Source organism: Cervus canadensis, chromosome 10 (genome assembly GCF_019320065.1).
Source record: "Cervus canadensis isolate Bull #8, Minnesota chromosome 10, ASM1932006v1, whole genome shotgun sequence".
In the NCBI taxonomy this organism is placed as follows: Eukaryota; Metazoa; Chordata; class Mammalia; order Artiodactyla; family Cervidae; genus Cervus; species Cervus canadensis.
The window spans coordinates 35,094,450-35,225,171 of NC_057395.1; the positions used below are offsets into that span (position 1 = coordinate 35,094,450).

At 40.5% G+C, this 130,722-nt stretch overlaps 1 protein-coding gene and 1 non-coding gene across 5 annotated transcripts; both read left to right on the top strand.

The window, feature by feature from the left end:
* Window positions 1-68,381: 68,381 nt before the first annotated feature.
* Window positions 68,382-115,069, top strand: KIF5B (kinesin family member 5B). Of its 4 annotated transcripts, none has more exons than XM_043478959.1 (26): window positions 68,382-69,058; window positions 76,258-76,345; window positions 83,671-83,744; window positions 84,743-84,847; window positions 85,327-85,375; window positions 85,898-85,953; window positions 86,035-86,122; window positions 86,328-86,452; window positions 87,777-87,881; window positions 88,125-88,270; window positions 88,911-89,059; window positions 89,483-89,676; window positions 90,523-90,591; window positions 94,531-94,737; window positions 96,908-97,051; window positions 102,827-103,015; window positions 104,131-104,248; window positions 104,554-104,615; window positions 104,712-104,821; window positions 105,877-105,978; window positions 106,717-106,777; window positions 106,887-106,958; window positions 107,309-107,413; window positions 108,482-108,698; window positions 109,222-109,290; window positions 112,618-115,069. In XM_043478959.1, exons 1-26 carry the CDS (start codon window positions 68,933-68,935, stop codon window positions 112,632-112,634), a joined length of 2,847 nt encoding a protein of 948 aa, XP_043334894.1. In that variant the 5' UTR covers window positions 68,382-68,932; the 3' UTR covers window positions 112,635-115,069. The 4 variants fall into 4 exon arrangements, with proteins under 4 accessions (XP_043334894.1, XP_043334891.1, XP_043334893.1 ...); XM_043478956.1 differs by having other exon boundaries at window positions 68,386-69,058; window positions 109,222-109,348; XM_043478958.1 differs by having other exon boundaries at window positions 68,388-69,058; window positions 109,222-109,386.
* A 5,636-nt stretch (window positions 115,070-120,705) lies between these two features.
* LOC122449026 lies at window positions 120,706-120,815 on the top strand. The gene has a single exon (XR_006271844.1). It is a non-coding gene; the product is annotated as a U6 spliceosomal RNA (small nuclear RNA).
* The last annotated feature ends 9,907 nt before the right edge of the window (window positions 120,816-130,722 follow it).

Sequence of the window (130,722 nt, forward strand, 5' to 3'; positions counted from 1 at the left end):
AGCTGGGTAGGAGGTGGACAAATCTATTTGACTCCCCAAATTGCAAACTATTACAAGTGGGTTAAAAAATGAAAACATATAAAATCTATAAAGCACTAGCTCAATCAGCTGGGAAAGAGAAACAAACTTGTGAATGAAGAAATCAAAGATATTATCAATTCTAAGATGCTGGGATATTAAAAAAAGTTAAAACAAGGAGGATGGACTACCTTTTACACTTAAACAATTTTTGACATTTCCCACATGACCCTTGGACACCACAAAGATGTAATCTTTTCATCTTTTAAAAAGAGAGAGAGACTAGAAATAATTGGGGCTTTCCTGGTAGTTCAGCTGGTGAATAATCTGTCTGCAATGCAGGAGACCTGATTCAATCCCTGGGTTGGGAACATCCCTTGGAGAAGGGATAGGCTACCCACTCCAGTATTCTTGGGCTTCCGTGGTGGCTCAGATGGTAAAGAATTCACCTGCAATGTGGGAGACCTGGGTTGGGAAGATCCCCTGGAGAAGAGCTTGGCAACCCATTCCAGTATTCTTGCCTGGAGAATCCTCATGGACAGAGCCTGGTAGGCTACAGTCCATGGGGTTACAAAGAGTTGGACACAACTCAGTGACTAAGCAAGGAAATAATTGAGTTTGTTTGCTATGCTCCATATTTTTAATTGAAAAAATTTTATACTGTCATGTAGTTGATTTACAGTGTTGTGTTAATTTCTGATGTACAGCAAAGTGATTCATATATATATATATATATATACACACAAACATTTTTTAAAATATTCTTTTCCATTATAGTCTATCACAGGATATTGAATATAGTTCTTGTGCTATCTAGAGTGTGTGTGCTAAGTCACTTCAGTCATGTCCGACTCTTTGTGATCCTATAGGCTGTAGCCCACCAGGCTCCTCAGTCTGTGGGATTTTCCAGGCAAGAGTATCGGAAAGGGTTGCCTTGCCCGTCTCCAAGGGATCTTCCCTAACCTAGGGATCGAACCCTTGTCTCTTATGTCTCCTGCATTGGCAGGTAGGTTCTTTACCACTTGCACCACCTGGGAAGCTCTGTGCTATACAGTAGGACCTTGTTATTTATCCTTTCTGTATATAATAGTTTGCATCTGCGAATCCCAAACTCCCGCTGCATCCCTCCCCTCCATATTGCTTTATTAGTTTGACACCATTGTAATAACTTCATGCAATAAACTGTCAAATCAGAAAAGACATTCAGCCTTCCCTAAGTTAAGTTCGTATTGTTATTTTCAGTCGCTAAGTCATGTCTGACTCTTAACAACCCCATGAACTGCAGCATCCCAGGCTATCCTGTCCTTCAGTATCTCCCTGAGTTTGCTCAAACTCATGTCCATTGAGTCAGTGATGCCATCCAACCATCTCATCTTCTGTCATCCCCTTCTCCTCTTGCGCTCAGTCTTTCCCAGCATCAGGGTCTTTTCCAGTGAGTCAGCTCTTTGCATCAGGTGGCCAAAGTATTGGAGCTTCAGCTTCAGCATCAGTCCTTCTAATGAATATTCAGGACTGATTTCCTTTAGGATGGACTGGTTGGATCTCCTTGCTGTCCAACAGACTCTCAAGAGTCTTCTCCAGCACCACAGTTTGAAAGCATCAATTCTTTGCTGCTCAGCCTTCTTTATGGTCCAGCCTTCTTTATGCATGACTAATGGGAAAGCCATAGCTTTGGCTATATTGATATTTGTTGGCAAAATGATGTCTCTGCATTTTAAAATGCTGTCTAGGTTTGTCATAGCTTTTCTTCCAAGGAGCAAACGTGTCTTAATTTTGTGGCTGCAGTCACCGTCCACTTTGATTTTGGAGTGCGAGAAAACGAAATCTGACACTGTTCCCACTTTTTCACCATCTATCTTCCATGAAGTGATAGGACTGGTTGACATATACTTCGTTTTTTGAATGTTGAGTTTGTATTGTATTGGTAAAATGTTGTTAATATTCCAAACTTGCATATTTTATGGGAATATCTTGGAGATTTATAAATGCCTTCACTATCTCTCTTGTATTCTTACTTTCAGGGGAAACATCATTCCTTCTTTATGAAATAGTAAGACACTGACCCCCACAGAGAGTTTGACTTTCCTCCATCCTGAAGCTGAATTTACTGTAATCTATTAACATTAACCACAGCTATTCAGTCTCATGGGCTTCCTTGGCCACTCAGTGGTAAAGAATCCATGTGCCAAGCAGGAGACACGGGTTCGATCCCTAGGTTGGAAAGATGCCCTGGAGAAGGAAATGGCAACCCCCTCCAGTATTCTTGCCTAGGAAATCCCATGGACGGAGGAGCCTTGCAGGCTACAGTCCATGTGGTTGCCAAGAGTGGGACACAACTTAGCAATTAAACAGCAATAACATTCGGTCTCTTGGTCATATCTGTGTGTTCTTCCCTTAGATACTTGTCTGAAGGCTCAGAGTTAAGACAGGATTTGTTCTTCAGGAAATAGGGATTACAGAACACTATGGAAAGAACTGTAGCAGGACTTATACATTACTGATACATTAAAGAGTAGACACCCGTGTACAGGCTTGGGTGCTGACGTTGCTAAGAGAACATGAGGATATTCAGTGAGTTGAGCGGTGATTCCAGTACCCTCTTTAATCGAGATGCAGACACACTTCAGGAAAGCAGGCTGCCGACCCAAGATCCAGCCACATAAGAATCAATTCCATAGGACTGAACTGAGAGAAATTTCACTGTAGTATTTTGTTTAAAATATTGCTCCCATTAGTTTTAAGACTCAAATTCCCAGGCAAATAGTAGGAAGCCTTTTCTCTGTCTTTTTAAAAATTAATTTCTATTGATGTGTAGTTGCTATACAATATTGTGTTAGTTTATATTGTACAGTAAAGTGAATCAGCTCTATGTATACATATATCCCCTCTCTTTTGGATTTCCTTCCCACTTAGGTCACTACGAAACATTGAATAGAGTTTCCTGTGCTATACAGTAGGTTCTTGTGAGTTATCTACTTTATACATAGTATCCATGGTGTATATGTGCTGATGCCAACCTCCCAGTTCCTCCCGTTCCTCCTTGCGTGTCCATAAGTTTGTTCTCTATGTTTGTATCTCTGTTTCTGCTTTGCTAATAAGATCATCTGTACTATTTTTCTAGAATCCACATATATATGTTAATCTTTCTCTGTCTTTTTAAGCTATAGCTCTCAATTTAGTATCCCATGCTTTCATAAACTGGAACACTTGTACATTTTTAATGGACAAGCTTTTTCAAACTTTCGACCATTTTAGTCGTATCTGATTTTCACTGACCCCTCAGAAAGCAAACACTTTTACTAAATCACCTCAGTTTTCATACTATCATTATTTGTATAGGTTTAATAATAATTCATCCTCCTTTTTACCAGAAAGCAATGGGAAATCACCAGTGCAATTAGGATCCTATCCAGAGTGCTCTATGAGAATGGTTCTTGTTTAGTCATGTGTGCTAAATAGAGTGTCTTAGGCTTGGTTGTTGCCAAATTGTGTACGGTTCTAGGTTTGCAGAGTAAACTCAAGTTGGCCTAATGGGTAATTAATTTTCTTGCCACACTCATGTTAGCCAAGCAAATCCAATGAGACCAGTCTTCTTGTATCAGAAATAATCTTTGGTGATTATTTCTGATTGCAAGTGAGGGACTCTGTCAGAATAATTATTCAAAACTTGGAAACAGACAAAAGAGATTTCTGGCTGTTCTTTCAGTGCAGTGCTAAATTTGCCCTTTGATTTTCTTTCTATCTATTGGATTGTTTTACAGCTCTTTAAGGGTTAACCTAAACAGGTCTGATAGTGATACAGATAAGCTGTCTGGTAGAAAAGATAACCACAAGAGTTCTTGTCTATTGCCCTGTAAGATATTGTACAGGTTTTAATCTAACCCAGCATTTTTATCCTAAAAATCCTTTATTAAATTGCCTGTAAGTGCTCCACTCTGCAAAGGCTCCTGGAGCCATTTATAACATCTTTCTGGATTCCTTGTTCATTAATGAGTTGGATAAAATCTTTGAAATGTGTTTTTATAAAAAAAATAATAATAAAAAAAAGAAATGTGTTTTTATATATTTGCATTACGGTTATGACTTTACTTATTTTAGCAGAGGTTAAAAATACTTGTTAAATAAATGCAGAACCCCACAGATGCAGATGCAGACTGTGCACTTTCAAAATATACTTATTTATTTAAAAAATAAATAAATAAAATATACTTATTTATTTATTTGGCTACACCAGGTCTCAGTTGCAGCATGTGGGATCTTTAGCTACGGCATGCAAACTCTTAGTTGTGACATATGGGATCTAGTTCCCTCACCAGGGATCAAATCCAGGTACCCAGCGTTGGAAACATGAAGCCGTAGCCACTGGACCACCAGGGAAGTCCGCAGACTGTGTACTTTGAAGATGGGAGAAGGGGGCTGAAATTTAGCCCAGGCCACTAATTAGAATTAGCCACTAATCCTCTTCCTGTCATGAGGCTGCATCCATTCAGAGGAAGGGCGTCTTTCTCTTACACAAAGATGTGCCTCTGGGAATTAACAGATATGCACTACTATATATAAAACAAATCAACAGCAAGAATCTACTGTATAGCACGGAATTATATTCAATATTTTTTATTTTATTTTTTTAATTTTTAAAATATTTTTAAATAATCTATAATGGAAAAAATCTGAAAAAGTATAATGTGTGTATACATATCTAAATCACTTTGCGGTACACTTGAAACTAATACAACATTATATATCAACTATGTGTGTGCGTGCTTGGTCATTCAGTTATGTCTGACTCTTTGCAACCCCATGGGCTGCAGCCTGCCAGGCTCCTGTCCATGGAATTCTCCAGGAAATAACCGTGGAGTGGGTTGCCAGTTCCTACTCCAGGGGATCTTCTTGACCAAGGGTAGAACCCATGTTTTTTGTGGCTCCTGCACTGGCAGGCAGATTCTTTACCACTGCCCCACCTGGGAATGGTGGATTCCATTCCACAATGGACTTTTACTCAGCCATTAAAAAGAATGAAATAATGCCATTTGCAGCAACATGGATGCTGCTAGAGATTATCATACTATCTGAAGTCAGACAAAGACAAATATCATATGATATCACATGTGGAATCTTAAAAAAATGACACAAATGAACTTGTTTATAGAAATAGACTCACAGACATAGAAAACAAACTTAGTGAACAAACTTAATGGTTATAGAAATAGACTCACAGACATAGAAAACAAACTTAATGGTTATCAAAAGGGATAACAGGAGGAGGAGAGATATAAATTAGGAGTTTGGAATTAATGTATACACCCTACAATATATAAAATAGATAAACAAGGACCTACTGTATAGCATTGTAAACAACTCTGGGTAGCTCAAATGGTAAGAATCTGCCTGCAGTGTGGGAGACCTGGGTTCGATCCCTAGGTCAGGAAGACCTCCTGGAGAAGGGCATTGGCAACCCACTCCAGGGTTCTTGCCTGGAGAATCCCATGGACAGAGGAGCCTGGTGGGCTACAGCCCATGGGGTTGCAAAGAGTCAGACACGAGCTCTCGCACCAGAGCTCATGGGCTTAGTTGACCTATAGCATGTGGGATCTTAGTTCCCTGACCAGGGATCAAACCTATGTCTGCATTAGGCGGCAGATTTTTAACCACTGGACCACCAGGGAAGTACAGGACTTTGTTGTTTTAACAACCTTTCTGTTCAAGTGAAAATATCTTGGCTTTGCCTGGGATTATCACTAGAGGGCCACCTCATCCCATGCACTGGACGTCTTTGGAGCCTGCCTGGTCTAGTGCAGCCCTGGGCCCGCAACATCAGCTTCACCAGGGTGCTTATTAGAAGTACAAGTTCTGATGCTCCCTTGAGGCCCACAGAATCAGAACCTGTACCTTGACAAGCTCTCCAGTGACCAAAATGCACATTGGACCATGAGAAGTGCTGCCAGGGGCATACAGACCTCTCCTACCTTTTTGTGAATGACAAGGCAGCCTTGGTCACTTGTTTGCTTTATCTTGCTCATTCCCACCCTGTTCTTCCGTGTTTTCCTGTGGCCTCTATCCACTTTCAACCCACAAACAGTGGCATGCATGCATGCATGAGTGCTCAGTCCCTTCAGTCATGTCCGACTCTTTGCAACCCTACAGACTGTAGCCCACCAGGCTCCTCTGTCCATGGGATCCCCTCTGTCTAGGGGATCTTCCCAACCCAGGAATCGAACCCAGGGCCTCCGGCATCTTCTGCATCACAGGCAGATTCTTTAGCACTGAGCCAGTGGGGAAGCCCCAGACAGTGCATACGTCCATGGAAAGCAGGACAGCAGGAGGGTTAGGAGCTGATCCAGTGAGCCCCAACCCCCCCACCCCTGCCAGCTGCTCAGCCCTTTCCGAGGACCAGGGCTTTTTAAGGCCAACACCGAACAGCTGTCTCCACCTTCTTGCATTTCTGCAGGATGAGAAGATCCATTCTGTTTTTGATTTACCAAAACAGAAATAGACGACAGCTGCCTTTTAAAGTGTGTTGATCACAGAGGTCACATTTTAAAGTCGGATTTAGCTCTTGAAACCAGGCTGCCCAGAAAACCAAACAGCATCAACAGCCACCTCCCCACTCCATTCTAAGTGCAGGGCAGGAAGGGAAGAAGGGAAGGGGTCTTTGGACTGGGTGGGACTGGATCTTGGGGAGCAGGAGCCTTTTGTTCGTCTCTACCAGGTATTGCCGGGTTTGGGGCAATATGGTAACTCTTGGCTCCATTTCTGCCTGTTATGCTAATAGCATCCTATCAGCCCACATCCATATTCCCTGACATCTTACTGCTCTCAAAGAGGCAGCCTCAGCTTGCCTTAACACAGGGAGAAGGGCTTGCAGCGAGGAGTGGGCACAGCAGGCTCTAGTCTTGCCCCCTTCCCTCTATTAACAGTTCAACTCCATTCTAAAAATCTAGAGCAGCAGTTCTCAAACTTTCCAGGGCATCAGAGTCCCCTAGAGGGCCTGTGAAAACACAGATTACTGGGCCCCACCTACAAAGTGATTCAGTGAAACCCGAGAAGGTGCATTTCTACCATGGTTCCTGGGGCCATGGGAATGACAAACCTAGACAGCATATTAAAAAGCAGAGACATCACTTTGCTGACAAAGGTCCATATAGTCAAAGCTATGGTTTTTCCAGTAGTCATGTACGGATGTGAGAGTTGGACCATAAAGAAGGCTGAGCACTGAAGAATCAATGCTTTTGAACTATGGTGCTGGAGAAGACTCTTGAGAGTCCCTTGGACTGCAAGGAGATCAAACCAGTCAATCCTACTGGAAATCAACCATTAGTATTCATTGGAAGGACTGATGCTGCAGCTGAAGCTCCAATACTTTGGCCACCTGATACAAAGAGCTGACTCATTGGAAAAGACCCTGAGGCTGGGAAAGATTGAAGGCAGGAGGAGAAGGGGGCCACAGAGGGTGAAATGGTTGGATGGCATCACTGACTCAATGGACATGAGTTTGAGCAAACTCTGGGAGATGGTGAAGGACAGGGAAGCCTGGCGTGCTGCAGTCCATGGGGTCACAAAGAGTCGGACACGACTTACTGACTGAACTGCAACAATCTCGCTTCTAGATGATGATGTTGCTGCTGATTGGTGATCACATGTTGAATAGCATGAAGGTGTTCTGAAGCATCTTTTGTAGAAATATGTATTTATTTGGCTGTGATGGGTATTAGCTGCAGCATAAAGATCTTTGATCTTCGTTGTGGGATGTGGGATCTAGTTCCCTGACCAGGGATTGAACCTGAGGCCCCTGGACTGGGAGCACAGAGTCTTAGCCGCTGGACCACCAGGGAGGTGCCTTTAAAGCACCTTAATGCCCTACACCATGTTCCTGCAAAGAGTTGTGGCAGGCCTCAGGAACTTGAGCAGACATTAGCCAGCAATTCTGGCTTTTGTTCCTCATTGAGAAGTCTATTTTAAACTGTTTATGGAACTGAATACAGACTACCTGATTTAGCCCAACTCCACCAAAATATGATCTGATTTAGCCCAACTCCACCAAAGGGCTGAATTACTCTCTGAATTTTGGTCTCATTTTCCAGGCAAACAGGCCTCCTGCTAAAGATGTTATACCCGATGTCCGAATCCCCGAGCGGGAAGAGAGAAGGCCTCCAAGACAATGCAGCTCACAAAAAGGGAAGTTTATTGCTGACTCGAGTCAGGGCTCCTGCCGCATCCAATGCAGTGGTGCAGGGTCAGAGAGCCCCGAGCCCAAGCTGTTACACAAATTTATAGGGTGAGCACACGCCGTTGGTAGTTGGTTTAAGCGGATTGCAAAGCAATTTCATTGGTCAAAACTTTCGCGTGCGTGGGACTTTCCCGGAGGTTTCCACCCCGTTCCTAATTGGCAAGCAGCGGTCAGTGTTAAGCGAAAGCTGATCCAGATGGCCTGATAATCTTACCACCCAGAAGTTGGAAGGCCTACTCCTAATCTAAGCTGCCTGCCATGGCATTACTTCTGCTCGCCTCACAAAGAACCCATCTCTTATCTCTCCCTTCTGAACTCACAAGATGGGATTACTGGGCTGCCACAAAGAATGCTGGGAAAATCCCCATGATGTGAGGACATCAGTCATGGTCCTAAGAATATCAGAGGCATCTTAGCTTCAGCTTACAAATGTGAATGTTTCAGGTTACCCATAACCAGTAGCACAGTGTGACCCTAAGAACTCCTGGTGGAAAGGTAACCAAGTGATCTGTGGCTAGCAATCCCCCCCAACATAATTATTTCATGGGATATATTCCTGCAAATGCAGTGCTCCTAAACATGACATAAGCATTGTCACCAGGTGATACTGAGGACTTTGGGAGATAAATAGACCTTCAATATTCAATAAGCAGTGATTACTCCTCCGACACAGTTACTTGCAAAGTACTGGCCAGGACACTGCTTTGGACAGTTTTCTGCTTAACAGCTCATTGCTGCCCACATATTTACATTTGCCATTATTCAGGACCCAAACAAATAGATTTATATTACTCTGACACATTAAGAGCCACCATGTCATACAGGTAGGGAGAACCCTAGAAATCTTTTAAGGTGTGTTTTAGTTTTTGAACCAAAAGTCTGCCATCTGGTGGAAGGAAAGATTAGTACAGTCAAATGGGTTGTAAAGAAAAAAGTAATGAAAAGGATTTTAAGGGCCTAGGGTGTACCAAGCATTGCAATTAGCAGTTTATTTCTTTTCACCATTCAGTCTTCTCCACTCTTCTTTGTTATGAATATGTCACTGCTATAACTCATTTTCATGAGCAGAGGATGAAACGCAAAAGAGAAACTTCTCCTAAATTGTATACGTAGATAGAAGAAAAAGCAGAGAGAGACAGAATTAGGGAGTTCAAAGACTCGCAGATGTTAGCACCTTTTTCCTTGACCATGTAAATTAAATGAAGTAACAGATATAAACAGGGATGTCCCTGGCAGTCCAGTGAGTGGTTAAGACCATGTTCCAATACAGGGGGTGTGGGTTTGGCCCCTGATTGGGGAACTAAGATCCCACATACCCTGCAGCACAGCCAAAACAAAAAGAAAACAACGAAGAGCAGATATAAACGTTGTCTGGAACATAAGAATTTCCCAAAGGGTAGCTACAATGATGATGTTGATGATTCTATAATCACCTTCTTGAGGCAGAGACCACATTATATATGACTGTATCCCTTCCCTCCTCACTTTAGTCTGAGCAAGACAGGTGTGTTTTCCCCTTGAGAACCCTCTGGCTGAAAGTCAGTCCTTCCCTGGGCTTCATGGGTAGCTCAGTGGCAAAGAATCCATCTGCCAATGCAGGAGCCGCAGTAGATGTGGGTTCGATCCCTGGGTTGGGAGGACCCTCTGAAGAAGGGGACAACCCACTCTAGTATTCTTGCCTACTAGAAATTTTTATGGACAGAGGGGCCTGGCAGGCTACAGCCCATTGTGTTACAAAGAGTCAGACACGAGTGAGCATACACTCAATCCTTCCCTGAGCAACTTTCATTTTCAGGGGATGCTCAAATGAAGGGTCTTCCTCAAAGAGAACTGCCCTTATTTTTCAGAAGAGATTTTTTGGAATTTTTTCCTCTAACCTCAGCTTCTCCTTCCAAATCAAAGCTTCTCCTTCCAAATCAAAGACAGAAATTACATTACAATCTACCTCCCAATTATATATCTTTGGCTACTTTAGATGTGTAGATATATGAGATGATCTCATCCATTTTCTTCATTTTTAAAAGTGGAGACTGAGACCCGAGGCCATCTCTAAGGTCCCACAGTTTATCAGTGGTCCCTGCCTCTGGGCCTCCAGCTTCATGCCCCGCCCTGTTCTTCACACAGCCTCCCCCGGATTCTAAGGTCTGTGATGGAGCTGCTGTCCCCGGCCTCTCACCCTGGTGCAATCCCAGGGTTTTGCTGCATCTTGATTGTTTATTGATGGATTTAAAATCCTTAGGGGTAAAATTATAATGTACCTGGCAAATGCCCATCCTGGAAGCTAGGATCATAAATCCCTTTGACTAAACTTTTTTGGAGCAGAGATTTTTTTTTTTAAAGGTATTTGGGAAGGGCAAATTACAGGAAAGAAGAAAGGAAAAATCCGGGAAAATGAAAGTCAGTTTGTTTAACCTCAAGAGCTGGGAAAATAAGATATTGATTCTATAGTCACCTTGATAGGAATAGCATGAAATGAAGGAGGCAGCATCTTCCCTCTTGGACAATATATCACGTTAAATTAACCAGATGTTTTTGATAAGAGTACAAAGGTACTACATAGAATCGTGTGTTAGATATTGTACATTTGTACATGGTGGATTTCAGAGAAATGGAGGCAATTCTCATCGCATGTCGTGTGGATTTCAGCAGTTGCCTCAACTGCTGATGGGAACTGCTTGTAATTAGATCATCCTTAAGCACCAATCAGGAAGCTGCTCACCTCAGGGTTGGGTTAGTGATTGGCAGCAAAGAGGCCAGCTCCTTTTTGAACTGGGCCCCCTAACACCATGTCTGTGGTCTCATGGACACAGTGGGAGAAGTCACGCCTCTGTACCCCTGCCCCCATCCTACAGGGACTGCCTAAGCAATGGCTGAGTCTGTGGACAGGAAGTGTTCAGCTGGCATCTTGCTATCCACCAAGGGCTTGTCTCCTAGCAACTGTTTGGGCTCCTCCTGCAGATCCCTGACAGGTTGGTGAGTGATCCCATGTTGGGAAGGTGTTCTTTCTTTATATATATATACATATGTGTGTGTGTGTGTGTATATATACACATAGGTTGCGCTATGTCTCCATTGCTGTGCACAGTCTTTCTCTGATTGCCGAGAGCAGGAGCTGCTCGTTGCAGTGGCTTCTTCTGTTGCAGAGCATAGGCTCTAGGGAACACCAGCTTCAGTAGTTGTAGCACATGGACTCAGTTGTCCTGAGACATGTGGGATTAGGGCTCGAAACCATGTCCCCTGCATTGCAAGCAGATTCTTAATCACTGGACCACCAGGGAAGCCTGGGGAAGGTTTTCTTGATGCAGGGAACATTGCTGGAACCCTTGAGTTCCCTCTGCCATTCTCCAGCTGCGTCCCCCAGCCTGTCCCTGTCCCTCCATCCCCCAGCCTGTCCCTGTCCCTCCTTCCTTGTTTCCTGTGTACTGTTCCCTCTGCAGGCTCTTCCTTCCAACTTCAGGGGGAACTTTGATCTTTCAAGGGGCGCTTCCCAATTCTGTGAGGCTCTTCTGCCAGGCTGTCTCTCTGGAGTCCCATCCCTGTGTATCCATCTCCCTGCAGGGAGTGTGTCTCCCTGTGCTCTGTGGGACCTTCCCCCACCCCAAAATGCTGTGGGAGCAGCAGCCATAGGCTTGGCCACCGGGCTGAACTGGGACTGTGATCTGACCACCCTCCGACTCTCTGTGCTGGGTGGGCAGGCGTCTATCTCTGCTCAGGGGCCGTGATTTTGCCCCTTGAGGCTGGGGGTTTGGGAACTGATGCTGGTTGTAGTTTCAACTCTGTTGGAACTGAAGTGAACTTTTTCTAGAAGAAACATTTTTGGGCATTCCCTGGCAGTCCAGTGGTTAGGGGGCTTCCCAGGTGGTGCTAGTGGTAAAGAACCTGCCTACTAGCGCAGGGGATGTAAGAGATGTGAGTTCGATCCCTGGGTCGGGAAGATCCCCTGGAGATGGGAGTGGCAACCCACTCCAGTATTCTTGCCTGGAGAGTCCCATGGACAGAGGAGCCTGGAGGGCTACAGTCCATGGGGTCGCAAAGAGTCAGACATGGCTGAAGCGACTTAGCACACACGCCAGTGTTAGGACTTTGCGCTTTCACTGTCGAGGGCCTGGGTTCAGCCTGGTCAGGTAACTACAATACCATAAGCTATGTGGCCAAGAGAGAAAGAAAAACAAACAAACAAACAAACATATTTGAGGTTGTTTATGTTATGACCTACCTGAGACAAGTTGGCAATGCACAACTCTCAGGCCCTGGTAAGGATTTGTGGCTGTGGGTCACCACACAAAGACAGAGGTAGGTGAGTTTGTTCTGTGAAACCACTCTGTACCAGACAGGTGGTTACAATGAAAGCAAATCTCAAAGAACTGTCACACCTACAAATATTTACTAGCGAGCTGGTAGAGCCTGGGCGTGGAGCTTGTTCTGTAAGTTTCCTGCAGTGGCAGCTCTGCTGTTCTGTACCTTGCATGAAAGGTTTGCCTGTCAGGCCCCGTGATATCCTAGTAAAAGGATTGGGCAGACGCAGTCAAGACTGGGTGAGAGATGTCTCCGGAAGCCTGGACACAGGACTGTGTCTGGAACCTCGGGCTCCATTCCAGTGTATGCAGCAGTGGGCTTGTGGGGGCAGGAGGACCCCAGCCAGGCAGTGATGTTGGAAGCCAGCCCACATGGCTTCATCCCACTCATTTCACCTAAGTCAAGTCAGTTTATAAAACTCATCACTCCAATGATCTCAACCCTGCGATGATCAGAGAGAAAGCTAACCGGAGGGCCAAGAGTTTTCCACTCTGGAATGTGGATTTCTGATTAGTCTCTCATTTTAACTAAACACTCTCAATCGAAGCCTCAGTTAAGAATGGTGAAGAGCAAAATTCACACACATACAACCCACCTTTGCTGAAGTACGTGCATGCATGCTCAGTCACTCAGCCATATCCAGTTCTTTCTGACCCATGGACTGTAGCCCACCAGGATCCTCTGTCCATGGAATCTTCCAGACAAGAATACTGGAGTGGGTTGCCATTTCCTTCTCCAGAGGACCTTCCTAACCCAGCGATTGAACCTGGGTCTCCTGTGGCTCCTGCAGAAGTACTTAAAAGTAAACTACGGACATATAACAGCTGACAGCCTTTCAAAGGCCTTTTTAAATGTATTTTTATTGAAGTATGGTTGAATTACAATGTGTTAATTGCTGTTCTGCAGCAAAAGCAACTTAGTTATACAGGTACATTCTTTGTCATATTATTTTCTATTATGGTTTATCACAAGTTGTTGAATATAGTTCCCTGTGCTTGACAGTAGGATCTCCTTGTTTATCCCAAATGCCTTTTTTGTCATCCAAATCAGAAAAAAAAAAAGTCTTGTACACTTCATTCAAACTGGTTAAATCTTGACATCAGTAGACTGTGGTAAGTCATGCATGTAACAGATTAGCACAGAGAGATATCCATGGATGATCAAGTCCAATCATTGGACCTCCATATTTGGGGTTCCACGTCTGATTCAACTGTGAATAGGGTAGTACTGTACTTACTATTGAAAAAAACCTGTATGTAAGTGGACCCATGCAGTTCAAACCCATGCTGTTCAAGAGTCAACTGTATTTCAGTGTAAGAAGTTTTTTCCCAAAGTGAACATAGGATACCACGATGACATATGAGTGGAAGGCTACTAGGAATGCTTACTAGACATTCTTTAAAATGAGGTTATATCCTAATCAGGACTTTCTTGGCTGCAAGTGACAGAAATCTGAATTCAGCCAGTTTACACAAATGAGAAATGTATTAGCTCACATAGCTTCATCACTTAGTTTTGCTTCTCTCTGTGAGGTGGTCTCATTTTATCCTAGAGTAGCCAGGCTTCCTTCCAGGGGTAAAGAGCAACCATCTTAGAGCCCTAGATCCAAGGGGACAAGGGAGTCTATCTGTCTTTCTGTCTATCTATCTAAATACAACACCCCAGAAAAGGACACTGATTTGCCTGGCCTCTCACAAAGCCATCCTGGGCCCATCACTGTGGTTGGGAGGTGGGCTAATGTGACTGACAGCCTGCTTCACCCCCCTCTCCACCCACCAGATGGGAGGGAAATGCTCTTAGCAGAAGGGAGAAATGCTGGGTGGAAAATACATATTAGCTGCCTGTCCACTGCAGAGTGTCCACTTGCCCTACCGGGATTATAAAAGTAAAGTGGATGATATGGTTTTTAAAGGAGAGTGAGAGGGTCCCTAGACCTAATTCCATCCCACACCAGCAAGCAATTCGTTAATGCCAGCAGTGTGTCTGAGAATTCAGCTTAATTCTGACATCATCTACCTGGAGATGTCACAGGTAAAGGGCTCAGTCCCACAAGACTGCCCTTCACTACAGATGCTGTTGCAATCCTGTATTTCTGACCCTCTTGTTATAAATAAGCAGTTCCCCTAATGCCCCCTTTGGGTTCAATTAAATTTCTAGAATGACTTATGAAACTCAGGAAAACCCACATACTCCCTAGATTACTGATTTATTGTAAAAGGATATTGGGGCTTCCCTGGTAGTCCAGTGGTTAAGACTTTATGCTCCAAATGCAGGGGGCATGGCTTCTATCTCTGGTTGGGGAACTAAAATCCCGCGTGCCACACAGGACAGCCAAAAATAAAATAAAATAAAAAGTTTATTGAAGAATACTAGTCAACAGCCAGATGAAGAGATGCATAGGGTGAAGTCCTGAACAAAAGAACCCCTGTCCTTGTGAAGTATGGGGCCAGCACAGTGGCACGTGGAAGCATTCTGGCTCCCACATGTTTAAGCTCTCCCAGAAAAAAGGGTTGGAAAACTCTTTGGGTTTTTTTTTTTTTTTAATGGCGGCGTCATTATGTAGCCCTGATTGACTAAGCCCATTGGCCAATGGTGACAGAGTCAACCTTCATCCCCACTCCCCTTCCTGGAAATCAGGGAAAGTGCCAATCTGTAACTATAGGGTTGGTTCTCCTGGCAACAAGCATCCTTAGGTGCTTCCAAAAGTCACCTCATTCACATATAACACCTCGATCACTCTCAACACTTAGGAAATTCCAAGAGTTTGAGGGGCTGTGGACAAAGACAAAACATAGATGAGAAATATATTTTTGTCATCTGAATAACCAAATATCTATATATATATAATTTTTTTAATAAATCAAAATTTTGCAGAGAGAAAGACCACAGAAAACATGAGACAGTGCTTAAAAGAGGCAGGAGGGTAAATATCAGAAACAGAGGAAGCAGCAGGGCTGGCTCCTTCAGGCCCAGGAGGGGAGCCTGTCCAGCTTTCAAGGAGATATTTGAGATATTTGAGTCCAAAGAGTTTCTTGGAACTTTAAAGAGTTGTTGCAAATTCCCTTTTTGGAATTCAGAAACCCTAGCAAGTTGTAGGCAGAAGATAAATGGGAAAGATTTAATTTATGGTTAGGGGAAAGACAAAGTGAAAACCATAGGAAACTGTTTTCAGTGCATGGACCAGTCTGCAGATAACACAGAGCTGAGTGAGAGCCACATCAGATGGATGAGAAACAGCAGAGAATCAGCAACAGCAAAAAGAAGCAGATGGGAGGGGTGGCGGGAAGCAGACCCGTGTCATCAGAGGACACGTGGCGAAGCCATCGGGTGTGAGTTCACGTTTAATTCTTGCATCTCACCCGTTACTTGTGTCAGAGAAAGAAGACGTCCCTGGAGTGTGGATCCCACAGCCTCTGAGAGGAGGCAGGTCAACAACACTCCTGTTAGATGACTTGGTTGGAGGGTTCGACATGCTTCCTGGAAACTCCCAGGTGTTCAGGGATTCACTGTGAAGAGGTGGCTATAAACCCCCCACCTGCCTGAAACTGTAACCAGCAGGATCAACGACTTCCTCTTCATTTTTGCTTTTCTTTCTTTTTTTTTTTTTTTTACTGTGAACAATATGGAGTTTTTTGTTTTGTTTTGCTTTTTGTAAAGTTGAAGTTTACTTATAAAAGAATGCACAACTAATAAGAGTATAAAATTAGGTACAAAAGTATTTATCTAGAATGAGAAAATAAATCACAATTGACAATTTTTTTTCAAGTTTTTTGAAGCTACCAAATATCACTAACATTGCAAAATTCAGAAAAATAAAATATTTGTGTTAGCTTACTGCCTAACTTACCTCTCTGTTTTGTCTACATGTTTGGTTGTGTCACCTTTGCTTCTACATATGACAATTTTTTGTTAATTTTTTCTTATTGTGGTAAAACTCACATAATATAAAACATTATTGTAACCATATGTAACTGTACATTCCAATGGCACCAAGTACATTCACACTGTTGTGCATGTGTGCTCAGTCGTGTCCAACTCTTAGAGATCCCACCAGGCTCCTCTGTCCATGGGATTTCCCAGGCAAGAGGACTGGAGTGGGTTGCCATTTCCTTCTCCAGGAGATCTTCCTGACCCAGGGATTGAACCCTTGTCTCTTGCATTGGCAGGCGAATTCTTTACCACTGAGCCACCAGAGAAGCCTTGTTGTGCATATGTGTTTACAAATACAAGCATAAATAGCAATCACCTGCCTTTGCTGTGTACCTGTGGGGCCAGGACTTGTCATCTCACTGGATCACTCGGGCAGCCCTCCGTAGGGGTCCTATTATTGTTGCCTACAGAGGAGGGCACTAGGGTAGAGAGCCAATTCAAACGTGGATGCCAGAGGCTGCATTCTCAGCTTCGTCCCCTAGGCTTTCTTCTGAAAAGAAATTCTAGCTATTTTCCCCCAATGCATGGGAGTCTGCTTTTTCACCTCTACACAACTGACACTTATTTTTTTTTTAAGACATTTTATTATTTTATTTTTTTGGCTGTGCCACATAGCATGCAGGATCTTAGTTCCCCAACCAGGGATGGAACCCACACCCCCTGACGTGGAAGTCCGGAGTCTTAACCACTGGAACACCAGGGCAGTCCCCACAATTGGCACTTTCTTGAGGCAGGGGGTAAATTAGGGAGAATTTAGCAACGCACTGGGATATTTTTGTACTAAATAGAAACTGAAGTCCAAACAATTCGCTGCTGGTTATCAAAACAGAGATGAACAGTCTGAGTCACGCAGTCATTTATTTCCATTTTGGCTTCAGTGCCCATTGCTAAGTAATTTCAAAAGTGGGCCAGAGGCGTGGGAATGAATTGAATGATGTCATGATTAGGCAACAGGGAGGCTGAGACCTGGATTCCAACCGTTGGGTTTACCTCTTGCCACCCCTCCCCCCACATACACACCCATCCATCCAAGTTCAGATTAAGCGAGTTGCTCCCGGTTTTGTGGTTTTTATCTCCTAGTTGTGAGAGCAGCTGCCTGACATACTCTCGTCTTTCAGGCTGAGTTGCCAGTTTTCCACTCCGGACTCCAGAATTAAGACAATCACCCTCCAGAGTGATGTTGGAGAGTTTCTCTCTCTCTCTCTCTTTCTTTTGGCATTAGTGTTCTTAATGGAAACCTGATTCACTTGTCACCAAAAAACAAACAAAAACAGAGTGCTGCATCAGAGGAGTTGGACAAAACCTCCGTCCTGGGATTCTATTTCGAGTCTGATCACCCTGTGTGCTGAGAAGATGTCAGAGAAAAGACCAGAAAGGAAGCCCCTCCCAGGGGCTGGATGGAGCTTCTCTGAGGCCCCAGGGGAACGTTCTTGAACAGACGATGTCCTGACACAGGAGAGCCTCGAACTGTGTCAGTCTTGTGAGCTTTTTGCCCTCTCTAGGATGAAACTTTCACAGTTTAACAGTATCAGATATAACAGTATTTTGCGTTCACACTATCATCTCGTTTATGTCAGAGATGGGCTCTGTCACTAACTAGCTGCTGGTCAAAGTGAACTTAGGAAGATGATAGGAATCGCTACTTAACAGGTTTGCGGGGAGGATTAATAAGAGAAGGGGCGTGGCTCAGAGGCCCCGCCCACAGGAAGCAGTAGAGGAGGTTGTTCTTGGTGGGGAAGTTGGTCCCACTTAACCTGCGTCAGAAATCTGTTCAGTTCAGTGCAGTTCAGTTGCTCAGTCATGTCCGACTCTTTGCAACCCCATGAATCACAACACGCCAGGTCTCCCTGTCCATCACCAACTCCCGGAGTTTACTCAAACCCATGTCCATCGAGTCGGTGATGCCATCCAACCGTCTCATCCTCTGTCATCCCCTTCTCCTCCTGCCCTCAGTCCCTGTTACTACCAGTTTACTCGCCCGGTGAATAGAGGAAGTGATTTGATCTTTCAGTGCCTGCATTCCCTCATCCAAAATGTAGTGGAAGTGATAATAGTAGTGTCTCTTCATAGGGCTGTTGTAGGTATACAATGAGTTAATACGTGTGAAGCATCTAGAATCATCCTGAGCATATAATATGTTCTTTATAAGTGTTTTCTACCTTTCTTTTAGTAAGTGTCCAATAGATGGTTTGTAAGGATGTATTATTGAGCTATCAGCAGCAGCAGCAACAGCAAGGATGTTTTATTAGGGCAGATCCATCCCTTTTATGTAATTCTGCATGTTGTCTTTAACCCTACAGGTTAGCATTTTAGCCTACAGATGGCCTCAGATAGACATGGTCATCTTTGCTGGTACATAGAATCAGTATATGGCTACTGGGTCTGAGTTCAGGGGGGAAAAAGATAAATAATATTTGGTGGTGGTTTACTCATTAAGTCATGTCCAACTCTTGCAACTGTAGCCCACCAGGCTCACATGTTCATGGGATCTAGCAGGCAATATTGGAGTGGGTTGCCATTTCCTTCTCAAGACAGGAGGTAGAAAAAAGACATGAACTTTTAGAGTCAGATCAGTCTTCAGATCCTGTCCTTGTTCTTTTCCTGCTTTGCGATTTGGAGTCAATGATTTCTCAGCATTTATTCTCATCTACAGTACGTTACAGTACACGATTTAGTGACTGAACCACAACAATAGTACCTTCAGGGTTATCGTGAGGCTTGATTGAGTCTATACACATGAAGTATCTGGCATATAGTAGTTGCTCAGTAAAATACTCCTGCCTTGGAAAGGACCTCAGACTGAAGATCTATCTTCCCCGCTCAGCGATGCCTAACCTCACTTTTAACAGGAGGCAGGGGCTTTCACTCCACATGAGAACATTAAAGAGGCAGACACCCCTTGCTGACAAGAATTCCCACTAAAGTGTGAACATCCGATATAAGATCCATTCCTGATATCAGAGTTGACTGTAGCAGGAACAAAAGGACACTGATCTCAGAAAAGGGAGGCAGGATCAAGTTTACGTCATGACTCAGTGCTTTCCTGGTCACTGTTACTTGCTCTAAAAAACTGTGATTTTTAGTGTCTGCTGCTTGTGGAGTTGGCAAACTTTAAATCATCTATCTATTCTTTTTAAGTGTATGTCCCATGCAATATTTATAGCATACTAAAAATTTTTTATGGTGTTTTTTTTTTAGTTTGAAATTTCAGTTTAACAGGGTATCTTGTATTTTACCTGGCAACCCTAGTTCCTTGACCTGAAAGCTTTCCACTGGGATATCACCCAGACAGAAGGGCTAAAGACACCATCATGAAGCGTCCTGATGTCGGAGAAATAGTCCCAGAGCCTTCCTAACCCGCAAGCTTAAAGTGAACTTTGAGTTACACTACGCTCAGGAACATGTGCGCTGGGCCTGGCAACAGCCTGTGCCCAGTCTCCAGACCTGCTGACCAAGGGAGTGGTTACCAGAGGGAGTGAAGGGATGAAGAGAAGGAGGGGGCAAGATGGGTCCTCACACTGTGCTTTTTAAAATTTTTACCAAAGTATAGTTGATATATAGTTACAGTATCATGCTAGTTTCTGTGCTGTGCTATACTTAGTTGCTAAGTCCTGTCCGACTCTTTGAGACCCCATGGACTGTAGCCCACCAGGCTCTTCTGTCCATGGGGATTCTCCAGACGAGAATGCTGGAGTGGGTTGCCATGCCCTCCTCCAGGGGATCTGCCCAACCCAGGGATCTAACCCAGGTCTCCCACATTGCAGGCAGATTCTTTACCAGCTGAGCTACCAGGGAAGCCCATGTTAGTTTCCGCTGTTCAGCAAAGTGAATCAATTATACATATATATGTATCTACTCTTTTTTAGATTCTTTTCCCATAGAGATCATTACACAATACTTTAATAGAGTTCCCTGTGTTATACAGTAGGTCCTTACTAGTTATATATTAACCTCTCATGGTAGTTTTCTATTACTGCAAATTATGACAAACAATACCCACTTATTATCACAATTTCTTTAAGTCACTTCTCCTGGTAGGCTTTACCAGATGCTCTGCTTAGGGTCTCAAGAGACTGAAATCAAAGGGTCAGCCAGCCGGGGCTCTTATCTGGAGGCCCTGGGGGAGAATTTGCTTCCAGACTCAATTAGGTCGTTGACAGAACTTAGTTCCTTCTCTTGCATTTTAGGACAGACATCCTGTGTCTTGTTCAACTGTCAGCCAGTGGCCTTTCCCTCTTTCTGGAGGCCCCTCCCTGCTCCCCGCCCCTCCAGCCACCCTGCCTCACCAGCCTACCACCCTCTCCAAATTCAAAGCCAGCACCAGTGCATCAAAGCCTCGTCAAGCTTCGAACCAGTCTAACTTTTGCTGCATTTTTCTGAGTTTCTGCTTTCCTCTCATGCTAAAACTCATGGAATTACATTGGGCCCATCTAGATAATTCAGGATAATCTCCTTATCTTAAGGTTGACTAATTAATAATATTAATTACATCTGCAAAGTCCATTTTGCTGTATAATGTAGCACACAGGCATAACCCTGGGGACAAAGGTAATGGGGCCAGAATTCTGCCTACACCAACAGACTTGGAAAGTCGACGACTCATTCTGGTTTGGGTTGGACGACCTCCGAAAGCTGAAGCAACTTCCTCGACGTCAGGGGCGACAAGTGCTCACTTACCCACTTCTGGTCCAGTGCATGATAATCAAGGTAGAGCCGAAAGAATTCTGTTCTGATCCCAGCACTGCACCTACTAGACCAAGTGAACTTAGACAAGGCGGCTGACACACTGCATCTCCTGCAACTTTATCTATCTGAGTAACAAACTGGAGGAAGAGTCTAGCTCCTGGCCAAGCACCCACCTGTGGTTTTTAGGCCTGACCCTAGGCTCTACCTGCCAGGCCTCATGCATTGCCACCTCCAAGGGAGTTGCAGTCAAGGACTTGAGTGCCCCGGCCAGCCTTGCACTTCCACTTGTCTGCATTCCCACCCCTGTCTAGAGGCATCTTTATTGAGGAGCTTCAGCAGATGTCTTCTTCAGGAGACAGCTAAGCCCTCTTAATGGAGGAACCTTGAGCACAGTTACTCTGTGCTGACTTAGTATTCAGAACTCTTCCACACCTCCTCCCCTCTGCCTGCCTGCCCCCATCCCAGCCCTGGGTCCATAAAGCTGCAGGCACCTTTTGCTCAGGGCTCCCCCAGTAGAGAGGAAGAGCTGCCACTCCTGACCCTCGCTTGGTCCTGGTCACCGGAAAACGGGATAGCAGGACTTCCCTGGTGGTCCAGTGGTTAAGAATCCACCTTCCAGTGCAAGGGTACAGGTTCCATCCTGGGTCCAGTTCCACATGCCGAGGGCAGCTAAGCCCCTGCATGACAATTACTGAGCCAGCGCTCTGCAACAAGAGAAGCCACAGCAATGAGAAGCCCGTGCACCGCAATAAAGAGTAGACCCCGGCTCACTGTAACTAGAAAAAGCCTGCACATAGCAACGAAGACCCAGTGAAGCCAAAAACAAACAGATAAAAATTTTTAAAAGAAAAGAAAATGGAACAGGAGGCACCAGCTTGCGCCCCAGCTCAGCCTCTAGCTTCTACGACGGCAGTAAATGGTCAGAGGCTTCACTCTGATGGTCACTGTCATTGTCTTAATGGACTGTACCAATACCTCAAAGTCCAGCTCTCCAGCCCAGCAGAGCTGTTGATGACGCTGGTCAGCCCAATGGCCCTAGAAGCAATGTGAGCTTCCTGGCTCACTCATTCACTAATTCAGTAACATGTATTTGGGGCTGTAATGGGTGGGGCCCTGGCGGGGTGCCAGGTGTGCAGAGATGAGTGAGATCCATTCCTTCACTGGCAGGAAGATTACACTGCCCTTGAGGCATGTGACCCATGAATGATGACACCGTGTAGTTGATTCTCCCATCAAGTATTTTATTGAAAGCCTCACTTCTCCCTTGAGATCACACATAATCCTCAGAATGACTCTTTTCAAAAAGCATTTATTTATTTGTTTTTGGCTGCGCTGGGTCTTCATCGCTGCACGGGGGCTTTTCCCTAGTTGCGGCAAGTGGGGGCTACTCTCTAGTTGCAGTGCTCCAGTTTCCCGTTGCCGTGGTTTCTCTTGTTGCAGAGCATGGGCTCTAGGCATGCAGGCTTCAGTAGTTGTGGTTCCCAGGCTCTAGAGTTGTGACTCACGAGCTTAGTGGCTCCTCGGCATGTGGGATCTTCCCCGACCAGGGATCCAACCCATGTCTCCTGCACTGGTAGATGGATTCTTAACCACTGGAACACCAGAGAAGTCCTGAATAACTCTTTGATATCAGTTTTATCATTATCTTTACCAATAAGTAAACCAAGGCTCGGAGAATGAAATATTTTGTTTGGGGCCCTGCAATCAGTCAGTGAGAGATCAGGATTCAAGCTCAGGACCTCATTTAACCTGAGTACCCTCTTTCCTTCATCCCAGCTGGATGTAAGTTCTATAGGACACAGAAAGGGGGCTGATTCTTCGTGGGGTTAAAGAAGGAGAGGAATGCTGTAATTCCTCCATACTTTGGAAAAAGAAACTGCTGTGTGTGATGGTTGCTGCTGTGTGTGATGGTATCATCACAATTTAAACTCAGTATCAATACTTTTTAAAAAATTGAAGTATAGTTGATTTACGATGTGCTAGTTTCAGGTGTAGAGTTACACATATACATATATTCTTTTTAGATCCTTCTCCATTATAGGTTATTACAAGATATTGAATATAGTTCCCTGTGCTATACAGTGGGTCCTTGTTTATTTATTTTATATATAGTAGTGTGTATCTCTAACTCCTGATTTATCCCTCCCCCACAGCCATCCTCTTTGGTAACCAAAATTTTGTTTTCTATGTCTGTGAGTCTATTTTTCTTTTATAAATAAGTTCATTTGTAATTTTTTTATATTCTGAGTATAAGATATCATATATTTGACTTTCTCTACCTTATTTCTAGGTGAGTGATCATACCATCATGATTATCTGGATTGTGAAGATCTTTTTTGTATAGTTCTTCTGTGTATTCTTGACACCTCTTCCTAATATTTTCTGCTTCTGTTAGGTCCATACCATTTCTGTCCTTTATTGTACCCATCTTTAGATGAAATACAAAGATACCTTCCCTTGGTATCTCTAATTTTCTTGAAGAGATCTCTAGTCTTTCTCATTTTATTGTTTTCCTCTATTTCTTTGCATTGATCACTGAGGAAGGCTTTCTTATCTGTCCTCGCTACTTTTTGAAACTCTGCATTCAAATGGGCATATCTTTCCTTTTCTCTTTTGCTTTTCATTTCTCTTCCTTTCACAGCTATTTGTAAGGCCTCCTCAGACAGGCATTTTGCTTTTTTTAAATTTCTTTTTCTTGGGGATGGTCTTGATCTCTTTCTCCTATACAGTGTCATGAACCTCCGTCCATAGTTCTTCATGCACTCTGTCTATCAGATCTAATCCCTTGAATCTATTTGGCACTTCCACTGTATACTCATAAGGGATTTGATTTAGGTTATACCTGAATGGTCTAGTGGTTTTCCCTGCTTTCTTCAATTTAAGTCTGAATTTGGCAATAAGGAGTTCAAGATCTGAGCCACAGTCAGCTCCCAGTCTTGTTTTTGCTGACTGTATAGAACTTCTTCGTCTTTGGCTGCAAAGAATGTAATCAATCTGATTTCGGTATTGACCATCTGGTGATGTCCATGTGTAGAGTCTTCTCTTGTGTTGTTTGAAGAGGGTGTTTGCTATGACCAGTGCATTCTCTTGGCAAAACTCTATCAGCCTTTGCCCTGCTTCTTTCTGTACTCCAAGGCCAAATTTGCCTGTTACTTTAGGTGTTTCTTGACTTCCTCCTTTTGCCTTCCAGTACCCTATGATGTCAATGCTGTATATTGTCACCCTGCTTATTTAACTTATATGCAGAGTACCTCATGAGAAATTCTGGGCTGGAAGAAGCACAAGATGGAATCAGGATTGCCTGGAGAAATATCAGCAACCTCAGATATGCAGATGACACCACCCTTATGGCAGAAAGTGAAGAGGAACTTAAAAAGCCTATTGATGAAAGTGAAAGAGGAGAGTGAAAAAGTTGGCTTAAAGCTCAACATTCAGAAAATAAGATCATGGCATCTCGTCCCATCACTTCATGGGAAATAGTTGGCGAAACAGGAAACAGTGGCAGACTTTATTTTTTTGGGCTCCAAAATCACTGTGGATGGTGATTGCAGCCATGAAATTAAAAGATGCTTACTCTTTAAAAGGAAAGTTATGACCAACCTAGATAGCATATTAATAAACAGAGACATTACTTTGCCAACAAAGGTCCGTCTAGTCAAGGCTATGATTTTTCCAGTGGTCATGTATGGATGTGAGAGTTGGACTATAAAGAAAGCTGAGTGCCAAAAAATTGATGCTTTGAACTGTGGTGTTGGAGAAGACTCTCGAGAGTCCCTTGAACTGCAAGGAGATTCAACCAGTCCATCCTAAAGGAGATCAGTCCTGGGTGTTCATTGGAAGGACTGATGCTAAAGCTGAAACTCCAACTTTGGCCATCTCATGTGAAGAATTGACTCATTGGAAAAGACCCTGATGTTGGGAGGGATTGGGGGCAGGAGGAGAAGGGGACAACAGAGGATGAGATGGCTGGATGGCATCACTGACTCGATGGGCATGAGTTTGAGTAAACTCTGGGAGTTGGTGATGGACAGGGAGGCCGGGCATGCTGCAATTCATGGGGTCGCAAAGAGTCAGACACGACTGAGCTACTGAACTGAACTGAACTGACCCTATGATGAGAAGGACATCTTTTCTGGGTGTTAGTTCTAGAAGGTCTTACAGGTCTTCATAGAACCATTCAACTGCTCGGGGCATAGACTTGGATTACTGTGATATTGAATGGTTTGCCCTGGAAATGAACACAGATAATCACAATTGTATGATTACTTACCCAGAGCCATCCTGGAATGCGAAGTCAAGTGGGCCTTAGGAAGCATCACTACGAACAAAGCTAGTGGAGGTGATAGAATTCCAGTTGAGTTATTTCAAATCCTAAACGATGATGCTGTGAAAGTGCTGCACTCAATATGCCAGCAAATTTGGAAAACTCAGTTTTCCAAAGGTCAGTTTTCATTCCAATCCCAAAGAAAGGCAACGCCAAGGAATGTTCAAACTATCACACAATTGCACTCATCTCACATGCTAGTACAGTAATGCTCAAAATTCTCCAAGCCAGGCTTCAACAGTATGTGAACCGTGAACTTCCAGATGTTCCACCTGGATTTAGAAAAGGCAGAGGAACCAGAGATCAAATTGCCAACATCCACTGGATCATCGAAAAAGCAAGTGAGTTCCAGAAAAACATCTATTTCTGCTTTATTGGCTATGTCAAAGCCTTCAACTGTGTGGATCACAATAAACTGTGGAAAATTCTGAGAGAGATGGGCATGCCAGACCACCTGACCTGCCTCTTGAGAAACCTGTATGCAGGTCAGGAAGCAACAGTTAGAACTGGACATGGAACAACAGACTGGTTCCAAATAGGAAAAGGAGTACATCAAGACTGGAAATTATCACCCTGCTTATTTAATTTATATGCAGAGTACATCATGAGAAACGCTGGCCTGGAGGAAGCACAAGCTGGAATCAAGATTGCCGGGAGAAATATCAATAACCTCAGATATGCAGAGGACACCACCCTTATGGCAGAAAGTGAAGAAGAACTAAACAGCCTGTTGATGAAAGTGAAAGGGGAGAGTGAAAAAGTTGGCTTAAAACTCAACATTCAGAAAACTAAGATCATGGCACCTGGTCCCATCATTTCATGGCAAATAGATGGGGAAACAATGGAAACAGTGGCAGACTTTATTTTTTTGGGCTCCAGAATCACTGCAGATGGTGACTGCAGCCATGAAATTAAAAGACGCTTGCTTCTTGGAAGAAAAGTTATGACCAACCTAGACAGCATATTAAAAAGCAGAGACATTACTTTATCAAAAAAGGTCCATCTAGTCAAAGCTATGGTTTTTCCAGTAGTCATGTATGGATGTGAGAGTTGGACTATAAAGAAAGCTGAGCACCGAAAAATTGATGCTTTTGAACTGTGGTGTTGGAGAAGGCTCTTGAGAGTCCCTTGGACTGCAAGGAGATTCAACCAGTCCATCCTAAAGGAAATTAGTCCTGAATATTCATTGGAAGGACTGATGCTGAAGCTGAAACTGTAATACTTTGACCACCTGATGTGAATAACTGACTCATTTGAAAAGATCTGATGCTGGGAAATATTGAAGGCAGGAGGAGAAGAGGGCGACAGAGGATTAGATGGTTGGATGGTCTCACAGACACAATGGACATGAGTTTGAGTAAACTCCGGGAGTTGGCAATGGTCTGGGAGGCCTGGCATGCTGCAGTCCATGGGGTCACAAAAAGTCAGACTTGACTGAGTGACTGAACTGAACGGAACTGAACCTTACTTCACTTAGTGTGATAACCTTTAGGTCCATCCTTGTTGCTCAAATGGCATTATTTCATCCTTCTTTTTTATTGCTGAGGATTATTCCATTGTATATTTGTACCACATCTTCTTTATTCGTTCCTCTCATTCCTCTGTTAATGTATACTCTCATCTTTTGGCTGTATAAATAGTATTGCTATGAACATTGGAGTGCATGTACCTTTTTTTATTAGAGTTTTTGTCTTTTCCAGATATATGCCAAGTACTGGGATTGCAGGATCATATAGGAGCTCTATTTTTAGTTTTTTAAAGGAACCTCCCATGCTGTTCTCCAGGGCTTCTCTCGTGGCTCAGTGGTAAAGAATCTTCCTGCAATGCAGTAGATTGGGGATTTGATCCCTGGGTTGGGAAGATCCCGTGGAGGAAATCCCTGGAAGGAAACGGCAACCCACTCCAGTATGCTTGCCGGGAAAATTTCATGGACAGAGGAGCCTGGCAGGCTATAGTCCATAGGGTAGCAAAGAGTCAGATGTGACTGAGTGACTGAACATGAACTGTTCTCCACAGTGACTACACCAGTTCCCATTCCTACCAACACTGTGGGAGGATTCATTTTTCTTCATACCCTCTCTAGCATGTGTTATCTGTGGAATTTTGACGATGGCCATTCTGACCAATGTGAGCACCTCATTGTAATTTTATTTGCATTTCTCCACTAATTAGTGAAGTTACTCTTAGTAGTTTTAATAAATAAGATGAAATAAAAGGTCCAAGTCATCTCTAAACCATCATGTAAAGACCCGCCTCCTCTCTGCAATGGGAAGTCCCCTGTGGTCTCTGTCACCATCCTCATCCTCAGTTACTTCTTTGGAGCCTGTGCCAATGGCACCAATACTCAAAACAGTGGTGCAGGAATTCCCTGGTGGCCCAGTGGTTAAGACTCTGCACTTCCAAGGCAGGGGGTGTGGGTTTGATCCTTGGTCAGGCGTGCTGCCATCCATGAGATCGTAAAGAGTCAGACACAACTTAGTGACTGAACAACAACAGGGAACTAAGATCCTGCATGCCCCATAGTGGCCCCACCCCCCAAAAAAGACAGTGCTGCAAATGGCCTTCTCCAGGAGGGATTTTGGAAAGTCTGTCTGTACATAAAAACCCATTAAACACAATGACTTTCAAAAACACTGCCCCTTCAATGAGGTCCTTTAAGGATCTCTGCTCATAAGTCTCTTTAAGACTCCTCTCTGCACATAAAGGAATCCATTTATTCCATCTCACCCGTTTGAAGGGAAATCGAAATGTGGGTGTTTGCAGAATTCAGGGTGACAATACAGGGCGCAGCCCTCAGAGTCAGGAGGAGGGCGGAAGCCAGCATGATGTAATCGTCTCCTCCCTAGAACATTTCCTCTGTTTCCAGTGAGGGTGAAGTTGTTGGCAAAACTTTCAGATAAGTGCTCTCCTTAGGATCCACTGACTGGTGCTGAAGAACGTGTTCGGGCAGAGATGGACGCCATGGGGCCCAGCCCTGGCATGTGCCCTCACAGGTGGCATCTAGTCTCCTTTGTTTACCCCACCCAACTTCCCAGCCTCCTTCCTTTCCAGGCTGAAAAAGGCACAGTCCACACGGACTCCGGAGCCCTGCCCCTTGGCTTTGCATCCGCCCTCGGAAGCAGTCTGCAGCCACAGAGCAAATGCAGTGTTCCTTTTTTTAAAAATTTTTACTGGACTATAGTTGATTTATAATGTTGTGTTAGTTGCAGGTATACAACAAAGTGAATCAGCCATGTATGTACATATGCCCACTGTTTTTTTAGACTCTTTTCCCATATAAGTTATCATGGAACATTGAGTAGAGCTCCCTGTGCTATACAGTAGGTCCTTATTAATTATCTATTTTATATATAGTAATGCATGTGTACCTGCTCAGTCACAGCAAACTCCTTGCAACCCTATGGACTGTAGCCTGCCATGTTCCTCTGTCCATAGGATTTCCCAGGCAAGAATACTGGCGCGGTTGTCATTTCCTTCTCCAGGGTCTTCTTCCCTATCCAGAGATTGAACTCAAGTCTCCTGCAGTGCAGGAGGATTCTTCACCGCTGAGCCACCAGAGAAGCCCTGTAGTAGTGAGTATATGTTAATTCCAACCTCCCAATCTAAACCATAAGTTTGTTTTCTACATTTGTGGCTCGATTTCTGTTTTGTAGATAAGTTTATTTGTACTGTCCCTTTTTTTTTTAAAAAAAAAAAAAGCAATTCCAATGTTCTTGTCTCAGGTCAGCTCAGATGAACCTAAATCAGCTGTCCCCAAAGACTGCTTATCATATGCTTTTTCCCCTTAGATCTCTGTTCCTCCTGGACTGTAGAGCTTCAAAGTACAAACAAAAAAGACAGAATTTTATTCTGCCAGGTCTGATGGTAGTCACACCATAACTTCACTCAACATCTGCCTTCCTAATTATCAGATCAGACTAGTACATGCATTTTTTAAAATAATTTTATTTATTATTTATTTTTGGTCGTGCTGGGTCTTTGTTACTGTGAGTGGGCTTTTTCTAGTTACAACACTCGGGCCTTCCCATTGCAGTGCCTTCTCTTGTTGCAGAGCCTATGGGATCCTCCCAGATCAAGGGTCGAACCCATGTCCCCCGCGTTGGCAGGCAGATTCTTAACCCCTGGGCCACCAGGGAAGCCTACACATGCATTTGTTATCTGGAACTTTATACAGTACTTTAAGTTTACTGCAGAAGGATCTGTTGCAGAGTGTGGTGGTGCTCTTGTTCGCTATTGAGCAGAAATAGCAATCGTTGGAAACCCCATTCATTTGCATTCCTTCTCTTAATAAGTATCTATTGAGTACCCACTGCATGCAGGGCCCTCTGCTGGACACCCATGGGGCACAGAGACACAACCTCCATCCTTCCAGAACTTTGCATTTCCTACTGAGAGCAAGCAAAGCAGGGTACAGGAAGGAACCTGGGGTCCTGAGTGGTGTGTCCTGTTGGTTCCACAGAACTTAACACTGAATCACCAAACAAGGCTGATGCTGACGCAGGTACCTTTTTAACCATCCTAGAGGCCAGGCCCTGGAAAGCCCCAGGGCTTTAGAGCTTGCAGAGCTTGGTCCTCTGGTGTCTGCCAAAGGCCAATATAGTGCATTTCAGGCTTGTAGGCTCTTTGGGCCTTTGGGCCCTAATGCAGTCATCTCAAATTCATGAGATGCAAAGGAGAAACAGCTGGTTCTCCAGTCTCATCAGGCTGGCCTGAGCATTTGGGAAGAGATGGGAGGAGTCACGCCTCAGTGGGGCTGAGAAAGTGATGATTCATGCTGAGCCATTAGGTAGGGCAGGAAACAGATGATTCCGGGCGGGGCCTGCCTCCCCTGGTGGACAGGTTGCCTTAGGAACTTGGCAGGAGTTTAACTGCAGCTCTCTCTCCTTCTTGGGTTCTTCCTGGGAATTTGGGGAATGAGAGTTGAGCAACAGGATGAGCTAAGCTAGGTAAACAGGAAGAAACTGTGGGCTCAGCCATCCCCTATGTAAGTGACAGCAAATCGGAACTGTGGAGCCTCTCAGGGAGGTAAGAGGAGAGGAGAGGCGGAACACGAGAGGAGGGACACAGGACACACAAGCAGTCCTTTCCACCCCATTGGCTTGGAGCTCAGAGCACCTGGTGAGAGCCCCGAAGTTGTTTTCCAGGAACCGCTGGCAGCCTGGAGAGACCCTCTTGTGTGAGCTCTGCCAGGTGGAACCTCGGCTTGGCCATGGTGACCTTAGCTGACTTCCATTCTCTGCATCTCAAACATCCTCATTTGTAAAATAAGGTTAATAATATAAACCAGGATTTCCCTGGTTGCTCAAGTGGTAAAAAATCTACCTGCCAATGCAGGAGACACAGTTTTGATCCCTGGTCCAGGAAGATCCCACATGCCGAGGAGCAACTAAGCCCATGCGCCACAGCTACTGAGGTCGCACACCTAGAGTCTGTGCTCTGCAACAAGAGAAGCCTGCACTCCGAAACTGGAGAAAAACCTACACAGCAACAAAGACCCAGCACAGCCAAAAATAAAGAAATTTTTTAAAATGGAAAGTTGAGTGAACTTAAATAGGTGAAAAGATCTTTCTCTGACTATATTGAAAAATAATAATTTAAGAGCTTGTTATGTTTGATGAAGAGGAAGTTTTCTCAGCTTAAAAATTACATCCATGTCTTTAGCTTTCTTCCAGGGTGTTCGAAACAATCTTTGATTTCTGCCAGCACTTTCTTGGATGTGGTTCACTTGTCAAACATCCTGGGTAAATAGTGATGAGCCTTTCACCCATATCGGTGACAAAAACTGACTCTCATCCAGAGCATGGAGCTGGATTCTGGACAGGGGTTTTAAAATTGACATGAAGAAAAAGTCAGTCCTCTGTTTCAACACACTTTTGTGAGAAATGGGTCAATGCTCTTACCTGCCTTTTTAAAAACTTTTTATCGGAATATAGTTGATTTACAGTGTTGTGTTAGTTTCACATGTACAGCAGAGTAAATCAGGTATACATAAACATATATCCATCCTTTTTCAGATTCTGTTCCTATGCAGGTTGTTACAGAATATTGAGTAGATTTCTCTTCCCTGTCTTTGATGTTACATGTAACAGATCAATTTCAGTGGTCCCCAAGTTACTGTAGCGACTTTAGAAAGGACATGGCGTGCTTGTTGACACTTTGCATTTTTAACATGTGAGTATTTGGAACTGTCGGCAGCACTGTACATAGGTAAAGAGCTTTTGTATTAACTCTAGTTTTGTGTTTTGTATATATAACTACAGTTATGAGAAATCCCTACTTCAAAAAAGAATATCAACTTGAATTTATTAAACATTATGTTTTCAGTGCTTCCCTTTTATGTGAGTAGGAAGTACTTTCTATATCTGCATTGCTTTTATTCATCATATTATAGGAATGTGATATATTGAGAGACTACCAAATATGTACCCTTACACTATGCTACCAAGATATGTGTTTTGAAATGAACATGTATTGAATAAGAAAGAGTCCAATGAATGCATGTAGTCCTAACCACTGGGCCGCCAGGGAATTCCGCCCACCCCCAACACACTCTTTTTTGAGAATGATTCAGTTTCTATCCAAGGATAAAACTGAGTTTCCTGCTATAGTGAGTAGTGAAAATGGACCTTTACAATCAACTTTCACATAGAAATTAAAGTGGGATTAAACATTAAATGCCTTAGACAATGGACTAAAAAATACAGGAATCTTGGACATCTTATTTATTATAACACAGCACTTACTAGATTATCTCTCAGATGAGGAGGGTTCTAGTGGGCCAAGGAATAAAGGTGTATTTGGCAACCCACTCTAGTATTCTTGCCTGGGAAATCCCATGGACAGAGGAGCCTGGCGGGCTACAGTTCATGAGGTGGCAAGAGTCAGAGATGACTTAGAGACTAAACCACCACCACCACCACCCCTGTTTAATTTCCCTTTCTATCTATCTCTGTACTTTAGCTATTAGAAAAGATTTCTTTATTTCTTTGTGTATCCCCTGTTTTCTTCCACTGGAAAAATATCTCCCTTTAATGGTCATCAGAGGTACCCATGCAGGATGTGATGGATACATATAAACAAGACACACAGGGTTCCTTCCCACAGGCAACTTAGACTGTAGCTCGGGAGACAATCCCACATGGACAAAGCGATGAGCAGAAGAAATGAAACTGATTGAAAGCCATTCACCAGTCACCAAAAAAAAAAAGCTAGTGTTTGACTTCAAGGAGGAAAGGGGAATAAAAAAAAATCTCAGGATTCATTGCAGGAAGAGGGACTCCTTCTGGGACCCAGCGTGGGCTCTTGTCTAATACTCGGAGATGAATTTTACAAGGAGACACACATGCTAACAAAGCAAAAGACTTATTGGGAAGGGATATTTGGGGCAGAGAGCAACAGAGTAAGAGAAGCAAGGAGGACTGCTCTGCCCCATGGCTTGAAGTCTCAGGGTTTATGGTCACAGGTTAGTTTCCAGGTTGTCTCTTGGCCAATCAGCTTGCTTGGCCTGTATCTGGTGACTCAGAGTCCTTCGTGGTGGTGCCTGTGTCTCTCAGCCAAGATGGATTCCAGCAGGAGGGTTTCTGGGAGGTTAGGGCAGGACGCATCATCTCCTCCCTTGTCCTTTTGCCCCCTCCCAAATTCTCCCAGTTAGTTTTCGGTGGCAGCACCACGTTCTTTATCAGGACTTCCTGATGTGAGACAACTCTTGCAAACGGTTATCATCATGCCTGGCCACGGCGGGCAGTTTCGGTCAACAGTTCCCTCACAGATTCATGATGTAAGACTAAAGGCTGGAAAATAACTGTGGAAAACCAGGCCAACATATTGAGCGTCCTGGGAGAGTTTATTTGGCAATAATAGCTCATTTAGGCAAAAGCAGTCTGGTACACAGGCCACAAATGTGAGTGCTCCTGAAATAAAGCCCTTGACAAAACTTGTTTTTGTACATATACTGGGTATGGACAGGCTAGTTCTGGCTCTTCAGTGGTACCAGGACCTACACATGACAACCTGGATATGTTCTGGATAGAAGAGACAGAGGAGTGTATATAGGGATCACAAACTCAGGAGTAACACAAGAATCTGAGATCCGGTGCTTGGACCTGAATCAGGCAGAGCTGGGTCATCAGGATCTCATCCAAGCTCTTCTGTGTCCTTTGAAGCTGCAAGTTCCTTTCATTTCATTAATTGCCTTTCAGAAAAAGCAGTGGGTAATGTTCAGTCAGGTCCAAGTAAGGATATTTTGACCATCAGCCTTGAGGGATAAGTTGGATTAAACCTATGGTGGTTTTACATAGTACTTTTTTTGGAGTTGTATCTTGGCATTGTGAGTTGCATTCTTGATAAAGCCTATTCTCAAAAGGATGTTGTGGAGGTTGAGAAGAAGGCAAGAAATAAAAGCCAAGAAACAGTTAAGTTCTTAGGAAATGCCACTGGAACTGAAGAATAAGAAACAAGAGTATGGCCTTGAGAACTTCCCTGATGATCCAGTGGTTAGCATTTCACCTTATTCAGGGGGTGCAGTTCCTTCTCTGGTCGGGGAGCTAAGATCCCACATGCCAAAAACCAAAACATAAAACAAGAAACAATATTGTAACAAATTCAATAAAGACTTTAAAAATGGTCCACATCCAAAAAAAAAAAAAAGTGTGGCCTTGACAGATAATTAGTTGAATAAACTAATGACAGATAATTAGAGAATAAACAAGACAAAAATACTATGTACACTGAAGAATTTTTTTTAAATTCATGGCTATATGTTAATGAGATCAAATAGAAAATGACTCATGGTGAGATCTACAATAGCAGAGATAAGAAGATACAAAAACATGTTCTTCAGTTCTTCAAGTCTGAGAACTAAGGGGAGATTGTGTCTGCATGGCCACACAAACAGATTTGAAAGGTTAAAAATTCACACAAACAATTACTTTCTTCACTTATGCAAAGGCCCAGATTGCTGCCTTTCCCACTAAATTGGTGAATAGGCCTTTGTCTCAAGGATTCTTGAGATTCAGCCTTTGTTGAGAATCCCTGGGGGATGGGGAGGAGCAAGTAGGGGCAAGAGAGGAAGTATAATGCAGTTTAGAATACAAGATAATTTTTTTTTAATGGAACAGTTTTTTTTTTTTCCTCCTCTTCTTTAAGGTTTCTAATCAGTTGACTTTGTTCTTTCCATTACATTTTAAAAAAATTTATGTTGGAGTACAGTTGATGTACAATGTTGTGTTAGTTTCAGATGTACAACAGAGTGATTCAGTTATACTCATACATATATCCTTTTTCAGATTCGTTTCCCATATAGGTTATTACAGAGTATTGAGTAGAATTCCCTGTGTCATACAATAGGTCCTTGTTGATTATTAATCAATTTTGGGGGGGGCCACACCACACCACTTTTGGAATCTTAGTTACTGGACCAGGGATAGAACTTGAGCCCTTGGCAGTGAAATCAAGAAGTCCTCATTACTGAACCACCAGAAAATTCCCAAAAAGACAAGATAATTCTTAATGCAACTAAGTACTTTTTGTTAGACTCCCAGGATATGTCCCAAATTATGGAGCCCTACCAAAGCACACTTTTCAGAAAGCACTCCTGGCTATGTGTGACCCCTAAGCTGAGAGCTCTCTGTGCACTGCCCACCCTTCCTGTATTGGGGCTACTTGTCACTCTGCAGTCCAGGGTCCAAGGCCTTGAGTGATCATCGTGATTCTCTAGCCAGCTAAACATACCTGAAATGTGATTAAAGAGAAAAAAAGAAATAAAAAGACATCAGGATTAGGATTTCATTCTTGATTACTGAGAGAAAACAATGGTACTGGATTGGTTAGGAGTATGAGATCCCCAACTCAAACTAGCCAAAGCAACAAGACAAAGTTATTTCAGGATCTGTCATTTTTTTTAGTCACTGAGTTGTGGCTAACTCTTTTACATCCCCATGGACTGTAGCACACCAGGCTCCTCTGTCCATGGAGTTTCCCGGGCAAGAATACTGGAGTTGGTAGCCATTTCTTTCTCCAGGGGGTCTTCCCAACCCAGGGATCAAACCCACGTCTCCTGTTTGGCAGGCAGATTCTTTACCACTGAGCCACCAAGGAAGCCCCTGGTTTGTCTTGGTGTCTAACAATTACAGTTAAATTGTGTTTTATCCCTAGGACCACACTTTCAATATCATGGTGCTTTGCAGAGAGAAAGTAAACACTGTATAAACAAAACTGCAGCAAAGGGACATTTATGTTTTAATTTGGTGGAGTTGGGTTTTTTTTCTGTTGTTGTTGTTACTTTGGTTGAATCACAGTCCTCCACCATTTAGAAAAGAACAAAAAGGAGCAGTTTCCTGATCCACCTGATAAAAACTTTTGGGCGTAGACTCTCTTTCATCGTCCATGGGATTGACTCTAAGAGTCAAAACATTGGGTTTAAATAGAAAAGAATGTGTTGCAAAAAGGCAAACAAAAAAATGAAACCTGAAAGCAGGAGTTCAAAGAGAGAGTCTGAGTATAAAGTTCTGTGTGTAAAGGAGGTTTATTGAATTTGTATTCTTTATTTGATTTTTTTGTTTGGGCAAGAAGCAATCCAGATTTCTTTTCAGAATATGAACTGTGACATCATTATTATTATAGGTGGACTTTCTCTTTCCCCATTAACAAGCAGTCTTGTTGTCTGAATGGCTATAACTTATTTACATAGAGAAGAAGTTTTGCAGAAACTTTTGCTTACCAAGATGGGCTTCTCAAGTGGCACAGTAGTAAAGAATCTAAAGAATCCTCCTGCCAAGCAGGAGACGTACATTCAGTCCCTGGTTCGGGAAGATTCCCTGAGGGAGGAGATGGCTACCAATCCGAGTATTCTTGCCTGGAAACTTTCGTGGACTTCCAGAGGAGCCTGGTGGGTCACAGTCCATGGGGTCGAAAAGAGTTGGACACAGCTGAGCAACTGAGTGTGCATGTGCAGTTTCTTACCAAGCAGAGCTCAAGAGTACTTCACACTGTATTTCTGTAATTCTCTCTTTTTTATTTTTTTGGCTGCTCCATGTGCCCCCTACAGTGGAAACATGGAAATTTAAAATGAAATTTTGAAAGATAAACAGAAGTAGAAAGAGTAGAGGAGGAGTAGTAGTCTTAAAAACAGGTGTAGTAGTCTGTTCAGGCTGCCATAACAGAATACCACAGACTTGGCAGCCCAAACAGAAGAAACTCATTTTCTCACAGTCTTAGAGGCTGGAAATCCAAGATCAAGGTGCTGACAGATTTGTTTTTGGTGGGGCCTCTCTCCCTGGCTTGCGGATGACCTGCCTTCTCACTGTGTCCTCACTTGGCCTTCCTGCTGTTCTTCCTCATTTCTGGTGTCTACTCCTCTTCTTATAAGGACACTAGTCCTTCTTACAGGACCCCACCCTTATGACCCCATCTGATCTTAATTACCTCCTTAAAGTCTCTATCTCCAAATATTGGGTTGGCCAAAATGGTCGAGTTTTTCCATAACATCGTATGGAAAAGCCCAAGGAACATTGTGGCTAACCCAGGACATTCTTGTGGAGTTAGGGCTTTAACACAGGGGTTTTTTAGGGGGAGGAGGAGACACAATTAAGTCCAAAATACAGTGATTTTTTAAAAATATTTATTTATTTGGCTGTGCCAGGTCTTGGTTACAGCATGTGGGATCCAGTTTCCAGACCAGGGACCGACCTGGCCCCCTGCATTGGGAGCGCTGAGTCTGAGCCCCTGGACTGCCGGGGAAGTCCCTACAGTGATTTTTTAATGTAAACACACTACCACTGTCACACCTAAAAGTAGTAACAGTAGAGGTTATGTATTTTTATACTGTGTATAAAGCTACAGGATATACAGGGAATATAGCTAATATTTAATAATAACTATAAATAGAATATCTGGAGACAGAAATGGCAACTACTCCAGCATTCTTGCCTGGAGAATCCCATTGACAGAGGAGCCTGGCAGGCTACTGTCCACAGGATCGCAAAGAGTCAGACACAACTTAGTGACTAAACCAAACCATAAATGGAATATAACCTTTAAAAACTGTGAATCACTATGCATGGGGTAACAAAGAATCGGATATGACTTAGCAACTAAACAATATGTTGTACACCTGAAACATATTATGTATCAACTCTACCTCAATTTAAAAAATAAAAATAGTAAGAATAATCTCAATATCAAATATTTAGTCAAAGTTCAACTTTTCCCAGTTGTCTTATGAATATTTTTAAAAACAGCCTCAGAGTTTTAGCTCATGGATAAACTATGAGAATATCTTGTTTTTAATCTTTAAAAATCCGTCAAAAAGTATGCATTTATTGAACGCTTACTATGTACTCAGCATTGTTCTAAGCACAGCAAGGAGCTAAGTGCCCATGTCTGGAAATGGTTAGGAATGAGGTTAAGGATGCAGGTTGGGGCCAGATCATGGGAGATATTAAAACTCATAGCAGGGGAATTTGAACTTTATTTGCTTGGAAATGGAGAGCCTTTGAAGATTTCTGAATTTTGAGGTAGCAAAATGAATTTCAGCTTCTCCAGCAAATTAACACAGGATGGTGGCAATTTCATTCACCTCTCTTAACTCCTAACTCCTAGGATGGTAGAGAGATTAAGTCAATGAGTGAGCATTGTATACAGACCTCAACTGTGATGATAAAAGTATAAAGATTAGTTTACAGAAGCTTGCTTTTAATAGTCAACTGATGATAATACACATATTCTGCAAAGCAAGTGATAAATATGGGGTTGACCAGAAAGTTCATTTGTCTTTTCTGTAAGATTTATGGAAAAATCCAAATGAATTTTCTGGCCAACCTAATACATATAACTATATTTCAGCACTCAATAAGAGGTTTTAATTAAAAGCTTTAAAATCATAAAGTAGATCAATAAGAGCATCCCTGATGGCCAGGAGAGATGGAGTGAAAGAAATTAACTATGAAGACTTAGACATTAGACATTTTCTAAATATACCTTGGTGAAGGACAGGGAAGCCTGATGTGCTGCAGTCCATGGGTTTGCAAGGAGTCAGTCATGACTGACTGAACTGAACTGAAATATACCTTTAAGTTTTTAAATTGTATAAGTCTTGACCAATATTTTAAGATGGTGAAGGACAGGGAAGCCTGGCGTGCTGCAGTCCATAGGGTGGCAAAGAATCAGACATGACTGAGCGACTGAACAACAATAATCAATACTGTAAAAGCCAAGTATATCAACAAACAAAAAATAAGGGAAATTTAACTCTTGTTATTTTAAGCTAAAGGGATTACAAAATAAACCTAAGATCTCATTAGAGGTCAAGTTTTCACAAAGATAGACAAATTGAGCTGTGGTTGGCAGGGACGCATGTGATAGAATTTTGAAACACTTGTAATCTATGAGTCAGTACTTCTGGAATGTTGGAGAAGAAAGAATGGCGGCAATCAATCCAAGAGGACAAAAAGGCATGTGCTCTGTGAGTCGTTCCAAGTCTATTTTAGCAAGTGCACATGTCTTCAAAATGAAAGATACTCTCCAAATGGTCTAATGGCATCTGGATCATATAGGGCTCTTTTTTTTTTAAGTCTTTTAAAATCATTTCAAACCCAGTGAGATTCTCCAGAATCTTCAGTAAAACAAACAATGTTCAAAATGTAGGAAGGGGTTTAAGGGAAAAGATATATTGGGAATTGAGTTTATAATTTATAAATGTTGTCATTATCTGTTTTAGTATCATTAAATCAGATTATTGCAGTAAAACACATGACTCTAAATCACTGAAAAGGCAGAAGATAGCTCACAAACTATTTTTTTAAATGTTATTGAAGTATTGCTGATTTACAATGTTTTGTTAATTTCTGCTGCATAGCAAAGTAACTCAGTTAAGCATATATATATATATATATATACATATATACACACATATATTTTCTTTTTCATATTATTTTCCTTAATGAACTATCACAAGATACTGAATATAGTTCCCTGTGCTATACAGTAAGACCTTGTTGTTTATCCATATATATATAACTAGTATATACATATACTAGTTTGCATCTGCTAATCCCAAACTTCCAGTCCATCCCTCTCCCACTTCCTCTCCTCTTGGCAACCATAAGCCTGTTCTCTATGTCTATAACTCTGGTTTTGTTTCATAGGTGTGTTCATTTGTGTCACTTCAGATTCCACATATAGGTGATATCATATGGTATTTTCCTTTTTCAGATTTACTTGACTTAGCGTGATAATCTCTAGGTCCATCCATGTTGCTGCAAATGGCATTGCTTTATTCATTTTAATGGCTGAGTAATACTCCATTGTGTATATGTACCACTCCTTCTTCATCCATTCATCTGTCATTGGACATGTAGGTTGTTTCTATGTCTTGGATATTGTAAATAGTGCTGCTGTGAACATAAGGCTGCATGTATCTTTTTGAATTCAAGTTTTGTTCAGATATGTGCCCAGGAGTGGGACTGCTAGATCATATGGTAGCTCTATTTTTAGTTTCTTGAGAAACCTCCATACTGTTTATCACATTGGTGCACCAGCATACTTTCCCACCAACAGTGTAGGAGGGTTCCCTTTTCTCCACACCCTCTCCAGCATTTGTTATTTGTAGACTTTTTAATGATGGCCATTCTAACCCGTGTGAAGTGATACCTCGTTTTGGTTTTGATTTGCGTTTCTCTAATAATTAGCCATGTTGAGCATCTTTTCATGGAACACAAACTATTTTTGAAGTTAGTAGAAGGCTGTGTTTTGTTTGGTGACCCACCAGAAGGATTCATAAGACTCAGTGGCAGGTCACACTGGTGACTAAAATTTGTTACAGCAAAGGATGCTGAGCAAAAGCAGCAGGAAACAGGCGTGCATCGTGTGTCCAGAAAGGTTCAGCACAAGCTTCTGATGTCATTCCTCGAAGGTCACACAGCATCACTTTCTCTCTGGTCGAGCTCTTTGGGAGTAAGTGGAATGTCCCTGTCCCTTACAGGGGGCAGGTCACATAGGTACCTTCTGCTGCACAAGCAGCCATGACAACCAAAATCATGACTCGTGATCACAGGTGCACATCATCACTCCAACAACAAACACTTTTTAACATTTATTTAATTTGATTTATTTATTTGGCTGCATTGGGTCTTAGTTGTGGCACATGGGATCTCTGTTGTGATACATGGGCTAAAGAGCACCTGAGCTCAATAGTAGCCGCGCACGAGCTTAGTTGCCCCAAGGCATGTAGCATCCTCATTCTGCAACCAGGGATCAAACCTGTGTTCCCTGCATTGGAAGGCAGAGTCTTAACCACTGGGCCACCCGGGAAGTCCCCATCATTCTTGAGATCTGTCAAAGCAACCCGACAAGCCAGTCAGTAGAGCACAATCCATTGTTCCAAGTATCTGTAACTAAATTATCAACAGCTAACAGAAAGAAGATTCCAGGGGGCCACATTCTGCCGTGCTGGTCAAAGGTCAATCATGGTTCCTTTGGAGACGTGGAAAGAGTAAGTGTACAGACCTGCTGTGAGAACTTCTTCCATCAGTGATGTTTTGAAAAGAACCAAAGGGAGGAAGCCTGCAAAAAGGTAATTACCCCTGAAAACATGCCTTATTCATCCACCATTCTGCCTTTCTCAAAGCTTCTCCCCCAGCAAGACTGTCCTCCACTTTCTCTCCTGTCCTGATTTCTAAATCCCACATACATGCCCTTAAACTCCCAAGGCATTGGTTGATGACCCAGGGACCCAATCCAGCTGGTAACCATCATTTGTGCACTCAGGACTAGCAACATAATTTGTATGTTGTTCAAAAGTTGTTAAGAATTTCAAGATAGTGACAGGAACTTCCCTGGTGATCCAATGGCTGACTCCGAGCTTCCAGTACAAGGGAGCCTGGGTTTGATCCTGGTCAAGGAACTAGATCCCGTGTGCCACAACTAAGAGTTCAAATGCTGCAACAAAGATCCCACATTCTGCAACTCAGACACAGTGCAACCAAAAAATATTTTTTTTAAAAAATGGCAATGACAGAAAAGCGTTAAACCAAGTGGCTTTTCCTAGCACAGAACCCTGGGGAGCTACACTGGTTGCACACCCATGAAGCTCGTCCTAAGTGAAATGATTATCTCCTGGAGGTTGACCTCTCCCAAGAGACCCAGTTACTGATCGAAAGATGACTTGGCATAGGGACTTCCCTGGTGGTCCAGTGGTTAAAACTCTGTGTTTCCACTGCAGGGGTTGTGGGTTCAAGCCCTGTTTGGGGAACTAAGGTCCACATACCATGCAGTCCCCAAAAACAAAAAAGACTTGGTGAGCCTAGAGTCAGGTAGGAAATAGGGCATTGCCTGGAAGCTGTGCATGATGCATTAACTCAGGGTGGTGGGGTTTTTGGTGCATGTTAAGACAGCTAAGGGGTGGTGGAGAGTAGGCTTGCCGAGAAGTCAGAACACCCATAGTTCTGTTCTTCCCAAGCAGTGTGACCTTAGAAAGTCACTTAGTTTCCCAGCCTCCACTTCTTCCTCAATAAAACAGACCTGATAATGGCACTGACTTTATGGAGGCAATTGTGAATGATGAAAGAGATAATGCACATGAAGGCACTTTGTAAACTAAAGTACTGGACAAATGTTATTAGCCTTCTCTCTGGAGCTATTTCCATCTAGATAACGAATATTGGTGTATGATTTCCTCTTCCCTGGACAGTACTGGAAACATTCTGGCAAATAGTTTTTCTTTTTTTTCCTCTCTCTCTCTTTTTTTTATTGATTTACAATGTTATGTTAGCTTCAGGTGTATAGCAAAGTAATTCAATTTTACATATACATATATCTGTTCTTTTTCAGATTCTTTTCCTGTATATGTTATTACAGAGTATTGAGTAGTTACCTGCGCCATACAGTAGGTCCTTATTAGTTATCTATTTTATATATAGTGATATGTATATGTCAATCCCAATCTCCCAATTTATCCCTCTGGTAACCATATGATTGTTTTCTACATCTGTGACTCTATTTCTATTTTGTAATTAAGTTCATTTGTACCATTTGCAAATACTTTTCTTTTCCAACTATTTTCCCCCAGACAATAATGCTTCTGTCATTACAGCATTACAACACAGCCTTGTACTCTGTTTCCCCAAGTCACAAAATAAAGTTATAGTTATGGTGGATATTTCAGGGGAGACTGATACATCCATATCATCCAGATTGAGTAACTCTTATTAATGGCTAGTCTTACAGACTTTTTTGTTCGAATGGACTTCCAATTCAGAGAATGTCATTGTGAGAACGCGTCCCTAAATCGTGGGTTTCTCACACTCTATAATACCTGTCGTTACCTATGTACAAAATACATTTTGTCCTTGTTAATCCTTTAGTTTCTTAACTACTGCTCTGTACACATGAAGGTCTTGATAAATATTTGCTAAGTCGATGAATTAGTGAAGGAATAAAGGCAAGGAAGAGAAGATCACTATCTGGAGATACCACAGGATTAAATGCTGAAACTTGTTTCTGAAACAAACATGATTTCTTTGATGTCTGAGATACTAGTTCTTCTGCGCATGTGCATGCTCAGTTGTGTCCATCTCTTTGTGACCCCATGGACTGTAGCCCGCCAGGCTCCTCTGTCCACAGAGTTCTCTAGGCAAGAATGCTGCAGTGGATTACCATTTCCTTCTCCAAGGGATTTTCCTGATTCAGGGATTGAACCGGTATCTCCTGCATGTCTTCAGCACTCCAGGCAATTTTTTTTTTTTTTTTTTTTTTTACCACTGAGCCACCTGGGAAAGCCACTAGTTCTCCTACTTGTTCCCTGAAGACTTGGAGTGAATGGAAATACACCCCAGGCAGATGGGGTGTTGATCCCAGGAAAGATGCGGCACTAGTGAAAGCAGCTGCCTGAACGCCTGCTTTCCCCTGATGGGAAAATAGCTCCCATCTTGGAGTCCTGAGTCTGTTTCAGGGTGGTCTAAGGGGTCCTCCCTAGGCCAGATGTGGGTGCTGACCCTCCAGGAAGGGCCTGTCTGGCTGTCTGTGGTCCTCTCACTTCCTGACTTTGCTTTTCCTTTTCCATCTCTCCTTTCTTATTCCTAAACTATATAAGAAACACACAATCGGATCCATCAGGGCCACTGCTGATGGATCCGAGGCCAGATTCAAACAGTGAGTCATCTCGAGGGCTGACCCTGTTCCCACAGAACAACTGAAGAGCTGAACTGGTCCTCATAGAAGTACCGCACTGCAGCCTTGGCTCTGAAAGACTAGGCTAGCTTTTGGAGGTGGCCTAGAGGAAAGAAGCAAATGGTTCTTCTCTCCAAACCTCTATTTCCTACACCTATCTGGGCCAGGAGTATCATAAAGACTTAATAAATGTGTTGACAAGCTGAGTAGCACTTTGTTCTCTGGGCAACTCACAGAAATGGAAACTCGCAGCTCAGAATGTGACTGTGCTCTCAGTTAAGCCACTTGGCCTGAATGTTGGGAAACTACCCAAGAAATGCCAATAGAAGTAAATTGCCTGCTCTGAAAATGGAAGTGTTCAGTTTATAATGTTATGAAAGAGACATGTGAATGATTCAGAGCACTCAGCCTTTGGATGATTTAAGAAACCCCAAATTATGATGATACAAAGCCCTTGAATGAGAATTGAGAGTCATCTGCAAAACGTTTGAGCAAGCTAAAATTTTCATGACCTGTGCTCCCAAGGTCCCTGGAAAACAAAGAGAAAATCATTTAAGCTTGGGTACTGTAACTCTGACAGCACTCATGATTTTGGAAACAATCTATAGCCCTAGAAAGTTCAGAATGCTTCAGTTATAGTACTAATTAAATAGAGTAATAAGTCAAAACAGATGATTCTGGAGGAGCTAATGTTCCCTGGGAGTGGATTTGGTGAATTGAATTTCAGCAAGTTAGAATGAGATTGTCCCTGTTGGGAAGAAGTGGCCTTATAGTAACATATATTGAGATGGAGAAATCAGCATGAATTCTGGCTTTAAAAAGGCATATATTTTCACTAGAGAAGTCCCCATGTGCTGCAAAGAAGATCCAGCACAGCCAAAACAATAATTAAAAATACATACATTTTCCAGTTCTTTCACAATTAAATTTGGCCCCACAACAATGGCAGCACATTTATTTTCTTATTATAACTGTTGGTACCTAATCTTATTCTCTACTATTAGAAGAAAAGAATCCTGGAGGTACCTGATTCCATGTCTTGGGGCAAGAAAAATCAGGATGGGTTTGGAACATCATGTTTTGCCAGAAAGCAAGAATGCCTTCAAGGAGGCTAGAAACAGAGCTAAAGGGCAAAGCAACTTGCTTTAAAGAGTCTCCCACTGTGAAAAGAGCCTCAGGAACAACACATGTTATTGTTAATGCAGTTAGGACAAGCTGAATCAAGAAAGACCATCCAGTTTAGGACACCCCCAAAGAAACAGCAACATAAACTACACAAAAGGTCATTGTAGTGCACTTTCAAAGGAATAGGTGGTTGCTTTTTATGGCTTGGCAAACAAGAAGAAAGGCAATTCTATGTTCAGAAGTACCTCCTTCAGCCAGAGATAAATACAGCCATTTATAAGCAGCTCTAAGTGACACCTCACACTGACTGGTGGTAGCAATGGGGCAGAAGTGACCTGTTTCTCCGCTAGGTCAACTTGAGGGTCTTTAAGATAGTGGGAAGGCTGCCAACCTTGGTGCAACTTGAAGGTGGGTGCTGGAGAAAGGGGCGAGGCGTGTGCGGCTGGCGCACGACGTGGAGCGAAAGATCAGACCATCAGGTAATGTTGTAGGCGGAATGGTGTCCCTCTCAGATCCATATATGAAGCCCTAACCCCCAGGACATCACAATGTGACCGTATTTGGAGGTGGGCTCTTTAAAGAGTGATTAAGTTAAAATGCGGCCATGAAAGTGGGCCCATATCAAATCTGGCTGGAGTTCTTATAAGAAGAGGGAACGAGGACACACAGAGGGCCCTGGGGGCGTGTGTACACAGAGGAAAGGCTGTGTGAAGACACAGTGGAAGGCGGCTGTCTGCAAGCCTTCAAGAGGGGCCCCAGAGGACGCCAACCCGCTGACACCTTGACCTTAAACTTTGAGTCTCCAGAACTGTGAGAAATAAGTCTCTGCTGTTTAAGCCTCCAGTCTGTGGTATTTTATTATAGTGGGAAACTAATACAGGTAGGATTAGCTAACAGAGGGCTTCCAAGACCACAACACAGTTAAAAATGAAGATGTATCATTTCACTGATGATACCACTTTTAAATAAAATTAAAAAGGAGAAGTCTAGAAAAATGGCATAGATAATCTTATTTGCAAAATAGAAATAGAGACACAGACGTAGAGAACAAACATATGGACACCAAGGTGGGAAGGTCGGGGTGGGTGGGATGAAGCGGGAGACTGGGGTTGACACATATACACTATGGATACTACGTATAAAATAGATAACCAATGAGAACCTACTGTATAGAACAGGGAACTCTATTCAACACTCTCTGGTGACCTCGATGGGAAGGAAGTTCAAAAGGGAGGGGAAGGTGTATATTGGGCTTCCCTGGTGGCTCAGACAGTAAAGAATCCGCCTGCAGTGTAGGAGACCTGGGTTTAATCCCTGCATTGGGAAGATCTCCTGGAGAAGGAAATGGAAATCCACTCCGGGTATTCTTGCCTGGGAAATCCAATAGACAGAGGAACCTGGCAGGCTACAGTTCATGGTGTCATGAACACTCAGACATGACTGAAGTGATTTAGCACGAATGCACCTTCATAAAGGAAGATGTCTGCAATGAAGCGGTCGCAGGAATCCAAGCAGGAACATGTGGGAATCAGAACGAAGAGCTGAGAGTTGAAATGGGTGACTTCAAATCTCACCAGAGAAAGAGGATGGCGATTTAAATAGTTCTCATTCTCTAAGTGCATACATCCGTTGTCTCTTTTAAACTTCCCAATCCCTGAGAAAGAGAGGGTGTCATCACTGCTTTCCAGAGAATTTACTCCAAGAAGTTAGGAAAACCCTAGGAGCCTGGAGAGAAGTCTCGAATGGGCTGCTGTCAGGTATCAGGAACTTATTTTCTGTTAGAATTCTTTCCATTGATTTTCCTGTCTTAAGATCTTCCTTGGTTATAGTATTTTATATTGTAGAATGAGCTTTTGTATAAAATATAACAGGATTAGCCATCAGGCACTCTTCCATTTTAAACTTTATAGATTATAAATCTCAGAGATGAACAGCAAATTGTCCATCAATCTCCAGACCTAGACAATACACCTCGTAATCATATGAAGGGAAAAGAAACCCCAAACATTCCCAAGTCAGACGTTTGTAATGGCTTATTTTATTATTATTAATATTTGGCTTGCTGTGCAGCATGTGGGATCTTAGTTCCCTGACCAGGGATTGAACTCAGGTCCCCTGCATTGAAAGTTCAGAGTCTTAACCCCTGGACCTCCAGGGAAGTCCTCATAATGGTTTATTTTTTTAAATACCTGATTACTGAAGGCCACAGGTTTCATGCTTCTCTGTATCCCCCATGGTGTCCAGCACCAGGCATTCTTCTTACCTGAAGTACAATTATTTCTTAGTTGATTGACCTTGACTAAAGTCTTTATTTGATTTGGAAAAACATAAAGGCATTTCTCAAATTGGAGCAGACTTTAACAGTACCACAGAAGTAATTTTTTTAATTTGTAGATGCCACTGTAAGAAAGCTATGACAAACCTACACAGCTTATTAAAAAGCAGAGACATTACTTTGCCAACAAAGAACCATCTAGTCCAAGTTATGCTTTTTCCAGTAGCTGTGTATGGATGTGAGAGTTGGATCGTAAAGAAGGCTGAGTGCCGAAGAACTGATGCTTTCGAACTTTGGTGTTAGAGAAGACTCTTGAGAGTCCCTTGGACTGCAAGGAGATCCAGCCAGTCAATCCTAAAGGAAATCAACCCTGACTATTCATTGGAGGGACTGATGCTGAGGCTGAAGCTCCAATACTTTGTCCACCTGATGGGAAGAGCAGACTCATTGGAAAAGACCCTGATGCTGGGAAAGATAGAAGGCAGGAGGAGAAGGGGACGACAGGAGACGAGACGGTTGGATGGCATCACCTACACAATGGACATGAGTTTTAGCAAACTCTGGCAAGGACAGAAGTGAAGGACAAGGAAGCCTGGTATGCTGCAGTCCATGGGGTCACAAAGAGCCGGACACAACTGAGCAAATGAACAACTGTAAGAATGAACCATCTCATGGAAAATTTGACTTATTCCTGTTCACATGTAAGTGCACACACAAGACTGAAGGGATGACTTCTTACATGAATGTAGAATGGCACCAACTGGATGCCTATTTATGCAAGCATTTATTATAAAGCCTGCCTTCCTTACTAGATGGGAGACTGTCTCTTATTTACGGTGTTCCTGACATGTTTAAATCAATAGCCAGCTGTTGACAGAATGTGCTTGTTGCTACCTGATGACATGGGCATTTTGTATGTGATTTCGTTTAATTCTCTCAATAGCGCAAAAGGTACAAATCATTCTCATTGGACAGATGAGTAACCTCGAGAGCTGACTTAATAGAGATCATATAGAAAGTAATTAACTTCATCCAACAGGAGTTTGAAACCAGGGCTAGGGACTTTCCTTGTGGCCCAGTGGTTAAGAATCCGCCTTTCGATACAGAGAACTTGGGTTCAGTTTTTGGGCAACTAAGTCTTCATGCTGCAGCTAGAGAAACCCAAGCCATAACTTCTGAGCCCTCACATTCCAGAGCCCCACACCACAGCTAGAAAGAATACCTTGTGCCCCAGTGAGCCAGCACAACCGAAAAAAAAAGAGAGAGAGAGAAAGCCTGGGCTCTCTCCATTGATTAAAAATCAGGGGACCTCCCAGGAACCACTTATGGACCTGGAGACATTATTAAACCCTCCACTCCTCTTCCCCTTCCCCTCGACCCCCTAAAAAAATACCCACATACACACCATTTTCAATGTCCCACTGACTGGATGATAATTGTAATTTCATATTTAGATTTTCTTTTTTGTTGTTTTTTTTTAAATTAATTTTTATTGGAGTACAGTTGATTCACAATGTTGTGTTAGCTTACACTGTACAGCAAAGTGAATCAGCTATACACATACACGGATCCACTCTTTTTTAAGATTCTTTTCCCATACAGGTCACCACAGAGCACTGGGTTCCCTGTGCTATACAGTAGATTCTCATTAGTTATCTGTTTTATATATAGCAGTGTGTCTATGTCAATCCCAGTTTATTCTCCCCACTTCCCACATTTAGATTTTCTTTAAGTCATGAGTTATAAACCAGCAGGCAACAGACGGAATCTGATCCAGTAACATATCTTGTTTAGCATGGTGATTTTTAAAAACTTGAGTTTGAATTTTTATACAACTTCCACTGGACCCTGTGGTCTCAGACTAGGCTGTTTTGCTCATTTGTGTTACATGTTAGAGGCAGCCCTATAGAATCTAAATTAAAACCGAGTCCCAGTTAAAGTGAAAATATGTCTGGGGTAGGCTAATACTTTCAACCGTTATTAATTCATACCTTTTTGTGACTAAGTTTAAAATCCTCTACTGAGGAGAGGTTTTGAAGGGAGAAGTGAGGATGGCAGGGTGGGAAACCTCAGTTCTTCTGTACTTTTCCCATACTTTTTTTTTTTCCTGTCTCTCCATCCTCTCTACATCTCAAAGTTCTCCTTTGTTTCTCTAAGTCTCAAGCACAAATTCCTAGTCAATAGTTTCCCAATAGGTAGCATTCATTTCTCTGAAAAATTAACCACAATAACTAGACAATAAGTCAATAGTATTCTGTAATAATCTGTGACTCAGCTATGCCCAGTGCCTCAACCTTTAATGTTCACTTCATTTATGCCAAAAAAGGAATCATCTGAGCCTCCAGCAGAAGTCCAGTATTCTTACTATTAATAATAATTAACTTTTATTAAGGAATTATTACATACCAGGTACTTTCATACTAGTTTAAACAAGAACCCACGGACACACATACACATCTGCGTGAATAGTCAATCATTTTCAAGGGCAGAAAAGAGCAAAAGCACATTTAAGTAAGAAACTGAAAATGGATAAGGGCAACCTCCTTTTCAATGCAATCAGGAAGCCCTGAAGGGGGCGCTCTCACTCACCACAGCTTACAGACCCCAGCCTTCTGACCCAGCTGCTCACCGCCTGCAGCCAATGAAGAACCAACCAACCAGCCCTCCCCAACTTCCTCCTTCCCCAATAAGAGCAAGTCCCTCTCCAGTGTTCTCCCCACTTGCCTGTGGTTCACCGTTACTTTCCATTACTTTGCTTGTCCCAAATTGTGATTCTCTGTTATTCTTGAATAAACTCATTTTGCTGGTTATTTTACCAGCATGGCTCTTTTGCTCAACATTACATGATCTTAGGCCTTACAAGATCTCTTAGTTGAGAAAAGAAGAGAAGCTAAAGGCAAAGCAGAAAAGAAAAGATCTACCCATTTGAATGCAGAACTCTAAAGAATAGCAAGGAGAGATAAGAAAGCCTTCCTCAGTGATCAATGAAAAGAAATAGAGGAAAACGATAGTATGGGAAAGACTAGAGATCTCTTGAAGAAAATTAGAGATACCAAGGGAACATTTCATGCAAAGATGGGAACAATAAAGTACAGAAATGGTATGGACCTAACAGAAGCAGAAGATATTAAGAAGAGGTGGCAAGAATAAACAGAACTATACAAAAAAGATCCTCATGACCCAGATAACCATGATGGTCTGATCACTCACCTAGAGCCAGAAATCCTGGAATGCGAAGTCAAGTGGGCCTTAGGAAGCATCACTATGAACAAAGCTAGTGGAGGTGATGGAATTCCAGTTGAGCTATTTCAAATCCTAAAAGATGACACTGTGAAAGTGCTGCACTCAATATACCAGCAAATTCGGAAAACTCAGCAGTGGCCACAGTACTGGAAAAGGTCAGTTTTCATTCCAATCCCTAAGAAAGGCAATGCCAAAGAATGTTCAAACTACCGCATAATTGCACTCATCTCACACACTAGCAAAGTAATGCTCAAAATTCTCCAAGCCAGGCTTCAACAGTATGTGCACCGTGAACTTCTAGATCTTCCAGCTGGATTTAGGAAAGGCAGAGGAACCAGAGATCAAATTGCCAACATCTGCTGGATCATTGAAAAAGCAAGTGAGTTACTTCTGCTTAATGACTATGCCAAAGCCTTTGACTGTGTGGATCACAACAGACTGTGGAAAATTCTTCAAGATATGGGAATATCAGACCACCTTACCTGCCTCCTGAGAAATCGTGTGCAGGTCAAGAAGCAACAGTTAGAACCTGACATGGAACAACAGACTGTTTCCAAATCGGGAAAGGAGTACGTCAATGCTGTATATTGTCACCCTACTTATTTAACTTATATGCAGAGTACATCATATTTAAATGCCAGGCTGGATGAAGCAGAAGCTGGAATCAGATTGCTGGGAGAAACATCAATAGCTTCAGATACACAGATGACACCACCGTTATGGCAGAAAGTGAAGAGGAACTAAAGAGCCTCTTGATGAAAGTGAAAGAGAAGAGTGAAAAAGCTAGCTTAAAACACAACATTCAAAAAACTAGATCATGGCATCCAGTTCCATCTCTCCATGAAAAATAGATGAGGAAACAATGGAAACAGTGGCAGACTTTATTTTTTTGGGCTCCAAAATCACTGCAGATGGTGACTGCAGCCATGAAATGAAAAGACACTTGCTCCTTGGAAGAAAAGCTATGACCAACCTAGGCAGCATATTAAAAAGCAGAGACATTACTTTGCCAACAAAGGTCCATCTAGTCAAAGCTATGGTTTTTCCAGTAGTTGTGTATGGATGGGAGAGCTGGACTATAAAGGCAGCTGAGCACCAAAGAACTGATACTTTTGAACTGTGGTGTTGGAGAAGACTCTTGAGAGTCCCTTGGACTGCAAGGAGATCCAACCAGTCCATCCTAAAGGAAATCAGTCCTGAATATTCATTGGAAGGACTGATACTGAAACTCCAATACTTTGGCCACGAAGACCTACCCTCATGGGAAAAGACCCTGATGCTGGGAAAGATTGAAGGCAGGAGGAGAAGCGAACGACAGAGAATGAGATGGTTGGATGGCATCACTGACTCGATGGACATGAGTTTGAGCAAGCTCCATGATTTGGTGAGGGACAGGGAAGCCTGGCATGCTGCAGTCCATGGGGTCGCAAAGAATCGGACAGGACTGAGCAGCTGAATAGAACTGAACTGAACATGATCTTAAAGAAATCATATTTCTTTGTAGAAAAGAATGGAAGGGGACTTCCCTGGTGGTTGAGTGGCTAAGACTCCATGCTTCCAATGCAGGGGGCATGGGTTCCTTCCCTGGTAGGGGAACTAACATTCCACATGGCCCAGTCAAAATTTTTTTTAAAAGAAAAGAATGGAAGGTCTCAGATTTGCAGGGATGTAATGCCCAGATGTTGAAAATACTACTCAGAACAGTGTAGTTCCTCATTTTCTTGGTTTACAAAATAGGATCTTTCTTTACCAAAAAGCCCATTCACATGTTTTTCTAAGAACAGAGGAACAAGAGAATAGTCTGCCCTCAGAGATAAGTTCACGCCTCCTCCTTTGGCAACATGAAACTGAATATTTGAAACTACAAATATCTCAGTTGTAAAGATCCCAGGGACTCATAGTCAGGGTAAAGTTATCTGAACTCCTCTCCTTCCAGTTGATCTAGAATCAAGAGCCTGGGTTTGGGAGGAGCATAAGCTCTATTTACCTTGATCTAGCAAGACTTCAAGGTTCCAACTATTTGATTTTTCAGTCTTAATAGGAAATTACTTTAAATATCAAAATTTCTTAGACATATAATTGAACATTTCAGTTGTGATAACTGCAAAGCTATAACCTTACTATATAAAATTATAATAATTTTAAAAGTGTAGTGTTGTATTTAGGGAATAGTGTACTGATGCCTGCAGTTTATTTGGAAGTACACCAAAGAGAAGATGGATCAATGGATAGTTGGATGGAGTAATGGACAGCTGGATGGATATGTGATAAAGTATAGCAAAGCATTAGTGAATGCAGAAGATGGATCAATGGATAGTTGGATGGAGTAATGGACAGCTGGATGGATACGTGATAATGTAAAGCAAAGCATTAGTGAATGCAGAATCTCCATTAGTGAATTAGCTATGCCCCTGTTCACTATACAGTTCTTTTGACTTTGCTGTAAGTTTAAAATTTTATTTTTATTTTTTAGAATTTGCTTTAAATTAAAAAAATTAAAACTGAAGGAATACACAAATAGATCAACAGAATGCTTAATCATAGACAGCCCAGAAACATACCCAAGAGCATACAGGATCTTGGTGTATGACACTAGCAATATACAGCAGTGTGGAATAATTAACTATTTAATAAATGGTCCTGTGAAAGGCAGTTGTGCATTAAAAAAGGGATCCCTACCTCAATTATCCCCATGGTCTAGTATTTTGCACTGAACTGCTTCAGGTCTATTTTTTTCTCTCTCTCTCTCTTGTAACTCCAGGGCCTGGTGTCTACTAGGTGGAGAGTAAATCTTTGTTGAATGAAGACCTTGGTCCTGGGAGATATGCTGGAGGTTGAAGGATGTCTGTAATCCGTTCTGTGTCTGAGGGTGGGAGCCAGGAAACTCAGGCTCGAGTCCACCCTCTTTTCTGTTCCCCATCAGCTGAGCTAAGGCAACTGTCACGCTGAGTCCAGATGGCAAATAAACACACACAGCAGTGAGTGATGCGAAGTTGCCCTGACTTCATTCAGTGACTGAAAGAGCTCCCTTGAAGATTTGCAGTGACAGACTGTTACTGGCTGTTTGCCCTTCCAGAGATTATTAAGGGGGTTTCCCTGGTGGCTCAGTGGTAAAGAATCCACCTGCCGCTGCAGGAGATGCAGGTTCCTTCCCTGGGTGGGGAAGATCCCCTGGAGAAGGAAATGGCAACCCTGTCCAGTATTCTTTTAAAAAAAAAAAAATTATTTATTTATTTTTGGTTGCACTGAGTCTTTGTTGCTGTGCAGGCTTTCTCTAGTTGCGGTGAGCGGGGGGTCTACTCTAGTTGACATGCGCAGGCTTCTCCTGTTGCAGAGCATAGGATCTAGGCGCATGCGCTTCAACAGCTGCAAATCTTGGACTTGGTTGCTCCGAGGCATGCAGAATTTTCCTGGACCGGGAATCAAACCCGTGTCCCCTGCACTGGCAGGCCGATTCTTTTTTTTTTTCCTCCATTTATTTTTATTAGTTGGAGGCTAATTACTTTACAATGTTGTAGTGGTTTTTGCCATACATTGACATGAATCAGCCATGGATTTACATGTATTCCCCATCCCAATCCCCCCTCCCACCTCCCTCTTTACCCGATCCCTCTGGGTCTTCCCAGTGCACCAGCCCCAAGCACTTGTCTCATGCATCCAGCCTGGGCTGGTGATCTGTTTCACCCTAGATAATATACATGTTTCGATGCTGTTCTCTCAAAACATCCCACCCTCGCCTTCTCCCACAGAGTCCAAAAGTCTGTTCTGTACATCTGTGTCTCTTTTTCTGTTTTGTATATGGGTTATCATTACCATCTTTCTAAATTCCATATATATGTGTTAGTATACTGTATTGGTCTTTATCTTTCTGGCTTACTTCAGTCTGTATAATGGGCTCCAGTTTCATCCATCCATCTCATTAGAACTGATTCAAATGAATTCTTTTTAATGGCTGAGTAATATTCCATGGTGTATATGTACCACAGCTTCCTTATCCATTTGTCTGCTGATGGGCACCTAGGTTGCTTGCATATCCTGGCTATTATAAACAGTGCTGCGATGAACACTGGGGTGCATGTGTCTCTTTCAGATCTGGTTTCCTCAGTGTGTATGCCCAGGAGTGGTATTGCTGGGTCATATGGCAGTTCTATTTACAGTTTTTTAAGAAATCTCCACACTGTTCTCCATAGTGGCTGTACTAGTTTGCATTCCCACCAACAGTGTAAGAGGATTCCCTTTTCTCCACACCCTCTCCAGCATTTATTGCTTGTAGACTTTTGGATAGCAGCCATCCTGACTGGTGTGTAATGGTACCTCATTGTGGTTTGATTTGCATTTCTCTGATAATGAGTGATGTTGAGCATCTTTTCATGTGTTTGTTAGCCATCTGTATGTCTTCTTTGGAGAAATATCTGTTTAGTTCTTTGGCCCATTTTTTGATTGGGTCATTTATTTTTCTGGAATTGAGCTGCAGGAGTTGCTTGTATATTTTTGAGATTTATCCTTTGTCTGTTGCTTCATTTGCTATTATTTTCTCCCAATCTGAGGGCTGTCTTTTCACCTTGCTTATAGTTTCCTTTGTTGTGCAAAAGCTTTTAAGTTTAATTAGGTCCCATTTGTTTATTTTTGCTTTTATTTCCAATATTCTGGGAGGTGGGTCATAGAGGATCCTGGCAGGCCGATTCTTATCCACTGTACCACCAGGAAAGTCCCCCAGTGCAGTACTCTTGCCTGGGAAATCCCATGGGCAGAGGAGCCTGGTGGGCTACAGTCCACGGGGTCACAAAAGAGTTGGAGATGATAGCGACTAAAGAACAACAACAAGGTTATTAAAAGAGGGGACAGGGGACTAGGATTTGGGGGGGGGGGCGAGGAGGCAATAATAATGTAGAAATAAATGATGGACCTCAAGTTACAGATTATATGTACATAAAATATATATCACAAATACATGTATTACAGATGTACATATATATATTCACATGTTACATATGTGTATGAGTGTGTGAGCATGTACAGAGATAGCGGGATTTCCCTGGTGGCCCAGCGGTTGGGACTCTGCACTTCCACTGCAGGCAGCACCAGTCTGATCCCTGGTTGGGGAACAAAGATCTCGCCATGCACTTCAGCCAAAAAAAAAAAAAAATTTTTTTTTAAAAAAGAGAGAGATAGCAGAGAATTCTATATAAGCTTGGCTAGATCTTGCACACCTTTTCCTTATAGGCCTAAAAAAGCGGAGCAAGTTATTTTACAGTGAGTCCAATCTGGCAAAAAATACTGTGAACTACTTTCTCCTATTGATTTGAAGATTCTGCCGTCAGGACACATGTTGTACTCTGATGCCAATAAGTCATGCGCTCGTTCTCAGCTTGCCAATGGTAAAATGGAAAAGCTGTGTGTGTAGTATTTCTCTGCCTTTCATTATTTTTTTTTTAAACTTATTGTGTTTGAGTTCTCCTTTTCCCAGGCTTCAAGGAAAGTTGAATTATTTCCTTGAAGAAGGTTGAATTCTTTCTTCCTTTTGGTTTCTGCCCTCCCAAGGTTGGTCCAGTGGTTTGTGTAAGCTTCATATAGGGTGAGATTTGTGTTGAGTTTTTGTTTGTTTGATTTTCCTCTAATGGGCAAGGCTGTGTGAGGTGGTAATCCTGTCTGCTGATGATTTGGTTTGTATTTTTGTTTTGTTTGTTGTTTAGATGAGGCATCCTGCACAGGGTGCTACTGGTGGTTGGGTGGTGCCAGGTCTTGTATTTAAGTGGTTTCCTTTGAGTGAGTTCTCACTATTTGATACCCCCTAGGGTTAGTTCTCTGGTAGTCTAGGGTCTTGGAGTCAGTGCTCCCACTCCAAAGGCTCAGGGCTTGATCTCTCCCTAGGATGTCCTCCAACACTGTGGTGCTCTCTGGACCTGCTGTGAGGGCAGCTCAGATTCTAATCTGGTGCTACTCCTGTGTGTTCTTGCCTCCAATGTCCCCAACTATCAGAACTAGTTGTTTTCTTTTGTGGAAGCTCTCAATGGCATTTTATATATTCCATAGACACAGAGTCTGCCTACTTGATTGTGTGGATTTAATCTGCACCTTTACAGCTGGTGGGAAGGTTTTGGGTCTTCTTCCTTAGTCACACTGTCCTTGGGTTTCAATTGTGGCTTTGTTTCCACCTCTACATGTGGGTTGTCCACTGGGGTTTGCTCCTGAGGCTGCCCTGGAGGACTTGGGTTTGCCCCTGTGAGGGCCAGGTGTAGAGGTGGTGCAGTTGCTTGGGTCCCAGGGGTTCTGGCAGCACCAGGTACTCAGGGGGGTTGGCGGATAGGGCAGCAGGAAATATGGTGCTCTAGAAGGGTATGGCAACCAGTATTAGCCAATATGCTCCAGTATTCTTGCCTGGAGAAACCCCCTCCCTGACAGAGAAGCCGGGCAGACCACAGTCTATGGGGTCGCAAAGAGTCGGATATGACCAAAGCGACCCTGCATGCATAGACGCAAGACATTTTTGCCAGCTCTGCCACTGCGTGTGAATTATAGATACCCTATTACGGTTTCCATTTTGACCTGCTAAATCAGTCAAAGTGCGTTTTGTCCCATTTTATGGTAAATGTTAGTATTTACATTTTGGTGTCATCTAACATTTTTACCGGAGAAGGCAATGGCACCCCACTCCAGTACTCTTGCCTAGAAAATCCCATGGACGGAGGAGCCTGGTAGGCTGCAGTCCATGGGGTTGCTAAGAGTCGGACACGACTGAACGACTTCACTTTCACTTTTCACTTTCACGCATTGGAGAAGGAAATGGCAACCCACTCCAGTGTTCTTGCCTGAAGAATCCCAGGGACCGGGGAGCCTGGTGGGCTGCCATCTATGGGGTCGCACAGAGTCGGACACGACTGAAGTGACTTAGCAGCAGCAGCAGCAATATTTTTACAAGTCTACTAAGATTTCAGAGGAATAACTCAAATAAAAGTGCTTTGTAGACATTTGATTTTCCTTAGGTATAACATAAGTTCACATGGAAACTTGGCAACTATTCTCCATATTTGAGTATTCTATAGACCATGTGTTACACTGACAGCTAATATGAAAAATGCATGCTTCCATAAAAATAGAGCCAATTTTGTCTTTGCTTAAGTCAACCAAATATATCAGCATGGTAACTCTTTGCTTTATTTTATTTTATTTTTTTCTTCTTCCCTTTATTTTAATACATACATCCAAATAACCTTTAGAGTAAAGCCAAGAAGATGAAGAGTTGCCAACAAAAAAAATGTTTAATGCCAGATTCCTCCTACCTAAAGTCTTTGTTTTTACTATTGATTTGAATGAAACACCCCATTTTCCTTCTAGTGGTTTCCTCATTCATCAATAGCTCTTTATCTTCATAGCATGAGAACCACCAACTGCAAATGGGCTGAGTACAAACCACCTTTAGAAACTTTGAACAATCACATCCATTTTAATGTTGAATAAAAGGTTTGAAACCTAGTAGGTTCATCTAGCCAACAAGCCATTATACACTATTTTACTGCCAGTTTTCTTTAGTTACCACTCATACATGATATATTTACAGTTCTGGGAAATTACACCCATACATGATATATTTACAGTTCCAGGATCTTGAAAAAGACCATAACTCTTATAAAGATTGTGTTTATACAGCTTTGCCATTGTAAGGTACTTGATCACTTTGTGTATTTGTACAGCTGAATCCCAAACGTAGGCTACTCTTGCAAAAGGCTTAACTGGAATGGACATGTTACACCATGGTTAGGATAAGGGTGAGAGAAAGGTCATCTTCCTGAGTTAAAGATGCTCCTACGTTAAGCCTGTCTATGAATGACATGCCTATGATAAAATATCAGGTCCTTTGCATGGTAATTATCATACTTCAGGGCCTCCAAAATAAGAGAGAAAATTGCATTACCTTTCCAGATAGGCTCTGTCCTGACTTCTAGTCTTGTCGGGTGACAGTAAAGAACAGAACTGAAAGGCAGGTGGGCAGGAAGTGTCTGAACTCCATGAAGGTATTCACTGAGAATGGATTTCAAGTTGTCTACCTTGCAGTTCTGCTATTCAGAGATTTGGTTTCTGTTGTGTTTTTGATAAAAGAGGAGTGGACAGAAAGGCATAGACTGACCATTCTTACTGTATTTCTTTGCAGAAACAGACAGTATAAAAGCTTCCTAAGTGCACTGCAACATTGGTGTAGTGGATACTGTGATGCGCTATTCAAACTCCCAAGTTTCCCATTTTCGCCTGAGGCTGATGGCAGCTCACCATGTCTGTGGGAACTGCCCTCCACAGGTCAAGCTGCTTCATCTAAGATTAGGTTCTCTCCCCAGGGGCAACCAGTATCCAATGATTGGCCCTTTATCTCAATTAGGACAACTCCCATGGATGGCTCTAGAGACTGTCATACAAGGTTCAGAAAAATAAATATCGTATATTAATGCACACATGCGGAATCTAGGAAAATGGTACATATGAACTTATTTGCAAGGCAGAAACAGAGACATAGATGTGGAGAACAAATGTATGGACACCAAGGGGGGAGGGGAGGGGGAGGTAGGGTGGATTGGGAGATTGGGATTGACATATATACGCTACCGATACTATGTACAATAAAATAGAAAACTAATGAGAACCTGCTGTAGAGCTCAGGAAACTCTACTCAGTGCTCTGTGGTGACCTAAGTGGGAAGGAAATCTAAGGAAGAGGGGATGTAAGTATATGTGTGGTTGATTCACTTTGCTGTACCACAGAAACTTAACACAACATTGTAAAGCAACTATACACCAATAATAAATAAATGTGTATGTGTGTGTTAGTTGCTCAGTCGTATCCAACTCTTTGCGACCCCATGAATTGTAGCCCACCAGGCTTCTCTGCCCATGGAATTCTCCAGGCAAGAATACTGGAGTGAATTGCCATTCCCTTCTCCAAAGGATCTTCCCGACCCAGGGATTGAACCCTGGTCTCCTGCATTGCAGGCAGATTCTTTACCGTTTGAGCTACAGGAAAGTCCTAATAAATAAATAAATATTTTTTTTTAAAACACCAACTATGACAGGCCATCCCTGCTCCAGAGCTTTTCCATAAAATCAGTTGAGGCCACTTTTGAGCCAGCATCACAGGTCAACTCTGCTTAAGCCTGCTGTAAGCAATGCTGTTGAGAGTACTCCCCAATTAACCCCCTGCAAGTAAATTTCGGCCTCAGAGACTTTCCCCCCTCAAAGCGGACCTAAGACATAAAGCAAAATTCTTTGGCAGAATTAAAGATGACCATTTTTTATCTCATGGTAGATTATTGCCCAATTAACCTGACTTGAGTGAATGAACTAGCCACAGTTAAATTCCTGCTGGCTTTCCTGTGGATCAGTCTGTGGATCCTTTGGGGGTACAGACCTCGTTGTGTATATGTCCCTTTGAAAAGGAGTAAAAAACATTTAAGCATCATAGAATATATGCAAGTCTGATATTTAAAAAGTAGAGTTAATATTTGTCAAATCACAGTAAATATATGAATGAATAGAAGAGACTCTATAGTTTCTACTTTCTCAATTATGTATATTTTTCTTATAACACAATACATTGTTAATATTGAGTGATTTTCTGAATAAGAATGAAACTTTGGGCATTGAAGACATGACCAAGATATACCTGGTCCTGTAGTGATGTACATGAACCTAGAGTCAGTCATACAGAGTGAAGTAAGTCAGAAAGAGAAAAACAAATATTGTATATTAACACATATATATGGAATCTAGAAAAATTTTACAGGTGAACCTATTCCTGCCCTACAGGGCAGGAATAGAGATGCTGACATAGAGAACGGACTTTCGGACACAGCAGGGGAAGGAGAGGGTGGGATGAATTGAGAGAGTAGCACTGACATATGTACATTACTGTGCGTGAAAGAGATAGCTAGTGGGAAGCTGCCGTCTAGCACAGGGAGCTCAGCTCAGTGCTCTGTGATGACCTGAGGAGTGAGATGGGGAGAGCAGGAGGAAGACTCAAGAGAGAGGGGACATATATATACTTACAGCTGATTAATGTTGTCATACAGCAGAAACTAATACAACATTGTAAAGCAATTATGTGCTCAGTTGCTCAGTCACGGACTGTAGCCTGCCAGGCTCCTCAGTCGGTGAAATTTTCCAGGCAAGAATACTGGAGCAAGTTGCCATTTCCTTCTCTAGGGGATCTTCCCAACCCAGGGACTGACCCGCATCTCCTGTGTCTCCTGCATTGGCAGGCGGATTCTTTACCACTGTGCCACCTGGGAAGCCCAAAGCAATTATACTCCAGTTAAAAAAAAAGAAAAAAAGAAAAGATAGATCTGGTCAAACCATGGTTTATCCAGCCCAATTTTCTGGAAGATTCTGTGAAAGATCTTGACAGTCATTCCTGACAATGACTTCAAAGTGTCAGAAAGTTTACCCCAAATATGTATCCTTTGTGCTGTCATGGCCCTGCTTTTACAAAACCTATTTCTGTGCTGTATACTTATTCTAAATCCCCCACTAGACTAGGACTTCCTCAGTGGGAAATTATTTACATCTGTATCCCTCCCCTCTTAAGCACAGTAATTAATAGGCCCCTATTGAATTCCAGTTTCAATCAGCACAGGATTTATTAGCACTTATGAGATCCTGGGCACCAAGCTAAACATTGTTTGAGAAAATGAGTCACAGTTAACTACCATCCAGGAACTTATTAAATACCTGGGGTTATAACACACTTAAACAGCTAGAGACCATTTGTTGTTGTTTAGTCACTAAGTTGTGTTTGACTCTTTTTCAACCCCAGGGACTGTAGCCCACCAGGCTCCTCTGTCCATGGAATTACCAAGGCAAGCATACTGGAGTGAGTTGTCATTTCCTTCCCCAGGGATCGAACACTTGTCTCCTGATTGGCAGGCAAATTATTTACCACTGAGCCACTTGGAAGCCCTAGAGACCATTTAATGGTGGCCAATTAAATACGGAAGGCGAAATATTCACAGTAATCTTTGATTTCCCCTGATGCCCCAATCAAATAACAGTACAGAAATACAAAAACCCTAAAGCCACAAATGTAGAGAAAACTTGAAAAAAGATCATCAGCAAACAAGATTTCAGTGAAACACTGGAAGTGTGTAACTGCCTAAAAAGCTGGAAGATGGCTAAAACCTAAGCTAGCAGGGCAGAAAGTCAAGAAGTCAGTCGATTCTCCACATAGAATACTACCAGGAAGCTTGCAGACTACAAGGAGGGAGGGCGTAGGGTAGAGCTGAAAACAGGAAAATTTATTTGGCAGTTTATATAGGGATCTATTAAAATGCAACTCCCCCAACCAAAGGGCCAGAAGATTGCAGCCTTCCCAGTATAACAGAGGAAAGGAAGCTGACTGTGGAGAAGTTGAACCAGGAAATCTGTGGATTCAGGGACCCCAGACTCAACTGAAAAGAGGGGTGAGTCTGACTGAAAACAGGGAGACAAAATAAAAGTCTACAAACTGAATGTTGACCTCCCTCAAACTTACTCACCTTGATGAAAACTGGCCACCAGACTCATGCTCACCTCATAAGAAATTGGAGAATTCCTCTCTTAGGAAACCAGTCCAAAAGAAATGTCTACATTGGACTTCCCTAGTGCAGTGGATAAGAATCCATCTGCCAATGTAGGGAACACGGGTTTGATCCCTGGTCAGAGAAGATTCCACATGCCACAGAGCAATAAAGCCCTTGCACCACAACTGCTGAAGCCCATGCACCCCAACGAGAGAGCAGCCCCTTCTCTCTGCAACTAGAGAAAGACCCAGCAAAGCCGCCCCCCTACCCCCCACAAAAAAAGAAATGTCTACGTAAATGACAACTTAGAATTTTCCTAATGAAATGGGGCCTGCCCAATCCCACAGTGGTGAAACCCATCAATCTCCAAACTCTACTAATGTGTACAGAGCTTCCGAGTGTTTCTCATTCAACATATTAGGACACCAAGGGCCACCACACGTTTGAGAAAATCCTCCAACATGACTGACAGGGACCAAAACAAACCACAGAGAATATTTAGAAAACCAAAAACAAAACAGAGCTTCAGAATAAGAGAAGATACTGTTCTATAAAGCAAGAACTGATTTCACTAAAAAATCAGAAAACTATGTCTATGTACATATATAACCAACAGAAAAGTTGAAAGTATAGTTGAGAGAATCTGTCAAATAGGAGAACAAAAACCAAGGAAATGGAAAATAGGAAAGAAAAGAGAAGTATAGATAAAATGGTACTAAAAACTGCCTGGAAGAAAAATGCATGTCATGCGCAAATGATCAGGGCTCAGGAAGAATCAGACTTCACCACAACAAGAGCTAGAAGACAGTGGACAAATGCCTTCAAACTATCAAGAGTAGCTTTATTCTTCCAATGAAGATTTGGAATGCATCATCAGCAAAAAACTGGGGAAAAGTAAGGCAATTATTAACTCCAGGAACAACAAAAAGTTGTACAAGACAGGAAATGTATTAATGGTATACTACATGGCTAAGCTGTGCATAATGATTACTTAGAATGTAAACGTGGCCTACTAATTTTAAAATGGTGACAAATACATTGGAAAGATGAAAAGGAAGAAAATGTGTGTGTTGATTCGATGAAGGGCAGTGTAAAGGAGTTAGAACTTAATTTAATAATGAAAAATAATAAACTGATAAACAACAGTAAAAGAATGTTATTTAGAAATATGAAGGAATTATCATACAAAGTAAGCCAAAGACAAATATTGTATGATAATCGCTTATATGTGGAGTCTTAAAACAAAGATATGAATGAACTTACTTACAAAACAGGAAGAGACTCACAGATATAGAAAACAAACTTAAATTTACCAAAGGGGAAAGGGAGGGAGGAAGGTTAAATTAGGAGTTTGGAATTAACATATACACACTACTATATATAAAATAGATAACCAATAACCAACAAGCATCTACTGTAAACACAGGGTATTACTGAGTACAAAATACTCAATATTTAGCAATACTGTATAAGGGGAAAGAATCTAGTTCCCTGAGCAGGGATTGAACCCAGGCCCCTGCATTGGGAGCATGGAGTCTTAGCCACTGGACCACCAGGGAAGTCCCAGGAATAGGTATGTATTTGTTTCATTAAATATGAAACAAGTTTTCCAATTGTTGTTCAGTCACTACATCATGTCTGACTCTTTGACACCCCATGGACTATAGCACACCAGCCTTCCCTGTCCTTCACTATCTCCCGGAGCTTGCTCAAACTCATGTCCATTGAGTCAGTGATGCCATCCAACCATCTCATCCTCTGTCGTCCCCTTCTCCTCCTGCCCTCAGTCTTTCCCAGCATCAGGGTCTTTTCCAATGAAACAGTTCTTTGCATCTGGTGGCCAAAGTATTGGAGCTCCAGCTTCAGCATCAGTCCTTTCAATGAATATTCAGGACTGATTTTCTTTAGGATTGACTGATTTGATCTCCTTGCTGTTCAAGGAACTCTCAAGAGTCTTCTCCAGCATGTCATAAACAGTGGTTATATTCTCAGACCCACCCCCCCAACTATTTAAAATTAATCTACAATCTAATCCAACCTAAATGCATCTATTATACATAAGTCATATTTTATAGGACTATTTCCAGGAGATAAATTTTAGGTTCCAAGCTGTAGGTAATTACTCCAGTTATCTATTGCTATATAACAAGTCTTTGAAACTGAGTAGCTTAGGGACTTCCCTGGTAGCCAGTGGTTAAGAATCTGCCTTCCAGTGCGAGAGACATGGGTTTGATCCCTGGTTACGGAGCCAAGATCTCACATACAGTGGGGCAACTGAGCCCATGTACCGCAACTACTGAGTCTGAGGGCCTCAAAGAAACATCCCACATGATGCAATGAAGATCCAGTACAGCCAAAAATAAATACTTTTTTAAAAAGAAGTTGAGTAGCTTAAACAATAACCATTTTATTACATCTCATGATTTCATGGATCAGGAATTTGGGCAGGCCTCAGTTGGGTGATTCTTCTGCTCCAAGGGTGCCAACTGGGATTACTCACTGGTGCTCAACTGTTGAGTGTGCTGGTCTGGACAGTTCAAGGTTCTTCCCTTGTCTGATGCCTGGGAGGGGATGGCTGGAAGGTTGGGATCAGTTGGGCCTATTGACTTTGACATGGTACTCTCACCGTAAGTGGTCTTCTCACATGGCATGTTAAAATTCCTCAAAAGTGTTTCAAGAGACCTAAGTGGAAACTATAAGACTTCTTCTCACCTAGTTTCAGAGAGCATGCAGTATCATACTTCTACCATCTTGTACTAGTTCCAAGTGAGTAAAAAGACCTACCAAGATTCACGAAGAGAGTGGGGACTTCCCTGGTGGTCCAGTGGTTAAGAATCTGCCTTGTAATGCAGGAGACTTGGGTTCAATCCCTGGTCCAGGAACTAAGATCCTGCATGCTGCAGGGCAACTAAGCCCACATGCCGCAACTAGAGAGTCTGTTCACCACAACGAAAGATCCCCATGATGCAACGAAGATCCTGAGTGCTGCCTGTAGACCTGAGGTCCCATGGAGGAGGGCATGGCAACCCACTCCAGTGTTCTTGCCGGAAGAATCCCATGGACAGAGGAGCCTGGTGGGCTACAGTCTATAGGATTGCACAGAGTCAGACATGACGGAACAACTTAGCACACATGCACAGCCAAATGAATAAGTAAATAGATAAAAAAAGATTCAAGGAAAATGGCTGCACAATGAGATACAAGTAGGCATGGTTCACTAGAGCACCATCTTTGGAGGCTGCCTTCCACAATGGGGATTTAATGCTCTAGATCTGTATAGGTGAAATACCAGTCACATTTTCATAAGGAAAAAAATTATTGAGTCTCAAACTGTACTCTCAAGGAAACCTACTGTCTCACTGCTCACATTGAATAATGTTGATCTTTCATATATTTGGAAGAAAAACAGATGAATCATTTTTTAAAAATCAATCTTTTGTTTCCCTATGAAAATATTACTTAAGCCCTATTGTTTGATATTCCTCACTTGTGTGACAGAACAATTTTTTGAAATATTTTGTTTTTGGGAATTCCCTGGTGGTCCAGGGATTAAAACGGTGCGTTTACTGCCAAGACCCAGGTTTAGTCCCCTCGAGGAACTATTAATAATACCCTGCAAGCCACTTGGGGTGGCCATAAAACAAGAAAAAGAAACACTTTGTTTTTCACATAGCCTTTTTCTCCTTCCTGGTTCTGTACGGAGTTAGGCTCTTTGTGCTCACTCGCCTAGAAGAAGTGTGTGCGTCAGATTCGAAAGCAGAAAGCTCTCACAGATACTTCCCTTTCTGGATTTTGTTTTCATAAAGCTTGAGCTTCCAGAATCTGTCGTGCAGCAAGAGGAAAGAGGTGAGAGTTGAAAGGCAACTAAAGGATGCTGAACAGCAGAGCTTCCCAGAGCTTCCCAGCTTAGCCCTTCCACCCACCTCCTTTCTCTCCCCAGACCTATGAAACCTCCGGAGTCACTTCTTTGTATCCTTTACTCCATGGAGCAGTCTGAAAATCACAGTTCTAGAACAATCATTGCTCAGATCTTCTGAGTTGGGGAACAACTGGGAATGGTGGAATGGAAGTTGAGGAACTTCAGGTACACAGACTCCCATGTTTCTCTTCTGTAGATTTTTTTAAATTAACTTATTTACTTTAATTGGAGCACAGAATTGATGCTTTTGAACTGTGGTGTTGGAGAAGACTCTTGAGAGTCCCTTGGACTACAAGGAGATCCAGCAAGTCCATTCTAAAGGAGATCAGTCCTGGGTCTTCATTGGAAGGACTAATGTTGAGGCTGAAACTCCAATGCTTTGGTCACCTCATGCGAAGAGCTGACTCATTGGAAGAGATTCTGATGCTGGGAAAGATTGAGGGCAGGAGGAGAAGGGGACAGAGGATGAGATGGATGGAAGGCATCACCGACTTGATGGACATGGGTTTGGGTAGACTCCAGGAGTTGGTGATGGACAGGGAGGCCTGGCGTGCTGCAGTTCATGAGGTCGCAAAGAGTTGGAGACGACTGAGCGACTGAACTGAACTGAACTGAACTAAATTGGAGGCTAATTACAACATTGTAGTGGTTTTTGCCATACATTGACATGAATCAGCCATGGTGTACATATGTACCCCATCCTGAACCCCCCTCCCACCTCTGAGATGAAGAAAACAGTGGAGTTATAGGTGACTAGAACTGTTTAAGCCTGGAAGTATGGAAGAATGTTGATGCTGATCATCAAAAACGGAGGGCTGAGTAGTTGCACTCAGTATTGGCAGGGAGTAATTTCGTCTTTGGAATACTAATAAATCTGGGGCTAAGGGAAAGCATCCTAAACAAGGTGGCCTGCACACAGCTGGAGAGATGGGAACATCACTCAGGTGAAAAGCTCAGGGCTGTAGAGAAGAGACACCAGCAGTTGTTAAAGAAGTGAGCTCCAACAGCAAAGAGCAGAAGACTGAGGACAGAACCTTAATGAGATCCTGCTACAAGGGCTGAAAACTGGTGACCCACTGGCTACAACAACCTCCTTATTTGACTATCGCTTTCTTACTGAAAACGTTGTTCTCTAATATCATAGACTGTCAGAAACTGCCACCCAAAGTTACATCAGTAAGAAGAGAACATCTCACTCTTACCTAAGAGTCTAAGACACAGAGAGGTAGCCTCAACTGATTCTCAAGTCAGGTGCAGAGCTGTGGAAAGGGGGGTTTCTGGAGACAATACTCCACATCTATCTTAACTTTGTAGTTCCAAGGAAACAAGCCTTTTTGTGTCCACTTGTAGTCCAGATCTGATATCACACAGCACTGCTTTGTTGGAACCAATCAAAATACAGATTCATTTAAATTTACCTAAATTCCACACTTCCCCCACAGCTCTGTAACAACTCCATCCTTTTCTGTGTTTGGTGAGATGTTCCAAGATGCCTGAGGTTTGAACTCTTCCCCCTTTGCTGTGGATCAATAAACCTGAATCTGTAGACTCCGGATTCATTTCTGCAGGCATGATGATGATCAGGGGAGGACAGAGAACAACTGGAGACTCTCATAGTACACTCCTTTAGGATTGATTAGTTTGATCTCCTTGCTGTCCAGCAGACTCTCAAGAGTCTTCTCCAGTCAATCCTAAAGGAAATCAACCCTTAAAATTCATTGGAAGGACTAAAGCTGAAGCTCTAATATTTTGACCACTTGATGTGAAGAGCTGACTCATTGGAAAAGACCCTGATGCTGGGAGAGATTGAGGGCAGAAGGAGAAGGTAGCGACAGAGGATGAGATGGTTGGACAGAATTACTGATTCATTGCACATCAATTTAAGCAAACTTCAGGAGATAGTGAAGGACAGGGAAGGCTGGTGTGCTTCAGTCTGTGGGGTTGCAAAGCGTCCCACACGACTTAGCGACTGAACAACAATAGTACACGCCTCTTTTTTTTTTTTTTAATTTTTTATTTTTGGCCACACTGCAGCAGCATGTTGGGTGGGATCTTAGTTTCTCTACGTGGGATGGAACCCCTGCCCCCCTGCATTGCAAGGCGGATTCTTAACTACCGGACCACTAGGTAAATCCTACACTCTTCTATTTTACAAACAAAAATCGGGGACTAGGTTTAGCGGTCCTAGTTGTCTTTGCAGTTTTTCGGTCTTCACACTCCAGACGTGGAGACTGATGAGTTCCATAGGATTATTACGGAGTCATTGGGACCGTCAGTTCCCCGGAAGTCTTCTCCCACCTCACCCTACTGTTCCACATTTCTTCAGCACCTTCTAGTCCGCAGACGAAACTTCCTTTTTCTTATTCCTGTCCCCCAACCCCCTCTCTTAGGAATGAGCAACCGTTTGAACCCTAAGCCACCTCCCGCCCTTCATTCAAATCTTCCTTTTTCTGGCAAAGCGCTCTAAAAAGGTGGGCTAGAAATCAGTGTATCTCCAGACTAAACAGAAAGGAAACACGTCCTAACAGGAATGTAGTTTTTTACTTAAACTACAACGTGAAGCACTTTCAACAAGGTCCCTTGTCTCTAGAGAAAAGAACGTTAGGGAACCGGGCAACTCCGTGGAATCCTCGGCAGGGTCGATAGCTCACTCTGCGCTTGCGCGTCCGGTAGCTTGGCCCTGCAACCCCGGCGTGGAGCGGCGGCGCCGCCGCGGATTGGGCGCCGGGGCGCCGGGTCCTCCGCGCGTGCGCAGTTCACCATCCGTGCCGCCCATCCCGCTGCCCGTCCGCGGCCTTAGGAGTGGTCTGGCTGCAGCCGGCGAGCCGACAGCCGGGCAGGCCGAAGGTGGGCTCGGCCTGCTGTCTTCTAGGAAGAAGAGGGCGCTTGCGTTCTCGGTCTCCGGGATCCCTCAGCCCAGCAACCTGCCCCGCCAGTCAAGGGAGAAGCTGAGGAGCCGCCGCTGTGCCGCCGCCATGGCTGCCATGATGGGTCGGAAGTGAGCCTGTGGGTGACCGTGCCGGCCCGGGCGCTGCCGCCCAGGTCCCGGCCGCCCCGCTGGGGAAACGCGACCCCGCGGACCGCGGGCCCTCGGCCTTCGGCACGCTAGCCCCCTCGGCTCGGTCTACTTCCTCCAAGACTGAGCGGCGGGGAGTGGGTCCCAGCCTCGGGCCCCGGCAGCCGGGAAGATGGCGGACCCGGCTGAGTGCAACATCAAAGTGATGTGTCGCTTCAGACCGCTCAACGAGTCCGAAGTGAACCGCGGCGATAAGTACATCGCCAAGTTTCAGGGAGAAGACACGGTCATGATCGCGGTGAGTGCCCCTGTCCCCACCCAGGCTCCCTCCTTCGGGCCCGGCCGCCCCGGGAGTTGAGAGAAGTGGGGAGTAAGCCTAGAGCGGCCTTTGAGGCGCCCCACCTCCCCACTGGGGTCCGACGACCCAGGGGAGGGACTCGGCGTCTCGTTGGGTGCTCCGGGGTTGCCCCACCCCGGTCTGCAGCGCTGGGGACGGGAGGCACCCGCCCTGGGTCCCGGGCACTCCCCTACCTGGGGCGCGGGTGGAGCCGTTGGGGAACCAGTTGAGTGCCCGTTCGCCGGCTTTCTGTGCGCCTGCAGGTTCTGATGTAGATGCAGTCGGTGTGTCGGGCCCCCTCCCCCTCAGATTTATCATTCATAAAATATGTCAGATCAGAGTTCGGCTGAGAACGTTGGGCTCTGCCTTACCGAACCTTAAATAGTAATGATATTTAGTCTTAAAAGAAGTCTTTAACTGTGCGTTAGACTGTCTTGTTTCCTCCGTGGGAGAAGGAAAACCGTAACAGTCGCAGTTATGCTCGACTGCGTGTACCTTCAGTGTTCACCCAACCCGCTTTTGAGTTTACAGTTAGAAATGGCGAATCCAGGGCTGTAAAAAGTAGTTTTCTTTTGAAATGGGAGCGCTCGATTTTGTCTCATCCACCAGCGGATCTCGCCGATGAACGTTGGGTTAAATAAGTGCCCAGAGAGACTCACTGGGTTTTAATGGGTAGCACTCCGGAAGAGTGTTAACTTTTCGTGTGTATATCAAAGTATTATAAAAGCAGACTTTTAAAAAATATATAAAATTTGATCAGTAAACTAGATTTCTTGTTAGTATCAGATTCCTACTTCTAGAATTAGAATCTGCCTTGAAAAATGACTGATAATCACAAGGATGGTGAGATAATGTCTTTTGTAATGTGAAACATAACGTGAAAGGTCTTGAAAATAATTCCCAATTCAAGGAGATTAAAATGGAGAGTAAGATAACTGCCTACAGAACAGTGAACTCTGACAAAAAATTAAATTCATCTTTCTTGCTGCCATCTTTCTACATTGCTATCACGCTCCCCAATTTTAGTGTTAACTTTTTCGTCTTTCCATTTAGCATAAGTTTGAATATCTTAATATAGAAATGGGACAAATATCACAGGAGATGGAACACTGAAGGTTAGAAGCATTGACATGTAAGACAGAACTCAAGTTCCTTAGAATTTTTATGTGAAAGTTTCCAAGTTCAGCTCTAGAAGATCAATGTCATAGCTCCACATTGCTTGGGACGGTTTTGGCAAACAAGTCATTAGGTTCTTAATAACTGCCAGCTCTTACTGTGTGAAGACTGTCAGGCTGGTTCTTTGTTAACAAGTCCACAGAAAAACCTGTGCTATAAATGACATCATGGAGAGGCCAGAAAGTTATGCACGAAACTAATCATCCTTTTCCTCCAGGATGATCTATTTTACATGATTTCAGAAGATGCTCAGAAGGCCTGGTTTGTTAGTTGGCCAACACTAGTAGGCTGTTAGTTTCTCATAGAATTGTTGTGATTACTCAGCCTCTGCAGTGGTTGACATAACCAAGCTATTTTCCTTTCAGATTTGTTTTAAGGCTGTCTTATTTCTTCAGATATTTTTTTTGTGTGTGGATATTTACCCAAACCTATAGTATTGTCAAGATTTATTTGTTGTAATGGTAAGATTTAGGATTCACAAAATGTTTTACGGTTAGGTTAGAAGACAGCCTTCTGTTGCAGGCCAAATACAACATAAGATAGGAGGAAAGAGTTAAAAGAAAATAAACAATTACCACAGGAAGTACACATTTATTTTAGGTTGTTTCCTTTGGATAAAGTTATTTTAAGTTATACTTAGGTTTCCTTAGTAATTAATTTAAGTGGTGATATTAAACATCATGGACAAGTAATTGAGTCATAAATCAGTAATGTAAGTTAGTTGGCCTTTAGATAAACTGGTAAGCATTTTAGTTGTTTTGGGTTTTTTGTTTGTTTAAGTACAAGCAGAAGGATATTACAACTGAGTGACAGCTTTAGAAAATGTAAAGCAACATGTTTAGTTCATTATTTTCAGAAACCAATCTTCTGCATATAGAAGTCATTAATTACTCTGAGATTTCTTTAAAAAATTTTTTTAAGTGCATTCTTTAATTTTTTTTTAAAGTTGTCTGAGAATTTAACGGCAGCTAGAAGTGGAAATAGAAAACCTCTAGGTAAAGTCATCTCTTTTTTTTTCTTCATTTTACTGGATACTGACCCTGATTCAAAGTAAATAGATTAAGAAGGAATCGCTGCAGTGCAGCATTTAAAATTAAATTGTCTAAAATAATTTGAAAACATTTTCTACACAGCCTTCTGGTTAAATCAAAATTTAAAAAATAAGTGTTTTAGTTTAGAGTGTTACCAAATTGTAACTATAATCAGTGCTCACAAAGAAGATAATTTTTTAGGATTCTGATTTTCATCTAAGTTCAGTTTCCAATATATTGTCCAAACTTTTTTCCTGTTACTCACGTAGTCAGTGATTTTAATGTGGTGTGACCCCATGGCCATGTAATCTTGCAGTGTTTTTCTGTGCTTTGCAGCCTTTGTACAGTTTTTTCTTTTTTTGGTAATTAAATGCTCAGTGAAGTGCTATACATATCACATATTGAATGAAATAGAAATGCATTATTTTTTGAAGATCTTTGACAGTGATATGGTAAAACTATTTGCTTTAGATAAGCAAACTTGTGATCCACAAAAACTGGGGCACTAAGGAAACGCCTTCTGTAGTTCAAAGGAGCCAGCTGAAAACACCAAATAAAAGAAATAAATAAGAAAAGTTATTATTTGATCTGTTTACACATCATAAAAGTGGAACATGCATACTTGCATCAAGTATCTTTACTAACTGTCATTTCTTATATAGTATACTGTAGAGGCTGCCAGAACCCAAAACGGACTGTTGTGGTTCATTGAAATTAGACCTACTTCTAACCTCCAGCACAGTACAGTTTCCCCTTTCAAATGAATGATGATTTGGTCTTCAATCCTGATTACCTTATATATGAAAATTGAAAAAAGGAGCCATCATAATATACCTTTACAGTTGCAGAATGTTAGCCCACAATCAGTGTCTTAACTAAGGAAAATGTAATATGATGTAATCCCATGTGATCTGAAAATCACTATTCAGAATTCCAGAGAAAGACATATTCCTGCCAGAAGTGTGTCCTTTGTAACCAAATTTGGTGTTCAGCCTGGTCTGTGCAGATTCAGATAGGAACCACTCAACTTAAGAAATCTAAGGTAAATAAACATTCCTGTTTGGTTTTGTCCCCTTGAAGCCTAAGTTAGATGTAAATACATCTTGTGAGTTGGAGTATCTTTGAAGATACACATTTTTAAAGGCTGCATGATGTATATTTCAAGACCAAGGGCCAAATTTTTTAAGATATGGATATCCAGATCATGAGTGTTTAATTTATTTGAAAGATTATTAGTTATGGGATGTACCTTTGTTATAGGCCATTAGAAATAGTTTTTATGTTTCACAAGTCTCATTTTTCATCCAGGAAGCCAGGATTACATTTGCTTTATTTAAGAAAATTATAATTCAGTTTTGAAATTAAAGTAAGGCTATTTTGTCAACTTAATACTAAGCACTTCAGGGCTTCCCTGGTGGCTCAGTGGCAAAGAATCTGCCTGCCAATGCAGGAGACACAGGTTCGTTCCCTGGTGGCTCAGTGGCAAAGAATCTGCCTGCCAATGCAGGAGACACAGGTTCGTTCCCTGGTCTGGGAAGATCCCACATGCTGCAGAGCCACTAAGCCTGTGCGCCACAACTCTGCTCTAGAGCTGGGGGACCGCGACTGCTGAGCCCACGCGCTGCGGCCGGCACTCCAGAGCCTGGGCTCTGAAGTAGGAGAAGCCACCGCGCTGAGAGGCCTGGGCACCACAGCTAGAGAAAAGCCCACGCAGCAGCCAAGACCCAGCACAGCCAAAAATAAAATAAATAATTAAAAAAAAAAAATACTAAGCACTTCAGTTAGTTTTTTATTTAACGTATAACTTCAGACACAACTTAGCCACTAAACCACCACTACCAACTTTAAAAAGTCACTCAGCTTTATTATTTTTATGTTTGCATGCTCATATTCTTAATCTAATACAGTGGTAGTTTGCATATTTGGTGTTAGGTGATGCCTGAGTAAACAGCTGCATAACGTATCAGCTTTTGAGGCAGACTTTATATTACCTGTTATTTTTGGCATATCTCTTTCTAAATGTTTATAAGCAATTTTTTTTAGTTTATGTAAAAATGAAGATAGGACTACAGTGGTGTTTGTTCTTTTTATTGTTTAAATGTTTATGTTAATAAAATATCATTTGCCTTATTTTGGAGGGATGCAGTTGTCATACTGTTACCTAACTTCTACTGATTAACTTGTTTCTTCAATCAAAATTAGAATTATTCGTGAATTCGCTAATGGTGGAGGCTGTTTCTGTTTCAATTCAGTTAACATTACTGATCACTTATCTTCAGTCCTCGTATATAAGTGCTTAGCTTAGTGTTCAAGAATTTATCCAGCCTTATCCTCTGTTATTCTTTGTAGCCTACTCTCACACTAATTAAATGTCATTTCTAAAATTGTGTTACCCATATATAATAGCTCATACCATGGCATTGTTTGGTCACTAAGTCATGTCTGACTCTTTGCAGCCCCATGGACTGCAGCATGCCAGGATTCCCTGTCCTTCACTATCTGCTGGAATTTGCTCAGACTCTTGTCCATTGAATCAGTGATGCCATCCAACTGTCTCATCCTCTGTTTTCTTCTGCTCCTGCCTTCAATCTTTCCCAACATCAGGGTCTTTTCCAATGAGTTGCTCTTTGTACCAGGTGGCCAGAGTATTGGAGCTTCAGCATCAGTTCTCATACCTTATAGATACTAAATAAATGTTTGCTGAGTAAATGAAGAGAGAAAAATACTTTTTTTTTTGATAGAACAAAATATAAATATAGTTTATTTCTGTTATTTTATACTTGTGTTTTCAGAATTATCATGAATACATCTTGTGCCATCAGTGAAATAGTAGATTGTCTTTTATTAGCCACACCTTTAGATTTGAATGTCAGTGTCTTGGAATCTTAGCAGAAGGACACTTTATGTGTGTTGTAGCCAAAGAATAATCAGACATTGAGAAGCCTACATTTAATTGATGCCAAAGTGAGGTCATCTGAGTATATCCTTCAGGAATGCTTTCAGCTGCAGAGAGAAAACAAACTAATGGTGGTTTAAATAAATAAGAGGTTATTTTTCTCACATAGGAAGTCTGGATATGGGCCTTTACTTCTTGCTGACTCTGTTACCCTCTGTCATCCTTAGTTACTGACTTTTCATCCTCATATGTGTCTTGTTTGCAAGATGGATGCTCCAGTTCCAGACATTCATCCCAGAAAGAAGAAAGGGCAGCTTTGGCTGAGGTGATTCTCGGATACCTCCCAGCAGACTGTCACTTCATAGTGTCTAGAGCTGGGTCATGTGGCCCGTAGTTACAAGGAGACTTGGGTAGCAAGTGGTTAGCTTCCAGCCTGTCTGGCAGGAGGCCAGAGGGGAATTGGGAATGGCTTTGGCCTTTAGGGGCTGCTTTTGTCATTGTTAGTGTTATTCCAAGCTTTGGGGAGGGGAAATGTGGGGTATAGTTTCTAAAAACTATGATCTTTTTTAGCTAAGACCCTAGGCAGTATTCTACAAGGTTAAGGCTTTTTTCTGGGTCATGATTGTTTATTTTGGGGCCCAGCTCCCTTCCTATACTTTAGAAGAGACTAGAGAGCTGGCACACACTTACTTTCAGTGCTGAGAACCCTCATGTTCCCTCTCTCGTCTTTAGATGCTTACTTTCTCTCTCAGATTACTAATTGTTCCTGCCAGCTTTTAAACTTGCTCAGATCTTGCCCATCATAAAGCATAGCTTTCTTTGAGCCACAGCTAGATTTCTGTTCAGTTACCTCCTGTTCTTTTTTCACCTCTTTCCAATCTGATCTTTGTCACTGGAGTCTTTTCAATTTTGCCTGACCTCTCCACTACGTATGAGACAGTCACCTCCTCCTTGAAAATACTTCTTTGACTTGCATGGATAGTATACTCTTTGATTTTCATTTCATGCCTCTGGCTCCTTCCCAAGCTGTGTCACCTGTGCTCAAATTGTGTCCTCCAGGTCCTTTAAGGGACCCACAAAATCAAAACTATTAAAAATAATGTTAAACTGTTAGTTGCCTTTTTAACCATGTTGACATTTGATTTGTGCATCCTTGCACTTGAGATTGAACAACATCCTTTGGTTTCTTGATACTCCAAGTTCCTTTCAACCTCAGGATCCTTAAGCATCTTGTTCCCAATGCCTGGAGTACTTCCCCACACTCACTCTCCCTCATGAGTAAATTGATGAGACTGACAGTTGGTGTGCTCTTTATTCTTCGGTTCGTTAACATCTCTTCTCCAGAGTGATTCTCTGCTGTTCTCCTGCCTTCCCGAGTCTCAGGTTCTCCCCTAAGTGCCGTCATAGCCCTTCTGAAGCACCCTGTTGTGCAGGATGGAATTCCAGTCACTTAATTATTTGTCTGATATCTGCCCCACTCTTATTTCCACTAAAGCAGAGAGTGAATCTGTCATGGTCATCCTTCTAGTGTGATGTCCAGCATAACTGGCATTCCATAAATACTTAAATAAATATGGTTGAAATGCTGTTGCACTACACCGAAAAGCTGAATGGAATAATGGAAGGAAACCTGAACTGAAAGGAGACTTGAGATTGAATTTTAATTTTGTCGTTTACAACTTTTGGACCTTTCACAATTCTAATTCCTTATCTACAGGATGAGTTAGTGTTGAAAATAGAGTCTGTATCTGCCAGAAAAGATACTCATTAAGTAAAAATCACTCAACAGTATGAGTGCCCACCATAGTAACACTTAATTTCAGTGCTGGGCCTTGGAAATACAACAAGACTAAAACAGACATACTTGGTTTTGTGGAGTTTATTGTAGTGGGTTTGTTCCTGGGCCCTAAGTAAGGACTTTTCCAGAAAGGTTCTAAGTGATGCGTAGTAGGTATCCTATTTTGAAGGTTAAATATATGGTGATGTCTTTAAAGGAGCTTAGAAATGTCTGTTCACATTTAATTTGTGTAGTTGAAACTTTTGTTTCTGTTTTTTAGTCCAAGCCTTATGCATTTGACCGGGTGTTCCAGTCAAATACATCTCAAGAGCAAGTGTATAATGACTGTGCAAAGAAGATCGTTAAAGGTAAATATGTTATACCTTCTAAGTCATCCCAGCAGTAAGTCCAGTTTTGTTCGTGATCTCTCCCATTTGCTCAGCTTTCTTTTTTTTCATTTTACCTTCCCTTTCTTTTCAGTTAGTTGCAAAAATTCAAATAATAAAAAGGTCAAATATAGTTAAACTATTGCTCAAATTTCATGAAATTTATGTGCAATGCTTATTGAAGGGTGTTATGAGAATTACAATGTTGTACACATATCCTTGAAATATGCAGTTCTATTAAATATTCCCAAGAGAGTTTCTAAGGTAGCTGTTATAGAAATACAGCAGCATGAAAATGAAGACAAAATTACTAGACAAGTTTCTGTAAAGTAATAGGAAATGGCAGCCTGTCATTCTCCCGTTCCAGTGTTATTCCTTCCCTGGGGACTTGCCCTGTAGTCAAATGAGAGACCCTTGAGGAGTTCACCAGAGGTACCAAAGATGAGAAAAATGTGTACATTCCCATTAATACCATTAACCTATGCTAAGATATTTTCTAAAAACAGAATCTTAGAGCTGAGAGGGTGTTGTGATTATCTGGATTTATTAATACTTCCAGTTAGTGCAGAAAGATATCAAAAGAATCTGATGATTAAATAACTGTTGCTTTGTGAAGTGATTTCTTTCACGCTTTGACAGCTCTAATTGTTGAAAAATACTTCTCAGAGTGAGGCAGCATCTGTCTTGTATTGTTCACTGAGCTAGTGGGGTTGGAATTCAGTATCAAGTGGTTAGGTTAGGATTAAGTAGGAACACAGACATTTCATCTAGTAACAGGAGGAAACAGTTTATGGGTAGAAGTAAGTCCATACCTGTCATGGAAGAAAAATGTTCATTTCATATTAATTCCATTTTGTCTCTAATACAGTGAACAGAATTGTTAACAGAAAGGGGGGATGGGGGAGGAAGTGTGAAGAAAAGGTATGAAGTCATCTAGCAGTGTGGAAGTGAATGGATTAGGGAGCTGTGGCAAGATTGCCAGGCAGCATTCAGAGCGCACTTGAGGTTAGCTGCCAGAGAGTTGAGTTTACCCCGTTGTGTTTTGCCAGGAAATACTCAAGAAGGAGAGGAGGGCAGGAGATGTAGTCAGGAGGGTGATGCTCATGGTAAACTGTGGAATCTAAGCTGGCTGAGTGGGAGAAGGATGCAGGTTGCTAGGGAAGGAGGTGATTTATTATGGGACAGTGAAAAAAGGTGGTGAGATTACTCTGTTATAGTCTCAGAGGAGTCAAAGGTTTGTTGAAATCAGGGTAATAGAAAGAGTAAAAGGAAGTGAATAGTTGATGCTTGGAAGGCAGTGCAATTAGTAATGAAAGGAGTGTGACCATGGACTTGGTATCTAAAGGAGAAAAGGATAAGATCATGGAGAAAAGTAGGGTAAGGATCTGAGAGGCCAGGCTGTCATCTAGTACACGGACATCTAGTAATGGGATCACTCACTACTTGTACATGAAACCACCAAGGGTTACAGCAGGAATGGGATCTGTGTGAGATGATAGACAGGAGGGAGAATTAACTGGTGATTCTGTAAACAATTGCAAGAAAGAGGAAAGGGCAGCATCATCTTTTGTTGTAAGCATCAAATAGTTTTCCAGATGGATCTGTCAGGGACGCAGTTATGCTACGTTCTTTGATTTTGGTGTAGTTTTGTCATCAGTACAGCGTAAGATTACTTTAGTTTTTTTAATAATATAAAATTATTGATTCATGAATTCACGGGCAATTTAAATGTATGAATCGTTTTCATATCTGCTCCAGCCAGCATTAGACCCACTTGAGTATTGTAGATTTTAAAATCTGCGTGCAAGCCTTTAAAGTGCAGATTCTATTCTGTCATTTTAGCTCATAATCCTATTTTGAGTTTTGTTTTTACAGTTATCTTACTAGGGATCTAAATTGGCTATCAGCCTATTTTGATAAGTCTGTTACAGTGTCAAGGGTATTGAAGGCATTTTTTTTTTTTTAAGGTCATTAAACACACTGGAGTTTGGAAAGTATTACTGTGAATCATTTAAAAGTGCTTAATGGACCATGGTCCTTAGCCTGATCTTCTAAAAATGGAATATGGCTGTTGGCGGTTATTTAATCACACTGGGTATTTAACCAACTTAAGATTCTCTTACCTGTACATTTGTCTAGTTCTTAGCTTGGCAACATATCCTCAAGAATATGATGGAAATCTTGCATCCTTTTGTGAAATCATGGTGCATGACTGGTTTTTCCTCATGTACTAGCTGAGTGACCAAACAGTAAGTGAGATCAGTTCAGCCATAGTTTTTCCTTAGTGAAATTTTGGTATATTTGTCTGCGATTCCCAGAATCCATCGTTTTTCACTTTTTGAAAATGAGTTATCTTCTTTTACCTCCATTCTCTGACTTTTGTGAAATGTTTGTCCTTGGGATGTAATTCTCTTAGAAACTTGAGCTCATTTAAAACCATTCTTTGACCATCCTACCCACCTCCATCCCAAACTCCCTCTTAGCAGTGTTTTTTCTGTTCATTTTGCAGATGATGTAGAAAGTGGTAATACGTCATTTATGACATAATTATCTCTTTTAGGCACTGCAGGTCTACTCATTCATTATTCTTCTGAACATTTAAAAGCTCTCTTTAGGGCCTTAGTTTTTGTTTGTTTAAAAGTCGCTTATTCTGGGCTTTACCTTTCTCATATTGTTCTCGTGATTTTATCTCTTTTGTACATTCTCAGTTGTATAGTCTCTTAACAAGAGGCCCATACCTACTTTCTCAGAACTCTGTGGTCTGTTGTCCTGACATCTAGGGTACTTGTTTCTACTACTTTTTACTCTATTTCATTACTATTTACAACTCTAAGATGACTTCATTCTTTTTTTTTTTTTTTTGAATCTCTGTCCTTTTCCTCAACATTCTGATCCCTTTTACTTTTTACCTTTTACAGAAGATTTCTGCTTTACTGTTTGAAACTGACCGAGTTCTGAGTGGCAGTTCCCTTCTTAGCAATGTGATTAAGAGCACAGGCTTTGAAATCAGACAAACTGAGATTGAAGTCTGGGCTTTGCCACTTTTTAGCTTTTTGACTTGTGGCAAGTCACCCAAGCTTTCCAAGTCTTCGTTTCCTCCATAATAAGTGTAGTGTAAGGATTTAAGAAGCTAAAGGTCTTCACTCAGGACCTGGTATGAAGTAAATAATATAACAGATAGCAACTGCTGTTCATTTCCTTTATCCTCTAAGAAAGGAAATTACTTTCTTAGTTCACTCAGCCACAACTGAACTTAGGATAATTCATAACCTATATAGATACTTTCACTCTATAAAATCAGATTTCAAGCAACTGTTAAAATAGAAGGTTTCCGTCTCTCTCTCCCTGTGCCAGCTTTGTAATTTATAGAAAGATATCATGGGGCTGTGACATTTTCCTTTTATCTTCACCCAGAAATTCTACCACTTTGGAGGAGCCTGGTTGTAGTAGCTGGTAGGACTTGTCCTGGACAAGATACAAGTGAGGTGGAATTTCTAATAAATACATAGATTTAAGAAGAGTGACAAGGTAGGGGAGAAGGATGAGGTGTGAGGACAGAAAATCAATTAAATCATGGCAGGTTGGACTTGGGACACTCATTGGCACACAGATCAAGTAGACGGCCATGGTTAGAAACTGGTAGACAGGGATCGACACAATGATGGGTGAGCTGGTGTTTGTCCTAAGATGTGGACTCGAGGAGCAAGCTGCCAGGTGTGAGGTAAGGGCAGCTAGTGTTCTCTGGGTCCCTGAGCGTCCACCAGTGTTGCGTTGTTTCATAAATTTCTGTACTGGTATTTAGCTTATGTATAGGGCTATAACCTTTTCCTTTTTGTAGATTCATTAGATAATTTTTTTTTCTTTTGAACATGGTTTATTCACTTGTATTCTCTTGAATTCTGAACCTGAGTGATGTCTACTAATTGGTTTCCCTGGTGTAAAGTAGTCATTTATTCAGCATTTGCTGTTTGCCAGGCATCTTACCAGGCCTCCTCAGATTCCCTAGTTTCCCACCATAGCTTCCTGCCCTGGACTGTCCGCCACTGTATCCATCTTAATTTTTCCAGATGTAGCCTGCCATGTGTTTATTTTGGTTCTTCTGTTCCTTGAGAATGCAGTGTGGTAGCTAAGAGAGCATGTCTTTGGAGCCAAGACTGTCTGGGATGCCTCCCAGTGCTACCTTATTAGCTGTGGAACTATAGGCTACAGTTTCTCAGTTTTCTCATCTGTAAAATGGGAATAAAATAGTGCCTTGCATAGAGTTTTGTGAGGATTAAATACATTAATAAATGAAAGATTATTAGAGCCTCAGGGCTTCCCTAGTGGCTCAGTGGTAAAGAATCCACCTGCCAATGCAGGAGTTGCAAATTCTGTCCTTGGGGCGGGAAGATGCCCTGGAAGAAGGAAATGGCAACCCACTCCAATATTCTCGGCTGGGAAATCCCACGAACAGAAGCATAGTGGACTACAGTCCATGGGTGGCAAAGAGTTAGGCATGATTTAATGACTGAACAGCATAGAGCCTGACACATAATGCTTTCAAATGTTAGCAGTAATAATTTTATATGATGACTTCTAATTCTCATAGCCTTACCCTGAGCAGACATTTTTGCTGATGAGAAAGCTGAAGTTCAGAGAAATTAAGTGACTTTGACGAGGTGGTAAGCTATTGCCTGACTTTCTAAGTATGTTTCTCTTGTTTACAAAGTATGAAAGTATTATTTGTCCATAGTTCCACCTCCATCTATTCCTCATAAGAAAGGCAAAAGTATAGAGGGGCGGGACTCTTTAGAAAGATGAGAGAGATTCTGTGTTTTAGTGTTAATAATAATCATTCAACAAGTATTTGAGTTCATCCTAAGTGCCAGGCACTGTGCTAGGAGTTAAACACAGCCCTGGCCTCAAGGATTTTACAGGCTCATGAGGAAGACAGTAGTCAGTATTATGATAAAATGCAGGTGCTACGAGAACACATAGGGTGGGACTCTTACCCATATTTGTTTGGAGGTGGCTTGTGGAATTGCATTGGAGGAAGAAGTAAAGCCTAAGCTAGTCTCAAGGGTGCACAGGAATAGGAAGGAGAGTGAGTTGTGCCCTCCAGACAGAGATGCCTGTAGGCTAAGGCTGTCCACATGTGGAAAGGATCGCCTGTGTTGAGGGAAGACATCGCCTGTGTTGTGGTATGACTATGATGTTGAACCATCTGAAATTTATCAAATTCAGCCATTTTTACCAATAAAAACAGTGTGAGGGGAAGGATAATGGGAGATAGAGCTGAAAAGGCAAACAAGAGCCAGTTCCAAAGGTGCCTAATTTTATTGCTTATAGATGCATACTCTCTGGGGTTTTCAAAGAGAAGAGTATTATTTATGTTTGTTTGTTCAAGGTCTGTACTTTTAAAATATTCATTGTATGTAAATTTTACCTCTGAAGAACAAAACTGCGAAACATTGAGTTCTAGCCAGTGGTGTACATGTGCTGGAGTATTTAGATGGAAATGTACTGAAGTCTCTGAAATGCATTTAATAAATGGGTGGATAGATACATGATTAAGACAAACAGTAAAATGATAAAATGTTACTGATAGAATCTTAGTACTGATTAGAGGGTTGTTCACTGTAAAATTCATTGTTTTTCTGTATGTTTACACTTTTTTTATAAAAAACATTGACAAATCACTCTAGAAAGCAAAAGTCAGGAATGGAGGTAGGCAGGAAGGGATTATTTTTCTAATTGATAACACTGTTATTACTTTAATGATAGCCTGGTGCCTCTATAAATCAGCTAATCCTGGTTCTATCCCTTGCTCCCAGGACAGAGCCTAGATTATAGTTTGCAGTAAATATTTGAAGATTGACTATTCCATAGTCTCTGTTATCATATAAAAATTTTAAGCTTTGCTTAAAGTCCCAAATACAAACATATTGCATAAATTTATTATCCTCCAAGCCTTCATGTAAGGTGTTTCACCCAACACATTTACTTTTAATATCATATAGACATACGCTGTTTATATGATCTTAGGGAAATCATTTATTCATTCATCTACCAGTATTTATTAAGTAGTTATTGTGGCAGTTGCTAGGTAATTGGATCATAGCATGGATGAACCTTCATGTATAGATCTAATAAAATTTTGGAGTTTATCTTTAGATTTTGTATGATTGATTAAAAAATCTTTTGCAGAGGGTGTGATATTGATATATGGAGATCAGTTATATATAAAAGAAGTAGATTGGAAACGGTCTAGTGCTTCTTTTTTACCCCAGATGATTTCATCTTCAGAATTACTAACAGAAATACTGCAATCTTAATCTGTTTTAAATGTAATTCCTGAAACTATTTTGCTTCTCTTCATGAAACTGAATGAAAGTTTCAAATGTTTGAGATCTCTTAAAATCTTCCCAGAGAAGTAAGTACTAATACCTTCTTTTTCTTATAAATAAATAGCTCTATAGCAAATCTATTAATCTAGTTAGTCGTGACCAATGTTGGCACTTTTTTTCCTTTTCTTTTTTCTTTTTATAAATAGTCAACTTAAAAAAAGACAAGAATTTGCTTGCTTATTACAAATTTATTTTCCACTGTTACCATCTGCTGTTTCCAGCAGAGCCCTCAGTTTGTACTTTGGCTTCCTCTAAAATAGTACATGATTTTATAGTACCTTTCTTTTTACGAAAACAAGGAAAAACAACTTTAAAAGTCCCCAACAAACTGAATCCCCAAAACTAGAAACCAAAAGTCACCTTGCTCACTCACATTCCACCACCACCCCTTAGCCTAGTAAAAGAAGCTACTTAAATGTTAATGGTAGGTCTTGGGGTACACAAAGGGCTAGAAAAAAAATTTGTGTGGTGTTTTTTTTTTTTTTTTAATTCCATGGAAACTCTGATAGTTGATTTTGAGATGGGACTGAGTTTGTTATACTTTGTATAAAGAGGAATATTGTGGATTTCTGCTTAACCACCAGTAGGCCACCAATCAGTCTTCCTTCTAAAAGCTAGTTCATATCTGTACATAAACTGGAAGAGCATTTTTTTTCCTTTTAGGTCATGTAAAGCTGTAGAATACTGTTGCATTGACAACTAAGATGTACATTGATTGACAGGAGAGATGATTATAAGCAATGGAATTTAAAATTTGTTTCTTACTGACAACAGACAGTAACTTGGGCTAAAGAGAAAGGAATTCCCTAGGTGAATCCTCAGTGAGAAAATTACTATTATATATTCTTACTAATTTCCTTTAATGGTCTTGCTTAAGGAAAAAAAGCCCCCTGGTGTATTAAATCTTTTATTTTCTCATAGATGTACTTGAAGGCTACAATGGAACCATATTTGCATATGGACAAACATCCTCTGGGAAGACACACACAATGGAGGTAATGTTTTTTAAACAGTATTTGGATGTAGTTGGCAGCACATACAGTGTATTCATTCATTATTTGTGACATTTTATCATGTTTAAACAGCTTTATTTACTCTTTACTGCTTTGTCTCATACAAATTATATACGAAAAACATGGTTAGAATCTAATCAGTTCCTGACTTTGAATAGAAATTTTATATATGAAATCATATTGAGCTTTGTTTTATCCACATAACAGCAAAATTGTGAATGTCTTAGAATTAAGAATTCTCTGTCACCTTATAATGGGGAATTTTGAAATTTTTAATGTTTGTGTGTTTTCAGTTCTATTTGGAGCACTTAGATTTTTTCCTTCTCTCTTTGGTCATGTCTGTGCATCTGTCTCATTTCCCAACCCCTAGCCAGATACCTAGCCCTCTTCTCTGATAAGAAAGCTCCAAAATTATCAGAGCTGCTACTAATAATGAATGTAAACCTGCTCAAGCTTTGCTTCTAGAAAACAGCCTATAAGCTGCCTCTGCTACAGAGTGTCTGCTTTTATCATTTATCTGAGCATTCTACATATGTAAAGTAAATGACTGCTTATTTTGAAGTCACTCATGTTATTTTCATCATGTTAAAGTCAGGTAACAAAGACATTCTTAGCACTTGGATGAATTTGACTTGAAGTAGATAGAATGATGCAGATTTAAATGGTGAGCAACTCACAAACATTTTCCTGGAATGTGTTCATTCACAAATTGCATCATCTGAATCTAATGATTAAAGAAAAGGCTATGATCAGTTGGTAACTGTATGATTAGTGTACATTATTTACGTGTAACTTACCAAAATATGTAACAGTTGATTGGGGTTTTTTAGGTATTTGTACAGCCACATTTTTTCACCAAAAAAAATAGCAACAATTAGAATTCCTATCCTCTCTTGACTGTGAATTGTAAATTAAAAGTTTTGATTTTTAATTTGTTTGTTACAGTTTATTTAGGAACTCTAGTTTTGTTTTCTGTTTAGGGTAAACTTCATGATCCAGAAGGCATGGGAATTATTCCAAGAATAGTGCAAGATATTTTTAATTATATTTACTCCATGGATGAAAATTTGGAATTTCATATTAAGGTAAAATCACTGGGGAAAGGTGATATTTTATTTTATACCTAGAATAATTTTGTTCAATATTTTTCCTTTAAAAAGTATTTTAAAAATTACGGGCAGGTGTAGTTGAAAGATTGTTAGAATTAGTAAACTCAGACCCTTCCTCTGACATAGTAAAGGAGTAAGCCAAGTCTTTCTTGCCTTAGATGCCTCCTCTTTAAGATAAAGGAGTTTGTTTTGCTACAAAGCTCAAAAGTTCTGACTAATTAGACCTAATGAGTCTAATTTTAGATGAAGATACTTAGTGGAAAATGCACTTTAGTTACATAAAGAGTTGAGTGATTTTAAGGCTTCCCATTAGAATATGAGCTGTAGCTGACTTGGCACTGGCACTGGTACCTGGCACTCAGGCTGGAATAAATATTTGATGAATAAGTAAGTAAATTACTTTGTGATTTTAAGTGGTTGGTTTTATTCCCCCCTTTATTTCTTCTGCCCTTTAGGTTTCATATTTTGAAATTTATTTGGATAAGATAAGGGACCTGTTAGATGGTAAGTTAAATTCTTGCTCTTTGATGTTACTGTTTTTAGTTGTAAATGTGATACCATTTCTTAATAACCTATATGAAACTGACTTGAATTATAGGAAACATTGAAAAATGTTTCTTTCAAAGTTTAATTGAACCCCTGTTGACTTATTTAAAGCATGTATTTGTGGGCACTTCATAGGTAGTAACTAGACGATTGGACGGGAGGTCCAGAGCCTGAGTCCTGCGCTCTTGTCTTCTCTCAGCTGCCAGACACATCGTCCTTGGCAGACCACAGAACCAGTCTGACTTAGTGCTCTTCTTTTCAAAATATGAGCTGCAGAGGCTGGCCTGGACCTAAAATTCCATGTCTCTATATAAGTCTACTTCTATAGGCTTTTGCTTTTGCAGTGATATTTTCATGTTTTTTTAAGTTCATTGTTCTTAGGCTGCATGGGAAGAGAAACAAGAAACAATTGAATTAACTATTTCACAGTCAGTGTTAGCAGTTAGGAAAATGTTAATGCTATTTATTTTTCTTTCTCAGTTTCAAAGACCAATCTTTCAGTTCATGAAGATAAAAATCGAGTTCCTTATGTAAAGGTAGGTATAATTCAGAATGTTTAGAAAAGCCCTATAATATTTTTTAAAGGGTGGTGACATTCTTTAAAATTTATTTTACAGGGATGTACAGAGCGTTTTGTATGTAGTCCAGATGAAGTTATGGACACCATAGATGAAGGAAAATCTAACAGACACGTAGCAGTTACAAGTAAGTGGCATATTTAATAATAATAGTTAAGGTATAAACTGCTTTTAAAGTTGATTTTTCTTTTTTTTTCCATTTATTTTTATTAGTTGGAGGCTAATTACTTTACAATATTGTAGGGGTTTTTCTTAGATGAAATAATGCTTTAGAAATTATTAGTAAGGGAAAGCCTTGTTTGTTGATATTTGGTTGTGTGATTTCTTTGTAGATATGAATGAACATAGCTCTAGGAGTCACAGTATATTTCTTATTAATGTAAAACAAGAGAACACGCAAACGGAACAAAAGCTGAGTGGAAAACTTTATCTGGTGGATTTAGCTGGTAGTGAAAAGGTAAAATCTTTATATTCCGATGGAAGCATTTTTAATGAACGTAGCTCAGATTTGGGCTTATGTATTTTCATTGTTAAATCTTGAAAAAGTGTATCAAACTGGGTTTGGTAGTATTTTTGAGAGATATAAGCATTTATGCCAGTGTTTCGTCATTGCAAATTACTGTCATTTAGGCCATAATCCAATTCTGTCGATAAGTGTTATCCTTGACGTATATGTATGCTTTATGGATAATGTGTTGAATTTATGTCATTAAGAATTTTACTAGGTATCTATCCTTTTCCTAATTTTTGGTGTCTGTTGTATTCACGCTGGCAATGGCCTCCCTCTAAAAACTGTCCATTAGTTACTCCTTTGGATTTCGCTGTACTCCTTTTGGAGGATTGCTGCTGCTGCTGCTAAGTCACGTCAGTCGTGTTTAATTATTGTAGTCCTATACAGTCTGATTCTGATTTTTGTCAAAATCAAAATAAGTTCAGATGTCTTAATACTGACCTATGTGACCTTTTTTTGTTGTTTGTTCTGCTGATTTTTTTTTCTGATTGAAATAACATACCTGCTCCCTTCTACACAAAAATCTTAACACACATCCTTCAAAGTCTCTCTCTAATTTTGCAAATACTGAGAAGCTGCTTCTTTAGGAATCATTGCTGACATATTTGTTATCTTTATGTATTTTACATTTTTTTAATAGAAGCAAGTTTGCTTATATAAAATTGATACATGTAAATTCAGTCTCTCTCTAACCATCACAACATCAACATTGTGCTTTAGTAAACTTTTTAGTTTCGTTTTCCCACTGCATCAAAGGGGGTTAACAAATTAGTTAAGCTGTCAATACAAATCTACATGTAAATTGGTTGATTTCATGAGCACACCTAAAAATAAAATTTGGTATCTCCTTAATCCCATTTTTATCATGTAAAAAAGACCAAGGTCTCAGAAAACTCATACTTGATAAATACTGATAGCTTAAAGTAAATACTGGGGCTTCCCTTGTGGCTCAGCTGGTAAAGAATCTGCCTGCAATGTGGGAGACGTGGGTTCAGTCCCTGGGTGGGGAAGATCCCCTGGAGAAGGAAAAGGCTACCCACTCCAGTATTATGGCCTGGAGAATTCCATGGCCTGTATAGCCCATGGGGTTGCAAAGAGTCGGACATGGCTGAGTCACTTTCACTACTACTACTAGAGTAAATACTTGACAAACAAAGTCTTGAAGCTTTCCCTTTTCTTTTTACTAGTTATTGATGACCTCTGAACATTTTAGAAAGTTAGAATCACTGAAACATAATTTTGTTTCATTCTTTTGCAATCTTATGTATAGGTTAGTAAAACTGGTGCTGAAGGTGCTGTGCTGGATGAAGCTAAGAACATCAACAAGTCCCTTTCTGCTCTTGGAAATGTCATTTCTGCTTTGGCTGAGGGTAGTGTGAGTACACTTGTTTTCTATTTCCCTGTTATCTAATGGGGAGTTAAACACAGATAACATACATATGTGTAGATGTGAGTGAGAGGGATTCACTGAATGAATAGGTGTGAATAAGTTGTCTTTTAAGGATTTATTTTATAATATTAGTGTGTGTATCCTAATTCCCATTTTAATACTACTACATATTTTATTACTGAGAAACCCATTTGTCTTCTTTGGTTTTTTGTTTGTTTTTGTATGTAGACATATGTTCCATATCGTGATAGTAAAATGACGAGAATCCTTCAAGATTCCTTAGGTGGGAACTGTAGAACCACTATTGTAATTTGCTGCTCTCCTTCATCGTACAATGAATCTGAAACAAAATCTACACTCCTGTTTGGTCAGAGGTTTGTTTTTGTTAAGAAAATATAAAGTCTAAATGTAGATAGGCATTTCACTTATTAAATCTAGGAAAGTTTCAGGATAGATATATTCAAATCAGTGTGTATTATTAGTGTGTTAGAAAACATTAAAGTTAAGTGTTAACTTGAGTCAGGTTTATGTGAGAAGCTTCAGTTCAGCATTAAACAAAACATTTGAATCAGATAATAAAGCAAAAACCTGAGGGATATGATCATATGTTAAGCCTATTGACATATGTGACCTGTTTAAATAATGGGATAACTGCATATGAGGTGGTTAGCCGAGGAAAATCAATAATGATGACTTGGACTGTCATTGATAATTGCTTTTCTTAATTCTGCCTTACAAATGAATTGGAAAAATAATGGGCCCATTTTTTTTTTTTCTTATCAGGTTGCTGGTTTTTTTTTTTTTTAATCTATTCAGAGGTGATGTAACTGACCCAAATATAATGGGTTGTGAATAAACACTATACTAAATACAGCTCCTAGAATTTAGTCAGAGATAACTAGACAAGAATAGTTAAATTACCTAGCCACATATGCTTATATTACAGAGATATAGATATCAATTGAAAATAATTAAGTCACATTCTTCCCCTCTTCCCCCAACTACTTGTCTTAGGGCCAAAACAATTAAGAACACAGTTTGTGTTAATGTAGAGTTAACTGCAGAACAGTGGAAAAAGAAGTATGAAAGAGAAAAAGAAAAAAATAAGACCCTCCGGAACACCATTCAGTGGCTTGAAAATGAACTCAACCGATGGCGTAATGGTAATAACTTACAAATTTGTTGTTTAGGGTTTGTGGAATAGAGATTCAGAGCTATTTTATAAATTTGAGACTCTGATATAAATGAAAATAACAACATATTAGGGATCATCAAATAAAAATGAATAAAATGTTTTACTTTAAATTCTGATTTTACCTGGAATAATAAATAGAGGCATAAAAGCCAGCTAGCTGGCTATTGAAGTCTCAAGATGGCAAGATGTTTAGCTTAGAATGAAATCAATTAAAAATACAAGATTTGATGACTGGCTTTAGAAGATAAAGGGGAGCATCAAAGATAATTCCAACTTTTCAGATCTCAGGGACTGAGCAGATAAAGTTGATAAGAGCTGCTGAAATTGAATAAAATTAAAATTAATTTTAGACAGGTGGGTTTTGTTCACCATTCTGTTGTCTTTATTTTAGGAGAGACAGTGCCTATTGATGAACAGTTTGACAAAGAGAAAGCCAACTTGGAAGCTTTTGCAGTGGATAAGGATATTACTATTACCAATGATAAGCCAGCAGCCACAATTGGAGTTACTGGAAACTTTACTGATGCTGAAAGAAGAAAGTGTGAGGAAGAAATTGCTAAACTGTACAAACAACTTGATGACAAGGTAAGTATTATTTGTGTTCTCTTTTGTCTTAGAACATTATTGACATATTTGTATTTTCTAATTTCAGTATTAATGGGTCCTCATGACCTATGTACATACTGCTTGGTTTCTGTAACTTTTTGAAGATCATTGTATTAACAAAAAATATAAAATGACAATTTCTGTTTCTATGCAGAAACTGTGTATGAGGCATACCTTTCTTCCCTTTCTCTTTAAGCTGAGAGAACTTTCAAATTTGATGTGGATTTTTGGAGAGCCTTAATGAAATGACCTTTTAGAATCAGCTCTCTGTGGCGCTAATGATAAAAATGATGCAAGAGATTAGACTGAGGGAACAGAATCAAGTGGAAATACTGTCTTCTACTTTGATGATATCAGTAGTATGAAAAATAGCACAATTATGAACCAAATAAAAGAATGGGAAAAACAACAGTAAAAAGACTAGAAAAAATTGTTCTGGTGTTGTCTTTGTTTTTTTCTTAGTAAGTGATGTTTTTAATGTATTTCAAACAGGGATGGTAGGTAGGTTTGAAGTGGCTACATGGCATTATTTTCAGTAATAGCTTTAAACATGTTTATTATTTTTAGCATTTAAAGTATTTTGTGAATAACTTTCATAACATAAGCTTTTTTTTATTGCATGATAAGGATGTTACAGTTATTGATAATTGAAAGAAGCTCCATTTGTTTCAACATCTTTCTAAGATAAGCAATTAGAATAAGCTATGTCAAATTTGGAGAAAACAACTTTGAAATACTGGGGAATGGGTAGTAATCTTACAGTTTGTGTTAGGAAACAGAACCAGCTTGTGAGCTATTCTGTTAACTTGTAACTGAAAATTCTAGGATGAAGAAATTAATCAACAGAGCCAATTGGTAGAAAAACTGAAGACACAAATGCTGGATCAGGAAGAGGTAAATTGAATACTCCTTCCAGAAAAGCTGTATAGTTTGTCATTGTCCCTTAAAAGATGAAGGCGCCTACAGCGCTCAGTACATACTCCAGTACATTAACAAAATTTTTGAATATGTCCATGCTTCACTGTGGATATCCTATGGGAGTAGTACATCATACAGACAGAAGCAAAGATTGACGACTTCACGCTTTTTGGGGTTGGGTTTTTTTGGTGTTTTTAAGTTTGAGTTAAGTCTAACTGGAGGAGAGGATGATTTTCTTTTTTTGCATTTATTCTTTAATATACATCTCCTGGGCATTTCAACTCTGTCTTTTGCTTTCCTTGTACAGTGCTTTGTCTTATTCTCCCCCAAACATTTCTTACTGATCCTTGGATTGGAGTAACCTTAGGTTCCCCCTCCCTTTATGAAAAGTATTTCCACATGGAAATGATGAGGGAAGGAGTATAAAAAACACTTAAACACCGATATATGTCTAAAGGGATTATTAAAGAAAATACTGATTTCTGAATCACATTGGCTTTGTTTTTAGTAATTCATACTTAAGTGTATGACTTTTATCATGGAAATGAGAATATCAGTGAATAAGGTTCTTTTTTACTCCACCAATTCTACCCTCCTGTGACCTGTTTTTCATTTCTGTGATCTTCACTTTCATCTTGTTTCTTTCAAGTTCCTCCTCTCTAGTTTGTCACTTTGGACCCTCATTTTACCTTACTTGGTGGTCAGTTCAGTTCAGTAGCTCAGTCAGTTGTGTCTGACTCTGTGACCCCATGAATCGTAGCACACCAGGCCTCCCTGTCCATCACCAACTCCTGGAGTCTACCCAAACCCATGTCCATTGAGTCAGTGATGCCATCCAATCATCTCATTCTCTGTCATCCCCTTCTCCTCCTGTCCTCAATCTTTCCCAGCATCAGGGTCTTTTCCATTGAGTCAGCTCTTCGCATCAGGTGGCCAAAGTATTGGAGTTTCAGCTTCAACATCAGTCCTTCCAGTGAACATCCAGGACTGATCTCCTTTAGGATGGACTGGTTGGATCTCCTTGCAGTCCAAGGGACTCTCAAGAGTCTTCTCCAACACCACATTTCAAAAGCATCAATTCTTTGGCGCTCAGCTTTCTTTTTGGTCCAACTCTCGCATCCCTACATGACTACTGTAAAAACCATAGCCTTGACTAGACGGACTTTTGTTGACAAAGTAATGTTTCTGCTTTTTAACATGCTGTCTAGGTTGGTCATAACTTTCCTTCCAAGGAGTAAGCGTCTTTTAATTTCATGGCTGCAGTTGCCATCTGCTATGATCTTGGAGCCCCCAAAAATAAAGTAGCCACTGTTTGCACTGTTTCCCCATCTATTTCCCATGAAGTGATGGGACCAGATGCCATGATCTTAATTTTCTGAATGTTGAGCTTTAAGCCAACTTTTTCACTCTCCTCTTTCACTTTCATCAAGAGGCTTTTTAGTTCCTCTTCACTTTCTGCCATAAGGGTGGTGTCATCTGCATATCTGAGGTTATTGATATTTCTCCCAGCAGTCTTATTTCCAGCTTGTGCTTTCTCCAGGCCAGCGTTTCTCATGATGTACTCTGCATATAAGTTAAATAACAGGGTGACAATATACAGCCTTGACATACTCCTTTCCCAATTTGGAACCAGTCGGTTGTTCCATGTCCAGTTCTAACTGTTGCTTCCTGACCTGCATACAGGTTTCTCAAGAGGCAAGTCAGGTGGTCTGGTATTCCCATCTCCTTCAGAATTTTCCACAGTTTATTGTGATCAACACGGTCAAAGGTTTTGGCATAGTCAGTAAAGCAGAAGTAGATGTTTTTCTGGAACTCTTTTGCTTTTTTGATGATCCAGCGGATGTTGGCAACTTGATCTCTGGTTCCTCTGCCTTTTCTAAAACCATTTTGAACATCTGGAAGTTCACGGTTCACATATTCTGAAGCCTGGCTTGGAGAATTTTGAGCATTACTTTGCTAGCGTGTGAGATGAGTGTAATTGTGCGGTAGTTGAGCATTCTTTGGGAATGCCTTTCTTTGGGATTGGAATGAAAACTGACCTTTTCCAGTCCTGTGGCCATTGCTGAGTTTTCCAAATTTGCTGACATACTGAGTGCAGCACTTTCACAGCATCATCTTTTAGGATTTGAAATAGCTCAACTGGAATTCCACCATCTCCACTAGCTTTGTTCATAGTGATGCTTCCTAAGGCCCACTTGACTTCACATTCCAGGATGTCTGGCTCTAGATGAGTGTGAGTGATCACACCATTGTGATTATCTGGGTCGTGAAGATCTTTTTTGTACAGTTCTTATGTGTATTCTTGCCACCTCTTCTTAATATCTTCTGCCTCTGTTAGATCCATACCATTTCTTTCCATTATTGAGCCCATCTTTGCATGAAATGTTCCTTTGGTATCTCTGATTTTCTTGAAGAGATCTCTAGTCTTTCCTATTCTATTGTTTTCCTCTATTTCTTTGCATTGATCACTGAGGAAGGCTTTCTTATCTCTCCTTGCTATTCTTTGGAACTCTGCATTCAAATGGGTATATCTTTCCTTTTCTCCTTTGCTTTTCGCTTCGCTTCTTTTCACAGCTATTTGTAAGGCCTCCTTAGACAGCCATTTTGCTTTTTTGCATTTCTTTTTCTTGGGGATGGTCTTGACTCCTGTCTCCTGTACAGTGTCACGACCTCCGTCCATAGTTCATCAGGCACTTTGTCTGTCAGATCTAGTCCCTTAACTCTATTTCTCGCTTCCACTGTATAGTCATAAGGGATTTGATTTAGGTCATACCTGAATGGTCTAGTGGTTTTCCCTACTTTCTTCAATCCCCTTCAAAAAGGGGATAATTGAAAAGTGGTCCTTTGAGGTTCGTTCCGGGGATTGGAGCAAAGACTGTATAACTTCAGTAAGTGGTATCTGAAAAGTGAAAGTGTGAGTCAGTCAGTTGTGTCCGACTTTGCAACCCCATGAACTATACAGTCCGTGGAATTCTTAAGGCCTGAATACTGAGGTGGGTAGCCTTTCCCTTCTCCAGGGGATCTTCCCAACCCAGGGATTGAGCCCAAGTCTCCTGCACTGCAGGTGGATTCTTTACCAGCTGAGCTACAAGGAAAGCCCAGGAAATGTCTGCCACCAGTCAGATTAATCCTGGTTGAATCATATTATTTGTTTCAACTCTAGTATCATTGTTTATCAAAGGGGCACTGGTATCATTTGCATAATTCTCCATTTATATTGTTCTGTCCACTTTACAGGACAGTTGGCGTCCCTGGCTCCTACTTCTAAGTGGCATTAACACTCTACCCCATTAGAAAACTCCTACAAATTCCAGATGCCCCTACTTCAAAGCAATAGACCTACATGATGGCAGTATCCTCCTAAGAGTTTATTGGCTTCTTGCAGTTTAGATTTTATTTGCTGATACCATGTTTTCCTCAGACATAGCTCAGATGCCACCCTCTGTTGCCAAAAGAAAACGTAAACTTTTAAAGCATCTTCTGATTTCTTTCTTTTTCTGTGCGCACTGTTAGGAGCCTTGTGTGTCTTTTTCTTTCTGTTAGTGTGCACCTGACAATAATTTTCCTATTCTAGCCTCCTTCTCCTTGAATATCCGTCCAGAAATATCTTTGTCATGTCCTGTCTCCATTATGGCTCCATTTCATTATGTATTGCATTCGTTTGTGTATCTGTCTTCCACTAGATTTTTTCCATCTCCCACAGTGTTAAGCACAGAATGTGCACACAGTAGGTATTCAGTAAACCTGTTGAATGAATAGATGTTACCATATGTAGTAATATCTACATTTCATTCCGTTTTTGGCTAGCAAGTGATAAAAGGTTTTTTTTTTTTTTTTTTTAAACTTGTTTATGTTTTAAAAACCAGTTACTCAGTGTACTTTGGATAAAATAGATATTTTTATTCCTTCCTACAGCTTCTGGCATCTACCCGAAGAGATCAAGATAATATGCAGACTGAGCTGAATCGCCTTCAGGCAGAAAATGATGCCTCTAAGGAAGAAGTAAAGGAAGTTTTACAAGCCTTGGAAGAACTTGCTGTCAACTATGATCAGAAGTCTCAGGAAGTTGAAGACAAAACTAAGGAATATGAATTACTTAGTGACGAGCTGAATCAGAAATCGGTAGGGTACAGTTTTCTTTCTTAATACTTTAGTGAAGTATTCTTAATTGAAAAGTTACCTAAGTAAATTATTTCTGTAAAAGCTCAAGACTGATAGCATAGATTTTTCCAAGAACTCAAGTGTCAACTTTATTTATTTCCTCCCATATATGAAGCTTTAAGGTAGAGGAAGAGGGTTAGTTTTTTAGTTTCTAAAGATCTATTAATATGTAATTAAAGTGGTATTTTAATTGGCTACATGTTGACTGCTGCTGCTGCTAAGTCACTTCAGTCATGTCCGACTGTGTGCAACCACATAGATGGCAGCTCACCAGGCTCTCCCGTCCCTGGGATTCTCCAGGCAAGAACACTGGAGTGGGTTGCCATTTCCTTCTCCAATGCATGAAAGTGAAAAGTGAAAGTGAAGACGCTCAATTGTGTCTGACTCTTAGTGACCCCATATACTGCAGCCTACCAGGCTCCTCCGTCCATGGGATTTTCCAGGCAAGAGTACTGGAGTGGGGTGCCATTGCCTTCTCCCACATATTGGCTACTCCAGATAATGTTCTATTGTTAAAAGAAAAAAAATTGACTAGTTGCCTAGTAAAGTTATTAGCCAACTGTTCAAACTATGATTTTAAAAATGTGCACATAAGGAAACTAGCAGGATATATGATTTCACGTAATTTATGTTTTGTTCACTGTTAAATTTCCAATACCTGGACCAGTGTCTTCTAGGACAGTGTAATAGCTTCATCATGGTTCCCCAGGGAATGAGGATTTTTGTTTTCATCACTGTAAGGCAAGAATCACTGCCCTCCGGCAGTGATGCCAGAAATCATATACAACTGTGACTGCTTCTGCGATATTTGGAGCATCACCATGAATGAGCTCTCTTCTTCTTAAAGTTTTGTTGTTAATGCTGGCTTCTTGTTTAGAAATCATATTTAAAGTTGGACACAGGATTAGTGCTCATTAGTTGTTTCCCTGTCATATCAAGTGTTTAAAGGAAAGCAATCAGTGCTATGAAATGACATTTTTAATAGCCTTTCTGCTCCTGGAGAAGTTCCTTTTCCCTTTTTGATCTCCCAAGTTACATTTAGCTTGAAGTTATAATTAATACCATGGAAATCAAAGTACCTTTATAACTCTTAACTGAGTTGCATCATTAGCAAACCTGATTTCTATATGGACAAATGTTAGGAGTTTCCTAAAACTCTGTAAACTGTAAGTTGGTCCTTAGCCATTGATTTCAGCCTGTATGACTGTTCTGTTTGTGTTCCAGTTTATATATGAGCACTGTATTGGTAAGGAGTTAGAAACCCCTAAAGTGGTCTGCATCTTTTTATATACTTAAGAATATTGCTGTTCAGTTGCTAGAGATATTATCTGGTAATTTGGATTTGGTAGTATATTGTAGATCAAACTGAGTGAACTCACAATCTGCTAGTTTTCAGACACTTAAGGAGATGATCAGAAGAAATGAGCAGCTGAAACAATGGTATTTTTACTAAAAAATACTGATGAAAAGTCAGTAACTTGCATTAAAAATGAAGTATATGATCTGTGACACAACAAACAGTTTTAAAGCAGCCAGATTCAGTTGAATTTTCAGAATTGTGGTGACTTTGTTGCTGGTAAGCCAGCTATTATTTTAAATTTATAATTATAGTAATTAAACTCATATAGTAATGCTACTTCACTGTCTCCTGGATAATTGCATGTATCATAGTACAAAAGTAGTAGTAATTACCAGGTGAATTCTTTTCAGAAACTAAATACTATATAAAAAGCAGATAAAACTTATCAGCCATCTAGAAGACTTATCAGTTCCATACTAACATATTTTCTCAGACTGTTTCCAAAGGTAATAAATGAAAATCAAATCTAGTTAATTTGAAAGTTTTCCATTTCTAAGTACATCCAATCTCAAAACATCCAATCTCAAAAATTTGTGAAGTAATACAAACTGTCTGCTTTTGATGGAGCTACAATATGGCTACTTTACATGGTCCTCTTAGGCCTAAAATACATTTTAAATTTGAGCTGAGAGCTAGCCCAGAACTCAGTAGAGAATTCAAGAAAATGAAAGCAGAAAATAATGGTTTTGTGAGTACTAAATGAAAATACCTGTCAATATTTGAGTTGCTCTTTCATTTAATAGATTTCACTTTTGTGTTTTGTTCTATTAGGCAAGTTTAGCAAGTATAGATGCTGAGCTTCAGAAACTTAAGGAAATGACCAACCACCAGAAAAAAAGAGCAGCAGAGATGATGGCATCTTTACTAAAGGACCTGGCAGAAATAGGAATTGCTGTGGGAAACAACGACGTAAAGGTAACTAACTACCTGAGAGTAAGCACGATTATCTGTATAGAGCTCATGCTTTCATTTTTCACAAAGTTCTTTTCATACCCATCATCTCCTCCTCCAAGACCCATCTGTAGTAGAGGGTATTAGCTTCATTTTAAATAGATGAGGAAGAGGGAGAAGATAAAGGGTGCTCAAGGAGACATGCTCAGTCAATAGCGTTTATCTGGACCACATGTTTGGTTTTCTTCTCTATGTAAAGATTTTTGCACTTAGAAATTATTGTTAATAAATTACTACACAGAAAGTGTGTAATTGAAACAATAGCTCCAGGAGTAAACTGTAAGTTAGCTTCTGGTTGCTCTGTTTAAAAAGATAAAAGGTGAGCACTGCTAATTAATTCTTTATATTTTGAAATTTTTCAGACATACAGTAGTAAACAGGACAATATTGTGAACCTTAGAGTTAATCAGTCATCAAAATTTTGCTACATTTTTTCTTTTCTAATAATCTTTTTCAGGGTGCGGATACTCGTTATATTAGCACTAGTGTGTAGTTAAAAAAAATTGCAACCTGGTAGATTTTAAAACTTAGATAAAAAATACAGACTAGACTCTTAACTGAAAAACATGCACATAACATGAAAGGTTTGTATGTTGCAGTTAGATATTTGTATGGACTTCCTTTTTTTAAAATTAAAGTCTAATTATAGTGATAAGGAGAGCAAATTTATACTTGAGTTTATAGTGAAAGCCAGGTAAGCAGCCCTGTTTAACAAGAGTTGGAAAGGAAATAAAAGCTTTCACTGTGGAGCACACTTTCCTTCTGTTGTTATTCTGAGCTGTCGTTTGTTGATGGAGGCAAGGATTCATTCTCATAATTGTGTCATTTCTTAATGCTGGCTCACCTTATCAGAACAGAAGAGCATTAAACATTGAATGATGTGACTTGCTCTTTCTTCACTGTCAGTCTGAACATCCTGCCCTGTCTTGTGTGTGGTGAAGTGTGTGAGATTGATCACGTTCTGTTGGAATCTTCCGGGATAAAAAAGTAGATTTCCTTCGTATTCTGAACACTGCAAACATGTTCAAATTTTTCTTTGTAAGTTTGTGGCTTGTTTTTAGAAAAATTCATCCATTTCATTGGAGAAGAAAATGACAACCCACTTCAGTATTCTTGCCTGGAGAAGTCCATGGACAGAGGAGCCTGGCAGGCTACAGTCCTTGGCGTCACAAAAAGTCAGACACAACTCTTTGTTGTTTTGGACACAACAAAGAGTCAGCAACACTTTTCACTTTTTTCATCCATTTCATGTTCAAATAATTTAAAAGTGAAGAAGTGGTAAAGGTAGAGAAAATAAAGAGTGAGGCTGGCTTATGTCTTGTGGCACAGCCACTGATAACCAGACATCTAAACCACTTCTGTCACTAAACCATTGTAGTATTTTGAAAACAAGTCAGACTTGCAAATAGGTTCTTTTATTTTATTTTAAATAGGTTCTTTTAAAAGAAAAAATGGATCCTCAGTATTCTTGTATTTTGCATGTAATTCTTTTCCTGTTAAACATCATCAGTAAGCGCTGCTTGAGTTCTCCTTGTTTTGCATGTTTTGCATTATGTTTCACTCTTCGTGTTGTACAAGTTTCTGGATTTTGATGAATGCATAATATAGATCCACCATTGCAGTATCAAAATCATTTCACTGTCCTAACAAGTTGCTTGTTCTTTACCTGCTCATCCCTCTCCCCTGAATCACTAGCAAACATTGATCTTTTTAACTGTCTCTAGTTGTGCGATTTCCAGAATGTCACCTAAGTGGAATCATACAGTATTAGCTGTTTCAGACTGGCTTCTTTTACTTAGCAGTGTGCATTTAATGTTTTTCTATGTCTTTTAGCTTGATAGCTCATTTCATTTTTGTATGTAGAAGAAAGTGAAAGTGTTAGTTGCTCAGTCGTGTCTGACTCTTTCTGACCCCATGGACTGCCTGCCAGGCTCTGTCCACGGAATTCTCCAGGCAAGAATACTGGAGTGGGTTGTCATTCCCTTCTCCCGGGGATCTTCCAGACCCAGGGATCGAACCCAGTGTCTGCATTGCAGGCAGATTCTTTACCATTTGAGCCACCAGGGAAGCCCTTTTGTATGTAGGTAAGTACCTGTTGAAGGCCACTTTGGTTACCTCCACTTTAAAGCTGCTATAAACAGACATTCATGTGTAGGTTTTTTGAGTGCATAAGTTTTTGATTCAATGGGTTAAAATAACTAAGAGTGTGATTGCTAGATCATAGGTTAAGACTACATTAGCTTAGTAAGAAACTCCCAAACTGTGTTCAAAATTGGCTTGTAGCATTTTTTGCTCCCACCAGCAATAAAATGAAAGTTCTGTTAATTCACATCCTCACTAGGTATTTGATGTCATCATTTTTTTGGTTTGAGCCTTTTTAACAGATATGTGACATTATCACACAGTTTTGGTGTTTTTGTTTTTAATTGAAGGATAATTGGTTTACAACATTGTGTTGATGTCTGCTGTCCATCAACATGAATCAGCCGCAGCACACTGTTTGAATTTGCATTTTGGACTCTTGATTTTCTTACCTTGAATTTTAAGAGTTCTGTTTGTGTGTTTTGAATAATAGTCCTTCGTTAGGTATGTGCTTTGCTGATATTTCTCCCAGTCTGGCTTATCTTTTTTTGGGGGGGGGGGGGCTTATCTTTTTAATGAAGTCTAGCTTGCCATTCGTTTTCTTCATGGATTGTGGTTTTGGTATTACACTTTAAAACCTCATCTCCAAACCCACGGTCACCTAGATTTTCTCATTTGTTATCTTCTAGAAGTTTTTTGGTTTTGAATTTACATTTATTGATCCATTGGGAGTTCATTTTTTTCTATGAGGTATTTACATGTGGGTGATTAGTTTTTCCAGCAGTTTACTGAAAAGACTGTCCATTTTCCATAATTCCCTTTGTCCTCTGTCAGAGATTAATTGACTATATTTGTGTATGCTATTCCTAGGCTTTCGATTCTTTTCTAATAACCTATTTGTTCTTTTGTCAGTAGCATGTCATCTTGATAACTGTAGCTTTAGTAAGTCTTGAAGTTGGGTGGTGTCAGTCCTCCAACTTTGTTGTTCTTCTATATTATGTTGGCTGTTTCTTTTAAGTGATAATATGAATGACATCAGAAAGAGGTTTTTAGTTTCAGATTCCCTTGTTTCTTTGTTTTGCTAGTATATTAGAAAGTGATTGACTTTTGTGTAAGTTAATCTTGTATCCTATAATGTTGCTATAATGGCTTATTAGTTCCAGGAGTTTTTCTTTAAACAATCATGTCATCTGCACACAAAGACAGGTTTACTTCTTTCTTTTCAAGCTCCTTATTTTTAAGTTCAAATATAGTTGATTTACAATATTGTGTTAATTTCTCCTGTAAACCCGGGTGATTCATTTATACATAGATACACATTCTTTTTCATACTCTTTTTCCATTATGATTTAGCACAGAATATTGAAGGTATATTCCTGCTATACAGTAGGACCTTGTTGTTTATCCATTCTATATATACTGTTTTGCGTCTGCTAATCCCAACCTCCCACTCTGCCCCACCCCCCGCTCGTTGGCATATACTAGTTAATGCCCAGAAGTGGGACTGACTGCTGGATTATACGGTAATTCTATTTTTATTTTGAGAAACCTCCATAGTGTTCTTCATAGTGGCTGCACAAGTTTACATTCTCACCAGCAGTATAGGAGGGTCCCCTTTTCTCTACACCCTCTCCAGCATTTGTTAGTTGTAGACTTTTTTAATGTAGGCCGTTCTGACCAATGTTAGATGATACCTCATTGTATTTTTGATTTGCATTTCTCTAATAATTAGTGGTATTAAGCATCTTTTCATGTGCCTTTTGGCCATCTGTATTTCCTCTTTGGAGAGATGTCTGTTTAAGTCTTCTGCTGCTTATGGGGGCTGGGGGTGTTTGTTTTGTTGTTGAGTTGTATGAGCTGTTTGTATATTTTGGAAATTAAGCCCTTCATGGTCTCATCATTTGCAAATATTTTCTGCCATCCTGTAGGTTGTCTTTTTGTTTTGATTATGGTTTCCTTTTCTTTGCAAAAGCTTGTAAGTTTGATTAGGTCCCATTTGTTTGCTTTTGCTTTTATTTCTGCTGCCTTGGGATACTGAACTTAAGAAAATATTGCTATGATTTATCAGAGAATATTTTGCCTATAATCTCTTCTAGTTTTATGGTGTCATGTCTAAAGTTTAAGTCTTTAAGCCCTTTTGAGTTTATTTTTGTGCATGGTATGAAGGAGTGTCTTAACTCCATTGATTCATCTGGCTGTCCACCTTTCTCAACACCATTTGCTAAAAGACTTTTTCCTATTGTATGTTCTTGCCTTCTTTGTGAAAGGTTAATTGTCCATAGGTGTGGGTTTATTTCTGGGTTCTCTGAGCCAGTATCGTGCTTTTTTTGCTGACTGTAGCTTTGTAGTATTGTCTGAAGTCTGGGAGGGTTATACCTCCTGCTTTTTCCTTAGGATTGCTTTGGCAATTCTAGATCTTATGGTTCCATATAAATTTTAGGATTATTTAGTTCTGTGATGAATATCATGGGTAATTTGATAGTAATCCCATTAAATCTATAGTTTGCTCTGGGTAATATGGCCATTTTAACAGCATTCTTTCAGCTCAAGAACATGGAATATCTTTCCATTTCTTTAAATAAACATCAGTTTCCTTTATTAATGTTTTGTAGTTTTCAGCATGTAAGTCTTCAGCCTACATGGTTCAGGTTTATTCCTGTTTTATAGGTTTATTGATATGATTTTAAAGGATACTGGGGTTTTTTAACATTGCCTTTCTGATACTTTATTGTTAATGTAAAGAAATGCAACCAGTTTCTATATGTTAATTTGTATCCTGCTACCTTGCTGAATTCATTTTATCAATTCTAGGTTTTGTGTGAATTCTTTAGGGTTTTCTATATATAGTATATTATCTACATATGATAGTTTTACCTATTTCCTTTCAATTTGGGTATCTTTTATTTCTTGTCTGATTGATGCGGGTTAGAACTTCCAGTACTATGTTGAATAGAACTGGTGAGGGTAAGCATCCTTGTCTTGTCCCAGATGATAGTGGGAGGGTCAAGCTCTATTTTTGTTTGTTTTTTATTTTTATGTTTTTGGGTTTGGGGAATTTTTTTGGTCATACCGTGTGGCTTGTAGGATCTTAGTTCCCCAACCAGGGATTGAACCTGGGCTCCAGCAGTGAAAGTGAGTCCTAACCACTCAACCACTGGTTGAGCTTCTTATTTTTTGACACTGAATATTGTACTGGAATTTTGTAATGAAACTCATGAAAGTTACTAAGAAATGTGCCCTGACCACAGTTCCTCCTTAGTGAGGAAGTCATTCTTTTCTAGCCACCTAAACGTCATTATTTGTTAAGTTTTGAACTGGACTTACATATAAACAGTAAATTTACTGAGCACCTTTGAGGAAGAAATCCACAAATTGAAAGAGATAGAGTTCATTAGTTTTGTTTGTTTATATGTTACATTTTTCTTCCCTGTAGACGTGTGTTAAAAATTAAGTTTAGAAGATAAGGCAAAAATTAAGCTCTCCTTTACTTACCCTTTAGTAAAAACAATATTTAATTAAAAAATTCCAAACTTCCTACAAATATTGAGTAATATTAAAAGTATTTAATTTTGTTTAAGATTTTAGAACCTAATTGGGTAAACACACACCAAGAAAGACTTTTTTTATCTTTCATTTCTGTTTCTCCTTTTCTCACAGCAGCCGGAGGGAACTGGCATGATAGATGAAGAATTCACTGTCGCAAGGCTCTACATTAGCAAAATGAAGTCAGAAGTAAAAACCATGGTAAAACGCTGCAAACAGTTAGAAAGCACACAAACTGAGAGCAACAAAAAAATGGAAGAAAATGAAAAGGAGTTAGCAGCATGCCAGCTTCGTATCTCTCAAGTATGTGTTACAAAACAAACCTTCCTCAGTTTTTTGAACAGCCACATATAAATTTTATTTATTGTTAAAGTTCTAAGAAAAATGACCTTTTGTAGGTTATTTTGAGTAACAACATTAAGCAGTTAATTCAGCTACTTTTTCCTATTCTATCTGCAGTGTGATAACATGAATGATTGAACTGGGTTATATTTGGTGACATGTATATGTTAAGTATAGGAATTTACTAGAAAGCTGTGACTGATGACTACTGAAGAATCTGGAATAATTCTAGCATAAGCAAAACTACAGGGCCAGTTAGATGGCTTTGGCAGCTAAATGGATGAGATCATTCAGCAGGATAGGAATTGGAGGAGAAAGGTAGAGGTTAATGTTAGTTGGAGATAACAGAATATTACCTCAGAAATCAGCCTTCAGTTCAGTCGCTCAGTCGTGTCTGACTCTTTGCGACCCCATGAACTGCAGCACACCAGGCCTCCCTGTCCATCACCAACTCCCGGAGTCCACCCAAACCACTATCCATTGAGTCAGTGATGCCATCAAACCATCTCATCCTCTGTCGTCCACTTCTCCTGCCCTCAATCTTTCCCAGCATCAGGGTCTTTTCAAATGAGTCAGCTCTTCACATCAGTGAAGTATTGGAGTTTGAGCTTCAGCATCAGTCCTTCCAATGAATATTCAGGACTGATTCCCTTTAGGATGGACTGGTTGGATCTCCTTGCAGTCCAAGGGACTCTCAAGAGTCTTCTCCAACACCACAGTTTAAAAGCGTCAGTTCTTCAGCACTCAGCTGAAGTGGTCCAACTCTCACATCCATACATGACCACTGGAAAAACCATAGCCTTGGCTAGATGGACCTTTGTTAACAAAGTAATCAGCCTTTAAAGTGCCTTATTTTGTAAGTGTTAGAAATTGCACAGATGACCATTTCATTGATCAAATTCTTTTGTCATTTTAAAAAACTTGCCCCTGAACATTTTGGTCTTAAGTATTTTGTTCTATAAGTTTATTTTATGTTTAATATATTGATAAATCTTGCCTACTTTCAAATACTCTGAACAACTGAGTGTGTATGAGAGGTTTTATTCCACTTCATAACAGTTTATTTTCCTCAAAAGCATGAAGCCAAAATCAAATCATTGACTGAGTATCTTCAAAATGTGGAGCAAAAAAAAAGACAGCTGGAGGAGTCTGTTGATTCCCTCAGTGAGGAACTAGTCCAGCTTCGAGCACAAGGTACCCTCTTCCAGTTATTCATGAGTTACATATATGTTATAAACTGTTACTGACTTCAGTATGATTGTAGTAAACATATTCACACTGATGGAGAATACACTAGTAAGAATACAGACCAATTGGAATAGTAAATATTACATTTTAGTGTGGCTTTGAAACATATTTTTGAAATTGTTTTTGAATATGGAAGTGTCCAATTTCTAAGTTGTGTGTGTGTGCGCGCGTGCATGCATGTGTTGTGTGCACGTGTCCTGACACAAGGGACTTGAAGAACTCTCTTATATTTTCTCTTCCCACCCAAACAGAGAAAGTGCATGAGATGGAAAAGGAGCACTTGAATAAGGTTCAGACGGCAAATGAAGTTAAGGTAAGTTTGGTGTAGCATTGGACTCTAATGGTTTTAATTCATCATTATTAATCATGATTAATCTGACTTAAAATCCTTTTCCTCCAATTATTTTAGCAAGCTGTTGAACAGCAGATCCAAAGCCACAGAGAAACTCATCAAAAACAAATTAGTAGTTTGAGAGATGAAGTCGAGGCAAAAGAAAAACTTATTACTGATCTTCAAGAGTAAGTGTACTTTCCTTTCTTCTGAGGTAATAGAAACTTAAGACTTAACTCTTGAGACAGGAGGACATAAAAGGTCCCTGGTGGGTAATATATCCTTATTTCTAATGTTTCTAACCTGCATTTTTCTTTGAAACAATTTTTGACTTGAAAATAAAGAATCTTCATTTGTGAGTAGAACTTCTAGTCCCAGTGGAAGTTTTTGAAAATTTTTCTTAGGTCTTTTGATATAGATATTCAGTAAAAAGAAAAATACTGCCCAACTTTAACCATTATTTCAGATACACATCACTGTCTTTTCCAGATCCTTTCCTTAACGTTTTTTAAAAATACGCTTTTTAAAAAAATTATTTATTCTAGGCTGCATTGGCTCTTGTTTGGGGCATACAGGCCTCTCTAATTGTGGTGCATGGCTCCAGGGAGTCTGGCCTCTGTAGTCTGTAGCACTCGGGCTCTCTAGTTGAGGCATGAGAGCTCAGTTGCCCCACGGCATGTGGGATCTTAGTTCCCTGACCAAGGATTTGAACCCAAGTTCCTGCATTTGCAAGGTGGATTCTTAACCACTGGACCACCAGGGAATTCCTGAGAAAAACTTTATGAAAATTGTGAGTTTTAGAAATGTTTCTTTTAATAGAAGTGGTTGTCTTAGTTTTTCTAGAACATATTTTTCTTACTTCCACAGCCATTCACATATAGCATGGAATTGATAGAAAAATTTGAGGTCTTTGACCAAATCATGATTTGAGTAGGAGGCAAAGGAGAGTAACAAAAATTGATGACAAAGCTTGGGACATGGAACTTTTCGTTAATGAATTTAGGGAAAGAATTCAGGAGAATGAAACATACAAAATCAAGATATGGTCTCAAACCAAACTGAAAAATATCATATGGCTGAATGTAGCCATATGATATTTCTGCCTCTCTGGATGGCAGCCTAAAAGAGGAGGCCTGGTGTATGTGAATGGTGAGACTACAGAATTTAAGATTTTGAAAATTTTTAATTACAGCATTCAGAAAATGATGATGTTGATCTTGTGAGGTGTTTTTTATTTTGTCAGCCAAAACCAGAAAATGATGTTAGAGCAAGAACGCCTGAGAGTAGAACATGAAAAGTTGAAAGCTACAGATCAGGAAAAGAGCAGAAAACTACATGAACTTACGTGAGTAGACATTTTGATTCATGTGTAAAAATAAAAAACTAAATTAGAGAATTACAGGCATTGCTCTCAGTTATATTCAGTGGATAAATGTTTCACTTTGTGTAGGCTAAGGGGTGTTTTTCTTAAACCCTCTGAGTTGGTTTGATTTATACCTAAAAACATGTAGTTCATTCTTATACTTTAGTGAAAGCAAAGTCTTATATTTCACTGATAATCAAGATTCAGATTACTTCAAGATCCATCATAAAAATAAACCTAAAGCGTGACATTTAGAAGTTTAGATTTCAGGATCTGCCACAAAAACTGAATTTTTGTCAGATTTGATCTTGCATAAAAACACATTCTTTTTTGTCTTCAGTAATTTATAATCTGTAATTTTCCATTGGTCAGAGTTGTTTCTGACTATATGATAGTGCATATTCTAAAACTCAGAGCCATTCCTTATTCCTTAAATTCTGCCACATAGTCTTTCATCTCTCCCATTGCTATATTATGACAGTTCTTTCCTGATAACCTATAGATTTTAGGTTTATAGATTATAAGGCATATAAAAATTTCTTTGAAAGACTAAACATTGGTAAATTTTCTCAAAATAAGATCTTTTTCATATATGAATTTAAGCATTGATCCTGTCATATAAAAATATTTGATTGAATACTTGTGCTAAATAAAACTAGAATTTATGGACTCAAAGTTGAGCCCATATTTATTGTATTTGTATATTATTCTACTCTTCAGGGTTATGCAAGATAGACGAGAACAAGCAAGACAAGACCTGAAAGGTTTGGAAGAGACAGTGGTAAGAAAAACTTGGAAATAAATAGGATTGGGGAATATTAATGGATTCTTCCCCTGGTTTTAGTAAATTTGAAGACCAGCTTCTAAAAATACTTATTTCTTAATTCAAGGCAAAGGAACTTCAGACTCTACACAACCTGCGGAAGCTCTTTGTTCAGGACCTGGCCACCAGGGTTAAAAAGGTGATAAAATAATACCAGGGTGAATATTTATGTAATGCTGCTTACTGTTTTTGTTGTTCATCGCTAAGTCATATCTGACTCTTTGCAACACCATGGACTGCAGCATACCTCGCTCCTCTGACCTCCTGTCTCCCAGAGGTGGCTCAAATTCATGTCGATTGAGCCAGTGATGCTATTTAACCATCACATCCTCTGCCGCCCTTTTGCCTTACAGCAGTGCTTTCTGTGTCTAATTGTATTCACAAGTGAAATAACTTTACATTGTCCTAACAGTTTTGGTAGTAGTTAAACTTAGACCTTTTATTTGATCCAGTAATATTTTTTCATAGCATTGATTGATCTTTTTCTAGAGTGCCGAGATTGATTCAGATGACACTGGAGGCAGTGCTGCTCAGAAGCAGAAAATCTCCTTTCTTGAAAATAATCTGGAACAACTCACCAAAGTCCACAAACAGGTAATAAAGAGTCTTACACTGTCGCTGCAATAAAAACTGAGGAGTGACAAGCATTTGAATCTTAAGAGTCCTAAGGATTTTCATATCCTGAGCCATTCTGTTACTCTGTCATGCAATTATATAAATAAACCACTAGCAATTTTTACGTTAGTTACTGTTTTTAACAGCCTTTTATCAAGAGGCCAGTGAAAGACAGGTTGTTATTTTCCTGGTAGGGCTTCAGGTCTGTCAGTTTCCTTAATTTATTCATGCTCATTTTTAAATCTCTGGGAGATAAGTCTTTAAGTTAAAATAAGGTTGGTGTTGGTTTTTTTTGGTCTTCATACATTTAATACCTCAGAGTGTGAAATATGTAATATAACAAGGCAGCTAATTTTTTTTTTTTATAAAGTAGGGACTTCCCTGGCAGTCCAATGGTTAGGACTCTACATTTCTACTATTGGGGGTTCCAGATTTGATCCCTGGTCAGGGAACTTAAGATCCCGCAAGCTATACAGTGTGGCCCCTCAAAAAAGAGGAATACTTACTGTGGGGTTTGTTTGTTTTGTTTACTTTTTTCTTTTATTAAGGCTTGATAACGTGATTCAGTTACTTATTTTTTAAGCTCCTGGCATACTTAATTGTTGTATGCCTTTGTTCCTGTAGACCTGGTGTTTGCACTAGAGTGAGATTCAGGAAATGTCAGCCTTTCAGCTCTTATTAAGGACTTGTTAAGGTTACGTTTACTTGTGGGTCTTACTGTATCTAAAAGCATTTTCATGTCCACCAGATGAGTCTCTTAATGAAGAGACATAATGCTATGTTATAATGTATTGTCATGGGGGAAAGAACAGTCTCACCAGCCCCTCAGTATTGAATGAAATTATATTTGGGGGGAGACATGTGAGTGTATTTAGAGATATATGTATTATCTACATATTGCTGCCTAAATTAAACTAGCTGTGGGAAAACCTTAACATAAAATGTAGTGTTTTTTTGTTTTTTTCCCCCAAGAGAAGTTATGAAATGTTTATATTTTTTCAAATCATCAGTAAAGCCAGAATTCTTGTTTTCTGTGTCTACCTTTAGCTGGTACGTGATAATGCAGATCTTCGCTGTGAGCTCCCTAAGCTGGAAAAGCGACTCAGAGCTACAGCTGAGAGGGTGAAAGCTTTGGAGTCGGCGCTGAAAGAAGCGAAAGAAAATGCATCTCGCGATCGCAAACGCTATCAGCAGGAAGTAGATCGTATAAAGGAAGCAGTCAGATCAAAGAACATGGCCAGAAGAGGACATTCTGCACAGATTGGTTAGTAGGACACAATAAAACTGTGAAACTTTGCTTTGGTTTGAGTATTTGTATTTACTTGAGAATGAAATCTGATTTGTCCTATGGTATTTGTTACATTTTCTAGTTTACCAGAGGGTGGCACTGTTGGGAGTGAAGAGCGTTGAGGCATAGCATCTTAGCAGGGGAAGGAGCTAAGTCAGAACTAAATGAGCAAGACTGGTCAGGTTTAGAGAAACTAAGAAGAGACTTGCAAGAAAATGTCATCCAGTATCTCGTGCTTTAATTGTAAAGCAGTGATACAGGAATAAGGTTTTTAATAGGTTAGTGAATTTAACCTTTCAATAAGATTTCTAAGGATTGTACAGGTCCTCGACAAAAGGATGTAATTGAAAAGAAAAAGAGAGATGGAAGGATTTGCTGAGAAACAAAAAGCCAAAGAAAAAACATTTGGGAATTTGTTGTAAATAAAGAGAAGAGACTTAGTAAGTCATTGTGGTTGTGTGATATTTATTCTAAAGTAAGCGTTTGCTTTTCATACTAGCTAAACCTATTCGTCCCGGGCAACATCCAGCAGCTTCTCCAACTCATCCAAGTGCGATTCGTGGAGGAGGTGCGTTTGTTCAGAACAGCCAGCCGGTGGCTGTGCGAGGTGGAGGAGGCAAGCCGGTGTAAGCTCCCCACGACACGCACGGGTTTGTGATCTCTGGTTTGTGATCTCTGTCTGGCTTTTGAATCACAACTGTCCATGGGAGGTGTTCAGCCACTGGTGGTTAAATACTTTTTTGGATTCTAACAATTAGTAGCATGATTTCATTTTATATATGGGATTCTGAAAGTAATTTAACCATGGTTTCCTTTAGAGTTTTTTCATAATTCAGATCATAATATCTGCATATTCAAATTTGTGTTCTTACAGTTTTTAACCTAATATTGGGTCATTTTTTTAAAGCTCTCACTATTATCTAGTGTAAATACCATGGTTTCATGGCTATTTTACTGGATATTTAATTATGTTAATTTTTTCATACTTGGAATTTTCCAGTATTGAAATTTTCATTTATGAAATTTGAAGTAATGAAACATGTTTTTATACCTCCTTACTTTCAGATTATTTCCAGAAGATTCCCATAAGTGGAATCACAAGAAAGTGAACATTTGTAAGATTCTTGACACATACTAACACACTGCTGTTCCGAATGAATATGCTAAATTGTATTGTAGCCAAGGACACTGTCTATTTTGTTGCATCTTTGCCAGTATTAATAGTTTTTAAATGTCCAGTTTAGTAGGCTGGAATAAGCATCTCATTGATTTATGAATGAATTTGAATTTTTCATATATTTATTGGCCCATATATATACTTTTTTTTTTCTGTGTCCTTTGCCGTTTTACTATTGTGAGTGGTTTTTATGACTGATTTATGAGTTCTTTCTTGTTTCTTTTTAAATACAAGTAATAGCTGCACCCTATCAAAGGATAGACAATTATCACAAAGCAAGAAGATAAATATCATCTGGAAATACCACCCAATATTTATATCTTTCTGGAACTTTCTTTAAATTAGGAAGGTTAAAATGTAAATAACTATAACATACTACCAGTATACTATGCTATTCTGAATATGCTGATAGCCTGCTTTTTTAACTTGGCAATATATTGTGAACATTTTCTTAATACAACATGGCTAAGTATAGCTGCCTAATATTTTATCAGATTTAATTCTTAGCAAGTCCCAAGTGTGTAGGTGGTTTGGAAACTAAGGAAACTAAAAAATAAAATATAATTATGAGATAGTTAGCTGGTTTTGTTTCTGACAAACACTGAAGTTGTTTTATTTTAATCTTGTTTTTACTTTGTCATTTTTGCACAATATTGGCTTGCAATTTGAGTAGAATATTAAGCAGCATTCTGGAGAATTCACATTTCCATAAATTTAATATAATTTTTTGTCTACATAGTAGAGGTTTCAAAAGAGAGTGATACAGTGAAAGAGTTAATGGATATTGGAGTCCCACCTAAGTTTGAATTCTGATTTTTTTACTTTTATGAACTTGAGCAAGTTACTTTTTTAACAGTTGATTTCTTTTTTGTTTTCACTCCTTTTTAAAAATTCTTAAGCATAAAAGTAAATTATGAAGTTTATGACCCACTTAATGTATCTCTGAAATAAAACATTTTTCTATATGCCTCAACATTATCACAACTGACAAAATATTTTTAATGTTGTATAAATCTATATTTGGAATCTTCTGATTACTTACTGATTTTTAAGTCTTTTTACAGCTGGTTTGTCTAAACCAGGGAGTAGTCCAGAACCGATGCTTACATTAGGTTATTTGCCTTAAGTCTCTGTTAATCTAGAATAACACCCCACCCTCTTTTTTTTTTTTTTTTAAATGACGTTGACTTACTAAATAGAAAAGGCCAATTTTCTGGCGAGTATGACACCTCTGGTGTGTTTGGTTGTTTCTAGATGTAGCTGCTGTGTTCCTCTGCTCCCTGTTATTAAAAGCATTTATTGAATTCTTGCACACATTTTTACAGGATTGCATTGTAGGTGGTATGTGTTTAATATTGTGTCACATCAGCAGACATTACAGTGGTTTTCCTGCCTCTGTTTTTCCCCCTTTGGATTAATAACTTGTTGAGCCTCTTTATTAATAAAATGAAAGTCATTCTTGAGAATTATACAAGTTAAGGCATCACTACCTAGTACAGAGCAGATGCTGAGGAGATGCAAGCTGCCTTTTCTGAAATCGGAGGTGGGCAAAAGAATTTTCAAAGGATAAATATAAATAAATACAGGTAAAAGTTTATCTGTTTTGGATATTGTCCTCACATTAAAATTCACATGTGAACTTTGAACTCCTGTCTCATTTGCAGAGAGCATAGTCCATGACCTTTGTTAAGTAAAGATAGGTTTTAGCAGCAGATTGCTGATCCAGTGTAATGACAGCACATAAGTACTTGAGGGAGTTGACTAACCTACCTAACACAGGTTTTCAAGACTTGGAAGTAACTATAAATTACTATAACTATGATTACATACAGGTTTGTTTCATTGCTGGTCCAAAGGATAATGGTTATTATGAATTATTAAGAAAAGCATTTCAAAACACTGGATTTATTTTGGGGAGAGATGGCAATGTATGAATGATAGTGATACTCATAGTACCCAGTTTTACGTGGCTGGTTGGTTCTTCTAGTTGCGAGATGCTTTGGACAGGTTGAAGTTTTCTAATAAACACAGAGGTGAATAGGCAGTGGATTACAAGGATGCCTCCAGGTAACTCCTACTGGGATTGTTTACTTTTGTTTTATTTTACTTTTTTTTTTTCTTTTGGCCACACCTCACGGCTTTTGGGATTTTAGTTCCCTGACCAGGGATTGAACTCTGGGCCATAGCAGTGAAAGTGCCCGGTCCTGACACTGGACCACAGGGGAAGTCTCTGGGATTGTTTATTTCACTGTTGCTTTCCGTAGCACATGTTCTTCGTGCTTATTGGTACACCCCACCCCTTTTTGTTTTTCACAGCTACCGTGTATGTAACATTGATAGTTAATTAGTGGTCCTTGACTTAATGTCACTGACGACTGTCTACTGGCCGGCATTTTATTGACCATCTTTTTCTTTAAAAAAAAAAAAAAAAAAACTCTGTAATTTATATATCAGCTTACTCGTAGGTCTTGGGGTAAGTAAAAGCAAATGCAGGGTTGACTTCCTTTCAGTATTGTACTGTCCCTAGACAGCTCTGCTTAGGAGACAACTAAAAGGAAAAGAAATCAAATCATTCATTGTTGCAGTCTTTTCAGTTTTGGGGGAAGTGGTCAAAGCTGTTGGCTAACTGTTTTTAAACTAATTGGTATATTTTATTTCATTCTTTTCAAACATAGGTTTTGTATAAAAAATATTTTCTCTGTTTTCTTCCATCTTCAGGTGTTAAAAGTAATTGAAGTATGAAGAGGACATAATTCAATGACTGTAGCCTGTATCCCTTGGGAACTCTAGAATTAAAACATTTTTTAGTGTATAAATTGTACCTGGCCTGTACAGCTGTTTCCTACCCACTTTTCTTGTAAACTCTGCTGCTTCCCAACACAACTAGAGTGCAATTTTGGTGTCTTAGGAGGGAAAAACGACAGTTTACAACTGTGGCCCTATTTATTACACAGTTTGTCTTTCATGTCTTAAATTTAGTCTTCACTGTGCCAAGCTAACTGTATCATATAGGACTGTGCTTTTTGTACTTGTTCATGTTTATTTTTTAATCTCAGTTTAAGTTACCTAGCTGCTACTGCTTGTTTTTCTTTTCTTATAATACCTTATTTTAGGGGAAATGGAACTTTTAGATTAAATGTCTTAAATTTTACCACTTATAACACTACATGCCCACAAATTACATCAGGTCAGTACTGTACTTAAAAATCCCTTGAAATGACTTCAGAGTTAAAATTATGTGCGTCATCTCTGAAGTTTGCTTCTGAAAACTACTCTTTGTGCACTGAAACCTTTAAAACTGCCTAACTAGACACTTGAGACTGGGCAAGGCTACTTAATTATCTTGTGAAATGCCTATTGCTGAATTATCTTGAATAGAAATATTTCACACTATCAAAAGCAAATCTTTTGCTTTTGTTTAAGAAAAACAGTTTGGAAAAGAAACTCCTCTTCTTCCCAATGCTATAATACACATAGCTTGATGGAATGAAAACACCTTGCTTTGTGAACCTGTTGGTTAATATGAGAATTGGACGGATAATAATCTGTCAATATAATGAAATGAACTAAGATATGGCTATTATAGGATTAAACATAATTTTATATTGTTAGTACTGTATTGGTTGATCTAAATTTATAGCTTTTGGAAATTGAGAAAACATGGAAGGACAGGACAAATATATGGTGAATTTATAAATATATAGGTAAATTTTGGTCTAAAAATCCCTGAGGTATCTTTAACCTGTTACACTAAATCATAGACTATAACGTACTTCTTATTTAGTCTAGGAGTAGTAAATTATTTGCAAGTCACTAATAATCCTCAAATTATTTTGTTGGCAGTAGCTGGTAATTTTGTAATTACATGTATCTGTTTTTGCCACTTCTTCCTCCAATGATTAAACTAAGTCAAGAGTTTATTTTAGAAACTATAAAAGTAATAGGGAAAGAGATTTCAATATTTGCTTCACCAATTGGGAGTGGGTAACTGCAACTGTGTTAGCAGAAATTTGCAAAGACTGGGGGTGTAAAGTTACTCAGAGGAGAAAGCTGGAAAGTTCTGTTAGGATCTGGGTGGCAGAATTAACTTTTTGAAAAAGTTTTATATACAGATATTTGTATTAAATTTGGAGCCATAGTCAGAAGACTCAGATCATAATTGGCTTATTTTTCTATTTCCTTAACTATTGTAATTTCCACTTTTATAATAATTTTGATTTAAAAGATAAATTTATTTATTTTTTTAACAGTCAGAAATCCTTGCTGTTCTGATCTGCAGCAACCTTTAAAATGATTGTATTGTTTTTAGGCTTGATCAAAAGAAACACTCCGAAAATTGAGAGGAAAACTTGTAGAGCGGCAAGGTTGAAGCAATGCAGTTAACCAAGAACAGTGCTACCGCCTGTTGGTGACGATAGTTTTCTAAATAAAGAAATGTTTGGCTGCATTCACACAGACATTTGTATTTTGTTTTCAAATGAAAGCTTGCTTTTTTTGGCAATATTCTTAAATGAAGCAGAAATTTTTTTCTCTCTTTTGTCTGAATATGGGAGTTTCTTGTAAGATGTATCACAGGTATTGGTGCTGTGTAACAAACAATGAATTGTAACTAGTGTGTGATTCAGAATACACAATGTTAGGGTTTTTAAAATATCTCAGTGGTTTTTCTATTTATAATTTCAGACTTTGACAAAATGTACAGAGAATTTCATAAATTTGTTTTAATTGAACTGCTTTTGCTATGGTAGGTCATTAAACACAGCATTTACTCTTATAAATGAAAATTTCTGATCATCTGGAACATTGATACTTATTTCAATTTACAGTCTTTTTTTTTTTTTTTTTTGGCTGAATAAATTAATGTTCCTCTGAATGGCATTGATAAATGGTTCAGAAAAGAAACTCAGTGAAATGAAAGTAATATTTATTCATGGTGATCAGTTAAATTATTTGCCTAATTTAAGAAAACTACTGTGTGTAACTCTCAATTTGGCAGGAGATGATAGAAGAGTCTGAGTCTGCCTGTGGAATACGTTGGTTTCTTTTCAGTGCTTGAAGATACATGCAGAGATAATTGGTTTGGGAAGACGCCATATAATTTTAAGTTAACCTGCATGCTGTAAATGTCTTTTATGTTTAAATAAAGAGGAAAAAAGTCTCTGAAATGCAATGACTTCCTTAAAATGTGATTCAGTGATATATCAGGTTGATTTTACATGACCACGTGGCCTTTTTTCTTGACAGAATAGTCACTAGTGTGTCATATTCAGTATATTTTGTTTCCTAATGAATTGCATGTGCTTTGACTATCAAGTATTAAATAGGCTAAAGAATTAAGAGCTAGAGGTGAATCCTCAGTCTCAGTTATTTTGCTGTACTGTAGCCTGATACGTGATAAGGACATGTCACTCTTATTCTTCCCCCGAAACCATAACCCCTGTCTGATCATGAGAAAAATACCACACAATCCAAATAGAGGGACATTTTAACAAATACCTGGCCAGGACTCTTTCTTCCAAAGGGTCAAGATCATGGAAAACCAGGAGAGGCATATCTGAGGAGACTCTGGAGACTTGACAGCTAGGTGCAGTGGTGCGGTGTGGTGGTCTGGGTTGAGCCCTGGAACAGTAAAAAGACATCGCTTGGGGCTTCCCTTTTGGCTCTGTGGTAAAAAAAAATCCACCTGCCAATGCAGGGGAGGGGTTCAATTCCTGATCCGGGAAAGCAGCTAAGCCTGAGCACCACATCTGTTGATCCTGTGCTCCACATGAAGAGAAGCCACCACAGTGAGAAGCCTGTGCCCCAAAACTAGAGAGTAACCCCCCATTTTCCGCAACTAGAGAAAAGCCTGCACAGCAGTGAAGACCCTGCACAGCCAAAATTAAAAAAGAAAAAAGACATCAGTGGAAAAAATGGTGAAGTCTGTTAGCAGTGATGTGCTGGGTGATTTCTTAGTTGTGATCAAAGTACAGTGGTGATGGGAGATAGCACTGTTAGGAGGAAGAGTTTGGGGGGATTCTCTGTATTACCTTTGCTACTTTGCTTTAAGTTAGTGTTAGTCGTTTAGTCATGGCCGACTCTTTGCGACCCCATGGACTGCAGCCCATCAGGCTCCACTGTCCATGAGATTTCCCAGACAAGGATACTGGAGTACATTAAAAGGTGTATTTACTAATTTATAAAGCATAAAGCCTCACAGACCAGGAGACAGCAAGCAGTAACATTTGGAGCAGGAAAGCAACCTCAGCAGACCCCAGACACCTGACTTGACAAGCAGTGGGGAATGCCAAGAAGCAACTTAGTATTCCCCCCGCCTCCAAAAGACCCCTCAGTGGTCATGAACATGACCTTCGGTAGGTCTGGAAGTAGGGATAAAAGTAGCCTGAAGTGGGTCTACTTGAAAGTTGTCTAAACCAGAAAGCAGTTTGGCCCCTGGGTGCTGACTTCATTGTGCACAGCTTGGCAACCAGCTCTCCAACGTGCCAGTGTGATCCTGTTTGTTTACTATTTAGAGAGGGTAAAGGAGAGGGTGTCGGGATGAAGAGCCAGGAATAGTCGAGGGTAGGGTGACATACTGGAAACGAGTGTGCCAGTTAGTGATACATGTTGCCTCTCCTCTCCAAATCTACCTTTATTAAAAGACGTTTGACATGCACAGAGGGGAGGAAAAGGGAGAAGATGGCCATCTGCAAGCCAAGGAGAGGCTGAGAGAGCCCTCACAAAGAGTCAACCCTGCCCACACCCTGGATTGCAGCTTGCGGCCTCCAAAACTGAAGCCATCCATCTCTAATTACCTTACCTTGTCTGTGGTGCTTGGTTTCAACAGCCCCAGTAGACTGATACGGTGGCCAACACCCGCAGTGAACTGGGCCCTCAGCATTTCTTTTCTCTGTTCTCAGCTTTGGCATGCTTTGGTTTCCTCTTGGGTTTGGTTTTGTTTTGTTTAATATTTGTTAATCATACCTGCATTGGGTCTTAGTTGTGGCATACGGGCTTCTAATTGTGGCATGGGCTTAGTTGCCCCAAGGCACATGGGATCTTAGCTCCCCCACCAGGGATTGAACTTGTGTCCCCTGCCTGCATTGGAAGGTGGGTTCTTAACCACTGAACCACCAGGGAAGTCTGGGGTTTGCCTCTTGTTTAATACCATCCTGTCGTCAGTGACGCGAAGGGGGTGTCAGTGTGGGGGCACCCAGGGTGCACAGTCCCTTAGCTTGTGGCACTGGTCATGTGACCACCTTTCTGGCAGCAGGCTGGGTCTTCGGTGTGTTTGCCCTTCAGCAAACACAGGCATATCCTGTCCACCTGATCAATGGTCAGGGGTGGGAGGTAGGTGGCCTTGGACCACTTAGATCCCAGCGGAGGTGTTTCCTTCTGCCCAGTCCCAGCCAGCATCTTGACTTGGCCTACCTGCATCCCGCTTGCCTAGTGACTGGACCAGCAGTAGCCTGGGAAACCTAGCAAGCCTCTTCCCCATCCCGTGGGCAGCAACCACACCTCTGCAATGAGATCTGAACCGCAAACACTGGGAGGGGGCCCCTTTCAAGGCTGTTTCTTCCCTAGGTACTCTCCTTTAGCCTTGAAAATTCTCTGTACCCATTTATAGTTAATCCCTGCAGACCTGGACTGATATGGAGGGTGATATGAACGTTTGTGATAAGAATATTTAGAACCTCAACCTTTTCGCCTTGCTTGGTTACCTGAAATTAGATTACCAGCAGATTAGAAGATTCTGTGAAAAATTTGACAGCATAGAGGGAGTAACCAAAGAATTGTTTCAGAATTGCCACAGTCAACACATGAACCAGTTGCTTCAGGTCAGCTTCATCATGTCCCCACCCTACATATGCACAGACAGCCGAGGATCACAAGGCATGTGAAGAAAGTCTTTAGGATGAGAGAATCAAACAAGGAAAATAATATGGAGGGAAGTGGGACTAGGAAAGGGGAAGAAGACATTTTAAAAAACTAACTCTAAGGGCTTCTCTGGTGGTCCAGTGGTTAGCAATCTGCCTGCCAATGCCAGAGACACAGGTTTGATCCCTGATTCAAGAAGATTCCACATACCGCAGAGAAACTAAGCCTGCACTCAATAGAATCCACCAACCACAACTACAGGAAGCCCAAGTGCAGCAATGAAGACCCAACGCAGCCAAAAAAACTTTATTGGGGAGCTATTCCTCAACCAAGTGAGGAAAGAGGAAGATGTGGGACATACGAAAGAAGGGATTATCAAGGTGAGAGCATCAAGAACAACCAGTCCAGATGATAGCACCCCAGTCAGAAGACTGCCAGAGTTATGTTTCCAAGACAAACAGATTGATGGATGTGTTCGAAGATTTTGAGAAAAAAAAAGTTTATAGCTGAAGACGAGTTTAGGGTAAAGTGATTGGCACATAGAATACTAAGGGAAAAAGAATTACTGATTCAAAGAAGAATCTTAAGTATAACCACCCCCCCGCAAAAAAAAAAAAGTAGACTCACAGGTATAGAGAACACACACGTGATTACCAGTAGGGGTGTGTGGGAGGCACAAACTATTGGGTATAAGATCAGCTCAAGGATGAGTTGTGCAACACGAGAAATAGAGTCAATATCTTGTACATGGAAACTAACTTTAAAAATTTTTATTAAATTTGTTTTTAAATAAGTGTCAAAAAAATAAAGAATCCTGATAAGCAAGAAAGGAAAAGTCACCATAGTGTATTACATAACTCAGCTGTAATTGGCACATTGCATCATCATAGTAATGGAAGCATGGATTGATAGCTGAACATACAACACGACCTTATTGAGAAGAGGGGTATATGTGTGTATATGTGTTGATCATGGTGAAAGAGCGTTCAAGCTTCATCTTCCACTGGATAAGACAACTGGTATCACTCAATCATGAGTAATCAATAAGCAGGAATTTGGAGATGAAACAAAATGAAAAGTGGCTGTGTCTGCCTTATTTTTGACAAAGGAGGCAAGCGTATACAGTGGAGAAAAGACAATCTCTTTAACAAGTGGTGCTGGGAAAACTGGTCCATCACCTGTAAAAGAATGAAACTAGAACACTTTCTAACACCATACACAAAAATAAACTCAAAATGGATTAAAAATCTAAATGTAAGACCAGAAACTATAAAACTCCTAGAGGAAAATATAGACAAAACACTCTCTGACATAAATCACAGCAGGATCCTCTATGACCCACCTCCCAGAGTAATGGAAATAAAATCAGAAATAAACAAATGGGGCCTAATTAAACTAAAAAGCTTTTGCACAATGAAGGAAACTATAAGCAAGGTGAAAAGACAGCCTTTAGAATGGGAGAAAAATAACAGCAAATGAAGCAACTGACAAAGAATCTCAAAAAATTACAAGCAGCTCATGCAGCTCAATACCAGAAAAATCAACGACCCAATCAAAAAATGGGCCAAAGAACTAAACAGACATTTCTCCAAAGAAGACATACAGATGGCTAACAAACACATGAAAAGATGCTCAACATCACTCATTATCAGAGAAATGCAAATCAAAACCACAATGAGGAACCATGTCATACTGGTCAGAATGGCTGCTATCAAAAAGTCTACAAACAGTAAATACTGGAGGGGATGCGGAGAAAAGGGAAACCCTCTTACACTGTTGGTGGGAATGTAAACTAGTACAGCCACTATGTAGAATAGTGTGGAGATGCCTTAAAAAACTGGAAATAGAACTGCCATATGACCCAGCAATCCCACTGCTGAGGATACACAACAAGGAAACCAGAATTGAAAGAGACACATGTACCCCAATGTTCATTTACAGCACTATTCACAATAGCTAGGTCATGGAAGCGACTGAACTGAACTGAACTGAACTGAAGGGCATGGACGCAACCTAGATGTCCATTGGCAGATGAATGGATAAGAAAGTTATGGTATATATACACAATTGAAAATTACTCAGCTATTAAAAAGGACACATTTGAATCAGTTCTAATGAGGTGGATGAAACTGGAGCCTATTATACAGAGAAGTCAGAAAAACACCAATACAGTATATTAATGCATATATGTGGAATTTAGAAAGATGGTAATGATGACCCTATATGCAAGATGCAAGATACAGATATAAAGAACAGCCTTTTGGACTCTGTGGGAGAAGGTGAGGGTGGGATGATTTGAGAGAATAGCATTGAAACATGTATATTACCACATGTGACATAGGTCACCAGTCCAGGTTCGATGCATGAGACAGGGCACTCAAAGCCGGTGCACTGGGACAGCCCAGAGGGATGGGAGGGGGAGGGAGGTGGGAGAGGGGTTCAGGATGGGGGACACATGTGCACCCATGGCTGATTCATGTCAATGTATGGCAAAAACCACTACAATATTGTAACTAGCCTCCAATTAAAATTAAATTTTAAAAAATAAAATGAAAAAAGTGGAGGTAATTTAGAAAAAATTATGTTTCATTAAAATATTAAATTCTAATTTTGTCAATTAAGAAAAAAGTGGCTGTGTCTGGAGAGTGAGAAAGAGGTGAGGTGGGGCATGGGACCCCTGTTAGATTTTCTTCGGGGTGTGGGGAATCACTGTTTTTGTATAAAGTTTTTTAGGCACGTTTGACTTTTCAGGGTTCTACTTGTATTCCGTCATCAGGTGGTTCTCCTCCGAGGATGGCTTCAGAAGCTAGTCCCAGATTCTTGACCCAACCTAGAGTTCAACTTGTTCATTTGTAGAAAAACGCTTGAAAGCCTCGAGGTGATTGTTAGGCCCCTTGCTCTGTATTTCTGTGATGCCAAGTAATCTTGTCTAGAGTTATAACATCTGGTGTTTACTTCAGCAGGACATATGCTAAAAATTAGAACAAAACCGAGAAGATTAACTAACATGGCTCCTGCACAAGGGTCACGCACCAATTCATGAAGCGTTACATGTTTTTGAGTAACATGTTTCTCTGAGTTCAAAAAATATATATAGAGAGATAGATTACATCTGAAGGGCTTACTTTAAATTAAGCCTTCATAATCACTGACTTTTTGTGAAAAGAAATCCACAGGCTCTCAAACTGAAATCAGCAGTTCTTAAAAGTACTTCTTTCTTCATGAAATGCATGCTTCCAAATATCAAAGATTTGGAAGAGAAGTAGGTTTTGTTTTAATTGTGGTAAAATAAACATAAAATGTATCATCTTAAGTGTTTTTAAGTGTACAGTTCAATAGTGTTAGAAGAAAAGTCGGTTTTTTTATATTTGTGTGTGTGTGTGTGCCCAGAAATTAGCTCAGACCTGGAAATATTTGTGTCATGATCTACATCAAATATTTATTGTTCTTCAGTTCATATTAGCTTGACAGAATGATGTTAGTAACATTATACACTTTCAAATATTTCCACTGGAGGTAAAATCAGAACCGATGACAACTATTTAAAATAGTCAAGAAGTTAACTCATTTTTTTCACCCACTCAGCAGCCAAAAACCATTGGAAATGAAAACTCAAAGTACTGCAACTAAATCTGAGAAATCCCAAATAATTGTCCATTGTTTCTTGAGAGACAGACAAGACATCACCAGTGTAAGCGCCAGGAAGCATCCACGTTACCATCTTGGATATATTCTTTTCTCTCTGGATAAAAAGTTAGGCACCCAACTTTTGTATACAATAACTGGAATTGTGCACTGGCCTCCTCCACACTGCTCTGAAAATGAACTTTTGTTTTATGCAAATTGGGCGAATGAGAATGAACAAAAGGCGCACATTTTAAGGCTGAGAGCATTCAATGAAAAGTGGATTTTTCTTCTGTTAGGATACCAGCCATGTTTTGCAGTGGGCCAGTTGGGGGCAGACCTGAGGCCTCAGGAGTCCCCTTTTGCAAGTGATTGTCCACTGGCAAGGACTTTCTAAATGCCTTTTTAAAAGGTCCTGACATGGCCCTCCTGCAGGAGTAAACAGGAAGAAGCCAAGCCGTCTCTGGTTCCTCCGGCCCCGGGGCCCCGTGTGGGTGGTGAGGGCCAGCTCCTCCCCACACAGATTTTTTTTTTTAACATTTATGTATTTATTCTGGCTGCACTGCATCTTTTAGTTTCGGCATGTAGGATCCAGTTCCCTAGCCAGGAATCGATCCTGGGCCCACTGCACTGGAATCTCGGAGTCCTAGCCACCAGACCACCAAGAAAGGCCCTGCAGATCCTTCATTTTATTATTTAAAAAAATTTTTTTGGCCTCACTGAGAGGCATGTGGAATCTTAGTTCCCTGACCAGGGTTTGAACTCGCACCCCCTGTGCTGGAAGCACAGTCTTAACTGCTGGATTGCCAGGGAAGTCCTGGATCCTTTATTTTTTTTAAAAATGTATTTACAGTTGACTTACAATGTTGTGTTATTTTCTGTTGTACAGCAAAGTGACTCAGTTATACATACTATATAGTCCTTTTCATATTCTTTTCCATTATGGTTTATCACAGTATATTGAATGTAATTCCCTGTTCTACACAGAGGGACCTTGTTTATCCATCCTGTATATAATAGTTTGAATAGTTTGCATACGTCAGTTCTAAACTCCCACTCAATCCCTCCCCACTCACCCTTGGCAAATACAAGTTTGTTCTCTATGTCTGTGAGTCTGTTTCTGTTTCATAAATAAGTTCATTTATGTCATTTTTAGATTCCACATATAAGTGACATCACACGATATTTGTCTTTCTGATTTACTTCACTTAGTATGATCATCTCTAGGTCCATCCATGTTGCTGCTGCAGACCCTTTAAGTGAACTTTCAGAGAGGAAGGAGTGCTAGAGACTCCTGCTTAGGAGGCCTGATGGAAAGTTGCTTGGTTATTTAGGAATGTTGGGGTCTTGATTCCTGAGCCTGGACACAGAGGCAACCATCAAAGAGCCTTCCTACTCCATCCCCCCACAACACACACACATTCTAACTCCACTCTGGTATCCAACAATCACTCCATTGAGAACGCTGCAGACGGCAGTCCAGCCCTGTGTCTTCGTGGCCCGAGCCCAGAGCGATGGCACCTCCGCCCTGTCCAGTTCATGCTTTCCTCTCCACTCTTCACTCTGCCCCTTTCCCCCCAGGGACTCTTGCATCCATCGCTTGAACTTGGTTGTTCGCATTGTTCTCCCAGCAAAACATGCCTTCTGATACGTACCCTCATGATTTTAATGTAACTATTGATAAACCCCAAATCTGCTTTTTCAACCCCACCTCTCCCATAAATTTCTAACTCATATATCCAACTGCTTGCCGGCCATTTACACTTGAAAACCTCATAGGCAACTGCAATTCAACACGTCCAAAAGTGAACTAGAAAAACCCCAGACGTGATTAAAGTCCACAATAGCTTACTTGAAGTCGTCGGGGATCAATGTTTTAGGGAATTTTGAGTTTTTCAGAATTAAGATAATACGCAGTATTCAAGAAACAGCACCAGTGAGGTCTGTGCCGGTACCTTGTGATCAAACATGGTTTTTCTCTTCAGCAAAATGTACCAGTATTCACTTTCAGTGGAATATGCAAAGGCTGAAAAAACTCTTATGTCAATTGAGTGTCTCCAGCACTTCCAGTTCTAAGAACTGATTCTACTAAAATACACCCATGTGCAAGAATGTATTTTGCAAAAAGATGTTCACATCATGAGGGAGCAGAATCCTTGGCATGTTTGAAAAACAGAAACATTCTGTTATCAAGAGAGCTGCACCAAACTTACCAAAAAAAAAAAAAACTTTTAGAACGTTTTTAATATTTTTATTTGTTTGTTTTTAGTTGCAGCATGTGGGATCTAGTTCCTGACCAGGGATTGAACCCGGGTGCCCTGCACTGGAACTGTGGAGTCTTAACCACTGGACCTCCAGGGAAGCCCCTAACATTTTTTACATAGTAGAGTTGTAAATAAATGATTATTGAATTTTGCCACCCATGACATTAAAGTGCTAATATCCCTAATACACACAGAGCTCTTTAAAATTAACAAGAAGAAAAAAGATGAAAACCCAGAAAGAAAATAGACCGAGCACATGAACAGACCATTCCAAAATAACACTTTTAAATGTTCAGCCATACTATTTGCAAATTGCAAAGCAATGCAACTTGCAATAGTAAGGTTTTCTGCTTATCAGCTGAGCAGAAATGAAAAACAAGTTAGCAAAGGTATAGAGAAATAGACGCATATATTAGTGAGTTAATATTTGAAAAAACCTTAGGACACTTGCCTATTTAGCATGCAGGAAACTTTATATAAGTGCTTGTTATACAGATATCGCTGTAAGTTGTTTTTCTTTATTTATTTTTGGTTGTGCTGGGTCTTCATTCCTGCCTGTGGGCTTTCTCTAGCTGCAGCAAACAGGTGTGACTCTGTGGTTGTGGTGTGAGGGCTTCTCTTGTTGCAAAGTGTGGGCTTAGTAGTTGTGGCTCATGGACTTAGCTGCCCCCAGACATGTGGGATCTTGCCGGACCAGGGATTGAACCTGTGTCCCCTGTTTTGGCAGGCAGATTCTTAAACCACTGGACTACCAGGGAAGCCCTGTAAGTATTTATTGGCATAAGCTTTTTCAAAGACAACTTAGTAAAAAATCAACATCTACTAAAATGTTAAATATGTATGTCCTATTCTCCAGTACTTCCAGTTCTAAGAACTGATTCTACTAAAATATTGCTGCTGCTGCTAAGTCACCTCAGTCATGTCCGACTCTGTGTGACCCCATAGACGGCAGCCCACCAGGCTCCCCTGTCCCTGGGATTCTCCAGGCAAGAACACAGGAGTGGGTTGCCATTTCCTTCTCCAATGCATGAAAGTGAAAAGTGAAAAGTGAAAGTGAAGTCGTTCAGTCGTGTCTGACTCTTAGCGACCTCAGGGACTGCAGCCTAGCAGGCTCCTCTGTCCATGGGATTTTCCAAGCAAGAATACACCCATGTGCAAAAATGTATTTTGTAGGAAGATGTTCACGGCATGAGGGAGGAGAATCCTTGGCATGTTTGAAAAACAGAAAGGTTCTGTGCTGGAGGGTAAGGAGCCAGAGAGGAGAGATTGGAGAGGAGGGAAGGGCCTGACCCCACGTGTGCTTAGTCGCCCAGCCGTGTCCGACTCTTGCAACCCATAGACTGTAGCCGGCCAGGCTCCTCTGACCATGGGATTCTCCAGGCAAGAATACTGGAGTGGGTTGCCATTTTCTTCTCCAGAGTATCTTCCCGACCCAGGGATCAAACCCAGGTCTCCTGCATTGCAGTCAGACTCTTTACCGACTGAGCTGAGAGTTGACCTCCTGTTAACCTCCCATCAAGTGATGTGGGTAATGTCTCTTGCCCTTAAACCTGGGAAAATCATTAGGATGATCCCCACCGATAGAGTCTGGCAGAAGTGACGCTCTGTAACTTACGAGGTTAGGTCATAAACAAGCCATGCACTTCTGCCTTGTGTCATTGGGACACTTGGTATTAATAAAAGCCAGCCACCATGCTGTAAGGAGGCCAAGCCTCCAAATGGAAGAGAAATGTGTGGGTTTCTGGTCAAGTGCCCGAGCTAGGATATCAGGCAACAGCCAGCATCAACCACCAGACTGAGTGTAAGTCTTCAAGTGATTTCGGCTCCCACTGCAGTGTCCAACTTTCCCATATAAGTAAGCGTGGGAGCAAGCTATCCCCACCCAAAGGGCAGGTTTGTGAGCAAAATAAATGATTATTCATCTAGTGGCTATTGTAGGCCTCTGTGTTTGAGATGATCTGCTGCCCAGCAACAGATAAGCAGAATACCCACTGAATGGGGTGTTTTTTTTACAAAGATCCTTCAATGATCCATATGCACATCTCAATGTGAGAAGTATTGGTTTATGTAAAATTGTGTGACATGACCCAGGGGACCCTTCTCAGTGGGGCAGCGTGGATGGGAGGGGCGACTCGGGGAGAATGGATACGTGCATGTGGATGGCTGGGTCCCTTCGCTGTCCACCTGAAACTATCATGACACTGTTAATTGGCCATGCTCCAATATAACATAAAAAGTTAAAAAAATTTTTTTAATTGTGTAACAAATTTTTCTGCTGCCCTCAACAGCACTGATTGCAAATTATGAAAAATTGCATAATGAGTGAAAATGCTATTTAGAGTAATTCTTCCCAGAAAGCTGGATAATGGTTTTCTGTGAAACCTGCTGTGTTCTCTAGGTGTGAGAACTTGTCCAAAGCTTGGGTCAGACTTACAGTTGGCAGGTAGTGGGTTGCCATAAGAGAGAAAAAATTGGCAAAATAATTGAGGCAAGTCAACAGATTTTAGGGGCCAAGCATCCTGAAATGTAGAGATGAGCAATGAGGGTGTATGACTAATATCTAGTAAATTCACTGTATTTCAGGGCACTAATCATCTTAATAGCAGATGGCTTTGAAATCTTTCAAAAACAAATGGTGTCATGCTACCGAATTAAGTGCAGATGAATACATGCAGGTGTTTGCTATTATTAAAACATCACCACAAAGCTGTCATTCCGATCTTCCTCCTGGGGTGAAGTTTGAAAGCATGTTAGCTCCAGGTCTATGGTTTCATAATGCAGTATACAGGGGAAGCTTTCCTAACTACTAGTAAATGTGGTTAATCTGTATCATGCTTCAGGTCTTCATTCATTTTAGTTTAGTTAACTGTTCCAAATTCTAAGTCAACCCAGATTACGAAGATTGATGAATATCATCAGCCTCCACACCACCTCAAACAACTGGATATTTGAGAGCATCTGAATTTTTCCATGAATTTTCATCTCCAAAATTCCAGACGTTTGGCATTCAGTAGGCACAGCCAGGACATGTAGCATTTCCTTCTTACTTTCTCAGCCTCACCTGCCTGTGTGCATGAGACTATTCCTGCGAAGTATGGTCCTGCAGCTGTAGTTATATTAACTGCAGCTTGCCTAATTCATTTTCCAGTTATTAAAAATAACTTACTAATAACAGTTCTTAGTAACAACAACAAGCAACAGAAATAAATTCTGACTAACTTAGGCAGAAAAGAATTTATTGGAAGGCTAAGAGGGGCTCCTGAACACAGTAGGAGGAGGAAACCTGGGCTTGAGAAAGGGCAGGGATGAAGCTAATCCCAGCCCCACCCACTTCCCTACCCACAGTATGTCACCTCACTAAAACCATCTTCCCAAAGACCCACCCTTCGTGTAGCACCACCTCTGAGGCCAAAGCCCTCTTGACTTCCATATGTGAAAGTAGATATGGGAACCACAAACTGCCCTCCTCCTCTCACAGTGACAAAGATTATTCCCCATAAGAATACTGGGATGTTATAAGGAATTGGGGGTGATGCTGGACATCCAAAAGCTTACATATGTCTGCTATAAATAATATGCAGGGTTTATTTCAGTTATAAAATAATTCATGTTCATTGTGGAAAATGCATAGTATTGTCTTTCTATTATTTTTTTTTCCTAAAATTGGAATTCTGTTGAATGTACTATTTATAACCAACTGTTTTTCCCCTAACAATGCACTGTGATCATTTTCCATGCCACTGACTATTCATCTGCAACTTGATTTTCAATGTTGGGTTGGTCTTTCTTCTCTAATATTACTTTTAAATCCCTTAGGCAATTTCTCTCTCTCTCTCTCTTTTTTTTTACCAGCATAAAAATGACACTAGACTGAACATATACTCCTTTTTTTCCATCTTTGGTTTATGTATATTGAAGCCTCCCCATGTTCCAGGCACTGTGCTGAGTGCTTCTGTGCATTTTCTCATTTACTCTTCACAGCGTCCCATGCGGTGAATCCTATTATCACCATTTTACCATGAGGAACATGCTTCCTGGAGGCTATGTCACTTGCCTAAGTTCACGCGGCCTCTGACAGCCACCACTTAGCTTGGAGGTCATACACATGGCAGGTGCAGAACCTGCCTGGCAGCCCCGGCTTGTCCGAGTCCAGGCTCAGGCTTCAACCACCTACCTTCCTTCTTATATAGAAATCTTTGCGTAATCTGTGAATATTTCCTTAGGATAATAAATCAGAAAAAAAAAAAAAAAAGGGACTTCCCTGGTGGGTAGGGCTTCTCAATTCCCCTGCAGAGGGCGAGAGTTAAATCCCTGGTCGGGGAACTAAGATCCCACATATTGCATGTGGTGTGGCCAAAATAAATAAATAAATAAATAAAAACAAATCAGAAGATTTGGCACTGGGGGAGTAAAGATTGTTGATACATACAGTCAGTTGCTGTCCTGAAAGTTTGTACCAACTCATATTGCCGCTCCCCCTCTCCTGGAACTAGATTAAACTGCCTATTTTTCCATGCCAGGTTGGCCCAAACCTGGTGAGTATCATGTTTATCAGAGAACTTTGGCCAATCTAGCTGGTGAAAACAACAGATGTCTTGGTTTTTGTGTTTTTTATTGACATATAGTTGCTGTATAACATTATATGTTATAGGTGTACGATGTAGTCATTCACAATTTTTAAAGGTTATACTCCATTTATAGTTATTCTAAAATACTTACTATATTCCTTGTGTTGTACAATATACCCCTTTAGCTTATTTTATACATAGTAGTTAAATCCCCTACCCTTATATTGCCTCTTCCCCCTCCCCTCTACCCACTGGTAACTACTACTCTGTTCTCTATATCTGTGCATCTTCTCAATTGTTTGTTGTACTTTTAATTAATTGATTTATTTTTGGTTGTGCGGGATCTTTATTGCTACTTGCTGGCTTTCTCTAGTTGCAGTGAGCAGGGGCTACTCCTCCTTGAGAAGCGTGGGCTTCTCACTGTGGTGGCGTCTCTTGTCGTGGAGAACAGGCTCTAGGCGTGTGGGCTTTAGTAGCTGTGGCTCGAACACTTAGTTGCTCTGTGACATGTGGAATCTTCCCAGACCAGGGACGGAACCCGTGTCCCCTGAATTGGCAGGCAGACTCTTATCCACTGTACCACCAGAGAAGTATGGTTGTATTTTTCAGGTCCCATGTATAAGTGATATCACACAGTATTTGTTTTCCTCTGTCTTATTTATTGCACTTAGAATAATGCCCTCCAAGTCCATCCATGTTGCTGCAAATGGCAGATTTTCATTCTTTTTATGACTGAATAGTATTCCATAGTGTATATAGATCACATCTTTATCCATTCTTCTGTCAGTGGACATTTAGGTTGCTGTCATATCTTGGCTATTGTGAACAGTGCTGCTATGAACATTAGGGTTCATTTGTCTTTTCCAATTCATGTTTTCACTTTCTCTGGATGTATACCCAGGAATGGGATTGCTGGGTCATATGGTATTAACAATTCTCTTTTTAGTTTTTTGAGGAACCGCCATACTGTTTTCCATAGTGGCTGCACCCATTTACATTCCCACCAGCAATGTAGAGAGGGTTCCTATTTTGGTTTTTAAATTGTGCATCTTTTGTATTTTGTTATAACACCAGCTATGTCTTACGGTTTCTTCCTATGTGTCAGTAGAACGTAAGTGGGGAGAGGCTATCTGTTTTGTTCACCGTTGGTGTCCATTTTGTTCACTGCTGTATCCTCAGCACCCAGCAGAGTGCCTGGTATACAGCAGTCACTCAATAAAGACTTGCTGAATGAACAAATGAACAAGCCGGAGTGAGAGGCCCTGAGGGCAGCCCCCCACCTGGCTCATCTCGTCCAGTTCTGATGAGGCTCTCTGTTTATCAGCTGTAAATACTCACAGGCGGGTGTGCCCTGCAGGGACCCCAAGAGCCTCACTCTGAACTTCAGGTTCTGCTGCCATAAGGGGGACTTCCCACCTCCCTTGGTCTTCCCAGAGTCCCCCCGGAAGGATTCCTGGTATAACACTTAGGCTATATTTAAAGTCACATTGGGGCGTTCCCTGGCAGTTCAGTGATTAGGATTCCTCACTTTCACTGCCAAGACCTAGGATTCAATCTCTGGTTGGGGAACTAAGATTCCACAAGCCACACAGCCAAAAAAATAAAAAAGAATAAAAAAAAAAATTAAAATCACACTGCCCCTAAAATTTCCCCCGATTTGGTGAAAAATGTGCCCATTCACTTTCCCGTGACTTAATTTTTTTATGAGCCTTTTGATTTTTTTAAACAATTATTCAAAAAAGTCCATGTTTCGGTACTGCTGAACCTACCTGCAGGACAGGAAAAGAGATGCAGACTCAGAGAATGACCTGTGGACACAACAGGGGAAGGAGAAGACGGAACAAATGGAGAGAGTAGCCCTGACATGTATATACTACCGTGTGTAAAATAGCTAGTGAGAATCTGCTACATAGCACAGAGAGCTCAACCTGGTGGTCTGTGATGACCCCAGGGCTGGAGGGAGGCTCAAGAGAGAGGGGCCCTGTGTACAGGTAGAGCTGATTCACTTTGTCCTACAGCGAAACCAACGCAACATTGTAAAGCAATTATCCTCCAATTTAAAATAAATTAAAAAAAATAATTTACACAACTTTACAGAAAAAAAAATAGCTCCATTCTTAAATTTAGCTTTTGGTGACAAACCATATTGGAAAAAAATATGAAAAAGAACATCTATGTATACATATATATTAATACATATATCTGAGTCACTTTGCTGTGCAGAAGAAATTAACCCAACATTGTAAATCAACTATACGCCAATAAAATCTAGAAGAAAAATAAGACCTTTAAATTTAGCTTCCTGAGTCTGTGCTTGTACCCTCAACACTTTTCCAATGATTTTTCTGCTCCTCAGGAAGAAGAGGACACTTGATCCTGTCACGGACACACTTAACCGTGAAGGCACCAAGGGCCCAGATGACGTGGATTTTTGTTTTCAGCGTCTAAACGGGATGCTCCGTCTCACAGCACGAACCCCTAGGACTCGACCTGGGCACAGCCCACATGTG

What these genes read in the sequence shown, in the direction of transcription:
- KIF5B (XM_043478956.1), top strand. Translation starts at nt 68,933, where the DNA reads ATGGCGGACCCGGCTGAGTGCAACATCAAAGTGATGTGTCGCTTCAGA. An exon ending in TGGGAAACAACGACGTAAAG is followed by an intron (nt 97,052 to 102,826) that starts GTAACTAACTAC and finishes CTTTTCTCACAG; the next exon opens with CAGCCGGAGGGAACTGGCAT. An exon ending in TGGCCACCAGGGTTAAAAAG is followed by an intron (nt 106,959 to 107,308) that starts GTGATAAAATAA and finishes ATCTTTTTCTAG; the next exon opens with AGTGCCGAGATTGATTCAGA.